Below are 119,550 nucleotides of genomic sequence, written 5' to 3'. Positions count from 1 at the left end.
ATCAGTGGTCACAGCCAATCCTTGCAGCTGACTGGCCTGGGTAAATCCCTCCCATTAATCTGCCAACAACAACCAAGGCTCAACTACAAGAGGAGGGTGTACTCAGCCGACACAAAGGGTGCACCTCAAGTACCCAGCTTGGGTGATAGGGGAGGTTGTGCCACTGGACCCTACAGGACACCTACTACATTAGGCCATGCTACCAAGACAGAGGCAAGGCAGCTCTACCCAATACACAGAAACAAACACAGGGAGGCAGTCAAATTGAGGAGGCAAAGAAATATGGCCCAAATGAAAGAATGGAACAAAACCCCAGAAAAAGAACTAAATGAAACAGAGATAGCCAACCTCCCAGAAGCAGATTCAAAACACTGATGATCAGGATGCTCAGATAAATGATTGAGTATGGCCACAAAATAAAGTTAGAAGTGAAGGTTGTACAAAGTGAAATAAAGAAAAATATACAGGGAACCAACAGTAATGGGAAGAAAGCCAGGATTCATATCAACCATTTGGAGCAAAAGGAAGAAGTAAACATTCACCCAGAACAGAAAGAAAAAACAGGAATTGAAAAAAACAAGGAGAGATTTAGGAACCTCTGGGACAACTCTAACATGCCAATATCTGAACCATAGGGGTGCCAGAAGGAGAAGAGGAAGAGCAAGAAATAGAAAACTTATTTGAAAAAGTAATGAAGGAAAATATCCCAAATTTGGAGAAGGAAATAGACACACAAGTCTAGGAAGCACAGAGAGTCCCAAACAAGTTGTACCCAAAGAGGACCGCACCAAGACACATCATAATTAAAATGCCAAAGGTTCAAGATAGAGAATCTTAAAAGCAGCAAGAAAAGAGAGTTACCTACAAAGAAGTTCCCATAAGAAGGGGCTGGCAAGAAGTATTCAAAGTGATGAAAAGCAAGGACCTACAACCAAGATTACTCTACCCAGCAAAGCTATCATTTAGAGTAGAAGGGCAGATAAAGTGCTTTCCATACAAGGTGAAGCTGAAGGAATTTAACCTCACCAGGCCATTATTATTGTCAGGTAGCCTCCCTCTAAAAAACCATGTAGAGACCACTCTATAATTGAACACCAAGTCTGTTGAAGGGAGAGGGAGAAAGAAGTTGGAAGGAAGTGGAAATTCCCAAACCAACTGAGGACCCATAGGAGCAAGAAAGTAGGGATTAGAGACTCCTGGTCACCCACACGAGCCTAAGGAATTGCCTGCTTGAGTAGTTGCAGGTGCTGGTCTCCATACTTTGCCAAACACACATTATGGTTAGGGTTAGTTTAACCATCAACACATTCAGCAGGTTATTTATATCTCCCTGCTTTTCCCCCACCAGGCCAGTCAACATCTCGGGCTAGATCCATCTGCATTTCTTCTAGGAACGAGCAAAGTCCATTTTTATTTCCTATGGGAGAGAGCTAGGTCCAGGTTAATTTGCATATGGTTCATTTGCATATGTCAGAAGTCCAGGTGGGCAGTCCAGCTGCCATCATGTTCTGACAATTATATGAAATGTTAAAGGGACATATTTATGAAAAAGAAGATCAAAACTATGAACATTAAAATTACAACAAACTCACAACTATCAATAAATGAATCTAAGAAAGAAAAACAAAAACAAACTAAGCAAACAACCAAAACAGGAACAGAATCATAGGTATGGGGATCCTTTGAAGAGCTGGCAGGTGGAAGGAGGAGAAATGGGGAAATGGTGCAGGGATTAAGAAGCATAATTGGTAGGAAAAAAACAGACGAGGATGTTAAGAATATTACAGGAAAGGGTGAAACCAAACAACTTACATGCATGACCCATGGACATGAACTAATGGAGGAGGGGCAGAATTGCTGGAGGGAAGGAGGTACTGGGCAGAGAGGGACAAAGGGAAAAAAAATGGAACAACTGTAACAGCATAATCAATAAGTTATACTTTGAAAAAGAAAGAAAATCGATTCCTAAATATGTCAGGTGACAGTAATTTAAGAGTGATTATTCCTTGTCTTAGACTCACCCCTTCTTACTACAGTATTAGGAAAAGTGAATGGATTCAGTTCTTCCTAAATATATATATATATATATATAGTGCTCTATTCATTTTACCTTTTTCTCTGCTGGCTTATTTATCTTTATCTCAAACTCTGTTTCCATTGCTTCAACATCAGTGGTGTCTTTTTTCTTTCTTTTTTAAAAGATTCTGACACTTCCTTTTTTTAATTATATTTTATTAATTGTGCTGTTACAGTTGTCCCAATTTCTTTTCCCTTTGCTTCCTTCCTCCCAGTAACCCCCCTTCCCTCCAGCAGTCTCATTCTTAGTTCATGTCCATGGGTCATGCACATAAGTTCTTTGGCTTCTCCCTTTCCTGTATTATTCTTTACATCCCCCTGTCTGTTTTATACCAACCAATTATGCTTCTTAGTCCCTGCCCCATTTCTCCCCCTTCTCCCTCCCATCTGATAACGCTCCAAATGATGCCCATACCTATTATTCTGTTCTTGTTCTGGCTGTTTGCTTAGTTTGTTTTTGTTTTTCTTTCTTAGATTCAGTTGTTGATAGTTATGAGTTTGTTGTAATTTTAATGTTCATAGTTTTGATCTTCTTTTTCATAAATAAGTCCCTTTAACATTTCATATAATAAGGGCCTGGTGATGATTAATTCCTTCAGCTTTACCTTGACTGGGAAGCACTTCATCTGCCCTTCCATTCTAAATGATAGCTTTGCTGGATAGAGTAATCTAGGTTGTAGGTCCTTGCTTTTCATCACTTTGAATACTTCTTGTCAGTCCCTTCTTGCCTGCAAAGTTTCTTTTGACAAATCAGCTGATAGTATTATAGGGACACCTTTGTAGGTAACTTTCTGCTTTTCTCTTGCTGCTTTTAAGATTCTCTCTTTATATTTAACCTTTGGCATTTTAATTATGGTGTGTCTTGGTGTGGTCCTCTTTGGGTCCAGCTTGTTTGGAACTCTTTGTGCTTCCTGGACTTGTATGCCTATTTCCTTCACGAAATTTGGAAAGTTTTCCTTCATTATATATTTTAAAAGATTTTATTTATTTATTTTTAGAGAGAGGGGATGAGAGAGAGAAATAGAGGGAGAGAAACATCAATATGTGGTTACCTCTCTCACGCCTCCAACTGGGGACCTAGCCCCCAACTCAGGCATGTACCCTGACTGGGAATCGAACCAGTAACCTTTTGATTCACAGGTTGTTGTGCAATCCACTGAGCCACATCAACCAGGCCTATTCATTATTTTTTCACATAAGTTTTCAATTTCTTGCTCTTCCTCTTCTCCTTCTGGTACCCCTATGATTCGGATGTTGGCATAAAGTTGTCCCAGCGACTCATAAGTTCCTCCTCATTTTTTTCAATTCTTGTTTCTTCATTCTGTACTGGGCGACTGTTTATTTCTTCCTTATGTTCCAAATCGTTGATTTGAACCCAGGCTTCCTTCCCTTCACCATTGGTTTCATGTGGGTTTTCTTTCATTTCCCTTAGCTTAGCCTCACTTCTTCCCTTATGCGTTTGCGGTACTCAAGCATATCTGTCAAATCTGTGAGCATCGTTATTCCCAGTGTTTTGAACTCTTCATCTGTTAGGTTGGCTATCTCTTCATGACTTAGTTCTCTCACTGGAACCTTGATCTGTTCCCTCTTTTGGGCCATACTTCTCTGTCTCCTCATCTTGACAGGTTCCTGTGTTTGTTTGCCTCTGTGTCTTAGGTAGAGCTGTCGCACCTGTTACGTTGTAAGGGGCAGAGCCTTAGGTATTCATCAGTACAGGGCGATCCGTTTCATTATGTTGTGGTTCTATATGTGGGGGAGGGGTTTGAGAGGGAACAATGCCACTTGCTCAGCACTTGCCCCTTTTCCAGGCACTTCTCCCCCTTCCCATATGGGATGGACGCCCCTCTAGCTGTTGCCTTGGTTGTGCTTTCCAGAGTGGGTGGGTTTGCGGATGTTCTAGGACCATGGGGGCCCTTTAAACAAGGAGACCCTGCTGAGAGACCGGCAGTTTCTTCCTCTGCCCCAACCCCCACTGGTTTTCACAGTCAAAAGCAATGAGGCTTTATTTTCCCCAGCACTGGAACTGTGAGCTGTACAGTCTGGTCTGGGGCTGGGAGCGCTCCCCAGGTGTCCCTCCTGGCTTTTATAATGTGTGACTGCACTTTTTTGCTGGCTGGCCACAGCCACTGCCTTGTCGTTGCCTTGCTGCAGCTGCTATTGCCACTACCACTACTGCCACCACACCACATCCTCTCTGCCCTAGCTCCACCCCTCCTACCTGTCTAGATGAGTATTACTACTTTATATCTTTGTTTGTTGGACTTCCATGCAGTTCAGTTTTCTGTAATTCTGGATGTTTTTAATTTTGATGTAGTTGTATTTCTTCTTATTGTTGTGGAGGGTGGCAAAACATATCTACCTATGCCTCCATCTTGGCCGGAAGTCAAGATTCTGACACTTTCAAACATTTTCCAGTTACCACTCAAACTTAAGAAAGTAAAGATCTTTAACCCAGTTCCATATAGTTCTGTGGCTGTGGCTTGTAATGGGTTTCTATAACTATTTCCTGCTTATTCATCTTAAAAGATTTTTATCTTATTGTGGTTTTTCTTCTGCTGTCCCTCCTTTCTCCCCCCTTTCTCTTCTTTAAATTGGCAGGTTGCTTTCCATTCTGATTAACATCTTTTCACAAGTGGTCACTGTTTTTGAGAAGTCTCCAAGAACTCAGTAGAGATTAGATCATTGTATTTGAAAAAAATACTGAAGCCTTGGCAGGAAGGGAAATCAAGATTGGTAATTACTGAGACAGGGTCTTGGGATATAACCTGCTTTTCACTTACAGTTTCTAACTGTGCAGTGTTGTTTGAATTTCTTATCCCTCCAACTCACCCTGGCTGTTAATCTGCTTTGGGAGGTTGGTGGTTCTGACTGTTTTATATCAATTGTTTTATATCTTGGAGTCTCTGGAGTAGAGTTCCCAGACCTGGTAACTGGGAGAGCAAAACATTTAAACACACACAGTAAAAACGAGGGGGTGGCAGGAAACTGATGAAACACAGACCAAAACAGTTTTGACAGCTTACATTTATTCTAACTCTTCAGCGAAGGAAGTAGATTTGGAGGTTTATCTGCGAGGGTTTTTCAGCTCCACCCTGTCATGGCGGAAAATGACAAACTGGTTGCCGCTGGGCGGTGGGCACAGTAGGTATCGGGGAGATGCATCATGAAATACGTCTGAAATGGGACCCACTTCAGGAACCCACAGTTAGTCAGAAAAGTCAGTAGCATTAAGTGAGGAGAAAGGGCCTAGTGATTCGTAGGAAAGAGTTGGAACTCCAAAAATTCTCCGTAGCTTGTAGAGAGTATTTCTGTAGACCTTTGGAACACAGAGAGATGGAGCCAGTATCTACTTAAAAATTAGCTCTCAGTTTACCAGCCATAAGCCAGGTAACAGGTGCTTATCTCCTTGATCCTGGGCAGCAAACGCTGAGGTGGATGCGTTACCTCCATTTGGCAGACGGGGGCTCTGAGCTTCTAAGAGAGGTGGCGTCCTCGTCCCAGGCCACCCAGCTAGTAGGTGCCAGAGGCTGGATTGGAACCAAACGCTTTACCTGTGGACCCAATGCCTTTGTTTTTACCCACTAAGCGGCGACGTGATTTCACGTCTGAGCGTTTCTTGGCCGAACAAGTTGGAAACCACCGGTCTCACAGATTAGAAATCACTAGTTGCGCGCCCCTGGATTCCCTCCCTAGCCACTCGAAGCTGCTTGATCGCTCTTGGCCTTGACGTCTCTGTCTGCACAGCGCACCGACATCGCTGTACCAGGCCCCACGCCCACCGCGCAGGGCCGCACTCCTGGGCCTCAGGGTTCCCGTGCGGCGCGGAGAATGCATCCCGAGCGCACCCTGGCCGGCGCGCATGGCTGCGGAGCGAAGTACTGTCCTTAAGCGCAAAGCGGCGCTCTGCGCAGAGGAGCAGCCTCAGGCCTCTCGGGGCTCGGGTAATAATAGGGGCCGGCTCTGTTCAACGGCTAGTGGTTGTCCTAAGAGCAGACAGTACGGTTGCCATTAAGTAATAAAGAAAAAAAATCGGCGGGGGCACTCCTCCCGCCCCCCTCCGAGTGCTGCCGCGCCCACCAGCGGTGCCCGCGGGGCGGAGGGCACCTGGGGAGGGGTGGGCCGCGGCGCGTGCGCGAGCTGTCAGCCGGCCCCGCCTCCGGGCGCAGCCCCGCCCCGCCCCGCCCGCCCCTCCCCCTCCCCTCATTCTCCGGTGTGGGGCGGGCGGGCGCTGCGGCTGCCGGGGCTGCTGCTTCCTCGGGCCATTTTGCTGTACAGCGACCGGGAGGAGGAGCCGCCAAGGAGACCCTAGGCGAGCAGCGACAGCGGCGAGCCGGAGGAGGCGGTGGCCGCGCGGGCCCGGGCTCTCCTCGATCGCGGGGATCTCGAGGGGCGAAGGGATCGCCGGGGAGGGGGTTCGGAGAGCCGCGCCTGCTGCGCGGCGCGCCCCTTCCCGCCCCCTGCACCATGAGCTGGGGCACCGAGCTCTGGGTGAGTGAGGGGCCGGGCCCGCGGGGCTGCGGGGGAAGGTGCTTGGCGCGCCTGGGCAGGAGACGTGGGCCGGGCTGCCCCGGTGGAGGCGATGGCGCGCGGGTCAGGGTCGCCGCGGCCTTAGCGAGGCGCGGGTCCGGGGGCCCCTCATGGGCCTCGGCCAGAGCAGGGGGTGCGAGCCAGATTCGCTCTTCCGAGGCGAGGGAAACTGCTGTGGGTCCCCCCCACCCCGCGGCCTGAGCGGGAGGCGCGGGTCCGGGTCCCCCCGCGGCCTGAGGAGGGGGCGCGGGCCTGGGTCCCTCAGGCGGCCGGAGGCCAGCGGTGTTTGTAGGGAAGAACCTTAATCCCTTGGGGTGAGTAAGCGATGCGCCGCGGCCCGGCTTCGATGGGGGCGTGGAAGCCCTCGGTTTTCGGGTACTGCGTTATTAGGGCGCCCAGCCCCGAGTTCCTAGGGCTGCGTTCCGTGCATGGAGCTGCGGGCCGATCCAGCGCTCCTCCCGGGGGCGGGGCGGCCCTGGGGGGGGGGGCGCCTGGGTCCCACGTTCTGGGTTTGGGGGCGCGGCGGTGGGAAGTGGCGACTTTCCTCTAGAGGCGAGGACTTTTTGACCTGGGGCGGTTTGGGGCGCACTCGTAGTTCTCGGTGGGAAGCTCAGATCCTGAATTTGATGTGGGGACTGCGGCGTTTGGCCTGGAGGGGAAAGTTAGGGGAGATCACCTCCAGGAAGGGGCATTCGCGGGGTAATAATTCTTTAACTGCTCAGAGGAAACAGTTGAAAATGGGGAAGGTTGGCGGTCAGCGGTGCTGCACCAGGATTCTAAACCCGGGGTGCGGTGGGTGAACCAGTAGCGTGGTTATCGGGAGCCCCGTGACCCCACGCCAGGGCGCGCAGGGAATGCCTAGGCAGGGCTCCGGCCACCCGGAGGGCGGCTGGGGGGCGTGCGATGGCGCTTGTTTCCCCGCCGTCCCCTGGGTTCCTGGGGACATCACTGGGTGAGGGGATGGGCAGTGCAGCGCCCAGAGGGAGGAGTGGATGAAATCTCAATTATTGCACTGAACTGTTTTTCAAGATGAGACATTTCCCATGATGAACTCGAAAGAGCCACTTTTCGGAATTCCATTTGCAAAGGGTGTGGAGGAGAAAGAGTGGGATGGTGGTTGCTCTCTGAGCTGAGGCCAAGAAATCTCACCTCGAAACAAGACACGGTTAGAGCTATAGACACAGAGCGCATCCTCCCTTAATTTTTTTTTTTTTTTGCTTTAATTGTTCTTACATAACCATTTCTTAGGCTCAGAAGCAGCTGTTATTAACCAAAATCCTGAAGGCAATCGCCCCTTTAAATTAAGATAATTCATTTTATAAACATCCTCTCTCTAAAGAAACCCAAGATGTTGGCTGATGTTTACAAATATTCATTTTTAAAATAAAATAACAGGTGGTTTAAAATATTTGCTTAAACCTAATTAGGCAGAATCTACCGTTTTAAATATATTTCTTTCTTTTTCTATTCCTGTTCCACTCCCTTTGGCTCTTTTCAGCTTATCTCAGGGAGGGGGGACAAATCAGAAGTAATTTTTATCCAGAGAATAGAAGTTTTGTCACAATTCTTTTCACTTGTTTAAGCAAGAAAAAGGGATTATGGGGGAAACGACAATGTATTTCTAAGTCAAATAGGCTGTGGTTAAAGGGACTGAACACACTGGGGGTCTTTCGCAGTGACGCTGGTGAATGTTAGAGACGGCGATCCAGGGTGGGGAGCGCCTATGGGAAGGGAAATGATCTGTGAGGTCCAGTTGCCTGCATTATTCTGCACACTTCTGTGGCGTGGAGGGGTGGAAAGTAGCTGCTGAAAATAAATGAGGATCAGAGCATATGTGAATGATACGGAGTCTTGGATTTGCTTCCAAAGAAGTTGGGCTGATAGTGGATGGGCACGTGAATGAAAGAAACACAGTCCTGCCCTGGCCGGTGTGGCTCAGCCGGTCGGGTCTCCTCCCCCGAAGCCAAAGAGCCTGTTGGGTTCCTGGCTGGGACGTGTACTTAGGTTGTGGACTGTGCCCGTGAGAGGCCACCGATCGCTGTTTCTCTCTTGCACGATGTTTCTCTCCTTCTATTCCTCCCTCCCTTCCTCTCTCTCTAAAAAACAAACAAACAAAAAGTTCATTAATTCTTAAAAAAGAAAAGCGGTCGTGATGGATCATTGTTGAAGCTGAGCGGTGGGGACAGGAGGGCCCCTGATGCTACACTTTCTACTGCTTCTGCTTGAATTTTCCTACAATGAGACTAAGTGGACAAGATTTTTAAGGAAGAAGGTGTGTGACGTACTTGACATTTTTTTCCGCTTGGTAAGTTCATGAGAAAGAATGAGTCAGTCAGCAGTTGTATGTGTGCAAGTGTATGGCAGTGAAGAGATGTTGTTTTTAAGACCTTCATTGGAATATTGGCTTTTGCCTTGGAGCGGCTTAGAGTGTAATGGAGGGACAGGCGTAACACGTGCGTTTGCCCTAATAAGAGACGTGCAAAATCTGAGTTTTAAGATGAAATACGAAGAAGGAGGAAGGCAACAAAATTTCTCTTTTCAGTTGCCTTATTTTATTAGTGTTAGATTGAAAAAAAAAAAAAAAGGAAGAATGAAGGGCTCTGAAAACTAAGGCCCAGTCGGGCGACGGGGGAGACCCAGACCCGTGCGGTGCGTTGGGCGCTGCTGCGTGGCCCGGCCCAGGGCGACGGCTGCGGGATTTCCGTGAACTGTGGATTCGGGACTGTGCGCACGCGTGACGAGATCATGATGAGCGCTCGGATGTAACCCGGCAGGATTATGCCTCACGGTGGAGAGAGATGGCGCTGTGGTTTGGGTGCCGGGAGTTATCTGCGCCAGGCGGCTGCAGCTTTCACAGACCTTCCCAAGTGCCATCAGGTGTCCGCACGTTTTAGGACTTTTCTCAAAGTCCATATAGACTTTTTCTTTTTTTAAAATCTTACATCTCATCAGGAGAACATAGCACCGTCGACTGTCTATTGCATGGTATGGAGAACTTCAATCGTAGGTCCCATAAGCTCTCTTTGACATGGCCTATCGTATAGGCCTTTCAAAACTACAGGTTTCTGACATGCCTGTCACGTGAAAGGCTTCCTCTAGCCACATCCTGCTTCGTCGCGGGGGTAAAAGCTTTCTCTTTCTCTCTCTCTTTAACACTTGTATAGGAGTAAACCGGCATATTTAAGGAAGCTTTTAGAAATTTGAAATGTCAGGAAGTTATCACACAACTATAAAAATGGACTCAAAACTCATAATTTGTAATAACGGCTATTGGCTTAGTTTGTCTTTAAACTGGGGCTTTCTGTTGTGTATCTAGTCAGAGTCTAAATGGCCCTCTTAAAGGGATTGGGTTACCATAAAATGGTTTCTGTCCCACTATTCATAATATTGTCTTTTCATCAAAGTTTCAGAATTTTTATTGGACAGCCACTCTGTTCAAGACACCGATCTGAATCTGAGTGACATGATATACATTGAAGGGTACCCACTTATTTCAGTGAAAACATACGAAGTAGGTCTTAACTTTGGTCTGTGGCATCAGAGTCAAAAGAGAGATTTACATTTGTTTGTATGAAGAGCCAAATGAATGTACTCAAGACTTTGTTTAAAAAGTAAAGATCATAGGGTGAAGAGGTTGCCCAGACTTATCGAAGTTGTGACTGGTCATGGGAGAAATGGCGAAGCAAGAGTTTCTTACGTGTGAAGGTGCTTTTTCCTTCCTTTCTGACCTACTTATTAGAAAGAGGCGACAAGTTCTGGAAGTGTCAGTTCAACTCTTTATTAGCATGGTCCTTACTCCGAAGTGTGAATAAATCCATTCGAAACTTTAGCTTTCCTCGTAATTATTCTACTCTTCGCAGGTAGTAAATTACTTGGTGACAGAAGCTACTTTTGTTTCCTAGCGTCCTTGCTGCCATCTTTCTTTCTTTCTTTTTTTTAAAAATAATTTATTTATTTATTTGTTTATTTATTTTATTTCTTTAGAGAGGGGGGAAAGGAGAAAGAGGGAGAGAAACATCAATGTGTGGTTGCCTCTCACTTGCACCCCCAACTGGGGACCTGACGTGCAACCTAGTCATGTGCCCTGACTGGGAATCGAACCAGCGACACTTGGCTCGCAGGCTGATGCTCAATCCACTGAGCCACAGCAGCCAGGGCCCATCTTTCTTTCTTTATTTTGGTGCTAATAAGAAATAGAGGAGCCCAAAATACTAAAAGCAAGAAAGTGAACAGAGAGCCCTGGCTGGAGTGGCTCAGTTGCTTGGGTGCCGTCCTGCAGACCAAAAGGTCGCTGGTTCAATTCCCTGTCAGGGCACTTGCAGGTTTGGTCCCCAGCTTGGGTACCTGCAGGAGGCAACCTCATCAATGCTTCTCTCCCTCTCTTTCTCCCTCCCTTCCCCTCTCTCTGGAATCACTTAAAAAAAAAAGTGAACAGAAAGACCTAAATAAGACAGATGGGTTAAGTCAGTAAGAAACCACCTGTGTTGACTGTATGTAGGTTTTAAAAAAACCTGTGCTTTTAGGACAATGCCAGGCATACAATGTGCATTCAACACTGTTGACTGTGGTGCACCGATTGTGTCTGCACTTCTAAGAGGCAGCAATGAAAGGGTTATCGCCCGCTGTACTGGAAACAATGCCTAACTCATGTGGTAGGAGTTTGATACATAGTTACTGAATAAATGAATGAGTCCTTTTTCCCCCTTTGGTTTTAACCTTTGCTTTTTTAAAGTAATGGGAGGATAATTTTAATACCTTTCTGCACTTTGGTGGTTGTAAACATTTTTTATAATTCTTTAAAAAATTTTTTTTTCACTTTTTATGATTCTAGGCACCTTTTTCTTAAATAGACTTTATTTTTTCAGGGTGGTTTTAGTTTCACAGCAGATTGGGTGGAAGGTACAGAGATTTCCCGTAGACTCCCTGCCCATGAATATTCAGGGCCTAGGCTCCTTTTCACCTCTAGAACAGGGCCGGAAGATTTCATTTCTCTTGTTCATGCTGCTTATGCCTGATATGTATGTGTGTGCTTATATTAGAGTACTTCTGAGGGTGCTAAAAGTTTAATTCTTTAATCTTGAAGTAATAGACTATAAATAGTTCCAGGTTTTGGAGAATTATCTCTTATTTCCTCTTTTTGCTGCAGAATACAGTACTAGACCGAGAGCAGTTAGCTCTCTACTCTCTTTGTGTTTAACCCTTCAGAGATGTGTTTGGGATCCACATGGTAAGACCAGCAGGGGAGACATCTCTCCCGGAACTATGGTGAATAGAGCGGAACTGCCTGAGAAGATAGATTAAATCAAGTGTAGATGAAATTGAGTTCAAGTTTATCATCCCTTCCTCTCCATTGAAACAAGCTTTGCACAGTCTTTTCCGGTTAGTCAGTATTAAATATAACCTGGGATGTCTGGAGATTTTATGGTTGATATTTCCATATCAGCCTGTTGCCTTCACTTTGTACATTAGATCTAATCCTGAACGTTTATTGAAATTACATTTCTGGTAGGTAAAGCTGTAGGTCAAGTGCCACAAGGCAGTTTTATGAGTGTTCTTGTGAGTGTCTGTGCTCACCGGGCGACCACATTATAACCCCAGCTTTACATCTGAGTGACATGGGAAGTGCCTCTTTGAAGCGCTCGTCAGGTAGCACTCGCTCCCCAGCTAAAGCTAATATTGTGCTTCCTGCAAGTATTACTCATACATGTTTCGTCAACACGCCCACACTTGAAAATAAGGCTTTATTTTGACACTTAAAAATTGCAAGCTGCTGGGAATACTGGAATGCCCTGGGACATTAATCTAATTAGATTTTAGAAGGTGGGTGTGAAATCTTCTGGAATTAGTGTTTGTAACAAAATATTGGTTTCCTGTTTTAATTATGTATACTTATACCAGCTTGAGCCTAATGATGTATCTAGTTAAAAACTTTTAAAAATCATACAGGGTCAAATATGTATGTTAGAGAGTTAAATGGGAGTATACAAGTTTTTAATATGATTGATCATGGTCTCCCAGTGGGGACCAACTTTTAGCTTGTAAACTGCATCTAATTTGTAAATTCTGTGCTAAACTTATGTAAAGCTTAACAGTCTCAATTGTTTATTGCTACAGATAGACTCAAGCCACCAGTGCCACCAACAAAAAAGGATGAAACGTTCAATTTCTTGCTGCAAAAGTTAGAATACCTGTTAACATTTAAATTATGATACCATATTAGCTCTATTGCATATTTTTACATTTTAGACCATACCATTCTAGTAATTAGAATGATGTGTTTTTTAAGATTTTAACAACTGAGTTTTTATAGAAAATAAGAATTCTCAGACTAACATCTGGGATTTTAGTGTATACATTTAGCAACTGCCGTTTCCTCTCTAGCTTGTACTTCTTTACTCTCTTTATGGATTATAAAAATAAGAATAGCTTATAATTACATAAATTCTATGGTTCTTTTAATATTTTCACATGCACCATTCCCTATTGCCTTAAACACTGGAATAATTGTCACCAACTTTACTAATTATCTAGAGCTTATCATGTCCCAGGTGCTGTGCAAAGTTTTTCCATTCATCATCTTATTTATTTTTCACAAGAATTCAGTGAGGTAGGTGCCGTTCAGTGGCAGCATCAGAGAAGATTCTAGGGTAGAGTTAGGAGCACTAAGTTTTCTTGGGAAGTAACACCTGTGAACAGAAAAGGGAGCCAGTGAGATTAGGCAGAGGAAGTCATCAGACCATCATGCAGCCTGACGACATCTCTACCAGGCCAAACAGCAGTTCCAGAGCAAAGATCACCCATTCAAGGAGTCTCACACTGGACAGAAATGGGCCAGGCCCTTGTACGACTGCCTTGTCATTCATTGGCCAAGGACAATGTCACCTTGGCTACCATCTTGCTCAGTCATTGGTTGGGGGTTTCTACAAGAAGACCATCTGAGCAAGGAGTCCTCTTTGGAAAGAGGATTTGAATGGCACATTCCCACACTCTCCACACTATTCCCTTTCATAAGAGTACATTGAAGCTCAGAAGGTAGAATAAGTTGCCCACATTCACAGAGTAGAAAGGAGAGATTAAATCCCAGGTCTTTGGGGGCTCGAGAGCCCACCTCCTCATCTTTTTTAAAAGTAATATCTTCAAAACCTATTGTTGTTTTAACTCTTTAGTTATAGAAAATTTCCCAATATACTTAAAATAATATGATGAGCCCCTACGTACTTGTCACCAGGCTTTTAGGTCATCAATACTGTATTTGGCACGCTTGTTTCTTCTGTTTGCCCCATGTGGTTTTTTAGGGTCTGCAGTCTTCCCCGTTCTGCCACCCCACCTCCCCGAGGAATCATGCGGAGGCCCAGATTCACCCCCACCCCCATTCTTTAGAATATGAAAGCAGGAGAGTCGACTTGTTAAGCACCTTATGCATCCAAGGGGGGATTCTTTATTTATTTAGATTTTACTTATTTTTAGATGGAGGGGAAGGGAGGCGGAAAGAGAGGGAGAGAGAAACATCAGTTGGTTGCCTCTCACACCCACCCCTCCCCAGAACCCACAACCCCGGTGTGTCCTGACTGCTCATTGAACGGGTGACCTTTAGCCTTTCAGGGGGACACCCAACCCGCTGAGCTGCACTGGTCAGGGCTTTTTTCAGGACTTTAAAGGCATCCTTTCCTAACCTAACGAGGACCCCCGGAGCGGAATCATCCTACAGATGAGTCTCAGAGGTGAAGAAGTTTAGCAGACTCACCAAAACAATGGGAGCCAGGGCTAGAATCTAAATAGGTGTTTGTTTGTTTTTTTTCCTGGCACCCAACAAAAGTGTTTTTAAAAAGGCATCTTCTGTATGAATGGCTTGCAGTCCCTTTCCCCCCGTCACCCACATTTCCCCTCACTGATGTAGGTTTTGCTTTCTAAAACATGGGAGGTTCCTCGTCCTGAGACTCACTGAGAGGCAATGACTCACGGCACTAATTGCTGCCCACGGTTATGAATGAAGCTTATATTCTAGCAGGTGCTTTATGCCGCGTCTAGTGATCCCCCCAGTCTTTTGAATTCAGGTTTTCTTTTTTGCTAATTTAGAGAAATGAATGTGTAAAGGTGTTCAATAGTAAGAGTAGTATCAAGTTTCTGATTTTGTGTCTCGCAGAAGCTGGGCTTGGTGAAAAGTTTTTTAATTCAATTGAGAAGGAACAAAGATGCTATTGACCCCTTTGGAGGTGCCCCGGCCATCTCACACGGGGCTTTTCAAGTTTTGGGTCTTGAGGAACGTGAAACTAAACGCATCCCCTCCTGCCTATGGCAAAAGAAAACCTGGCCCCTTTACAAGAAGCTCTTCCCTTTGGATTTCTCTTTGCATAACCAAAACCTCTCGGTTCCTGAGGTGCATTGAAACACCCAGCAGGTCCTTGGGAGAAACGCGTGGGCGCTCCCACGTGGATGAGACAGCTGGGAAGGGCCGGCCCGGCTGCCCTGCTTGCTTCATCTCCCACTTACTAGAGTTGGGCAAGTCCTCACGGCTCCTTTGCCGGCCTACAAAAGCCGGGCGCCAGCGCTTGCCTCCCTCTGCACCGCAGAGATGGATGCCTGTTTGTAAAGGGCCCTGGGGTTGTTGGATGAGGTCGCGGGTGACACAAATTAGCGTCGTCGTGGGGAGGACTAAAGGGGAAACTCCCTGTTCCTGAGGAACGCACGGCAGGACCCTCCTGCAGCAAGCGGGATTGTGAAAAGCGAGCAGCTCACTGCCCCGGCCATCTAGTGTCGCCGTGACATCTTCGTCCTTTGATTTAAAATTCTTTCCGTGTTAACAATAAAGTAAAATAACCTCATAGTAGAAAAAGACCTGGAAATCATTCATTTGGAGAGGAACTCTGGATTTTGGATCATTCTTGTTTATCTCTTTAAAAGAAAAAATATATATATATATAATGCACTGAAAAACACTAACCATACTAATTCTTATTTATTAAAATTTTTTTTCTTTTATTGATTTTAGAGAGAGAGGGGAAGAGAGGGAGAAAGAGAGGGAGAGGAACATCAATGCGATAGAGAAATATCAATTGTTTGTTTCCCGTATGTGCCCCGACTGGGGATTGAACCCACAACCCAGGGACGTGCCCTGACCGGGAATCAAACCAGCAACCTTTCGCTTTGAGGGAGGACTCCCAACCAACTGAGCCATACCAGCCAGGGCAACCCTACTAATTTTTAGCAGTATACTTGAGTTTACATAAAATATGATTTTAATGTTGTCCGTCAAGGGAAAATAGTTCTTTTTGGCTGTTAATTACCATGTTTTTAAAGAAGTTCTACTGAAGTCACATTGTTTCCCCCCCAAAGAGTGATATTTGCTGCTTCAGAGAGCTAACAAATTATTCTACAAACCAACTTAGTGGGAGATTGATTTCTTCTTAGTAAAGAAAGCTAAGGACAGACACACACACACACACATACACACACACAGAGTATTTGTTTGGACAAAGAAATTTGGATTTGATGAGTGTGTATGTGAATTTAAAATATATTGTTTACCATGACACTGAACTTTTAAATTTAAATTTTACTTATTCTTAAAAATAGTTTATGTGGGGAGGCAAAGAACAACGTATAGAATATAGTCAATAATATTGTAATAACTCTGTATGGAGCCAGGTGGGTACTAGACTTACCAGGGGGATCACTTCCTAAGTCATGTAAATGTCTAATCACTATGCTATACACTTGAAACTAATATGACCTTGAATGTTGATTGTAATTGGAAAAAAAAGTACAGGCTTTTTTTTAGTGAAAAAAAGAAAAAGATATGTCATCTATTTGCATTGTTTAATTTTCAAAAGATACTAAGATAAGATGTACGTGAAAAGGAACCAAATGGAAATATAAAAATTATATTAGACCTGATGAGTATAATTGAGACTTCTCTAGTTTGTCCACAATATCTGTTTTTGAAGCATCTACTAAGTGCCAAGAACATGGTTCCTGTCTTCAAGTAGCTTCCAGTCCAGCAGGGGTGCAGACAGGTTGACAAGAAGATACAGAACAGTGTGACAAGGACCAAGGGAGGGTACCTACCTGGAAGCGTACTCAGTTGGGCTTACGTGGCATCCATGTGGAGACCCGAAGAAGCGGTAAGTTACACAGCGGAGGGAGGTGGTACAGTTGGGAGCGTGACCTAGATGGCCTTCCTGGAGGAGGGAGCAAAAGCCACGTGCAGAGGCTCCCAAGTATAAGAGAGCACACAGCTTGAGCGTGGGCAGAGCCCAGAAAGAGGAGCCCGAAAAGACAGCCTAGCTGAAAACCGCGTGAGGACTATGGCTTCACTCCGAGGGTGCACAGATCCCCCTGAACTGCGGAAAGCAGGTAGCCACGGGCCAGGGGCTCAACCTTCGGGCCACAGTGCCAAGGCTGGGGAGGAGCAGGCCGAGCCTGGTCGGTGGGACCAACCGTGTGGGTGTGAGTTGAAGTAGAGGGATTAGCCAGGGGGTCTTGGGTACCCAAAAAGCGGACGTGAGTGGTAAGCCCGGGGCTGGGCGGGTGAGGTCGATTCACTGTTTTGGCGTGTGGGTTAAAGTGTGTTAGCTTTGGGTCCTTGCTTTTTCACCATTTGGGCAGAAAACCCAAACCTGCAGTCATTTCTTTCTTGTCCTCTCTTTGTTTCTGCTCAGGTGGCACCTCCAGTACGCCTGGAGGTGACCCACGCTCCCCAAATTCCCAAGGCTGATGACCAAGCCAGAGATACAGCCATTAGGAGACTAGCTATTCGTATTTGCTGACCGGCACATTTCCTCCCTGGAGGCTAAGCTATGTGGAAAGCGAAATTCTATGCAAAGTTTCTTGGAGCGCACACAATCAAAATGGACTTGAATTAATTTAATGGCTTGTGACATCCAACTATGGACGCCTGAGGCAACTGTCTCTCCCAGAGGGATAGATCTACATTAAGGATAGAGTGGAGTCCATTTTATAGATGCTATGCAGATAATTCCTTTTCTTTTGACATATTCGTTCTTTAGACAGACTACAGGGTAATTAGTTATGTTTAGACCTTTTCAAATCTGTCTCTCTTCAATCTCGCACCCCTGAGATTATATCTGGTACCCAGGATGGATGTTAGGTATTCACCACCATCTCACTTCCCAGCATTTCCCAAACTGGCAAGTCTGAGAATCCGAGCTTGTAAAAGCTCGCCAAGGTCATTCTGATGTGGCTCAGGCAGCGCTGTGACACTTTGATTCCTTCTCATGCATTCCCAGTTTTTGCTGATTTTTATTCTTTATAACAAGTTAAAAACACAGCAATATTTTGGAGCTACTTTCTTACCCTGCCAGCCACTTACAGACATCGTCACTGTTCTCAGGGATTCTTTCTTCCCTATGGAATCAATTGTCTAGTTGTCATTGGCTCAGGTACCCAGATACGTCCTTGTTAAGTCATTCAACAACTATCATTGACCGCCCACTGTATGCGAGGCATCGTTCTAGGCAAAAGGAACGTTGTAGTGAACCAAACAGTAAAAATAAATAAGTCAGTCATTGCCCGTGTATGTGAGCTCTATAGAGCATGTCTGATCGTGGTAAATGCTGTGAAGAAAAATAAGGGTGTAAGAGGCTGAAGGGTTATCGTTGATGGGGAGAAGTATAGTGCTGGAGATTTTTGCAAGGTGCCTATTAGATATCCCAGTATCTGATAGCTAGGACAGTGATTTTCCACCAGTCTGCTGCAAGAATCTGTAAAACATGCAGGACCTGACTATGTAGTCAGGGGCACTGACCTCTTTTCCCCTGGATTGTCAGATAAAAGAATGACAACAGCCAACACAACAGTAGCCGTCTGATGTGCGTGCCCTGTCTGGAGCCATAAATACATACATAGGTCATGTAATAGAGTTGCATCTGATTGGTTAGCTCCTTGTACCAGAAATCCTTATATAGGCACCCGGTCTTTTAAAAAGTCACTTTGGAGCAAAACTGGTAGGTAATCACCATTATTATTATCCTTTTTTTGGTAAATCAATCAAAATTATACCTACTTTTCTGTCAGATCAGCAAAAAATATGTATGTTTTTTGGTGCGCGATAGAATTTTAGTCATTAGCTTACATGTGCCAGGAGATGAAGAAGGTTGAAAACCACTAAGCTGGCAGATAGTTTCATGTGTGCACCCGAAGCTCCGGGAGCAGGTCTAGGCTGATTGGGGCGGTTTGGGGCTGGTTGCACAATGTAAGTTTGGGAAATCAGAAACGCAAGAATTAAATGGTAAGCTTCTAAGCTCCTGGCACTGCGATGCTCGTCCGGGCACACCTATTTACCTTCAGATAAACTCTGTCACTCAGCAGTGAAGCTGTCACACTGGGCTGCCCTTTTGGACACTGGCCTGGCTCTCTCTGCTGCTCTGTTTATCTTACTGAGAATCATTATGTGAAACCCGTTTCAGGTTGGGAAGGGTGTCGGCTATGGAGCGGGTTGGTTTTGTAAATTGTTCTAACAGCCGAATAAACAGATCCTGAAGCTTTGATATGCTTAGAAGTAAAACCAGTATTCCAATTCATAAATGGAAAAAGAAAAATAAATGGGCCGCCAAGGGGCATTTGCTTGTTGGTAGTAATCAGAAATTAATGTCATACATGCATTATTTTAATAGATTCTTGCAGGTGATCTAGTCATTTCTACTCTTCTTTGAAAGTTGGCCTGTGTCCTTGTTCTGACGTTGGAAGATGAATAGAGAATATTTAGAATTCACTCCTCGTTGACGAAGATCTCTGTTGTACCTGATATTAATTTTTCTCTCTACATGTCTCAGAGATGGATTAAAATCGGTAACACTAGATCACCAAATAAATCAGATTAGGAAGGAAATCTACGTCATGTGTGTGACGGATTCTATTTTGCAGAAATGGTGGAAATGGTCTCAATGACTTCTCCCATTCCACATGCTCTTTCAACATGACCTGAGACTCCTTCCATTGAGGGGTGGGGGAGGGCTTATTAGGTCCCTCCCCCTTGAGCCCCGGCAGATCTTTGTCCTGCCCTAACTAAGAGAAGGTGGTAAGAACGGCACCATATGATTTGCAAGGCAGGAGCCTTAATATGCCACACACTTTTGCCTGGCTCCTGTGGGATGCTGACTCTTAGAACCTAGCGCCATACTGTTAGGAAGCCCAACCAGCCCAGGGAGGGAGATCCTGGGGAGAAGAAGCCAACTGTAAAGGCTTCAGCCGACAGCCCAATGGAGGCCTCAACTTACAGTCATAATCAGCTGCCAGCCATGTGAGTGAGAGGCTTCCAGATGGTTCTAGCTCCCAGCAGTCAAGACCCCACAGCCTGCCAACCTTTCCCGTTGGGGTTCCAGCCATGGAGGAGCAGAGAGAAATTGTCCCTGTCAAACTGCTGACCCATAATAAAATGGTTTTTGCCCAGTAAGCTTGGGGGTCATAGGTTAAACAATAAAAACTGGGAAAACATCTTTGGATGTCGAGAGAGTAACAGAACCCTCGTTCGTTTATTAAAGACGAGGCCTATCATGTATCCTTATTCTCACCTAAAAGTTTATGATATGATCTCTTTCTCTTTGAAGAAATCCCTTAGAATCTGAAATTGAAAAGTTGAACATTCGAGAAGTTTTTATGCATGTTTCTCTGCAAATGATGGACTAGGAAACTGAGGCGCTCTGCCGTAAAGACTTATTCTAGGAGAAAAGGAACTCCTTAAACAGGTTGTGCCACGGCCCTTGACATAAGCCTGTACACCTTGGAACGGTGATTCTGTTTCATTCTTTATAAGAACCTCAAGAGTTTTTACATTATTGTTATAACTACCGACCTACAGAAGAGACTATTTCATTGCCATTTCTTTTTGGAAGAAATGGTTTCGCCAGTTTCTCCCCTTAAAATTCATTTCCTGTTCTTTGAAACGTAAGCCATGCTGATCCACTTCAGAAGTGTTGTTTGAGAAATACCAAATAATATGCAAAACTTTCTGTAGATTTAGCTGTGAAATACAACCTGTGAGTGCCTGACTAAAGTGAAGCATGCGGGTCGCGCGCTGTCTGTGCTCAGTCCCTTGGTGTCTTCTGTTGCTGTGGGAAGGACGAGTCCCAGAGAGTCTCTGGGGGCCGCTTGTTTGAAAACTCTTTTATTTTAGGCCCTGGCTGGTGTGGCTTGGGTAGCTGGAGTGTGGTCCTTTGCACCAAAAGGTTGTGGTTTTGATCCCTGGTCAGGGCACGTACCTAAATAGCAGGTTCGGTACCCAGCCAGGCACATTCGGGAGGTGACCAATCAATGTCTCTGATGCTTCTCTCTCGCGTCCATGTTTCTCTCCCTTCCTCCCTCTCTCAAATCAATATATGTGTCCTCGGGGGAAGATTGAAAAAACAATTTTTAATTCTTATAATGTTGCTACAATGTAGTCAGTATGTCATTGTGTTCAAGAGTGTGGGCCAGGAGCCAGACTGCTTGGTTTATAGCCTAACACTAACTAGCTGAGTAATTCTGGGCAAGTCTGACCTCAGTGCCTTCATCTGTAAAATGGGGATAATAATAGTGCCCACATTACAGGATTATTGAGACTATTAAACGAGTTAATGAATACTTAGAGCAATAAATGTCTGACACAATGAGCTACCTGGGCACTGGCTGTCATTATGTGTCTCCACATGTGGCTGGTTATGATGCTTTCTTGTTCATGTCTTGAAATCCATGTTGAGAAGAAACCGAGGGAGCCCTTCCTTTCGTAGGCGTGTTGTAGACGTGATCAATGAATTGGGGGCACACCAAACTGCATGACCTCAACTCCCTTCAACTCAAGTGTTCTCGGGTAATCTGAGTTCCAGGATCAGCTGACAGCGCAGTGTTTGCCCTGGGAGGACTGATTCATAATAAATGGGGAACAGGTCCATGTCAGCGACTGGAGAGCAGCTACTTCCAAGTCTAGAAACTCTATTTAGACACATTATGTATAGTTCCCGCCCTGGAGCTCAAAGAAATGCTAACAATGTTAATAGCAGGTTTGTAAAAGATTCAGCAACTCAGAAAGTGGTATATAAATAGAACCATGAGGTACATTCTTTAAGCTGTCCGGCACTCTGTCCATGGATTGAATGTCTTGGGTGTAACTCCATAGGCAAAATAAAAAATTGGGGGCTTTTTTTTTTTTTTTTAAGATTTTTAATTTGTATTTTTTCCATTACAATTTTTTTAGGTATATTTTATTGATTATATTGTCACAATAGTTCCAATTTTTTCCCCGTTGCTCCCCTCTGCCCAGCCCACCCCTCCTCCAACCCTCCCCCCACCCCCAGTCCATGCCCATGGGTCACGCATACAAGCTCTCCGATTTCTCCCTTTCCTATATTATAACTTTTTAAATTAATTAATTATTTATTTTTTTATAACAATAAAAAAATAACAACCCCCTCCCCCAGACTTGAGACCCTTTATAATCTTATAGAGGACAATGGGCGACGGTCTCATGCTCCTCTAGCTGCTTCAAGCTGGCCCTGCTCGTCGTCCTACCTACCCCTGGGTCCAGAATTCCCTAATAAGAGTGGGGATGTGGCGGGGATGGGCCTGTTTTGCTGATCAAAACATTTTGGCCAAGAACTCCCCCGTTGGTAGGTAAATAATGTCATTCCCCAAAAACCTTTAGGCAGTCGAGTGCTACATTTCTAGATAAAAATATTCAGCTGCTTGATGGAAACGGAATGCAGGACAGTGACTCTCTTCTTCGCTTTCTGGATCTCTTTGGATTGTGAAGGGCCAGTCATGGTCTGGGAAAGTGGATGAATGAGTGATTAAATAGGAAGAAAACCCTCGGGAGAAGTTGAAAGCAGTTGGTTAGGATCACGTGATAACTCCAAGCAGATCTATAAATTGTCATTGGATTACATTAAAAAAAAAAAAGATTGAAAACTTCAACAGTCAGTTGCAGAACCAGGCAAAGGGAAGTCCCCGTCAGCAGCGTTCAGTTAGGGGTTACCAGGGGTGGTGGTCTGTAAAAAGATCTGTTTAAAAATAAGTAGTATTTGTCAGTAATAATAAGCAGCAGTATTTGTAAGTAAAACTAACTCCAGATCACATGCGTGGAGCGTGGTGGGGCTGGCTGTTCAGCGATTGCAAACGTGGACCAGCCGAGAAGCTTAACCTTGACCTTTCAGTGTAGCAGGGAGACCAGGCAGCTCAAAGGAAGAGGAAAGGATTAAACCATTTTATCCACTATCTGTTTACTTGGTAGTCTTTGAATTGTGGCCAGTCCTGGGGATGAGGCAACCTCATCTGAGGAGAGAGAGAAGGGTAAGGCTAGAGGAAATGGACAGTTTGCTAACATGCAAGGGAGTCAGGGAGACGGCCCATCCCTTGGATGCTGTCTGCAGCTCCAAGCAGTACTGTGGGCAGAGCCCGGAGGAGCCTGGGTTACCTAATTACGGAGCGGTGAGGCTCCGACCGGAGTACAGACCCAGCAAGGACTTATCATCAAGCCCTTCACGTTGCTGGCCTACCCACCCCCTACACGGTCTGGTTGGCCCTGTCATCCTTCCTGACACCAGCCTGCTTCTACCTGGGGGATCTGTGCGGCTCTGTCCTAGCGGAGCCTCCTGCCCAGAATGCTCTTGCCCCAGGTGGCTCCGTGGCCCTTGCCCTCCTCCCAGCCCTACTTGCGCGTATGGTTTTGTTCACTAATATCCTGCACAGGGTTACACGCTTTAATGAACTCAGAGTTCCGCCAGGACAGAGGAAGACTCTGTTAGGAAAATCATGATTTCAAAGCATGATTTATTTCCTATTTGCTAATGTATTTCTGAGTAGGCTACACGTGGGCATGGTATGTGTTTCTGCTGTAAGCCCTTTTCCTGTCTGGAGGAAACCACTGTTACTAGACTCTTCCAGAGAGCAATCAAGCATTTATAAATAAATGCCGCCCCTCCCCCACAAACATTAGCATACTATTCATGCTTATCAGTACCTTACTTTTATCACTTATAATATACCTTGGTTTTTATTCTTAGCTATCTCCTTCTTAACATAACTATTGATTCTTAATTAATGGTTGCATAAAATTCTATTTTATGGCTGTATTAAAATTTTGTATGGTCATTTAGATTGTTTTCAATACATTTGCTTATTAAAAATGGTACAGATGAATAGTCTTATATGTGTTATTTTGCATATGTGTAAGTATCTTTGGAGGATCAAGACCGAGAGCTTGGATAGGTATGGCCAAGCCCCCGCCTCACCCCCCGAAGCGGGTCTCACATTGTGCCCGCCCCAGCCAGTATTGGAGATGCTGGGATCCTGCATTGTCCCCAGCAGTGCGCGGTAACATGTCTCAGTGTCTGTTAATTGAGTGAAAAGTGGCATTTTGGTATCATTCTAACTTTCATTTGTCTTTCCCAAGTTTAAGAACCATTTTCTTGCCTGTCAACTCTTCATGTCCTCTATTCGTTTTCTGTTAGGTGGTGATACAGGGTGTGAATGTGGTTTAATAAGTAAGTTTACTAAAGGTCTAATGCAGAATGGCCTCGTCTTAGGTATGGGCATAGGAATGACGCAGGAAAGAGAAGTTAGGTTAAACACCTCCAGGAATGTTTTGTTAGAAAACAGTCAGACTTATATAAAATGTCTCTTTTACAAATAATACTTTCTAACTATATCCTATAACTTAGTATGCTATAGCAGCCACAGTTCTAAAAATTCAGTTCATTTTTGCTATGACAAGGTGAAGGCTGCTACTTGTCTGACATTTTTATTCTTGAGGATATTAAAACAATATGTTCTATATTTTTGGACCCAAAGCTTTGCAAAATCGTAGCAAATTTGTGCATTTTCTACTCCCAGTTGTGTCCAGTGTGTCCAGTTAGTATATGAAGCAGGACTCAACAGTCAAAGGTATTCCTTTGATGTTCTCTAACATCTATACACAAGAGCCCTACCTGGCCTCTGTATGGGTTTTATATTTTAAAGTATTTCTGTGAAAATTGTAAGTTACTCATTTTTACTATGTCTCTTTTCCAGGGTAATTGATTTAGTATTTATCAAACTTTCTGTGGGAAGTAAATTCCATGAAGACAAGGTTTTTTATGTGTTTTGTTCAATATTGTATCACCAGCCCCTAGAGTAAGTACCTTGCACATAGTAGGTACTCAATAAATAAGCCAGTCGCCAAACTGGAAGGCCTTGGATTTTGCCCTTTGGCTACGCAACGTTCAGGCTCTTACCTTGTCCGTGTGATTTCTAGACATAAATTTCTGTATTTATTTTACAGATTTTATTTATTTATTTACTTTTAGAGAGAGAAGAAGGAGAAAGAAAGTGAGAGAAACATCAGTGTGTGAGAGATACATCAATGGGTTGCCTCTCATGCGCTCCCAACTGGGACCTGGCCCGCAGCCCAGGCCTGTGCCCTGACTGGGAATTAAACCGGCGACTGTTCGGTTCACAGGCCAGCGCTCCATCCACTGAGCCACACCAGCCAGGGCCAGACATAGATTTATAAAGTGGAGAGAGGGATCCGTTTTTAAAAAAATGATAGTAAAGAATAGAATTATTTGTACTTATTGTCATGGAAGTGGGGAATAAAAGGAGATTGTTGTTTCCAGGGAAGGTGTAACAATGGCCAACAAGCCTAAGAACGATGCTGAGCTTCCTCAGTCGTTGGGAAGTGCAGACCAATGCTACAATGAGACCCTAACTACTTCACACCCGCTAGGATGCTGTAACCAATAAAGGGGAAAAAAGCAGGTGGAACCGTTGTACGCTGCTGGTGGAAATGGAGAACCGTTCCACTGCTGCGGAAAACCACTTGGCAATTCCTCAAAAAAATTAAGCAGCATTGCCATATGATTCAGCAGTTCTACTTCTGAATATAAAGCTGAAAAAAATGAAAATAGGTGTTCAAATAAATACTTGCACAGGAATGTTTGGAGCAGCACTAATCACAATGCCAAAAACGTGGGAACAACCCACATGTCCATTGAGGGCTGATTGGATGAAAATGTGGCTTATCCACACAGTGGAATATTATTCAGCCAGGAAAAGGATGAATCTCGAAAACATTAAGCCTAGTGAAGAGAAGCCAGACACAATTGGTCACAGAGTGTGTGATTCTGTTTGTGTAAAAGATCCAGAATGAGCAAATCCATAGAGACAGAAATCCAACTGGTGTCTGCCAGGGTGTGGGGGAGGGGCAGGAGGGGGGGCTATCTGCATAGTGGGCCCCGGTTTTTACTTTGGGGATGATGAAACTATTGTGGAACTAGAGAGAAGTGTTGGTTGCACAATATTATGAACATACTCAATGGCACCGAATTGTTCTCTTTAAAATGGTTAATTTCAGCGGGACAGGGGAGAGCCATGGGTGGGGGGGGGGGTAAATAGGACAACAATAAAAAATAAAAATTAAAAAGAGGTTAACTTTATGTTCTGTGAATTTCACCTCAGTTAGAAAACAAACAAACAGACTTGCACTGGGCACCTTAGTTATCTCCAAGATGGCGAAGAGCTAATCCGGGAAGCTCCTCGGTCTTTGGAAATTTACAAGCCCTTGTAAATGCTGTGTAAAACAATTGATCTTTCATTCTTCAGAAGAGTTCTATAAGTTTTCTCCCCAGTAATTAAAGGGTGCTGTGTTATGTTTGAAGTCGCCGTGATGATTGTCTAAGCGCTCTTGTTGCAAAGCAGGTTATGAGGGTGCTCTTTAAACACACCCACACCAGGGAACCAAACGCGAAGAATTAATTGGGAATTATTCCCTCTGTAAGATGATATTCCACCAAATAAGTTGATTCTCTCCTTTACTAAAGCCAGTGGGTTTTTAAATTTTATTTTAGATTTTATTTCTTTATTTTTAGAGAGAGGGGAAGGGAAGGAGAAAGAGAGGGAGAGACACATCGATAGGCTGGCTGCCTCTCGCACGCCCCCAACTGGGGACCTGGCCCGCAACCCAGGCCTGTGGCCTCACCAGGAATTGAACCGGCGACCTTTCAGTTCACAGGCCGGCACTCAATGCACCAGTTAGGTTGGCTAATGGTGGTTTTCTCTCAGCATGTGGGAGACTTGAGCCAAAGTAGAAGCGAGTGGAGTTCACAGTGAGCAGTCAAAGTTGACTTTTTTTTTTACACCTTTTACTGTAATTACAGTGTGACTGAAACTAACTATTTGGTTCTTTTTTTAAAGCCACTATAGTTAGCTTGAGTAAAATCACCATTCATTTGACCTGGTTGTAACTCCCACAAACGTGCGTTGTGCAAGGTGCTGAGCTGGGTGCTGTGGGGGACGAACACAGGAAGGCTTGACAGCTGCCCTTAAGTTTAATAGGTGTCAGATGTCTAGAAATTGCTCTGATAATTTTTCATTACCGAAAAGCCCATCTGTTCTGAATGACCAGTTTTATGTTATCTTCTATCAGGACCACTTTGAAAAAATAGCCAGCAATTTGACATTGTTTGGGAGAAGTCTTTTTTTTTTTTCTTTTTTTCTTTTTTTAACAGAGCCGAGACTCTACGTGTATCTGTTCCATAGATTTTTAAATAGTCTCAGTAATACAGGATGTTGGAATGAAATATGATCGCACACGGACACCCCCGATCTCAGGGGCGCGCCACGTTTTACATTCCCGGGGGCTCCTGCCGGGGACTCAGGGCTGAAAGCCGCTGCCACTTGAGAAGACGGCAGCTCTTCCGAGTTCTGGGGGTGCTAGCCTCCCTCCAGTCTGCGAAGGCGTTCAGGGCAGAGTGCAAGCGCCTTAAGGTTTGAAGGGGACTGTCTCGCTGCTGCGTTGGCAGAGCATATTGAACCCTCTGTTCCTCTCGGTCACTTGTGGCGGTGGTACTGAATTCTGAGACCCTTTCGGTTTCATGTCGGTGTGAGAGGTAGTGTCGTAGAAACAGGGAAGTCATTAGTGCACAATTGGTCTCAAACAGACACTATTGAGTAAACAAAAACGGGAAATGCCCAACACGCAAAAATTAGGGCAATTCTAAAGTACCCTGATTAAATGGAAAGGTCATGGTCATGTGTATACACCTATGTATATATATTTTTTCCACAATATTTTTTAAATTAAAAGAATTTTCAATTACAGTTCACCTTCAATATTACATTAGTTTCAGGTATGTAAGAGAGTGGGTAGGCATTTCTATAACTTACAAAGGGACCCCTCAATAAGGCCAGTAGCCACCTGTAATAACCACCCATCCATGGTTATTACAGCAGTATTGATGGTGGGCCCGGTGCTGTACTTCACAGCCCCGTGACTGTTTTGTACCTGCCAATTTGTCGTTCTTAACCCCTTCACCTTTTTCATCGAGGCCCCCAACCCCCTCCCCTCTGGGAACCATCCGTTTGTTCTCTGCATCTGCGAGTCTATTTCTGTTTCGTTTATTTTAGTTTTTAGGTTCACAGACAAGTGCAATCGTATTGCGCTTTTCTTTCTCTGTCTGACTCACCTCACTTAGCGTACTGCCCCGTAGGGGCACACCCGCTGTCGCAAATGGTCAGGTTTGGCTCTTCTTTTGTGGCCGAGTGATATTCCGTTGTATGCATGCCCCACTGTGTCCGGTCGCTTGTCGATGGGCCCCCGGGCTGCTTCCACATCTTGGCTCTTGTAAATAATGCTGCCGTGAACACGGGGACACGTATATCTTTCCGATTTAGTGTTCTGGTATTCAGATAAATACCAAGCCGTGGGATTAATGGGTCGCATGGTAGTTCAATTTTCTCTTTTCGAGGAACCCTCGCACTTTTCCCCAGCGGCCGCACCAATTCACATTCCCACCAGCCGTGCACAGCGCCCCCTTTTCTGCACGTCCTCGCCAGCACTTGTTGGGTTGACTGCTGATGGCCGTTCATACGGGTGTGACGTGATATCTCCATGTGCAGGTGTGTTGCTGGTGTCAAAATGAAGTCATGTCACTCTGTCTCCTAGGCAGAGTCATTGGTACTGATGCCATTTGTATGTCCCAGGGTTTTGACAGCCGACGGGAATTTCCCTCCTAGTATTCTCACTGAGAAACGTGATTAAAATAGTGTTCATTTGCCCCCAAAGCGAAGCATTAGAACAGCTTTAAAGGGGACTAAGAGCAGCGGTTACTTTAAAGTCCTGTAGGCTTTTTTTGTTTCGTGTTTAATCTCATAGGGTCCTGTGAAAATACTCCAGTGTTCATGTAGGTAAAATCAGCATGGTGCATTTGATCACTGGGAAAACCTGACTGCTCTCCGGCCAGCCATGACTCCAAACACCAAAACAAACAACAGCACAAGCGGGGGTGGCACTGTTGATTTCTTTAAAGTTAATTATTGCCAAACTGGAATATGTGGCAGATTTGGGCTCCAGACGGAGCATTCTCGACGATCTGTGTTGGGTGGAGCTTTACTCGTTGGTTTTTGCAAACATCAGAGCAAATCACAAAATTGTTTTTTTTCTTTTTAAGTTTATTGTGTCAAATTACAAATCTGATATTCCGAAATAGTTTCCTAAACCACTCCATGGAGGCAGCTTTCGTCCAAAATCACTGTTCAACCCACAAAGCCTTTTTATGAAACCAGGGTGCTCTCATCAGTTTCACCCCAAAATTTCAGCTTGGCTGGTTTATGGTGGCCTTGTCTGGGGAAAAATATAACTGGGGGATTGTCTTTTTTTGATGTATTATTTTACTATTTCTAGCTAGTAAAAGATGATTCTTACTTGTTTGAAATAAAGTCCTCATTCTGGTTTTCAGGGACAGAATTTCCAGCATTTGTAGAAATTCTCCTAATACAGTGTTGCTGCATTATATTCTTTTTCCCTCGGCTTTGAGATACAACTGACACATAACATTGTATAAGCTTAAGGTGTACAAGGTGTTGATTTGATACACTTATATATGGAAAAATGATTACCAGGTGCTAACACCTCCATCTTGTCACATACTTACCGCTTCCTTTTTGTGGTGAGAACATTTAAGATCTTTCTTGGCAACTTTCAAGTGTGTGATACAATATTATTATTTATAATAGCTATACTGTGCATTCGAACCCCAGAATTTATTCATCTTCTAACTGGAAGTTTGTGCCCTTTGACTAAGATCTCCCCATTGCAGCCCCACCCCCCACCCCAGGTCCCTGGTAACCAGCATTCTGCTCTGTGTTCTCTGAGTTTGGCATTTTAGATTTTCACATAAAAGTGATATCGTACAGTACTTGGCTTTCTCTGACCGACTTATCTCACTAAGCATAATGTTCGCAAGGTCCAACTATTCTGTCACAAATGGCTGGATTTCCTTCTTTCTCATGGCTGAATACTATTCCACTGTGTGTGTGTGTGTGTATCACATCTCCTTTATCCATATATTCTACTACTTTTTAATAATGTTTAAGTAACTGTACACAAAACTGGACTCTCTTGACTGCGCCTAAAATAATCCAGGTATTCCCTCTATGCTACATGTCAGGTCTAAGAACGATTTTCAGATAGTGAAAATGGCAATGACCTGTAGCAATTCTTTTTTTCTTTCTGCAATAATGTTTAGTTAGCCGTGTATAAGATAGAATTTGAATTTTCTCAAAACTATCGTAGAAGTATGTTTTTAAGTTTAAGAAATTCCTCACTAATACTGGCTTTCTAGACATTTTTAACATAGTACATTTGCCAAGGCATTCGTTCCTTTTGTTACGTCCTGAGGAGTCCAGGGGTGAGCACAGAGGGCCTGCCCTCATTAGGCCTCTCGTCAAATAGCTGTCCAGGTAAGTGTGGATTTGTACTCGGATCAATGCCACAGAGGAAAGGCAAGTGGCGATGGTCTGGGACCACATAGTGGGGAGCCAGCTAGGTGCTGGGGATTCCAAGGGGCTTCCCCAGGGAAGGGGATGCTGTCTGGCTAGTTTACGCTACCTTTGCCAATACTGCCTGAAAATACGGCATGGCCACAGTTGATCACGTATGGAATCGTTCGCAATTCTTACACAAAGGCTTCGTGTCCTTTTCGCTCATTAGCATTTCTTATAAAGGCCTGATAGTGATGGGAGAGCCATCCAAGGGAAAGTGGGATTCCTTCCTGGCTCCTGCTGCGGCATCTTGATGTACAGAAAGCAGGAGTGGGCCCTGGCGGGTGTGGCTCGTCGGAGCACCGTCCCGCACACCGGAAGGTCGCCAGTGTACTTCATGGTCAGGCACACGTCTGGGCTGCAGGGTCAGCTCCCGGTCAGGGCATGTGCAGAAGACCGCCAGTCAACGTTTCTCTCTACATCGGCGTTTCTCTCCCTCTCTTCCCCTCTCTCTAGAACAAAAAAACAAGTAAACTTTTTTAAAAAGCAGGAGGGGATCTAGTATTACAGATGGTTTCACCTAGCCTTTTAGGATACAAATGTTAATCATTTGACCACATTATCATATTGCTATGATACCTATTTTGTCAGGAAGCTATTATTTCGCTGCTTACTTGCTCAGTACCAGTTTTTAGCACTTTATACTATATATCAGCTCATTTTGTGTCCCCACGACTATACCAGGTTAGTACTGTTTTGTTTTTTTGTTTTGTTTTTTCAGCCTCATTCTTGCTTTCTAGATCTCATGAGGGTCCCTCTCCCTGGTGAAACGCAAACCCAGACCCCTAAGTACACGGGAGTTGGAGAAATGTCATTTTTACAAGGCTTCCAGCCTATACAGTGAAGTGGGAACCTAGAAGGGGTGAAGGGGGTACAGAGAGTCAGGAAACAGTGTCAGTACCATGTCACTGTTTTCAGAGTGTTTCAGTGGCCTCCCAAGTTGGGGTTCAATGAGCGGCACGGCCCTCCGTGGCCAGGTCCGATGTGATCTTTCTGACCTCTCCTAATACTCTTCTTCTTTTATCATAAACTTTTTAAAAAATTGTGATCCAATAGAGACAACATAGAAGTTGCCATCTTAGCCTTTTTAAAATCCTCACTCAAAGACATGCTCATTGATTTTAGAGAGGGGGCGGGGTGGAGGGGAGAAAGAGGGAGAGAAACATCGATGTGAGAGAGAGACCGCGACTGGTTGCCTTTTGTACGCACCCTGATCAGGGACGGAACCCGCAGTCCAGGCGTGTGCCCTGACTGGGAATCAAACCCACCACCCTCAGTTTGCAGGATGATGCCCAGCCAACTGAACCACACCAGCCAGGGCCATTTTTGCCATTTTAAGAGTACAGTTCAGTGGCACTAATTGTGGTACTATTGCTTTCTCTTACAGACAGGGAACTAACGCAGGTGACTTTACCCTGCAGAGAGGTGAAGCGCTGAGACGGGGGTGGGGTGGGGGGTGTCAGGCCATCTGATCCTCATGCCTCATGCTGCTGAGTCCACACACTGCTCCTGCTGTGCAGTTAAATACGTAGTATGACCAGCAGTGCTATGTTTCTTTGTTTACTCATTTAGGTTTGTTCTTATTTTTTTTAAGGATCTTATTTATTTATTTTTAGAGAGAGGGGAAGGGAGAGAGAAAAAGGGAGAGAAACATCAATGTGAGAAACAGCAATCAGCTGCCTCTCACGCGCCCCCAACTGGGAACCTGGCCCGCAACCAGGCATGTGTCCTGACCGGGAATCGAACCAGTGACCTTTCGCTTTAAGGAACGATGCCCAACCAACAGAGCCACTCTGGTCTGGGCTTGGTTTGTTTTTAAAGCATTAGTGTGTTGGTTATATTATATTAGTTTTAGTGTCTTGGTTATATTAGCATTTGCCCACAAAAAATTTGTAAACCAGAAACAGGAGCTCCAAACATTGGCGTAAGATTAAGCTAGAAATAATTCCAACCACTCAAAAAATAGAGCCAAACATGGTAGGTTTTCCTTGAAATAGCTGTTCATGTTTATTTTTAAAACTTGAATAGCTGTTAGTTATTAGGAGAACTGATTACCCATGTATAATGAATGAAAAGAAAACACTTGTGCTAGGATTATAGGTGTCTAAACACTTAGCTGTCTCACATTTTTTGGTGACAGCTTAGGGAAGGCAGCCACGTACTAGAATTTTTTTCTTCAAAAAAAATTTTTTTTTTTTTTTTTTTTTTTTGCAGTCTCTCTCAGGGACTTGAGAGCTCCTAATGATAAAGGTATAGTTAAAAAAATTATCATCTTACCTATGTAAAATCTTGTTATTCCGTCCTCTTCACAAATAACATTTTTAAAAAAGATTTTATTTACTTAATTTTAGAGAGAAGGGAAAGGGAGAGAGAAAAAGAGGGAGAGAAACATAAATGCATGGTTGCCTCTCGCGCACCCCCAACTGGGGACCTGGCCCGCAACCCAGGCAGGTGCTCTGACTGGGAATCGAACCAACAACCCTTTGGTTCGCAGGCTGGTGCTCAATCCACTGAGCCACACCAGCTGGGGCTTTTTTGGTAAATTTTTATAAATTTATTTTAAAAAATATTTTATTTGCTTATTTTTAGAGAGAGGGAAAGGAGGGAGAAAGGGAGAGAAACATCGATGTGGGAGAGATAAATAGATCAGTTGCCTCTCACACACCCCCAGCTGAGGACCTGGCCCACAACCCAGGCATGTGCCCTGACTGGGAATCGAACCAGCAACCCCTTGGTTCATAGGCTGGTGCTCAATCCACTGAGCCACACCAGCCAGGGCACAAATAACATTTTTAACAGCTCCACGAGAACAGGGCACTTTCCTAATCACAGTGGCCTCCGGGGACTATGCAGAGAGGCTGACACGCGTTATCCTGAAATCCAGGGTGATAAACCGCGTGTGTGAACTAAACTGATTCTGATCGTGGGCCAAGAGGAAGTAACTAGCAGAAGAACGACAGTGATGGCTGAAGAAGCGTCCATTGACCCGTTCATTCGTTCATTCATTCGTTCAGCAAATACTCACGGAAGGGCCCCCCGGTGGGATGTGCCGTGCGGGACGTGGTGGGTCAGGCACAGGGGAGGCGGGGCCCGCGGAAGAGGTAACAAGTACTAGGGCCCCTGGTAAGGGTGCCCAGTGCGCCTTTGGTAAACGGGTTCGTGAGCAGGTGGCTGCACTTGGCAGGCGACGTGGAAATTCAGAGGGAAAGACGGTAGAAAATGAATCCCGGGTCCCTATTTAGTGCTGCATGTCAGTAGCAGCGGGGTTCTTCCTTAGGAGGAAATGGCAGGACAGTGATGTGAAGGTCAAGTTACTTCCAGAATAGATATTTCCTTATGTTTTTTCCTTACGTGTCTTTAAAACAGTAACTCATTACATAAAATTAATTAAATTATGTTCTATTGATAATAAAAAAAGGACTCATTGAAGAAAACCTGGAGCCCACAGAGAAATGTGAAATAGGGGGTGAAATTCTCATACTTCTCCCAACTGAGGGAACTGTTTTTCTCTGGGCTCCCAAAGACATGTAAAAATTCAAATCAAGCGAACTAGGAAAAACATTTATACCAAATACGAGCGTTAAACCTTAATTTGTGTACAGCGTATGCAAAACAATAAGGAAAAAACGTAATGTTTCTCATAGATCAATGAATAAATACCAGGTGGGGCCAAGTAGGCTTACAGTTGTTCATATGGACGATAATACCTAATTAATAAATAACAATGCAAGAATAAACTGTGTTTCGTGTCCACCTACCTTTGCCGAAGAGAGCAGTTACATTCCAAAGGTTTGCGACCATATATAAAAAGGGCGATGTCATGAATTCGAAGAAACGCATAACAGTGATTTGGTTGCCAAATAAGCAAAGCTTTCTTCCGTTCTTCCTCCCTCTTCTTTGTCTTTTTATTTGTTCTTTTGTGTTACAGGTGGTAATAGTAGGTTCTGGCCAGGGTCTGTAGGATAGGAACCCTGTTCTCGTTGGGCATGACCTTGATGTGCCTCTTCTGGGAAGGACATGGGCAAGGCTGGCCTCCAGCCAGGATGCCTCTGCACAGCCGGCCTCTATTCTGACTGGATGGGGGTCTGTTGATAATTGGTTGTTAAATATTTTGACTCATCACTGCTGCTAATAGGTATCAATGGGCTTTAAAATGTCCCTATTCCAAGGCCTAGTCGTTCTCATGGGAATGTAAACTAAATTAATCTTTCTGAAAAGATTTTTATAGCTTTGTACAGTAAAGATCTACTAGTGTGTAAGCTCCATCTTCTATTTGCTATGTCCTCAGTTTCTAGCATAGTGTCTGGCACATAGTAGCTGCTCAGTAAAACACTGATGGATGGATGAATAAATGAATGTGATTTTGGCTTGATGAATATGATTTTGGCTTAGAGTAGAAACACAACATATGTTGCTTAATGTGATATTTGTGTGCTCTTAATCTTCACAAACATTTTATTTGAGGGAAATTGTCTTTTATATTACTGCAGTAATATTTGAAAAATGCTTTTAGCTTTTAGACAATAGTAGTCCTTGACTTTTGAAAAAGTTCTTTTTCCTCCCAAGTGTGAAGCCTTTTTTTGCAATCAATAATCAATTCATACTTGGGTATTAATGATGCCAATTCTCTGAAGAACATTTTATATTTTTAATGGGAACAAAACAGGAAATACATCAATCGAGAAAAAGTAATAGTTCAATACTGTATGCAATAAATTTTTCTATTGACTTTTTTCTTTCATGAATGTTTTATCTTAATTTTTGATCTCCAGTTGGAAGAGCTCAAACGATCTTAAGTTTCTCTTATACTGAAATTTTCCCATCAATCCAAATATGAACTGCCTATTAAATATTAATTATGATATATTATGAAAGCATATATGAAAATGTATAGGTACAGAATGATGTATCCAAAAGCAGCAGTAAAATGAACTCCCACGTTCAGTCCACCCAGGGAAAGAAAGAGGACATTGCCCTGCTCCCTTCCTGACCTCCTCTCCTCCTCTCCCCATCCTGAGTACTATCCAGAACTTCATTTTAAAAAATATTCTTGACTTCCAGTCAAGATGGAGGCATAGGTAAACACGCCTCTTCACCCAACTACGGAAAAAATGACAACTAGACTACAAAACAAATATCACCCAGAACCATCAGATAACCAAGCTGTGTGGAAGCACAACCACCAGGGATCTAAAGAAGCCACATTCATCCAGACGCTTTTCCACATTAGGCTACGCTACTAAGACAGGAGTCAAAGCAGTTCTACTGAATACACAGAAACAAACACAGGGAGGCTGCCAAACTGAGGAGACAAAGAAACATGGCCCCAATGAGAGAACAGAACAAAACCCCAGAAAAAGATTGAGCAAAATGGAGATAATCAACCAAAACACTGGTTATTAGGATGCTCAAAGAACTCGCTGAGTATGACAACAGCATAAAAAAGACCCAGGCAGAAATGGTTACCGTAAGTGACATAAAGACAAATCTACAGGGAACCAACAGGGGAGAGGATGACGCTGAGAATCATATCAATGATTTGGAACATAAGGAAGAACAAAGCATTCAATCAGAACAGCAAGAAGAAAAAAAGAATTAAAAAAAAAAAATGAGGATAGACTAAGGAGCCTCTGGGACAACTCCAAACATACCAACATCCAGGTCATAGGGGTGCCAGAAGGAGAAGAGGAAAAGCAAGGAACTGAAAACTTATTTGAAAAAATAATAAAAGTTAACGTCCCTAATCTGGTGAAGGAAATAGACACCCAAGTCCAGGAAGCACAGAGAGTCCCAAACAAGATGGACCCAAAGGGGACTGCACCAAGACGCATCATAACTAAAATGCCAAAGGTTAAAGATAAAGAGAGAATCTGTCCTGGCTGGTGTGGCTCAGTGGATTGAGCACCGACCTGCAAACCAAAAGGTCACTGGTCCCATTCCCAGTCAGGGCACATGCCTGGGTTGTGGGTCAGGTCCCCAGTTGGGGGGCATGTGAGAGGCTACAAATTGATGTATCTCTAGCACATCGATGTTTCCCTCTCTTCCCCTCTCTTTAAAAATAAATAAAATCTTTAAAAAGAGAGTTAGAGAACCTTAAAAGCAGCAAGAGAAAAGCAGAGAGTTACCTACAAAGGAATTCCCATAAGACTGTCAGCTGATTTCTCAAAAGAAACTTTGCAGGCAAGATGTATTCAAAGTGATAAAAAGCAAGGTCCTACAACCAAGATTACTCTATCCAGCAAAGCTATCATTTAGAATGGAAGGGCAGATAAGGTGCTTCCCAGACAAGGTAAAGCTAAAGGAGTTCATCATCACCAAGCCATTATTATATGAAATGTTAAGGGCACTTATTTAAGAAAAAGAAAATCAAAACTGTGAACATTAAAATGGCAACTATCAACAACTGAATCTGAAAAACAAGCTAAGAACAGAAACAGAATCATAGGTATGGAGATCATTCGGAGGGTTATCAGCTGGGGAGTGGGAGGGAGAGAATGGGGGGAAAGGTATGGGGATTAAGAAGCATAATGGGAAGGTATAAAATGGGGGGTTGTTAGGAATAGTATAGGAAATAGAGAGGCCAAGAACGTATATGCACGGCCCATGGACATGAACTAAGGGTTGCAGGGATTGCTGGAGGGAATAGGAGTACTAGGCAGAGGGGAGCAAAGAAGGAAAAGTTGGGACAACTGTAATAGCATAATCAATAACATATTTTTTAAAGCTAAATTTAAAAAATATTCTTGGCCTGGCTGGGTGGCTTAGTTGATTGGAGCATTGCGCCGTACACCTGAAGGTTATGGGTTTGATCCCTGGTAATAACAGTAACAATATTTCTCTCTCTCTTTCTCTCTCCCTCTCTCTAAAATCAATGAACATATCCATGGGTAAGGATTAAAAATATATGTATAATTTTGTTTTTGTTTGTAGTTTTTCATCACTTACGAATACATCCGTAAATAATACAATGTTTAGTTTCACCTGTCTGGGGATTTTATATGAATGGGATCAGATGGACGGTTGTTCCCTGCATTTTGCTGCCGTGATTCTGGCTGCTGTGCACGGCTCTTGGTGCAAGAGCGTAAGTGAGGTCTGGGCTGTACAGGTGCCCTGTGCCAAGCAGTATTCTAGGCATGAGGTCCCTTATTTAATTCTTAGAGTGGCCCCACAGATAGATCCTGCTCCCACCCCCTCCCCCATTTTTGAGGTAAGAAACAGAAAGGCAGGAAGGTTAAGTAACTTGCGCCATGAGACGCAACTGCGACGGCCGAGAGCCAGAGTTCCGTGAGCCAGTTCCTCGAGCTCCGGGCCCCAGGGCCTTGGCCGTTCGAGTCCGTGTCTTCTCTGTGTGGTGTATGGCTACCTCTCTTCTATCCCAAGAGTCTTTTTTTGTTTGTTTGTTTTTTTGGCCAGGCCCTGTTCCTGGTCTTTTTGTCCTCTGCATTTGCCTATTTCTCTATTTCTGGCCAGTACTACGCAACCTCTTAATTAACTTTAGAGTGAGTCAGTGTCTGGTGTGGTTCGTACCCCGCCCCCCCTTGTTCTTCTGCAAAAGACCATATGAACCTTCTTTGCAACTCCAGATAAACCTTTGATTTATGTTCTCCAAAAAAACCTGTTGGGATTTCCATTGGCCCTGTATTTAATCTGTAATCTGGTGGAGAACTGATATACCACACTCACAATATAGAGCCTCCCAAGCCATGAGCATGGATACTCTCCATTTATTCTGGCTTTCTTCATTGTCTTTAGTTTTGTTTTGTTTTGTATATTTTATTGTCTTTATTGTCTTTTAATAAAGTTTTTACCTCTTCTTCATGACAGACATACACATCTTTTATTAAGCTTATTTCTGTCTTCTTGCAATTTTTCATGCTATTGTACATGATGTTTCTGGAAATCAACATTCTGCTTGCTGCTGTTTTATAGAAAAGCAGCTTGTTCTATATGTTGATTTTATCACTAGCAATCGTATTAAACCTTTAATTCTAATAATTTTTCAATGGATTCTTTTGTCTGTTACAAACTTAATCATGTCATCTGTGAGTAATGACAGTTTTATTTCTTGCTTTCCAGTCCTTATACCTTTTATTTTTCCTGTCTTCTTAAGCAACTGATTTCCCAAAATGTTCCCATACTTTATTTATAAATAGAATCGGGTGAGGTTTGTCACCAGACGGGTTAAGAAAAACCTTTTGGCTTTCGGGAACTTTTTGATGTTTGACTCTGCAAACAGGAGACTGGTAACTGCATGGGATGATCTTGATGGCTCCTCTCCGGGCATTTATCCTAATAAGTCATTTTAATATTCAGTCTGTGTATCTGATTATCCTTCCTTTGGAGGCTATCCTCTCATTTTAATTCCTTTTCTGAGAATGTCGGTTCCAAGACATCAGCTGTGTTTGGAATGCAGAAGTAGGATAAATTTTATTTGCAGCATTACCAGGGCAAATAACAAAATCTTGCAATTTTATCATGCTTATATACATTATGTTATTTGATATTTTTTAAGAACCTGTTTCAGGTAGGGGAATACTATTTTCCCATTTTACAGATGAGGAAACTGAGGCTTAATAGAGCAAGAATCTTGCCCCAAGTAACATGAATTGTAGCTCTTTGAGTCAGAATTTGAACTCAGGTGTCCCGGTTCCAAGTCTAAAGCTTACATTCATTACACAAACAGTATAGTCTGTGGCTTAGGAAAATTTGGAAAAATGAAATTTAAAATTTCTGCTGGGCTTGGCTTATTGGTCTAACTAGAAGAAAAAAAATCAGAATTTTGATTTCTCTCAGAAATTAGGTTTCTCTTCTTTAATGAAAATGTGGGCCTCATGTAGTTAAAAAAGAAATAAAAAAGCTCTTTTCAGAATCACAGGTCATATCTCTGAACCTCTATAAATAATTTAAAAACACGGGCTGTAAGCCACCAAGGGGTCTGAGAGAAAGGGAGGGATTGTATTAATTAACAAACACTCGTCGCCAGTTCTGAACTCACCAGCCTTAGGAAACCCCGGCCGTGGTCTCCAGGGCCCTCCCCTGCCTGCCTGCCCATCACGCTGTTCTCTGCCTTTATCCTCCCACTCCAGGTTCATGGGTTTCTCTCATTCCCTTCCGCCTGCCACGCTCTTCCCTTTCTCAGGCCCTCCCAAATTCTCGTCCCTGTGCCTGGAATGTTCTCCCCTCCTGAATGCTGTCCTCTCTTCTCCCGATTTGCCTGCTGGCTTTACTTACCCTTATCATTTCGGCTTAAACATCACTTCCCCCGAGAGCCGTTCCCCAGTCCCACCGCCAGGTTGGGCCCCACGCTCCTCTGCTCACCCCTGCCTTGTTCTCCACTATAATTCCAATGTCTGGCACGGAGCTTGGCCCAGAGCTTGGCTGAATTATTGTGACTGTATGGGTTAGTCTGAAAGTGACGCAAGACCCAAAGACAAGTGGCTTAGGTGACAAGAACACATAGTATCTCACATTTCAAGGAGTCCCGAGGCGGGGAGATTCCAGGATTGGTGTCAAAGTTCAGGGAGTTCATCAAGGAGCCAGGTGCTTTCCGTCCTTTGTCCCTGCCGTCCCGAGCATCGCAGGCAGCCAGGACCACGTCCAGTGAAGAGGAGAAGGCGTACCCCAGACGTCTGGTTAGCCGTGCCCTAGCTGCGAGGGAGATGGGAAAAGTGACCTTGTCGTAGCAGAGGCGCCGGGCCCCCAGGACGGGTGGGGGGTGGCCACCGGACTCTCCACCAGGACCTTCTGTTCCAAGGGATGTCCTGAGAACAGGCCAGCCTCCCAAAGGCTGGAGCCAGCCCGGGAAGCGCACGGGCACCCCCACTCCGAATGTGCGTCTCTGCTTTCTGTTCATCTCTGCAGGCTGGCGTGCTCTCCCCGGCCTGCCGCGCCCGGGACGCTGCGCACCTCTTAGCAGCAGCCCCGGTTCCAGAGTTTCTTATCAGTCCGGCCTTGCCTGTCATGTAGGTCCTTCCAGTCAGCTGCCCAACTGTGGCAGGGGGGCTGACAGTTGGGATCCCTTGTCTTCCAAGGGGACAATACCTATGTGTCTGCTTACCTGTCTTTCCTTAAACTTGTAACTGAGTTCATTGCTAAGTGTTTGGAGAAACTTTTCCATTGGTATTAACTAAGTTTCAGGTGCCAGGGCTTAAAAAATGATTTTTTTTCTGTGATATTTCTGGAATATTTTGTAACCCCCATTCCCGTCAACATACTCACACTCATACCTGGAATTACTTACAGAGTTTAAAAATAAGTCAGGCCCTTAAAAATCTGGCTTTTTCTCCTCATTAAAAATTTAGCCTCTACACTTTGCTCCTTAATCTTTGGATTGCCTTCAACGTTCCTCCTGGTATTTAGAGTGTGGTTTCCCCTCCCTCCCCCTCCCTCTGTTCTTCTGCCCTTGGGTTGGTCTCGAACTTGTCCTGAGGGAGAGAAACACCTGCCTAGATCAGCTCGGGGTGTTCAGGAGGTGAGGTTAGTTCTCCAGGGCCGGGGCGGGGGAAGGTGACTGAACTCCTGTATCTGCTGACGGAGCAGGCTCAGGAAAGCGTCTGGTTCATGTTCAGACAGCCTTGTTGGTCCGGGGTGATGCACAGAAACCGGGAACTGAGGGAGAAGATTCCACTCTGGGTTGAAGGCAGACACTAACGATCCTGAACGTTTTCGTGAAAGACACTCAACTTGGAATCACAGCCTGACTAAGCCCTTCCTGCGTCTGTCACTGTGAGACAGCATTGTGTTATTTTTTTCCTCTAAGGAGCCAGATTTTGCTTCTGTGACTGGTTTCTGTCTTTCAGTAGCATTGATCCGGCCCCACCATGATCAGCGGTCACCCCAGCTTTCTGAACCTAGTTCTTACAGCCTCCTCGTTCTTCACGCTTTTCCTCCTTTGTTCAAGATATTTGACAGTGCCTCTCTGGAGGGGGACTCTTTAAGATCACTTTAAAAATGAGTGGGGTTTAAAGCAAATTATGTGTTGATTTGAGAGAGAGAGAGAGAGAGAGAGAGAGAGAGAGAGAGAGACATCCGTTTGCTGTTCCACCTGTCCACACATCCACTGGTTGACTCTAGTATGTGCCCCGAGCAGGGATCGAACCCACAACCTTGGCGCCTCTGACTGCACTCCAACCAACTGGGCTACCTGGCCAGGCCAGTGGGTTTTTAAGTTTTTTTTTAATGAAAAAAAAAAGCCAGCACTCCTTAAAATGTTTTCCCTTAAATCTCTTCTTCTTGATCTTGTCCCCTCAGCACGTTTGGGGCAGTTACAGACGTTTGTTTGTTGCCGTCCCTGTATCCAGGGGAACAGAGAGCAGAAGCGAGAGTGACTAGGTGAAGTTCTGGGGACACTGGCCGGAAGCTGCTTGCTGCTTCTTGAAGGAGCACATGCTGTAGCCATTTCCCCTCCAGATCTCATCCTGCAGACTCCAGCAAAGGCAACCTCCGGGGCTTTTCCTGCAACTTGTATTTCTTACCCTCTGCTTTCATTTTAGGGTATGATGCGAGGTCATATCACATTGGTGGGGGACACCCCTGCACCCCTGCACTCATCAGCCCCGCCGTCGCCCCCGCCCTGGGTCCTGCCTTTTGTTGCAACCCGACGGCACCCTCCTTATTGTCCTTTTGCACAATATAATTATTGTGAGAGCGCTCTGAGGAGGCCGCTGTTTATACTCCGTGCGCCCTTCCACTTCTTCATGTCAGTGACGTCATCCCTAGGTTGCTGGCTTTCTTTTCTTAGGGGTTTGTCTTGTAAGCTTGGACATATATTTTCATCCTGGGTTTGTTTACGTTCTTACCTCTGGTGTTGAGAAGGCAGCTCCGGAAGGAATCATGGACAGAGAATAATTCCCTGGTGTTTTCACTTTTACAACAGAAACAAGCCTCGTTCGACTGTGGCTAGACCCGGTGGCCATGCCTACGACAGTACCTGTTTTTGTGGCAGGTTGTATGTAGACCTGCATTTGAAAGGGAGTCTGAGTGCTAGCACCCCTTGGTTGCAGGTGTTTCTCTTTCTAATAAATCTATTGTATTACCTCGATTTTCTGACCGTGGCACCAGGCTCTTTTGTCAATGATGACGAGTGGGCTCCGGCTTTCGGTGGCATTTTTGTCCCAGGGAGCCCGCCACCCTGACTCACAGGACCCATTTCAGAAGCAGCAGATGAATATAGAATATAGGACTTTACAGGGTCTGCATCTACTTTTTCTTTTATTTTAATTAATTAGTTTAAATTTTTGATTGTCGACACTCTTACAGATGTCCCCCTTCCCACCCCGCTTTGCCCCCCAGCCCCTGCCCCCCAACCGCATCTGCTTGTGCTGCCAAAACAGAAGGTACCTGGGCTCCTTGAAATAAGCCCTTCATTTCTTCCCTTTATACTTTATCTGTTCTTTCTATGGGCAAACAATGCATTACTTTGGGTAATGGTTTGCCAACACTTCAAGGTTTGACCCTTTTGTGTTGAAACTATATATGGGGGTGTTTCTGCTTTTAATTCCATGTACGAGAACAGTTCTTAATTTGTCCATGGACGTTAATTCAAATTTTTGTTAAAAACTTGAGAACTAGGATTTCAGGTGGTATTTGTGATGCTATATACTTTTATTTCTGAAGTTTTCTAAATCTTTTTGTTGTTGTTTTGTTCCTGTATGTACGGCCGCTTTAATATTCAGCCCCAAATTGATTTTTTAAAACATTTTAAGCGGAGCTTTTGTTATGTTTACTCTGGGTAAATCTATACCTTCTGACACTTTTCTCTCAAAGATAAGAGTAAGCGAATACCAGACATATCATCCCAAGGGATTCTGTTTAAATAGAGCCATTTAAGGTCTGCTTCTCAAAGAGTCCAAGTCTTTAGAAAAGTGGACTCGTCCAAAATAAAGAGTATCCTGAAACTGTGGCCTAGACAGCACAGACGGAAGCGGAGCTGGCGATAGGGAAGGACTAATGCCCCTCCCGGGGTGCGCACCTTCCCTGCTCAGAGGGAGGGTTTGCTGTGGAGCTGAGCTGGCCCCTCGCTCTGAGTCAGCCATCGATGCAGAGGTATTGTAACTTTAGCAACCCCCGTTCCTTACTAGACTGGCTTATTCCAGGAATTTTGAATTAGTGTCAGCTTAATACACTTTTCAATGATAGGAAGTACCGTATTAAAAGTTGACCCACACTTTGGAGAAAAATTTCTTGTGGATGATCTGGGTCTCTTTATCTTCAAGTAACTAACGAGCTTTTCTGAATGCAGTTCCTGTGTCAGTTGGTTTGCATAAGTTGAATTCAAAACTCAGATGTCAGAAGATTTCCTGACTAGCCAAGAATAATCATTAGGTGCTGAGCTAGAGAGACCAGCCCTCGCGGTGGCTGCTGGGTTTGTACTGTAGGGACACGAAGGCAAATCTTGTCTGTATTGAACTTCACGGTTCTTTAGAACTCTGATGAAGATATAATGACCTACGCAAATGCCGTGGTTCATACTGATCCGGGCGCAATCCGCAGGGCATAAGGGAGCTCCATCCCAGCCTGGCACATAGAACCAGACCTGGCAGTCCTCGCGAAATATTGACTGGCACAAGGGCGCTTGCCTCATTTGTCTTTCCAGCTCATGCAGCCTCTCCTGAAAACGACAGGCACACACCTCTGGCGGGTTTGAACCCAGGGAGGATGATAAGTCAAGAGAGGGTCTTAGGGGGCTTCTTGGAAGGCACCTGTCAGGCTGTAACCAGCTGCTTGGAAACATCCATTTGCGGTCCCCTTGGCAATTTTACAGTTCATTGTCAAGTCTATGTATAGTAGGCACTTATAAATTAAACATGATGTTCCATTAGGTCATGTATTCTCTGGCTTTCTTAATCTTTGGCAATAGGCAGCTTTCAGATAGAAATTTTACAGTGTGTGTTATATGGTAGTGGTTCTTCAGGAGTGGTCGCTGGACCTCTGGAGGTTCTAGAAATGCCCTCCGGAGTCCATGGGTGAAAACTGTCTTCCTAATGACGTTGTCTTTTTTACTGTGTGGACATCTGCAACTGACCGTGCAGAAGCGGTGGTGGGTCGGCCTGCTGGTGCCTTGGCGTGGATCGAGGCACTGGTTCCAAACCACCGGTAGGCAGGTAGTGGCCACCACCATTCGCTGTTAAAAAAATCAGTTTTTTATTTAAAAAGGACCTTGATGAAATAGTAAAGAGTATTACTTGTATTAAATTTCAGCAACGCCCCCCCCCCCTTTTTTTTTTGGTAGTGATTCAACTTTACCTTCCATTTTTCAGGCCAAAGAAAAGTTACTATTTTTTAAATTTAATTTTTCATTACAGTTGACATTCAGTATTATTTTGTATTGGTTTTAACCCTTGAATATACATCTTTTTAATAGTATGTGTGACTACATGGGAGGTATGCCCAAAGCACCTGGCTGCTTCCCAAAAGGCTTCACTGACCGCGTGGTGGGCTCAACCAGCCCCTTTTCTTCATGGGACATCATTCGTCCCCCAAAGAAAGGTTGACAGGCAAACCTGAGAGAACTTGGCAGACTTTTTCTCAAAAATGAATGACGTGAGCCTGTCACTTCAAGGAAAGACTGACAATGTTTGTTGCCCACGATCAGATTCTAGCTTTTAAGTGACAATTGGAATTTTGGAACATTTGTTATTTGCCTCTGTGAGTTTGACAGCTTCCAAATAGTTTGACTCATCAGCCATGATGAGACGAATAGTAATATAAACAAATGTGGCTTTTAAATATTGCATAACGAAGTGCGCCAGCATTTGGGAAATCTGCATCTATTAGGGAAATGATATTTTAAACGACCAGGGCACGTGTTATTCAGCCACGCGCAGGTGAAGGACCCACTCAGAGCGCCAGGTAGGCGGGTGCATTTTGTTGTAACCGAGTATGAAAAATTCATTGCTAGGGTTTCCGATTGCACTTTGCAACGAGCCTCTGAGAAACCCTTAGCTGTCAAGTTTTGACGTGGCAGCAAATAAGAATATCCTCCGTTCCCTCAGGAGGCTGTTGAAATTCCCCTCCATTTTCTAACTGCACAGCCGTGTGAGGTCACATTGTTTCATGTACTTCAACCCAAGCGAGGAATCACGACAAATGGAATACAGAAGCGTCTGTGAGCATCCAGGCGTCTTCTATGAAGCCAGACATTAAAGAGATTTGCAAAAATATGAATCAGAACCTTTCTTCTCACTGGTTGGTTGGTTTGTTTTTGGTTTTGTTTTCAAGAAAGTAAGTTATTATTTACCTTAACATGTAATGCATTTATTGTCTTTTTAAGTGAAATAATAAATATTCTTAAAAATCACTCCGTCTTTAATTTCTGATAGCATACATATTGACAGCTGCCCCCCACGTAAGCAAAAGCTTTTGGGGGTCCTTAGTGATTTTTAACAGGGCAAAGGGGTCTTCTGAACCGCTGTTACGTGACATCAACCAGGAAGGCATGCATTCCGGGGGGGACCGCCACCCTCCCCAAGTCACAAAGGCTATTTTTTTAAGATTTGGATTTTTTTTTTTTCCATTCAGTTTTCCACATCTTAGTCAAGAATGTAAGTGGGCTGATTAGTTTTTCATCTGTTTTGAATTTCCTTTTAGCTTCTGTCAAAAAAAGTTCACGCTGTGGCGGCCCAGGCGGTAGGACAGCGGAGGGAGGGACCGCCAGACCGGTTCTCATGGCGGAGCAAGAGCCCGGCTCCCGCACAGGCAGGCGGCGGGCACCTGCTTATCTGGGCCCGGGAAGCCTTTATCACGAAGCTCTCCTCTCTCCTTTGGTCCCTGTCATTTTAGCAAGTGCTTCCTGACAGCTTGCAGAATGTTCTTGGTTACAGGTAACTTTATTAAAAACACATTGTTGGTTTGAGGCCAGTACTTTTTAAGGCGAACTCAATTCAAATGTAGATTTTTTTTTTTTTTTTTAAGTTTTGGTATGGAAAGCTGTTGCTTTATATTGCATACATTAGAGCTAAAAAAGAATTGCAAAGTAATGAAATAGGTGAAAATATAGGGTTAGCCCTGACCGGCTTGGCTCAGTGGGTTGGGCATCATCCCCACAGAGCAAAGAGTTGCTGGTCGGATCCCTGGTCAGGGGCACAGGCCTGGGTTGCGGGCCAGGTCCCCCGTTGGGGGCATGCGAGAGGCAATCACACATTTCTCTCTCCCTACCCCTCTCTCAGAAAATAAATAAACAAAATCTTTAACTTATACAGAGAGAGTTAGATTGTTAAGGCAAGAGTGAAATATAGGAGCAGGTAAACACCTTTAACTCCCGAAAATGGCCAGTGCTTTAGAAATGTTGGGAAATTATACAGAGAGGGGGCTCTCAAACAGGAGTGTGTAGAAAGGAGTTTTTAAATAAATATGATCGCTATGAAGCTAAATACACAACGATTTGCTGATTAGCCGAGTGCTTTAAAGAAGCCCTGCTCTAAAGAGCTAGGAATGATTTGGAATCCTTACAGCCCTCCCTCCCCTTATCTATGGGGAATACGACCCAAGACCCCAGTGGACGCCTGGGCACGCATGGTACCGAACCCTGTCCGGGCTATGTTTTCTCCTGTGCGTACCTGCCTGTGATAACGTTTAATTGAGAAATTCGGCATAGTAAGAGAGTAACACTCGCAATAAAATACGTTGTCATAAAAGTTGGGTGAACGTGGCATCCCTCTCCCCCTCTCTCTGTCTCTCTGTCAGAATGTCTTATTGTCCTGCCCTCACCCCCCTGGGGACGCTGGGAGATGACACAGGGCCTGCGTGATGAGAGGAAGGGAGGTGGAATTTTCCGTTTTAATATTTTCAGACCATGGTTGACCGAGAATAACCACAACTGGAAGAAGAAACTGCGGACAAGGAGGGGCTGTAGTACTTGAATTATTTGTATATTTGTCCTCTCAAGTAGTGTAAAGAGACCTACAGTCTCTTGTTTACACTATTCATTTGCTTGACAACCCTCATCTTTAGAGATAACATAAATAAGTAATCTCCCTGAGCAGTGACTCTTGAAATGGAATCTTAGTGTTTGTGGGATTACTGAGGAGCCAGACCTTAAGAACACCTTAAATGTGCGTCCCTTACTTTTATGAGAATATTAAAAATGATCAGGTATAAAGACATATGACAGTGATTATTTTTAATGAGAAAAGCATGCTAGTAAGATAAAACCTTAATTTCTCAAGTTGATTTCTCCACGTGTTCCGTGGGCTGGGGAGGGAGCACAGTTGAGGAAATTATTTTTCTTCAGAAGAGGGCTTTTCAAGTTTGGGAAAAAGTGCTTTCTGACCCTGCCGCCTGCCCACTCCCAGCCAAGCTGGGCTTACGTGGAAAGTGCTGGCCTTACAGTCCGCACTGCTTTGAATGGAAAACAGAATCAAAGCCCTGTGACAGCGGTGACATCGGAGATGCGGGACTTGCAAACAGGCCGAAGCGTGGCGCCCAGTGTTCGCCGTCAGGCTGCACGCGCCTGGGAGCGGGGGCGGTCGCTGCTTTGCCCCTTTGTATTTGACCTGATGCTTTCCCACCTCGCTGGTCCTGCGGCTGATTCGTGCAGTTAGGGGTTATTTCCTGGTAGGCAAATGACGAGGGGCCTTTCCCTGGGAAGTCCCAGAGCTGGGGCTAGAACCCTCACCCCCCATGACTGTTACCCCCGGAGGCAGCAGACTTTCCATCTCTGCCTCGTTGCGATTCCCTCTCCCTCCCACTCGCTTCAGTTTAACAGCCCCTGCAGGGCTCTCCCTCCCGGGCCGGGGCCCCCCGCACTGGCGGACGGGGAGTCGAGCTGCCCCCAGACCTTGGCCTTCCCATCCCTGGCTGCTGCGCACGTCCATCGGCTCGCTGGCCTCCCTCCTTGAGCTCTGAATAAACAGACGTGTTGCCATCGTTCTCCATGTCACCTCACCCCCAGCGGCTGCTGCCCCTCCATCTAGGTTGTCACAGGATGCGGATGCAGGGAGATACCCTGGGACCTTCTCTCTCCTCCTCCCTCCCCAGCCTCCTCACCCAGTCAGGCCCTGGGACTCGACTCTGTTACGTGTCAGTAAAATCCTTCCCCCTGCTCCCATTTTCTCTCATTTGACCCAGGACGGTCCCCTGCCTTCTGTCTCCCGGCGATTCCGAACATGTCTATGTTGTGCCACTCCCCTTGCGAGCCCTTCAGGGGCTCACTGGTGCCCACTGGGGAGTCTGAGCTCGGCATTCAAGGCCTTGGGTGATTAGGCCGGGGCTTGGTCTGCTTTTGTCACCCACCACCACTCATGCCTTGCACCCTACCCACCCTGTGCTCCAGCGGGACAAGGTCACCTGCTTCCTGGGCCTCTCCCTGCCTTTGCATTAGCTGTTGCTGGAATCCCCCCTCCCCCTTTTCCACTCTTCCAGACCAGGAGCCTTCACACATGATACAAATTGAGCCATGTTTCTGTTCACGTTGGTTTCCTGGCTCCTAGCCCCATTCCTGGCCCATAGGCTTGACATGTTTGAATAAAGTCCACGTGAGTTGTTTCATTTATGTATTTGAAGAAAACAGTATTTTGTAACTCTTTTCTGTCCCCTACCCTGGCCTCCGAGTCCCAGAAGCTGTCTGGAGTGGTCACCCGGAGACGACAGCTAAGGTGCTATAGTGTGACTGAGTTAACATGACACCGCTCAGTCGTCATTGTCTGATAAAGAGATTTTCCTCTGGGCCAGACGTTCAGCAGATCCCCAAACCGAGCTTCTCATCGGGGTAGAGAACGCGGACAAGTGGGTCAGAGTTTAGAACCCAAGGCAGTTTTCAAACCAAATTTGGCAATGCTGACTTCCAGCTGCGGGACCCCGAAGCACCTGGGTACAGTCACGGAAAACGTGAGGGCTGCTTTCTGCGTGGCGACAGATTCCTGCGAAAACCGCTCGTTGGAATTCTCTTCATCACAGAGAAGGATTCTGAGCTCTCTTCGTTTTTGTTTTTGTTTTAACAGGATCAATTTGACAACTTAGAGAAACACACACAGTGGGGGATTGACATCCTTGAGAAATACATCAAATTTGTAAAGGAAAGGACAGAGATCGAACTCAGCTATGCAAAGCAACTCAGGTAAGCTGTTGTTGAGAAAGGTTATTTTTGTTTGTTAACTGCACAACGGACGTAAGGATAATTGATACTTTATAGTGTACATGTATAATCTTCTAGGTGGTTCTTTTTCCCACTCATGTATAATATTTGAATAGAAATGATTGTTTTTAATATGGAAAAGTAATTTTCTTAAAACAGGAGACATAAAAACAAAGTTATTGCTTTTAAGCTCTTTTTTTTTTTAAAAAGAATACTTTCTCAATTTTGGAGCAGCTGATTTTTAAAGAAACTCTTTTAAAAAGATTTAATTTATTTTTAGAGGGATGGGAAAGGAGGGAGAAAGAGAGGGAGAGAAACATCAGTGGGTGGCTGCCTGTCTCACACCCCCTACTGGGGACCTGGTCTGTAACCCAGACAAGTGCCCTGACTGGGAATTGAACTGGTGACCCTTTGGTTCACAGGCTGGTGCGCAATCCACTGAGCCACACCAGGTAGGGCATACAATTTTTTATTGAAATATAACTTATAGAGAGAAGTGTACAAATCATAAGTGTACACATCATAAGTGTACAGCTCTGGAATCTTCAGGGTGAACACACTCATGTCAGCTGGTACCCAGGTGAGGAAACAGAAAACTACCAGCATCAGATGACCCCAGCTCCCTTCCTGTTCACCACCCTCCCCCCGGGTGACCGACCACTCTGCAGACCTCTAACAGCATGGATTCTGTCTTGACTATTTTTGAACCTTACGTGAATGTGCTCATTTATTAGGGAGCGGCTGTCTTTGGCGTCATTACGTTCCATTTCGTTTGTGAGATCCGTTCACATTGTTGAGCGTGGTGGTAGCTGGTTTCTTTCCACTGGTTTCAGAATTTTGGTGTATGAATGTGCCCCAGCCCATCCACTCTCCCGTCACCAGGCGACTGATTGCTTGTCTCCTTTTTGTGGACATAGTATATACCCAAGGGGGGGCTTTGTGTGTGTTTAGTTAGAGTCGATGGGGCCAGACAGTCTTCCCAAATGCTTCTCCGGGTGCCTGCTCTCTCCAGCAGTGTGGAGGAGATCCCGCGGGGCAGCATTGGAAAGCACTTGGGACCGCTTACATCTTTAAGGATGAAGTATATGCTCTTATATAAAGTATTGACAAATTCCAGTAGAACCAAGCTTGAGCCTGAATGAAGTGGCGTGCAAAATCTTGAGCGACTGCTTGTTCGGTTGAGTTGGTTTGTGCAGATTGTTGCCAGACACATTAAAGACCTCTAGCTGACGTGGTCTGGAAACATTTCTTTGCAATCCAAAGAGCATCCACAGACGCGATATGTCGTGTGTCCTTGAAAGAATGCGGGTTCTTCCCGGGCTGGTGGTGGTGTTTGTAAATAAGCACCTTAGTGTTATGTAGGGGACACTTTTATGGATGACAAGTTTTGTTCCCACTGAGTAAATAAAATGTAAAATGTATCGCTCAATGAAAGGTTTTTTTTCCTGGCGGAATCCAGACGGGTGTCTAGTGCCCCGTGCGCACACTGGCCGCGTGAGTAGTTCGAGGCTCTTAGAACCAAAAATAGGACTGGGGAGTGCACTGCTTCACGTTGGTTGTTTAAATTTTGCACCCTTATTCACGACACATCGCCTCTCGTGTGGCAAGGGATTCCATACAGTTGAGCCAAAATAAGGGCTCACCTCATGTGTTTATCTCTGTTTATGCTCTTTCTTCTTTTCTCTGTCAACACACACTCCTCTTGGCGGCTGCTCTCCTGTTGCTCTGGAGGGTGGTCACGGGATGGCATGACGTTGGTTCTTCCACGTTTCTGCACCGTTCCGGGTCACGTGGGCCCGCTTTCTCATCCTCCCCCTCCCCCGCTGTGCGCCCGGCCCCCTGCCCTTTCTCGTCGCCCTGGGTGAGGGACCTGAGGACCCAGGTAACGAAACGGAGGCTATTGGAGAAGACTCTAAATCCCGAGACAGGCGTCCGTCGGCTGACATCGCATAGCCCCCCACTGACCGCTTGACTCCGCTGTGGGAGCTGTTTCGTAACCCGAAGTAAGAGTATCAGTGTGTCCACTGTGATGGTAATCTCCGGGGGAGTACTTTTCCTGAGGTTTAAACATTAACATTCGTTTCCTTGCGTTCCTCATAAATATTTATATGTCTGCTTGTTGGGAGAAGTTGATGGAAGACGATGAGTCCTGGAATAAATGCCTTCCAAGTGATTACTCATCATTCGGGCGAATCTTCTAACCTTTGATACTGAGCTCTCAGCTGGACCTCCCCCCCCCACCCCGTGCTGAAATGTCGTGCTAGCTAGTGATCCTTCATTGACCTGCTTTCCCACTCTTGCACGGTTTCTTATACATCCGTCCCCACCACCCCCTATTCCGTCCTCACCGGTTGCTTCCTCCCTTTCACTGAGAAAATGCAAGAAGTCAGGAGAAACGTCATCAGGCTCAGGCTCCAGCTACCGTCTCTGTGCGCCCCGGCCCTCCCCCACGCCCCGCCCCGCCCCTCCCCCACGCCCCTCCCCTCCCCTCCCCCACGCCCCGCCCCGCCCCCACTCCCCCCATGCTCCTGTCTAAACCCAGGCCCTGCTCTTGGGCGCCGGGGCTCACCCGCTCTGCCCCACGGCTTCTCCTCTCTTCCCTCCGACATCAGCCCTTCACGTCCTCCGGGACTGTTTTCATCAGCACGCAAATGCGCTGTCACGTGTCCCGTCATTAGGAAAAGCAGACCCCTGGGCTCACTTTCCCCGCCCGCCACCACCGTCCCTTGCTTCCTTCCCTTTGCAGCAAACTTCTCAGGAGCGCCCTTCCCCGCTGCCTGCACCGCGGCTCGCCAGCACCGCTCCTCCGAGGCACCGGCGGCCCGCGGGCTGACCGTCCCGGGCGCCTGCCCTCTGTGCCTCTCGTCCTTGACCTCGGCCGCCTTGGCAGGGCGCGTGCTCCCCCCTCCACACCCGGCGCACGCTCTCTAAGGCGACACCTGCAGATAGACGTGGCCTCACGCCGGGCCTCTCTTCTGGGCTCGGGACAGAGATTACGCGAAACCTCCATCCCGGGATCTAAAAGGCGCCTGAAACGCAGCGTCGGAAACCGAGTCTCGCCACTCAGATCCTGCACCTCCACAGCCCCGCGTTCCCCCGCTTACTCGCGTCCTCGCTGAGCTCAGAGACCCTGGACTCTTCTTTGGCTCCCACCTTCCTGTCACACTCGGCCCCTCCCCATCCAAGCGGGCGGGGTGCCCTGGTGACTCTCCCTTCCAGACGGATCCAGGATCCGACCCCTCATCGCCTCCGCCCTGCCCCCGAGACCCAGTCCCCAGGACCTCGGCCTGGATTATCAGTCCCCTAACTAGGTGCCCTCAGCCCGCCCCATCCCCTCTCGTCTGCCAGCCACGGGGCTCCTCTGGTCAGAACACCGCCGTCTCCCCATTTCACTCGGAGGGAATCCAAAGCCCCTCGATGGACGTCCTGCGAAGCCCCGCATGCTCGGGTGCCGTACCTTTGGGGCAGCATCTCCTTCCTCCCTCCGCCCCCTGCTCTCTGCTATGGCCGGCCTGGCCTGCTTGCTGTTCCCCGGTGGTACTGGCCTTTCCACGCAGCGCTCGCCCGCTTGTTCACCCCCCAGGAGCTGTGTGGCCAGCGCCCCCTTCGCCCCCGAGTCTTTGTTCACCTGCTGTGCTGTTCGGCTCTCCATGGCACTGATAACTTTCTAACATTCTCTGTGGTCTTCTTATCTATTGTTTTTATGGTTCGTTGTCTCCCGCTCCTTCCCCGCAAGAACGTAAGCCCTTCCAGGGCAGGGCGCTGAGTGTGCCCACGGATGTCCCCGGGGGGTGGGACAGCGCCCGGCCCACGAGAGGGGCTCAGTACGCAGTTGTAGGGGTGAGTGAGCAGGGCACGGGTCTAGGGTCAGATCCTCGGTCGCCAGGGCTTCTGGGAGAGCCGTGTGTTTGCACAGGCCTAGGAGAGCCTGGGGGTGGGGGGCGGTTTAACCACAACAGAAGGGCTAACAATGCGTCAACAGGGTTGGGGGGGGCCAGGGGGAGCTCTAATGAGCGAGACACCGGAAGGGCCCAGGCTTGAGGTGCTCACCTTCTCACTTCAGAGAAGAGACTGCATGCAAGTACCCAAGGAAGTAAATCTCTTAAAGATAGCATTTTCCCACCCCAAGTAAGTAAAACCAGTGTGATGCGGTAGAGCGTGATGCGGGCAGGGGCCACTTAGCTGGATGGGCCAGGGAACACCCTTTGCTAGAGAACGGAAGGTCAAGGAGGAGGCAGGTGAGCGGGGGGCCTGGGAGTAGCTCTTCTCAGCGAGTGCAAAGGCCCTGAGGTGGGAACACGGCCAAGGCCTGGAAAGGCCAATGTGCCCGGAGCATATTGAGCAGGTAGTTGCTTCAAAGGTCAGTATGATGTTGAAAGGCTAATGTGATCTTTCGGGGGAGACATCTGTCATTAAATACTGTTTACTCTTTTCTGTGTTGGAGGAAAAAGTGGCCAACTTATTTTAGTTGTAGAAGATGATGATGGGGAGACTCTGGTTTCTAGGTCAACGGCTGGCAGCCTACACAGCCCATAGCCAAATCCATCCACTGCCTGGTTTTTCAGCTTTCTGATGTCGTACACAATCATCCAACTGCTGCTAGAATGTTCACACCTGTTACTGCGAATTCAAAACCCTGGAAGAACTTCTGGGAGGAATTTAGGTCAGGGTAGAGCTGCCTCGTGCAAGGCTGTACCCACACCTGGGCAGGTGCAACAACACAGGAGCTCTTTCCCAGACCATCACAGCATGGTTTTATAAAGTTTTATTGGAACACAGCGACATCCATTCATCTTTTTATTGTCTATGGCTGCTTTTGCAAAAACGGTGGCAATTGAATAGTTGTAACAGACACCACGTGAGCATGACCTATTTGCAGGTGTAAAACATCTACTGATTGGCCCTTTACAGAAAAAGTTTGCTGGCCCCTGCTAGAGTTATTATTTATTCAAGACGGTGTAGGGTCCAATTCCTAATATAATTTTTAAAACATCTTCTGTGCCCTATATAAGAGCACTAACTATTGGTTGCCCTTAACAACTATTTCTTAAAAAACAGACAACTAAATTATTTGCCATAACCAGATAATGAATGCACATTAAAAATCCAGAAATGACAGAGGTACCCAATGGTATACAGTGAAGTATCCCCATCCCCAGGGACAATAAAAGTCATCAGTCCCTTCTGTGTCCTTCCAGAGAGATACCACGCACACACAGACAAAGAAGTGTGTGTTTTCTTCCTTGTTTCTCAGCAGCTCAGAATGCACTTGCCTCCCTGAGTCCTGGAGATTGTTCTGAGGTTCATTTTTATATTTTACAGCTTTACAGTATTGCATTGGATTAGCGGATGTGTTGATTGTGTCCCATTGTTGGCAACTCTGAACAAAGTTGCAGTGTATAACCTTGAATGATACACTGGGCAAGCAAATCTGGAGGATAAGTTCCTAAAAGTAGCACTCCCGTTGCTGGGATTTGCCAAATCGCCCTCCTTAGTGGCTGCAAACCTTCAGGCTCACACCGCTGTGCCTGGCGCTGCTCTTTACATTCTGTGGACCCTCAGTGCCTCCTGCCACCAGTCTTTATCTGTGCCAACCTCATAAGAAAAACTGGGACGTCTGAGCATTGACTTGTGTTTCTCTTAGTATGAGCAGGACTGAGCGCGTTTGTGTACATGCGAGTCCTTTGTACTTTCTTGATGAACCATTGATGTTCTGGTCAACACTTTAAAAATTGGAGCTCATTGTAAATAAAGGGGAACTATGTAGAAGCCATTTTAAAAAATGTACTGCATATTGTATATACAGGGTTTTACATTTAAATTTAACAGTAGAAAAGACATTGAAGTGAAACTGAAGGTTTTGCTGAACCTTTTTCGTGGGGGTTTTCCTCTTCCTTGTACTTCTTTCTTAAAATTTTAAATTGTATTTTTTTACATTACCGTTTAGTTCCCTTATACCCCCTCCCCGTCCCTGCAATCAACCCAATTAAAAAATGGGTAAAGGACCTGAATAGACACTTCTCCAAAGAGGACCTGCAGATGGCCAATAGACATATGAAAAGATGTTCAGTGTCACTAATTATCAGAGAAATGCAAATAAAAACCACAGTGAGATACCCCCTCACACCTGTCAGAATGGTCGTCCTCAACAAGTTAACAAGCAACAAGTGCTGGCGAGGATGCGGAGAAAGGGGACGCAGGCTGGTGCAGCCACTGGGGAAAGCAGTGCGGAGATACCTCAAAAAATGAAAAATCGATCTGCCTTTTGTCCCAGCAATCCCACTTCTGGGACTGTACCTGAAGGAACCTAGAACACTCATTTGGAAGAACATAAGCACCCCTATGTTCATTGCAGCGTTATTTGCAATCACCCAGATACGGAAGCAGCCCACGTGCCCATCATAAATGAGTCGCTAAAGCAACTACGGGACATTTACACCATAGACTACTCAGCCGTAAAAAAGAAAATCTTACCCTTGTGACAGCACGGATGGACCCGGAGAGCATTACGCTAAGTGCAATAAGCCGGTCAGAGACAGGCAAATACCGTATGATTTCACTCACATGTGGAATCTAATGCACCAACTAAACTAACAGGCAAAGCAGAGACAGACTCACAGACGGAGAAGATGACAGCTGGGGAGGGGGGAGGGATCAAGCAGAAAGGAAAAAGGACTCATGGACGTGGATTTGCTGAACTCTAAATATTAAACAGACTTTTACAAGACTTAGCAAAAAGAGAATGAAAAACTTGCAGGACGCCCTTACTGTTTTGCTTGGTTTTTGTCAAAGCGCCACGTTGTAATTTTGAACAGGCTCAACTGACTTGCTGCTGGGAAAGAGGAAAAAATGTATTTACATTTTCATTTCCTCTTCTAATCGAATTATGTAATTTGGTCGGTAACACGGTCCCCGCATGTGTCGTGATTCTATGTTTAAATACAGGTTTGTGCTCGTCACCCTTCCTTCTGCCACAGCTTCTTTGCTTGTCAGTATCGAGAGAGCAGGGACTTCTCCCCCAGTGAGGGCCTGCTGTGTCACCCTCGTGTTCTTTCTCGTTTGAGAGCACCGCCGTCCTTCACAGCAAGGTGACCTGGCTGCCCTCTGGTTGGACGGCCCTTCTCTCCAGACTTGGTTGCTGCGTTGTGTTTCGGTGGCAAAGTCTGGGACCAGCCAGGATGTTTTTCTTTGTGGGTGACTTGCTTTTCTGAGGAACCCGTGAAGAGTTTTTCGTTGTCCCGTTCGGCAGTTTGATAACTGCCAGGCTGGGCCTTGCTGTTGACCATTCATTCTGCCAGGTCTTCCTAGAGCCTTTTCCCGCGAGGATTCAATTCTTCACTGTTTTTAGGGGACCTTTCTTCAATTATATCTGACTGTTTTTTTTCTCTTCTACTTCTCGTGTTAGGTACTTCCGAGATACGAGTTTTCCTTATGTTTTTACCTCTTGCTCCTTAGATCTTTTTTTCTTCCTGATTGAGTTAGTTGCTTTCCGCCTGATGGTGCTCTCCAAACTTTCACTCTGCGATCTGATCGCCGCCCTAGTTTATTTCTTAGCTCTTTCGGGGTGTGTTTCGTTCTCAGTTCCTTGTCTCAGTTTTGCCGTGTCTGTCCCTCCTTGTCCCGCTCTGCCTCATCCTACAACCTGAGGATCATTGCTCTGTTCGCTCTGTGTTTTTATGAAGTGTGTGTGTGTGTGTGTGTGTGTGTGTGTGTGTGTAGTGTAAAACGTTCTGGAGGAGGTTGGTTTAGTTTCTTTTCCTTGGATTTCTTCTTCTAGGTTGGGTTTTTCTTTCTCATCCCCTTCCCCCTACCTTCCCTCCTTCCTTCCCCCCTTCCTTCCCTCCTTCCTTCCCCCTTCCGTCCTCCCTTCCCCCTTCCCTCCTTCCTTCCTTCCCTCCTTCCTTCCCTCCTTCCTTGTCTTTACACGTCACACCTTTTCAGCTGGCTTACATTTAACATGGGCAGTTTAGGGACGTGGTAAAGAGGACAGAGTGTAGAGTCCCGGTGCCTGGGATACAGTCTTAGTCCTTTCATTGATTTTAATATAAGGTTGTAGGAGGCACTTAATGAGATAGCGCGGGCAACCCTCATAGGCCGACGCCTACGCCTGCTTTGGTTGTTACCATAAGCATCACCGGGGCTCCCGTGGGCCCTGGCGGTGGCAGAGAAGGTCCTTCCCTCTGAGCTCCAGCACAGGGAGTCTGTTGTCGCGTGTGGGACTTTGTTAGAGGTTGTTTTGGGGTTTACTCTATGAGGTCAAAGGTGTATCCTCTTCCTTTGGAAGCCCTAAGTTTGGGGTGACTTCCCCCCAGGCAGCCAGCTCCCGCTCCTGCCCCTATTCTGGAGCCTGGGTGGTCGGCCTCGCTGTCCTCCTCCCAGAGCTTTTTGTCACTGTTCCCCCGGGGGAATTCCTGACCCCCTCAGTTCAATTCTGGTTGCATCACTGTTCAGCATTTAGGGACTTAGTCCCTGTGACAGGGAGGGTGGGGCCCGCATCCACTCTGTGCTGTCCCAGAGTCTTCGGTCCCTCACCCCCCCCCCCCCCGCCCCCGTCACTACTTTTCAAAGCCTGTGCACTGAGCTTAGGCACTTTTCTTTATTGATTTATTTGCTGCTGTTGAAATTTTTCCTGGCTGTGAATTTCATCCCTTGCTGTTGGGAAAGCACAATTCTTGGATCGAATTTTCTTTTGTCATCTTTCTTCCAAACATCTTGTGGGGAGCTTAAAAAAAAAAAAAAAGACAGAAAGACAGAAGTAAAAAACACATTCCTGGACCCAACCCTGACCTTCCATTTCAGAGGGCCTGAAACGGGCCCAAATGTCTCCTTTCTAAAAGCCCTCTGTGGCCCTTAGGATCAACCGGGTTTAAATGCAGAATCCTCACTGAGGGTTGTACATTTTTCTCTTCCCTTTTCATTGGCCTCTCTGACGAGCAAGTTAAGTATATAAAATGCTTAAAATTGTTTCAGGAAGATCCCATAAATTTAAAGATGCTTTACTGTGGTTTCTTGGTTTGCTTATTATTATTTTTTAAAACCTCATGCAAATAGGGCCAACAAGCCTGTCTCAGAGAATAGAAATACAAGTTGATATTTTTTTGTAGTGGTCCCTGAGAGACGTATCTTTAGACCTGGAATTCACTTCTAGACCTCTTGGGCTTTTTGTTTTCTGTTGGCCTTTATAGAGTGCATTATTCGTCAGTGCTTTCAGGGCGCATGTGAATGCCATAGCTGCTAACTGCCAGCCATACCCAGTCCTCAGACCTGATGGTGACAGGATGTCACCCACGACTTGATCCTGTTTGGGGTTTGACTGGTTAATGGGGACTATGGAGAATGCTGGCCTCCCCCGGATCTGCATGTGACAAGGGAAGGTAGCTGCTGGGAAAGAGGACTGGCAGCCTGCCGCACCCGGGGACGCGGATGCTGAGCTGCGGCCCGTGGAGCCCCACGTGGGCCGTGCGTCAGCCTCCTGGCTGCCTCCCCAGCGGCAGCTTCCCGGTCGGGGCCCACGAGCAATCAGCCAGCGGGAGCAGCACCAGTGAGGCGAGGTGGCGGTGGCTGTTGTCCTTCCTGATGGCCTCTTAGTTTCTGTGTAAATTCAAGCGTGCTGAGGGCTGAGGAGAGGCCTTGTATTCTCCGATCTGGAGATGGGATTAGGGAGAGAGGCCCGGTGATTTTAGCTCATCGGAATGTGTTCAGTGCAAACCTGCGAGGCCAGGTCAGAGGTCCCCTGGTTAAATGTCACGGTAGGAACATCCCCAGGAGATCATCTCTGCCGCCTTCGGAGACTCGCTCACGCGCGGTTTTCGCGAGCTCCTTCGGGGAGCAGCCACATGCCCTTGGCACTGAGATACTTAATTTGATCCTCTGGACCCAGTGCCTGTGCTTCCCTTGAGTCTAGAGCAGTCGTGGTCGGCTAAAGATGGTGACGAGGGAGCGGTGGCCTGGTAGGAAAAACTGCCCTTGGCTCAAGGCTGCGTGGAAGCTACCGCAGGTACACACGTGGCCTGTGTCCTCTGTTTAAATTAAATTAGATCGAGTTGGGTCTCAAGGTCCAGCTGAGGCGCCAGCTGGCAACCATTTCTGTCCTTATCTGCTCTGCCTTGGAGGGGAACCCTCGCAGCTGCACAAGTCCGTTGTCACGGCAGCGTCGGCGCCCCTGTGGGAAGATGGCGGGGCATCAGGTGGCTCTCAGCTGCGGATGTTTTGTCAGTATATGTTTAAACTTCCAAAAAAAATCATTAACTTCGTCCGTCATCCCGGATTTCTCGATGATCTCTCTACGTGACGTGACATGTCTGCATTTTTGTCTTAGGAATCTTTCGAAGAAATACCAACCGAAGAAGAACTCGAAGGAGGAAGAAGAATACAGGTCTGTTGTCATGGGTGACGATGTGGCGCCGTCTGTACGCCGTCGGTGCTGGCGGAGGCGGGAAGGAGAGAGACCCCCAGGAACGAGTAGCATCCTCCATGCACGTTTGCGTTCGCTTTGTGATTGGGGGGAGGGAACGTATAAACCCCCTCTATTACCTGTCCTTATCCGGAGTCGCTAGCCCTCGTCTAGATTGTTTCCATCAGGGCAGTTAGGAAGAGCTTGGAACACAACCTAAGCAAATACAGGAAGTGTGGACCGTACGTTCTACAGCCTTGGTTTGGTTTTGTCAGCTCAGGAGTTTCGTTCCCAATAATTCACCTAAGAAACATGTCCACTTCAGTCAGCGATTCGGGAGGCACGTTAACATGTCTCTGATTTGGTCTAAGTATCCATTACGTTAATACGTAGCGCGTGTGTATGTATTGGGGGCTCTGTTTGGACTAACAGTTAACAAAGCCAGTACGGCCCTGCGTAGAGAGGTTCTGTTTCACCAAAGGGAAAGTGCTTCTGTTGTAATTAAGGCTGAGCCTCTTTGAGGAAAACACTCTTCTGTGTAATGAACTGTCAGGATCCTCTGGGAGGCTGATGCAGATTAACCTGATTTTCATGCCTCTTCCTCCCGCGGAAAGCAGTGTGAGCACGGGTGTGCCCGTGCGTGAGAAGGCGTGGTGTGTGTCCTGCCCCATAGGTACACGGCATGCAGAGCCTTCCTTTCCACCCTGAACGAGACGAACGATTACGCCGGGCAGCACGAGGTCATCGCGGAGAACTTGACCTCACACATCACCGCGGGGCTGGCTCGCTTCGTCCAGGAGCTGAAGCAGGAAAGGAAATCGGTAACAAAATTTGTTTCTTCTTCCTAAGACCTGGACCAGAGATCAGGGGGGTTGGGGGGTGGGGGGGGTTTATTCCTAGAAACTTTAAAATTAAACAGAATCATAAGGGGTGGGTCTTAAACGGGCACCTTTGAGAATCGTGTAGAAGTTCTGGACCTTGTTCCTAGAAAATGTTTCGAGGTCTTTACCATGTTCGGGGTCCCTCAGACACCCTGACGCTCCTCTGCGGGCCCCCAAATACTAACTAATTCCTTCGAGGAATTGAAATGTATTTGAGGACATCAGACATACAACAAGAGTAAGCAATACAATCTGCTGTACGCTGTGTGGGATAAACAGAATTAAAATAAATGCTTATACGGAGTATTAAAAAGCCAGGAAAAAGGCCGCCATTTCACCCACTTGATTTCTTGGCCCATTCGCTGCTGTCTGAGGAAGAGATAAGACTGAGTGTGAAGGAAAACAAAAACTCAAAGGAGTTTATCGATATGATCAAGCTAATTACAAATCTATTTCTGAGTGATGCAGTCCTATTGAGATGCAGCTGTGGGTCCTCCCATTCCAAGGCCAGAGCCATCTTGGAGGAAGGAAACATAAACGCCAGGACGGATTTTAGGTTTCATGGTCTGGAAAAGGAGCAGCGGGCTACTGCATTTATTTACATAAATCAAAAAGCAGGGCATCCTTTGGTCTTTTCGTTGTTGGTCTGTGGCGTGGATCACACTGTTTACAACCTACTAATTGATGTCCGCTGGTTTAATGTGTCTCTAGAAGCTGACTTTGTATTGTTTCCGCCTTTGTTTTGAAAGGACATGTGATAGTGGCATTTTGTTCATTAAGCCCCGTCACCCCTGTGGTTCTGTCGCCGGCAATGCCATCGCTCTGGGGATCCAAAGGAATTTTATCTCATTTAGGGGCTCACATACCTAGTGATTAGGATACTTAAATTCTGCCCTTCGTTTCATGGCTTTGAAAAGCGACTCTGGGTTTCCATTTCTCCCCTTATAAGCTGGAGTGAAACCGTCCTTTTCATCTAACAATTGTGAGAAATACATGTCTAATGTTTGCGTCTCACCCAACCCGCCCGTGTCCAGTCATCGGACCATTGCCAGTGGAGGGTCCCAAGCTCAGCAGCAGTGACAACGATGCCCCAGAGCTGTGCAGCGCACCCGTTAGCCCATCCAGACAAACATTGGATCCCCCGAAGACTCTTAGCAGCCCCGTTCCCACCTGCATTTCCTCCACTCTGTGAGCGGCACCCCCTTTTCCCTAGTGGCTCTGCCCAGCAAGGTGGACACCCGGAACCAAATATTACTGTCAGGTCCTGGGGGCCCTACCTACGGAGATGTTGTGGAGCTGACCCCGTCTCCCCACCTCCTCCACGCCCGCCCCAGGCCAGACCTCATGCTCTCACCTGGCCCGCTGTCTCAGCTGAGCCTCCGCAGGCGTCCCTCTGCCGCAGGCTCGCAGGCAGCCAGCGCTCCAGCCCCGCCTCACCCTGTCCGCCACCAGCTCTCTCCCAGGCAGACGCAGCCACCTGCCCCCGGCCCCTACCCCTCCTGCCCCCCTCAGCACATTCTCATAGAGCAGTCAGCACGGTCTTGTGACAGCGCAAAGCGGACGGTGTCACTTCCCCTCTTAACCCTTCCAGTAGCTTTCTGTGTGCCCCCTGTGGCTTGGGAAGCCGCCCACGGTCTAACCCTGGCCCGATGCTGCCTTCTCCTTCAGCTTACTCTCACTGTGCCGGCATCGCCATTGCCCTGGTACTCTATCTAAACTTTGTTAAAAAAAGATTTTATTTATTTATTTTTAGAGAGAGGGGAAGGGAGGGAGAAAGAGGGAGAGGAACATGTGCAAGAGAAACACCAATCAGTTGCATCTCACGCGCCCCCAGCTGGGGACCTGTTCTGCAACCCAGGCATGTGCCCTGACCAGGAATCGAACCTGCAAACTTCCGGCTCACAGGCCGGTGCTCAATCCACTGAGCCACACCAGCCGCTATCTAAACTCTTAATAATGGTGATTCTCTTTGTTTCATTTTGGAAGTAAGAGCCGTTACATACCTTTGGAAGGGATAAGTGAGGGACATGAGTCATTTGCTGCTTAATAGTGGTCATTTTTTTAAAGTATATTTTATTGATTATATTGTTAAAATTGTTTCAGTTTTTTCCCCTTTGCTCCCCTCTGCCCAGCAACCCTCTCCCCCAGCCATCCCACCCCTCCCGCAGTCCATGCCCATGGGTCGTGCATACAAGTTCTCTGGCCAATAGTGGTCATTTCAAGGTCCCATCATCCCAAGAGTTCTTTGGGATTCTTCAGAGGAATTAGGATTTCAAGGGCTGTGAAAGAAGGGAACCTTCTGAAGAACAGATGAAAGACCCCTGGAGTCCGGGTAAACTGTGGATGCAAGAGCTCTGGGTAGCAGAAGCCAGCGTGAGGATAACAGAGGGACTGCAGGGAAAGGACACCAGGGCAGGGAGTGAAGGAAACCTGGCTGGTGTCGCTGGACCCAGGCCGCGGACCGGGTCCCCGGCCCAGGGCCCAGATGGTCCGTGTTGGGGGGCAGTTCAGCCACTGAGCACGACAGGAAGAAGTAGGCGTTTTAGGAACGTTAAACACGTTTGTTGAGAAGACATTTTTATTATAAATGAATTTGGGAAAATAAGCCTTAAATGACAACAGAATGTGACTCCTGTCGGGAACGTTTCTGGGTTTACAGTTTCGGACTTCAGTGTAGGGGGCAAACGCCCCTTTGAGTGAGCCTGGAGGTGCTCCTCGGTGTCCGACAGCGCCCGTAACCCCTGCCCCGCAGGTACTCAGCATGGGCCACGAGTCACACTGAGGGGGCACCAGGGTTCCAGCCGCCCACCCTGTGGGTTTGGGGCCGGTCCCCGTATTTGCGACAGCCCCAGTTTCTGGGTGCTCCTGTCCCCCTCGCCCTTCCCCGGCCCTTGTGTTCCTTCCTTTGTTTTCCTCTGTGGAATCTGAGTTTTATTTAAAATTCCCGATGGATGACTGTCCTCAACAGACTGTTGATTCTTTATTTTTCCCACTTTTTTTTTAAAGTGGCCGTCCCCACCTCAGTGCCGTGGTTTGCTTGCGTTAAGGGCCAATGAAAGGGAGCCGCTGTGGGCCCACCTGTGGAGCGGGCAGAGCAGACATCCCGCGGTCCGGGCAGCCTGCGTGGGAGTTCGCGCGGAGCGGCCGCGTCTCCTGCAGGCTCTGTCCTGGTCACCTTGCTGGCCACCGGTGCCTGCTCACCTTAGGTCCCCTGTGATTTCTCACCTCCGCGCCCCCTGGTCCCTGGGAAATTTCTAAAACCTTTTTGAAGGGTGATTTCACCTGTATATCTTTAGGGAACAACCAAAAAGTTGAAATGAAAGTGAGATTAGCTGTCCCGCAGCTGCCATCGGGCGTTTTTAGACGTCTTCCTCTGTTCGCAGAGAAACCAGAGCAGCCGCTTACAGGAGCGAGGAGGCGCATTTCTCGGGGTCCCCAGGGATGGCACTTCCTGCCTCTCTGCGAGGAGAGAAGAGCCGGCTGACTTCACTCCCAGGCCCCGAAAGAAGGCCTATTATCTTCTTCCGGAGAACAATCCCTCTTTCTGCCGTGCCCGGGGGCCCTCTTTTCACCTCCACCCGGGCTCCCCTTCCCGCGAAGAGATGGTCTGCCCTCGGTCTGGCGTGGGTGACTTGGTAACTGTTCAGCTGCTGCTCCCCGGGGCGGGACGCCCAGACGTGAGGACGGCTTCTGGTCCCCAGTCCGTAGCCTGGGGGCGCAGGCAGCGGTGACTTTGTGCCTGTGTGTTGTAACCAAATTGAGTCGGGAGGGGCACCTGCTGTGAAAGCAAGGTGACAAGGAAAATCACGCCCCCCCCCCAGGTTTTTTTTTTTTTCTTACGTCACGTGTGTGGTTTTCAGATCATTGCTTTGGTCTGACAGAACTGTGTCTGGGGAGGCCTTCTTGGGAAAAGCACACAGATTCCTCTTTATTATACCACAGCTCCATGGAGGAGTGGCAGGAGAATTTAACGTGGGTTTTCGGTGGGAATCATCCCTCATGCTTCCAAAATAGGACTTCTTATTTATTTATTTATTTTTATTCCTGTGATGATAAAGCCGAGTCCACCTTTCCTGTGTGGCTGGCTGTCCCTTTCTGCATGTCCTTGTGCGTGCATTTCCTCTCTGTCCCCAGGGAGCTTTTTCTTTGTGGGTCCATCAAAGTAAAATCAGGGGTGGGGTGGGGATGGTGAGACTTTTCAGCAAACTGCATAACGTGATGATCCTGCTCGCAGAACAGGGATAGTCCTCATGAAAGTTTAGGAAAGTCACATTTCTGCATAGACAGGGACCCTTAGGACCCAAGGTGGCCCCTTGAAAGGGCACAGGTCAGCCTCTGTGTCTCCCCGAGCCTGGCCCTCTGCCTTCCCCTCTGCCCAGATCTCTTTTCCCCTGAGCACTGACCCCCCACCCCGCCGCCATCACTTCTTCCCTCCATTCTTTTAAAAAGTGACCTCTGTGGCTTCCAGGAAACCTGCTTGCACTTTGTACTTCCTTCAGAGTCCCACGCCACCTCCCTCTGCCCTCAGCCCGACTTCCTACTTCATCCCCAGCCGTGACCCTAGCTTGCTTGTCTACCCCTCCCCTTAGACCTGGCCTCTGTCCCCTCGCATCTCTGTGTCTGTTAGGAGACCCGGGAAAACGAAGGCATAGGGACTCTCTTGGGCTCATAGACAGTAACAAACTGCTGGGTGGATAAAACTTGCTCTAAACAGGCACTTAAGACCGTGAAACGTGACCTCAAAAGGAGACAAGAAATGTTCCCTTATAAAGAAGCGCTGTTGTTTAAAAGAGAATCTGATCCTTCTCCTCCTCGCCAGCCTCCCAGCAGTGAGCTATCTTTTGTGACTCAGCTGAGCCCGGCACTCTGACCAGGTGACATGGCAGGTTCTGCTGCCCCGAGGGGACCTCCTGTTTCCTGTCCCTCCCTCACCCTGTTCTCCATAGAACCTCGCCCCCCCCCCCCCCAACGCTTACCTGTCAGTCAGAAAACAGGACGCACATTCAGCCCAGTAATTGAAGGAAGCTCGTTTATTAAAAGAAGCATTTAGGACATTGTGGAGAGGGTTACCGAAAAGCAGGAAGGGACGCTGAGTACCCTGGGGCTGGTCACAGCGGGGAGCTCCTGGGGCCCCAGGTCTCAGGACAGGGGGGAGCCTTACAGGAACTCCATAGCTTAGCTCTGGGGCGGCTGCCTGACCAGAGCTGGGGCCTTTGGCCGAGGGACCCAGCCAACATGGAGCACGTTAGCCGGGGGAAGCTGCGGACTCAGTGCCCTCCCCCGATGTACCCGAACCTTTCCCTGGTGACTCTGGCAGGATCCAAGGGCCAGGGAGCCTGCGCACGTGGTCCAGCCGGTCGGGGCAACCTCGGAGTCACCCCGCACCTAAGTCTCTCGCAGCCCCCCAGCAAATCCTGGTGGCTTTCCTGCTCACAGGGCCCCAGAACCTGACCCCTCCCACCACCTCCGCTGCCACCCCGTGGTCCAAGATTTGTCCTCTCCAGAGTCAGGGAGCCTCCTGCCTGGAACCTCCCTTCACAGCATGGTGCTTCTATACTCTGCGCCCCAGCTCATTCAGACAAAAAGCCCACGGGACCCTGCACCGTCTGCTCCGATCTTCTCTGACCCCGTCCCCTAATTTTGTGAGGCTCGCCCGGCCTAGGCCTCTGGCGCCCTTGTTGGTCAGCACCAGGCTGGGAACAACCCCAAAGCCTTTCAGGGGGTGAACGGATAAACAAGCTGTGGGTGTGTCCGGACAAGGGAACGCTGTCTGGCGGTGAAAGGGAATAAAGTCCTGATACGGGGGACAGCCTGCGTGAGCCCCCCAAAGCACAATTTGCTGAGTGAGCCTCATGGAGTGCTGAGAGCGTCGTGCCCGCCACAGCAGACTTCATGTTGTAAGGTTTCTTCTCCAGGAAACGTCTAGAAGAGGCCCATCCATAGAGACAGAAAGTAGGTGCCGGGTTGCCTGAGGGGGCGGGGACTGGGGCTAGGAGGGCAGCAGCTAAGAGGTGCAGGGGTTCTTTCTGGGGTGATAAACGTGGATTGCGGTGACGGTGGCGTATTTTTGCGACTCTACCAAAGACCATTGCCCAGTGCCATTTGATTGTGTGAATTGTATGGCCTGCGGGTTACATCTCAAAGCAACGAAAAAGAAACGTACGTGATTTTTGTCTTAAGACATCCCTGTCCCTTCTACACGTGGTGTGTGTGAGTCTTCGGATTCAGTATTGCCACATCAAAAGTTTTGAAAGGGTGCTCTGGGCCTGTTCTGGTTTTCAAGTCCCCTTTATTTTTTAACTCTTGAATTTCTGGGGCGCGCACATGCTGGGTACTCCATACTGAAGTGTTGTTTCAGTGGGTGGGTGCTTTTCTCACGCTGAGGCGAGGAAGAGCGTGGACTGACCGTGGGTGCGTTTCTCGCCTGCAGCACTTCCACGACGGTCGGAAGGCCCAGCAGCACATAGAGACCTGCTGGAAGCAGCTTGAATCGGTGAGTGCCAAACAGCCGGCCGGGGCGACCCCGGGTCGGTTTCCTACCGGGAACTGAACTGCAGCTTGAATCAATCCGTACGAAAACACTCAAGGGAACGTCTGTAGAGATTTTTCTAATTTAAACATAGTATGCTTCTAGAAACATCTATCTCACATAACATGTTGAGCCCAAAGAGCTCAAGGAAAGTGTATTTCTAAAAAAAAAAAAAAAATCATATGGCAAGAACCAAGATGGGGCAGTCGGGCTGAATGAACATAAATGCCAATTGGAAAGTAACTCCCTGAGACCGTGACGTCTGGCAGATCGGTCCAGAGAAGGGTGCTCACAGGGCCTTCGGGCAACAGTGTAGGTGCTCACAGGACTCGCAGGCTTTCCTTAGTGATTGCGTTCCCCGCCCCCACTTCCTCTGCCTTCAGAGCAAGCGGCGATTTGAGCGGGATTGCAAGGAGGCCGACCGGGCGCAGCAGTACTTTGAGAAAATGGACGCTGACATCAACGTTACGAAAGCAGATGTTGAGAAGGTAAGGAGAAAGGGAGCCTCTCCTCCGCTTCCCCTTCCCAGCGTTCCTCACGCACCCTCCCTGGGCCGGTCCCCAAGTTCCCCTTTCTGATGTGGCCACAGAAGGCCACTCAACGCGGGATCACTTTCAATTTGTGTCAGCTGTCCTGGGGACCAGAAGCTATAAAGCTTGGGGACTCCTCGGTGTTGGGGCTGAGCAGTTTGCTTATCTCTTCAGTCACCAGGGTGACAGGTAGAGCCTTAGACCATGGACCTGTCCGGGGGGCGGCTGTCTGGAGGCTGTGGCTTTCACCTGATGGCTTTTCAAAGGAAACGTCAGCCTCTTGAAGGCTGGGGCTGTCACCCAGTGGCCTCTGCCAGAGGTCAGCCACTTCCAAGGTGGCTAGAAAGATAAAAAGGCTCTCACTGCTGACCTGGCTGCTCAGTGAGTCCCTCAGGTCACTGACAGGTTGCAGCTGGAGGCTGACATGTGCAGGTCCTCCCTCGGGCCACGAGGAAGCCCATAAAGCTTGTACTGTACTTCTTGTGTTTTTTCCCTAGAAGCTGAATTTTCTTTTTATAAAAGTCATCAATAGGGTGTAAACAGAATTAGGCCACTCAGTAACCATATTCATCCGCTCCTGCCCAGGGCTGCCTTGGGCGTCATGGCCCCACACTTTTGGGGGGTAAAGCGTGGCCTTTTCCTGCTTTTCCTTCACTTTTGCCAGAGTAGTCGGGGACCGGATTAGTTGGAAAATAGTGTGTATTCGTTATTTAGTTATTTGCCCAATTCTACCCAATTCCTTGCTTAAAGCCTGGCTGGGTATATATCAGCATGTGTTCCTCTAGGATTATCTGATATATTAAAGTGCACAGTCTCAATATCTATATTTGATCTTCAGGGCAGTTATTTACTTTACAGAAAGATATGCTAACCTGCTGGGAAAGTTACCATAAATTACTGTAAGTTGTCATAAGTTCTCAGTAAACAGCCGACTTCCCAAGCTATTCAAAGTGTTCTTCAATCAAAATAAATTGACCCAAAGTTTATTTTAAGAACTTGGGATTAAATGAGAAACCTATCTAGAACAAACATATATATGTATATACACACACACACACACACATTCTTTACCATGTATTTTATTATCCTAAGTGTAAAATTGGAGTGATTTTTGTTCATTTAAAGGCTTTTAAAGGAAATTACTTCTAAGGTTTTTTCTTAGTATAAAAGCTGTCCACCCTCATTGTAGAACTATCTGAAAATATAAGCACCTAAAGAGGGAGAAAAATATTAAAACATTCAATGGTTGCTCATAAAAAGTGTTTTCTCTTCAGGGCCTCCTCTTAAAACAATTATGTATACCATATACAGGGTGGGGCAAAAATAGGTTTCCAGTTGTTCGTATGGAAAATAATACAATAATTAATAACAATACAGGATTACGCTCTGTGTTTCATGTACTCACAGCTGTAAGCGTCCTCTTGCCCCATGCCGTCCATACAGCGTAAAGAATGATGGCAGAAGGAACACCTGTCTTAAGAAATAAGCTCTCCCTGGTGGCCTTGAAGCCTCCCTCCCTCACTTCACCCTTCTTTCCCCGCCCTGGAGGTCCTTAATTTGGCCTTAGTTTCCTCCGTGCTGTGTATAGCTTTACCGCACGTGGATGCTATCTCTTAAGAGTATATTTTATAACCTTCCTCCTTTCCACCTTTATGTCAACCGCACCTTACTCTCATTTCATTTGTTCTGACTTCGTTTGTTTCCACATGATGTTATATTTTTACTATATTCACGTGGCGTAGAGAGAACACGCGACTTTCGTATGTTAACACTAGCGCCAGATGCCTTGCTGAAGTCTCTTTTTATTTCTATTGAGTGCTTTGTAGAGACGGTTCTACCACCAGCAAATAATGATGGTTATAATTCTTTTACACACGCCTTTTATTTATTTTTCTTATGATGCTCCACTGGTTAGGACCTCCATCTGTGAGGCCGGTAGAAACAGTAATTGTGGACTTTCTTATCTTGTACTTGATTATAAAGGGTGCTTCAAATGTTTCAGATTAAGGGATTTCCCTTCTTTTCCTGTTTTGTCAAGAGGTTTTTTTCAAGCCTGACTTGATATTGAATATCATCAAATATATTTTCTGCTTCCTTTCATCCATTAATGGGATAGATGATATTGATCAGTTTTCTTATATAGTGAACCAAATTAGCGTTCCCGGGGCAATTCCAACTAGGTTCTCATGTATTCTTTTTTTATATGTAGCTGGATTTGTTCTGTTAACGTTTTAGTCATGATTTTTGCATCTGTAGTCATTGAGATTGGTCTATAATTGCTCTTACCTGTTCTAGTTTGCTTTAGTTACTGGTTTTGGAGTAAATGCGCTCATTTTTATATTTTCTGAGATAATATATGTGAGATGGAGCGAACAGTTCTCAAATGTTTTGGGACACTGCATTGTGGGAAAGTTTCTGGAACTATATCCATTTCATCGTAAGGTGTGAAATGTCTTGGCTAAATGTTGCCCATAATATTCTCTTACCTTAATTTTTGCTGCATTGGTTGTTCATTTCTAATAGTATTTATTTATACCATTTCCCCTCTTTTGGGGGGTCGCTTTTCTAAAATCATTTTTATCACTATTTTCCAAGAACTAAAGTTTTATCTTTGTGGGACTTCTCTTTTCTATTTCTGTTTTCTGTGCCATTTAGTTTCTTCTTCTTCCTTATCGGTCCGTCTTTGGAGCTCTTCTGTTGTCCTTTAAAACTTTTCCTTCTTCAGATGCTTCCTCATTTCAACTTTCCTCCTTCTCTGTTACAAGCACTTAAGTAACAAATTTCCCAGTTAAGTGCTCATTTATCTGCAACCCACAAAATTCTATGATTGTTCGTTTCTAGATCTTCTTCATTTCTTTTACTACTTAGTATCTCCTATGAGTTATTTAGAAGCATATTTTAAAATGTCCAATGGTATGACATATTTAAGTGTATCTTTTTGTTATTGATTTCTAATTTGAGTGCATTGCGGTTGTAGAAAGCCCAAGCCCGAGTCTTTTATGGTTGTTGAGACTTGTTTTATGGCCTAATACATGGTCACATTGTCTAAGTGTTCTATAAGCAAATTGAGAAGAATGTGTTCTCCCGCCCTTAGTTGCAGAGTTCTGCGTATTTCCATTTGATGAGACTTGTTGGTTGTGTTATCTAAGCCTTCCCACCACTAAGGATTTTTTGGTCAGCTCCCTCAGCCTTTTGGGAGAGAGATGGGTCACTTCTTTGGGTCTTGTTTCTCTCGTCTGTGCCATGGGAACCCAGAGGAGCAGGACGGAGGAGTGTGTTAGCTGAGAGAATATGAACACGATACTCAAAGCCGTTCTGCCAGTGGCCAGGGAGCCGTAAGTTAACTGTTACGACGATAACGGTGGAAGAGTCGCCATTTCCTTTCAATCTGATCAAGTTTAGAATTGTAATGTCTTCAGTGAGATTTAGCGTTTCACCTATGTGGGGTCTTCTTTCCAGCCATGCTTTCTGCCTTGAAGTCCAGTTCCCTGCATGGGGGGTTAGCTTTGCCTGGCAAACCATCCCGGTACTATCTCGCCAAGCTGCTGTTGTGAAGAGGCTTCCCCGTGACGGCTCTCTGACATGCGTGTACCACGGAAGCTTGCTCTGGACCAGCAGGGCTTCTCTGTCACACCAACACCACCGCCCTGTATGTCCGTCCCATAAGAAGGTACAAGGCACAGCAGACACACAGGGGAGATAGAGACCCGTCTACGTGTGATTATGAATGTACCTTCCTCCGAGTTGAACTGTCTGTGGCCTGCATTTAGCGTGGGTTCTCCAGGCAGCTGGCACGACCTGGCACAGAGCGGAGCAGCCCACGGCACAGCGGAGCAGGCCAGAGCAGACGGGGCTCGCTACCGAGCCGGGACCTCCTCACCCTAAATTTTCCAACTTAGGTTTGGGATCCGCACAGGCAGCGTGAGTTCGGACCTTTTGTGGCTAAAACATTTCCAGGGTGACTTTTTTCTTTGTTTTCCTCCCTTGGTCGATCCACGGCCGTTAAGTTGTCAAAAGGACGATCGCTGGATCCAGAGGCGGCTGTAGGACTTGGTAGGAACCGCCGATCGGATGGCTCTCCTCAACTTTGAAATATTTCCAAGGATGCCTTGTTTTCCCTTCTACTAAGAGCGCCCTTCTGTTATTTTTCTGGAAGTACCACTCACCTCCTCCTCAAGGACGTGATAAATTACCTGATTTTGGCATCAGAAATGTGGGAGCTGTAGGAGCAGGGTCTACACACTGGAATCCTTAAGCTCTTTTGCTGATGAGTGTGACTCCAAGCACTGTCATTCCCCAGCCACACAGCAGTTTGTGACATCAGCCTTTCGCTTTATCGCCTGTAAAGCCTCTTGTCGGTATCAAGCCAAAAGGATGCAGTGTTTTCGTTCTTATCCTTACTTGATACAATTTTCCATTTTGACTTTGGAAAGTCTTTGAATCTCGTGTAGACGTCTTTTCCCCGGCTTCTGCAAACGACTGGATTACCCGACTATACTAGAAATCGCTCGACCTCCTTTTCTAACGGTCAGTCCCACAGGCCATAGAGGGACACGTCTGCGCTTACAGAGATGTACCGGTCCCCATCCTGCCCCCCCCCCCACCCCCCGCCCCACGTAAGGAGCCAGGACTTCCCTACCTTGCATTTGTCTGATGGTTCGGTTGTTGTGAACCACGCGTGCGTGACCTTCTAAACTATTTAAGATCAGTGAGAGCCTGATGCCCTTCTCTTTTAGAAAAGTTACCTGGGCCACACAGGGACTGGAGCCACATTTTTCACAAGCTCTGTGTCCAAATTACCCAAAACCCACCGGCAGCCGCCCACATGGGATGTCAGGAGACATGTGCTCTGTGTTTGGGGTCAGCGAGACAAGGTGTTCACTGATTTGCTCCCAAGAGGTTTTGTGTTATCCCAGAGGCCGCGCGTGTAACTACAAGCCATTTTACACACGCAGTGCAGACGTATGAAAAAACTGGAGATGTATCTCTGGGCCGGTGGGCGTGTTTGGATGTTGCCAGGGTGCCACGTCCCCGTGAGGAATGACATGCGGGGGAGTAAGCTCCGTGGGATGGTTCTATTGCGGTGGAACTCAAGGACCACGCAGCCTCTTGTCCTTGGCCAGACGCAGCTGTCAGACAGCTTTGACTTTGAAGACTTAAAATGAGTTCTTATGGTCTGGACTTACCTCACCTGCGCATGTAGGAGACCCACATCAGGATCGGTCATCCTGTGGCTCATGACCCCTGTGCTTAAGTTCAAGGTAAAGCTAGACTCTTTCTTTTTCTCCCCTTTCATGAGATGCAAAAGCTAGTCCTTACTGTTTGTTTTATAGTCAAAGGACTGCAAGGAAACATGGAAATATTTGTCAGCTGATGGTCGTTGCACCAATTCAACACCAATGGAATCCCCAATTTGGGGTGCTGTGAAGAAGGGAACTTGATTCAGTGCAAAACAGCTCAGTTGTGGTACAGCCCGGCTGTGAGGCAACCCTGGGGCCAGACCCCTCTCCAGCTAGACAGCTCAGCCCTGCGCCTGGCTCTGCCTCCTGCCTTCGGCTTTGTTGTGTGCTGGACTGCTCCTCTGTGCTGTGGGCTGCTCCAATCCGTGCCAGTCTGCTCGGGCCCGCGCTGGGCTACTCCACTGTGCACTGGGCTGCTCCACTCTGTGCCAGTCTGCTCTGGCTTGCTCTGAGCTACTCTGCTGTGGGCTGCTCCAATCCATGCCAGTCTGCTCGGGCCCGCGCTGGGCTACTCCACTGCGCACTGGGCTGCTCTGTTCTGTGCCAGCCTGCTCTGGCTGGTGCTGAGCTGCTCACAGGTTTGGAGAGTGATGTGCAGAGAAGTGGGCAAGAGAGTATTTTCTAATGAGGTTAGCATTTCAAGCTTGATACAGTTCAGAGATTACCTTTGAAGAATCAGAATTCTAAGTAACCATTGATTTATATTATAAAAAAATCTTTCTAATAATTCTTTTTCTTACAGTTTGCTTTAGCTTAGTACAGCTTTTTATTCAACTAAATTCTGAAATTTTTTTTTTCTATTTTCACACAGCCCCCCAGATGAGTAACCCCATACTTTTAAAATATGTATATGTATAAGTTAAGGGAATTCTAATGAAATCATGATTTCACAGTCTTCTCATTTTTAAAAAAACATTGAACTTGTTGGCAGAATTCTTAAGTTGTAAAATGTTCCCGTTTCTTTTCCCTCCCTCCTCCCTCCTCATTCATTCACGGTGCTGGCCAGGGGTGGGGGAGGCAGAGTTCCCAGCACGTGATCACACGAGCCTTGACTTTAGGGAACGTGCCCTTCATTTCCCCCCTAGTATTGAGTTCGCTGTCTGGTGGATTTTCCCATTTGCCCCCTAAACAGCTCTCTTTAAAGTGAGGCTTTCTCCGTCACTCTGCTTTGGCATACTAACGTGCCTGACAAACTTGGGTGAGAGGCGGCGCCTGATCCCCAAATTCTAACGGTGCTGCCGTTGCTTAGTGTGGCGCTGGGATGAAAAAGGAAAAGGTTATCAAAATGCATGGAATGTGAACTAATATTTCCAAACAGAGAGAACAGTGTTTTCCCAATGCATGCATTAAACTGAGTTCATCCATGTCAGGCCGTGAATAATTCCCTTTCTCTCACTCGCCCCGGCCTTGTGACTGTTAGCTCTTACATAATTTCTAAATGCAAAATAGGATATTGTTTAACAGAGCTGCAGTTGCTGGTCACAAGTAGCTGCGGAAATTGTCAGGGAGTTCAAGTTATGCTTTTAAAAGTCTGGTATCAATTTCTCCTGTTCTTACAAAAGGTCTAGTTTCATTCAACTTGAATGATTCTTTCAGTGCTAGAGTCTCAATTTTGGGGGCAGTTGTGACCCGACTTCTTTATTCTAATACCCTGCAGCTCGGCGTGCTGACTAAGCAGAAGAACTCCCTACAATTTGAGAGCTTTCCTTATTTGGCTTATGGGTTTTTATTGTATACCCTGACTTGAGGAAATGTTTTAAAAGCAAAATTAAATCAAAATCCTGGCTACAAGCACTTAGAACAGTGTTTTAGTTTCTTAGGGCATCTATAGTCCATTTTTGTGTGCTATTATAGCTTCTAAAAATATTTGGCTTTGAACATCATTAGCTTTTAAATTCTACGTAGATGTCCCTATGGTGAAGTAGAATATGAAGTCCTAAATCATGAATTAAGGTAAAATTCTAAGAAGTGACAAACTTCATATTTCTAATTAGTACAATCAAATATACATATGCTTTTTTTTATGTCATGTATTACCCGATAGAATATTTTAAAGAGAAAAATTAAGTTATAGCAGAGAATCTATGTGATTTTTAAGTACGTATAAAGAAATTTCCTTTGAATGATTATCAGTTTGATCATTGTCTTGCTGTGAAACCGATGGAGTTTGGGCGTTTCAGGAGTTTGCTCCGGTTGGAGCCTGAGTCTCCGGGCCTGTGAGGTGCAGGCAGGGCAGGGCTGCTTCTGCTCTAAAGCCAGCTGAGTAGCAGCACGGCTATTCCACATTTTTACCATTTGGGGAAACAGTCTCCCGCGAGATGACCGTTGGAGCTATTGTACGTATAAGGAGCTGTACTAGTGAATAGTTTCTCTGCCCTTTGCCGTAGCGAGAACACTGACATTCTCCCTGAACGTGTTGATATCTTTGGTGCTTTCCGCAAACCTGCTTCACATTAAATGTCTAGAGGAGTGGTTCACAGTCACAGTTTAGAAAACAATTTTTTAAAAGAGGAAGTGGTTAGTATGAATACAGGAAATACATTTTGCAATGACAGCTTGATCTTTCAGTTTAAAAGGCTTTTTATTTGCAGGAGAAAAGTGTAGAACTTAAAAGACTACCAAAAATGAATGTTGTTGCTGTGATGATAAGTGGATTAATGTTTGAATCAAAGATTCTAGACATGACACTTCTGTTATTCCTGTTTATACCTGTCCTGGAAGAAGTCATATCTGTAGGGTTTATATTTTGTTTACTTTTCCTCTCAGTAAGTTTGTATTAAACGAACATCCTGAATGGCTTCTATTGTTTCAATTCTGTGTTTGTCCTCAGTAATAATGGATATATTTTCTCCCTTGGACACTTCACATGGGAACTAGAATTTAATGGACATTTTCTCCAATAATTTGACGTGGAATAAATATATTTATATCTACAAGCAGGACACAACTTTGATCTATGTCATAAATGAATATTTGTAGGGTGAGTTTTTATTTAAAGGCCGTGACACTGATATTAGATTTATCATTAAAAATGAAATTTATGACAGGAAGGTTGAAACATAAAATTATTTACTATGGTCAAATGTTTCACATAAAAGTGCTCTCAAATTTGTGTTCAGCCCCCAGTGTCGGTTCGTTCTCTAGCAGTTACTACTGTCGCTATTGTTAGCCTTCATTTTTCACTCATTTGTTTTTGGAAAAAAGTGGTTTTTAACACAAAAATGGAGTTTGGTTACATAAGCATCTAAAAAAGAAACAGGAAAATCAAACTGTCAAAATCTCAGCATATGAGAACTATTGGGGGTGGAGGTTTTACCAAAAGTGAATTTTATATGAAGACCAAATACTTGCAAAAGCCTCTGCAGTGAAATATTTCCAGTATGCATTTCATTTGCATTAAGATGTTGACATGAGAATCTATCTTAGCTTCGCTTTAATACTCCTAGAAGCATAGTCATTACAAAATCTCGAAGTTAATGTTGAAAATACCAATAGAGCAAAGTAAGATGGTAGGGCATTCTTATACCCGAGATCTGAAGATAAAAGTGAATTAAATAAAATACAGTCTGGATACAGATATTCATATGACATGAATATAGGAATATGAATGGGAAATAAAAGTGGATTAATTGAAGTTATATTTACTTACGTTTGCGTGCGTGTGCGTGCAGCGTCAAACGCTTGGCACTTACCATGTGCCCCTCACTGTTCTAAAGGCTTCCAGATGGCAACACATTTAATAACATTTTAATTTTTCCTGACAGTAAATGGTCTGGCTTGGCCCAGAGCTTGTTCTTAATCATGATCCTGTGTAGAAGTGGGTTCAGATCTTGTTTCTACCACTCACTAATGGTATGGCGTGGGCAATTTATTTCATCTGAACCTGTTTTCTATAAAATGAGGATAATTTTACACACTGCAGGGCAGATCGTGAGGCTTCAGTGGCACGTGATATGTGTAAAGTAGTGGCCTGTTTTGGGACTTCAGTTAACTGGTTGAGATGATTATTGTCATCTGAATTTTGCCTGTTGGTGACCTTCTTCCTGGATTACTTCTGGCTCCTCCCTCCATTCTTTCCCCTTCAATCTACTGGGAATCTATTGAATATCTTTTGAACATTCTAGGCATCTAAACATTCTACAAGAATATTTATTCAACAAATAGTGCACACCATTAACAGGATTAGGATAGGCGCCTCTCGAGGACCCTGGTTAGCAAATAATGATGAGATGGAGAGACCAGGAAAACTTGGGTCAGTTGGAGAAAAGGGTGTCCTGTGTCACATGCCAAATCCATGGCGAAGATGATCAGACCAGCAGCAGTTCAGAAATGATCGAGGGGCATCGCTTGGTCCGGTGACCTGCACACGCCGGAAGCTCGGGGGCTGTTTGTGGATGCTGCCGCCTCTGACCAAGTTCGGTGTGGGTTAGTTTGTTGGGATAGGCCTGAAGGAGGGATCGGGAGCAGACCGTGAAGGGTGGGTCTAAATGGAAAAAAAGGAGCTGGGAGAGGGCAGCTGAGGCGGCAGGCACTTCATGCGGGTCTCTGAGGGGAACACGTTGCAGTTGCTGACCTGTCTGATACAGCAGGGGACTGAGCAGGACCCAGATGGAGAGGTCAGATGGGAATGGGGCGTGATGCTAAAAGCAAAATGGCAGCGTAAATGTGACCTTCAGGAGATGCTATTGAACCTGCTTCTCAAAAACCTGCACGGGAGAAGGGTCTTCTATTTTCTAAAAGGGTTTTAATCCTCTCCATAATTCTTTTATCCCCTTAGAGAGAAAAAGGATAAGGCTCTAAAATGTTAAATGACCAGGAGCCTAAAGTGGCCCTGCTGATGTGATTCAGCCAAGACCGAAGCACATTCCACGCCTCAGGTTCACTGCTCTTGCCAGTGTATCTTACGACTTTACTCCTGGATTATATTAAGCAAGCTCTTTCTTGTGAGCCACGGTGCTTGCCTGCAGATCTAGGCAGGTGATAGTGGGTTAGAATAAGATGATAAATAGTAATTGACATGAGGCCTCAGTATGGGGGAACCTCATAAAGAGAGGTGGGGATGTACCGGACTAGAAACGACAGGAACCGTCGAAAGGGGACAGCCATTGTTTCGTCATCTGTCCACACTGCGGTAGCCATGTGCTAATGCATGCCACGGGTTTTTACGTCTTACATAATATTTCTTTCTAGGTTAAATTTCCTCCTTCCGGGATGATAGGTTGTTTTTTGTTGTTGTTTTTTTTTTTATGAGGATTTATGAGGATTAAATTTTCCTTTATTTGTCTGAAATGTCTTTATTTTGCCCTCACTAATGTGATAGCTTAGCTAGGTATAAAAGTCTAAGCTGACAGTTGTTTTCCCTAAACAGTTTGTAAATGTCATCCCATTGTCTTTTATCGTTGATTTTCCCTCTTTGAAAATTGTCTGTCTGCTTAACTGCATTCCTTTGTAGATATCTGACTTTCCTCCCCAGTTGTTAAGACCTCGCCTTTGCCTTTGGTGTTCTGTGGCATCGCTCCGATGTCTCAGAGTAAAGACTTTGTATTTCTTCTTTACTCTGCTTGGGGTTCCCTGGAGGAATCTTCCTTTTGTAATGTAGGGTAACTCTCAAGTGTAACTCTTCATATATCGGCTGTTTTTCATTCTCTCAAATTGTTGGTTCTGGCGCTCATTAGATGTGTATGAAGCTTCTCTTTCTACTTCTCATGCTTATTATTTTCTTGTGATTTCTATTGATTCTTTTATTTCTTTGATCATTTTAAATGTTTTTGTTTTATATATTTTCTTTGAAATTGTTCTTTTAGCTCAAATTCTTATGGTGATCATTTCCTCTCTATTTTGTCAGTTCTCATGGTGACTTATCTCCTTGTGTGTTTATGATTATTATTGTCTTTTTTTTTTTAGATTGTGATCGTCTTTTGAACATATCTTCACAGGGATTTTTTTCTCTCTCTGAGTATCCCATAAAAGAAGGATTGAAGGCGTATCCCCCCCAGCAAGGTTTCATATTTGTTTCTTCCAAACCATCTGGAACTAATTTTTATGTTAATTACTTGCGTTTGGGATTCTCGTACACACAAGTTTAGGGTTTTGATTCTCAGGTACACCCTTTTCCCACTCCACCTCGTAGCGTGAGACTTAAACAAGCCTCCTGGCTGCCCTGTCTGATCATTAGAGAAGTTTTGCTAGGTGTCACCCAACTTAAAGGAAAGCAGAGAGAACTAACACAGAGGTTGAAATAGAAGCAGGGTCTGTGATCTTCTATCTTAAGCTCACTGATAGTATATACTGAATAACACGTGCGAGGTGCGTAGCATTACACGTTACGGCCGAAACATCTGTTGTGATTTGGGTAATAAGGGTAAACAGCTGCTGACCTACCACCAGACACCTCGTATTTCCTCAGAACGGGAAGTATGATGTTCCATTTCTCTCTTTTGGGGTATGTATTGTGAATCCTCTTTTTACTCTTCGAGGGAGCATATCTTTTCTAGAGCTGTGTTTACCAAGCGCGCTCAGTATTTTTGTTTTTTCACGGTAACTCCACAGCAGTAGAGAATGGTGGTCGTAGAGGCACTGACTTTCTAGAATCCAGGCTGTTATCTTCAGCTGTACCGATAGGAAACCTCAGGATCGTCATACTCTGTGGTGCGATTACTTACCAAGGGGAGAAGGGGAAGAGAAAGCGATCATTTAAAACCTAGCTTACTGAAAACTCAAGTCTCTTGCCCATGACAATGCTCTAGAAACTAGGGAGGAGGAAGAGTCTTCGCGCCCTGAGCTCCTCCCACATTTGCTCTCGCCAGCCCACCTTGGAGTTGTGCCCACATCACATTGAACAATATCAGCACCGGCTTCTCTCTTTTGGTGGGAATTGCCCCTCACTTTGAGTAAACTGATGTTTCAAATTCTACTTTTCAAATAAAGCAACCAGGGAGGGTACAGACAAACAGAAGGCCTTTTCTTAAAACTGTTTAGCAAGTGAATGGCCCGGGTGGGATTGAGATGCTGGTCTCATTTGCCATCTTTCCATAGTCTTTCCTGCTCTGGGGACCGTGCACCAGCGGAACCTCCCAGACTGGGCTGGCCGTTGTCCGGCTGTTTTTAAAAAAATCAGGAAATTGCTGGAATAGTTCAAACATATTTCTTTGGTTAACTTATTTTGAAGTTTTTCTCTGTTTTGTATTTTAGCTGGCCTTATAATTTATCAAAGACAGACTCATTGTTTTGGCAAGTGCCCGGCCTGGAAGGCTCCAACAAAAACTCACAGCGCTCTGCCTGAATAGGAATTTTTAAATGTGCTCTCAGTCTTGAACTTGGAAATGTATTCTAGATGCAGCAGTGTGCTGGGAGATTTGAACAATGCCAGTTATCATACAACATCGCCCTAGACAGAGAGCTTTTTCTTCTCGTCCCTGGCCCTCAAGGCAAGCCATACCTCTTCAGGCCTTCACTGTTTCTGGAATTCAGCACTAAAATTTGTCTCTTTTACTCATCTTTTTGGCAAAATAAGATATTCCTTAATCACTCTTACAGAAGTGATCATTATTAACGTTTGACTTTCAGTTTTTACAGTAATAGGATTATGCTGTAAATACCATTTTTGGAAACATTTAAAAAAGTTTAAGTTATACAGAACTTTCACTTTCCCTTATCTTTAAATATTCTTTTACATTATTATTATTTTTTTACTTGCTGCATATCAGTCCATTAAGGGTATGACATATATTTAATCAATCACATTACTGGGCATTTGTTTCAAATTATTAGCTATTATAATTTGATGGATCTCTTTTATGAACATTTAAAGTTATTTCATTAGGATAAATTCCCAGAGGTAGAACTGCTGGGTCAAAGACTAGTTTTACTCCTAATCATTGACAAATCCTAGAAAATCCAGTATACCAATTTTCAGGTCTTCTCAATAGGCTGCTGTTCTTCTGCTCTCAAAAATACCTAGACAGCAGGTCATGGTGTTCAGCAGCCCCTGCCTCCCCTGCGTGCTGTGAAGATGTGTGGGCTTCTCATCAACCTGAAATGTCCAGGAGGGAAGGTGTCCCCTGGTCAGAGCTGCTTGGTGACTCTGACTCACCAAGTTTGCCAGCTGTTGACTAAGGATCATTGTAAGGTCATTTAGTGGTGTCTTTGCAGCTATACGTCTAGAACTTTCCAGTGACTTGCCCCAGGCTACTCTGCCTCCCTTCGATGTTTTCTCAAGACCCCCACCCCCCTACCAGTCAAACACACACAAATTAAGAATTCCAGGTTGTGACTGTGACTAGAGGTTATCAGAGGATAGAAGGTGCAGGGGCTTCTTTCTAAACCATGCAGTTCTGGCCCTGGCTGGTGTGGCTCAGTGGGTTGAGCGCTGGCCTATGAACTGAAAGGTCGCCGGTTCGATTCCCAGTCAGGGCACAGGCCTGGATTGCAGGCCAGGTCCCCAGCTAGGGGTGTGTGAGAGGCAACCGATCGCTATTTCTCTTACACATGGATGTTTCTCTCCCTCTTTCTCCCTCCTGCTCTCCCTAAAAATAAATAAATAAAAATGTTAAAACTAATAAAAAATAAACCCTGCAATTCTATAAATTGGAATGATGACAGCAAGCAAATTTTTGTAATTGGGTGAAAAGAGAACTGAAGGGACAGGGCAGATAACCCAGGTGATTAAATTCATTTGTCTAATTGGACCCACAATGTTAAAGTCAGTGGCTCAGGCAGCTTGAAGAGAGCTGGGTCAGGAGCCAAGCGCCAGATTCTTGCTGCCCTGGGGCTGGCCGCACACCCTCCTGGCCTGGCGGTCAGACCATCTGCCCTCTGAGCGGAGCCGCCACGTGTCACTGGCTCTGGGCTAACCGTTACAGATAGCAGACATGCCGTGCAGAGCGGGGAGCTCAGAATAAAATCTCGTTTGTGCCTGCTTTCCCTCCAGCCTAAAAAACAATTAGTCTCTGATGATAACAACGAAATAAAATATTGGAAAGCACAGCTGCTCGGGAGAACATTTACTGTTATTTGAGCTACCAGGGCTAACTGTAAACTATTCCTCATATGCTGTTTCCAAATTTTGGGTCATAAAAAATGGGGTTCATAATTCATTTTATTACATACAAAGGAAAAAAAGCGACTTTCCAAAAACTGCAGTGAACGGTTTATCCCTTGAGGAAGAGCAGCGAGTCACATTTGAGACATCAAAGGTCATGATCAAAAAGTTAATGAATCTTATTATTTATCTATGGTAAATATATAAATATTTGCTCTTCTTGTTAAAAGGTCAAAAGCCATAAGCAGCCCTGATAAAAAACATGATGGTCTTCCTTGATCAGCAAACCTACCGTGTTCCCTCTGTGAATGTGAGCGGATTTCCTGGTGCCCCTTACACTGTCTGCTTGTGACCATTGAGACCCAGCCGGCAATGTTAGTTTCTCCTTAATATTTGAAATACTACAAAAAAGTAGTACTGGGTGGAACAGGAAGTCACTACACATGTGGTCCATGCTAATAATCTAAATGGATTACAGTATTTTTGTCTTTAAATCCATTAGGATTTAGAAGCATTGGGCTGCAGTTCAGTTTCTAATATATTATTTTCTTTATTTAGATTTTCTATTTAGTCTGACCTTTTCCAGTCCGGGCACATGCCTGGGTTGCAGGCCAGGTACCCGGTTGCAGGCTTGCGAGAGGCAACCCATCAATGTTTCTCTCACACATCGATGTTTCTCTCTTTTTCTTCCTCCCTACCCTCGCTAAAAAATAAAATCTTTTTTAAAAAATAGAATTACCCAAATGATGATGAAAGGTTTAACTTTGGGTGTTGACTACACAATGCAATACACAGATGATGGATTATAGAATTGTACCCCTGAATCCTATATAATTTTATTAACCAGTGTTAGCCCAGTCAATTCAATTAAAATTACAAAAGAGAGAGAGAGAGAATTACCCAGCAGTGAACTCATGCATAAACAGTAGTCCTGTACATACTTAAACCTATTTGGATTTATTTGGGGAGATTCCAAGGGCCTGTCACAGAAATTCTAAAGTTTAAATCCAGCCTTTCTGATTGACAATGAAAGTGGTCTAGGTTCTATTCAAAGACGTCCGTGACTTAGAGTCTTAGGTAACTGTGGTCATTCTGGACTTTTTTAGATTACCTGTAAATTCCGTGACTCTGACTCATTAAAAAAAAACCCTAAATCCTCTGAACTTCTCTGTGCCCTGAAGTAATGTTGCTGTAAGACACGGTGTCTTTTAGTATTAGAATGGAAAATTTAATTATTAAAAAAAGCTTATGGCCTGGCTTAGAATGGAACTACTGTATCTCTTTAAGATAATAGTTGCTATTTTTAGACTGACTTCAAAAGAGATGAGAAATAGTGATGGCTTTAATCTTCCTGAAGTGGTAGCATGAAGAGGTGCACTTTCTAAAACACCGAGTTACTTGCTGGTTACCCCAGATACCTTTTTGAAAATACTACTGAAGATATTTTTTAAGTGTATCTGTTATAATAAGTAACTGATTAAGCTGACTCTTCCCATTCTTGTAAAATAAACACAACGGTTTACTAGACAAAAATAGAGTTTCCATATTAAAACTTGGGCGGAACAATGGCGCATTCCTGGGCCCGGGATTCCAGAGCGAGTCTTAATCCGAAGCAGATGGGTGCTGGGACGGAGGAGAAGACAGCGGGCGCGTCTTCCTCGCGGCCCGGACGGGGCAGCCGCGCTTTGAGCGCGTGAGAGGGAGGCCGTGTGGATACAGAGACTTGCGCCGGGATAGCTTTTGCCCTCGAGACAAAAGCTCCCAGAGAGAACGCTCCTTTAACGTAAAGGGTAGACCTGTTCCCTCCAGCATGTTTGTGCTTGATTTCCTTCTCCTCAGTGACCTTCCAGGCTGGGTTTTACACAGGTTGCTGCTTATTTCAGTGGCTTCCACCGTCGCATGGAGCGGTGTCTGGCTGTGCGTTAGACTTACTACAGATACAGCGTCAAGGACATCAGGAAACTATTATGGGTTCATGTGCTTACAAAAGCGATCATGTGGCCAAAGCGAAGACATCATTGGAGATGGGGGGAATGGGGGGGGCGGGGGGCGCAAGAAGATCACAGCCGCTCCCACCCAAATGGTGCTGGGGCTCCCCAACAGGGCCCACCCCCAGACCTCATCAGTGAAGCGGTCCGTGGCTGGCACGATGGATTTGTCGCCAGGAAGCGCTTATCTGCCCCATGGTGTGTGTACACAAGGAAATACTTGCACACGTGTTTACATACAATAACAGCGTTTGGATCTCTGGTTCAGAACTAAGCTATTTTAAAAAGTCACCGAGGCAGAATCATTTCTCCAAAATGAATGCCGGGGCTCTCTGTCTTGTTGCTTGTTAATTCTTTTTATGGAAGAGATGAACCCTTCCCCTGCCCTGGATTTTTGTGTCTTTTTCTGAGGAAGGTTTGTGAATGAAATAGAGAAGGTTTTAGACATTTGAGGTCAGCCTGGGGATTTCCCTGTTTTTTCTTTTCGTATTCATAACAGAGTGACAAATGATAGAACCCCCGTAGGTGAAAGCATTCAGAGGGCTTTGTGTTGGTCGCAGCAGAGGACCAGATGGAGTGCGCGCAGGTGGGCCTGGGCTTCTCAGGGTAGCGGGGCAGCTAGCGTTTGGGGGCCTGGATTATGTGTTTACTGGTGGACACGGTAGCAGCGGAAGCCAAGCAAAGCATATGGTCAGGGAGGGAGCTCATAGGCCTCTGACAAAGAGGAAGAGCATGGCAGCCGAAATCACCGAGGGAGCCGAGAAGTGGGTCCGTGGTTTTGGGGTATCTGACGGCCCCACGAAACTAAAACACCTCAGGTAATGAGGAAATTCATTTGGAAACAGTGATATGGTTACCTTGGTCTGGGAAGTGTTTCTGTGTGAATGGGGAAGAGAATAAAGGAAGCCTCTTCAGGGGACCACCTTGGGCTTTTACCAGAACGCTTATGAGTCAGTGAGTCACGGAAGTGAAAACCAGGTTAAGCTTTCAAGTCGCAGAGGCCAGAAACCAGACTACAGCGCAGAGATGCTCAAAACCTGTAGATGTTATCTGTGATCAGATAGAGGGGGGGCATAAACCACCCCAGTGTGTCTTTTTAGGGTTTACATTTGAACGTGTCTCTGTTTTCTTTTTCTTAAAAAAAAAAAAAAAAATCTATTGGGTTTAGTAAAACAAAACAAACAACAAACAAAAAGTTGCCTTGGTTATGTTGGAACGAGGCCCTTTTCCTGTCGTGTCTTTGGCTCAGGGTGGCCCATGTGCCAAGCCACCTGCAGGGCAAGCCATCCCTTCACCTGGCAGCGGTGGGTGTGCCTCACGTGGAGCTCAGGTGGCCTTAGAGACCCGGGAGAGAGGGTTTATCCAGGGAGCCCCCACAGCACCCCATGAGCGCACAATGGTGTTACCGACCTCACCATGGCGGGTGTGCGTGGGCGACCTGAGAGTTTACAGACACCCCTGTGGGAGCTTTAAACTCAGTTCTGCGCTGTGTCAAAAAGCGCCCCTCTCTCATAGGCGTGTGATGGACCAAAACGGGGACGAGAAGAGAGAAACACATCTGTGAGTTTTAGAATTGACTACTTAGGAGAAAGGCAACGCGGTAAAACACGAAATAGCACACACACGCAAACGTCAGAAGCCCAGAGAGGGTGCCGAGCTTACTGCTGCTTTAAAGTGTGTCCTAAAAATAAACATCACGGAGAGTTTTAGAAAGTTCCACTTAGGTCAGTGGTTCCTATGTCGCTGTCGTTCGTCAAACCCATTTAGAATTAAATTAAAAATGTATGGATTCCCTCATCTCCTCTCCCTCAAAAAAAAAGGGGGGGGGGTCCATCCGGGCACATAAGTCTGTGAATCTGGCCAAGTGCACATGATACAGAATGGTGACTCACATTGGTGTCTAACTAGAAAGGAAGGCCAAGTTAAGACAGTAGAGGATGGCAAGGTTTGTGACAAACGGGGATGCACAGCCTCACCTGAAGTAAATTCAAATTCTAAACCATTTTTTAAAATAGCACTTGCTATGTTATTAATAGCCAAGAGATGGAAGCAATCCAAGTGCCCACCAATAGATGAGCGATAAAGAAGATGTGGCACATGTATGCAGTGGAATATTACTCGGCCATGAAAAAGGACGAAATCTTACCATTTGCAACAGCAGGGATGGACCTCAAGGCTATTATGCTCAGTGAAATAAGTTGGACAGAGAAAAACAAATACCATATGATTTCACTTAAATGCGGAGTCTAAAGAGCAAAATAAATGAACAAACAAAATAGAAACAGACTCATAGATTCAGAGAACAGATTGATGGCTTCCATATGGGAGGGGGAGTTGGGGGCTGGTTAAAAAGGTGAAGGGACTGAGAAGAACAAATTAGTAGATACAAAATAGTCACAGGGATGTAAAGTTCAGCACAGGGAATATAGTTAATTCTCTTATAACATCTGTGGATGGTGCCAGGTGGGTACTGAAATATTGAGGGGGGATTAACACCTTGTAAGGGGTTTGATTGTCTTACCACTACGCTGTACACCTGAAACTGATGCAAAATAATATTGAATATAAGCTGTGATTAAAAAATAAAATTAAAAACTAGCAGCTGCTAAATACAACACATTTCAGGTAAATTTGAAACCAGCCCCTCCAGTCTGCAATTGTAGGCTTTTAGTTGATCTCTGTAAACGCGGGGACATTCTCACTGTTTTGTCCTCAGGCACGACAGCAAGCCCAACTACGTCAGCAAATGGCGGAGGACAGCAAAGCGGATTATTCATCGTTTCTTCAGAAATTCAACCATGAGCAGCGCGAGTATTACTACACTCACACGCCCAGCATATTTCAGGTAAGTGTGTCAAGTCCTCCGATTTGCCTCTTTAAGAAGCATGTGGCTTTGGGGTCACGGCTGCTGGACTTATGTTCCAAGCTCTCGTGGGATCCTCAGTTTCCTCAAAGTCAAATCATTTTGTAAAGCATGCAGACCCAGCATTGACTAGCAGTCGGTTGAAACACCCTGTTAATCTCAGGGTTAATCACGGGCCTTTGCAGACTGCCCTGTGTTGCCCCTGTAGTCCGAGAGCTGCGATTCTTAGATCAACACTCTGCTAAAAGGACCATTCTGGTTACCAAAAAAAAAAAGAAAAGGCAAAAGTCAACTTAACTTTAGGAATCAAAGCAGCATCCGTAATTGTAGGATTTCAACAGGTGGCAGTTCTCTGCTGTTTTTCTTTCGGCTCCTTTACCTTTGAGCATCTTTTACAACTTCACGCCCAGTGGTAGGAAAAAGAAGAAAGATTTGCCTCCCAGTGTCCACACGCACAGCTACCAAGAGCCTTCACCTGGTGGATGGAAGGCACCCTGGTTCCGTCCCAGCCGGCTGGGCTGAGACCGTTAACCAAATACCGCGCTTTCGGTAAAGGGGAGAGCAGTGAGTCACAGGTGAAGGCAATGTTTGAAATCTAACACCACATGGTGTTAACAATGCACCTACTTGCGTTTGGGGTGCTTGCTGAAATTGGAGTGGAGCTGTGTGAAGTGGCCATTTGGGCAGCCTGACAAGTCACCAGATGTGCGCACAGCTGGCCAATGGGGCGTAATCAGCTGAGGGTTGCCGCAACCCTACCCCGTGTATAGGTCTGCTTCCTTACTAGACCGTTGATAAGGGTAGCCCTGCTGTGGAAAAGCAGCACCCTTAAATAACAACGGGGGGCCGAGTTCACCGTGTACAAAACCGAATGTTACAGAAAATACAAGAGATGGAGGAGAGGAGGATAGTGAGGCTCGGAGAGTCGATGAAGACCTACGCCGAGGTCGACCGGCAGGTGATTCCCATCATCGGCAAGTGCTTGGACGGCATCGTGAAGGCCGCTGAGTCAATCGACCAGAAAAATGTAAGTATCGTGGTTTGGACCTCACTTAACCATGGTCTGTGGCACCGTACTTCTTCCACGGTGACCTCATTTCAGCTTCTTGTGACGGGCCGTTGCCCTCAGGGGTCAGGGGCGATTTTCCACTGTAGCCGCTTCCCCGCTGCCTGAGTTTTTCTGTGTTAGGAGCCCCCGCCCCATTTCTCCTCTCCTTACATCTCCGCGTCTGCGGTTTGGTCAGAGGCTTTGGTGGTTATACCTGCCTGGCTCCCAGGAGGAAACCAAGGAATAGCCTCCGGGAGGCCTTCTCTGGTCACCCTATCTGACACTTAAGTAGTCACCAGTGTTTCTGGGACGCAAGATGGCGCTGCCCTTGGCACGTCCGCTGTGCCTATGCCCTTGGGGCCACACGATTAGGGGCTGCTGTCCTAGAAGTTCACAAAGGAGTCAGTTTCAAACTGGAAGAGAAAGCCGCCCACAGCAGCCTGACGCTCTTCAAAGGTGACACAGGAGTCCAGTATGGCCAGTGGGGTAGGAGCCCACCAAGTGGCCCTGAATGTGGAGCGCTCCTGGGAGTGGGCGGTGGTGCTGGTGGATACAGCGACCGCCAGTGACAGGCACCGCTGGGAAGTGACAGTGACGCGCTCCCAGCGATTCCGGGGAGGAGCGGCAGATGTGGACATTTCTCGGGAGAGCTACGTCAGTGTTGGCGGTCGTTCCTGGGTGTTCACCTGCGCCCAGCGCAAGGGGCGCCCCGTGTGAGCCTACGAGGAAGCCCCTGTTGAGGGCATCGGGCCGCCGGGGACGGTGGGACTGCTGCTGGCGTGGGAGGCCCGGAAGCTGAGCTTGGTGGGTGGGAGCCGGGGTACTGTGGTCCACATGCTCCTGACAGAGTTCCCGGGCCCGGGGGTGCCTGCGCTTGCCCTTTGGGATGGAGCATTGCTGACCCACTCGGGCTGGAGGGGCCTGAGGGCCTCTGGGATGTCCACCCCTGGAGGCCCTCGTCAGCTCTTGGCCGGCCTCCTCCAGAAAGCGTCTGGAACCTTCTAACTTGGCCTCGGGCAGCCCCTAGCTCCCGCCGTGCGGTGTGGGCCCCCGTGCGATGATACCTTGGTCATTTTCCCCTCGCCCCGGGGAAGCGCGGCTGCCAGGAGTGTTTCTCTGCCCGGCCGCCTTCAGCCGCTCTGCCTCCGCGTGCCCAGGTGGTTCCCAGACTGTCCAGTCCTGGGGACTTCGCTCTCAGCTCTATTTGGACTCTTTCATCACCATGATACTTCCCTCTCCTTCTGTCCACGTGCCACTTCTGTTTGTTCTTGGGGATCCACTGAGCCTCTCCCCAGTAAATCCTGTCTACCGCTGGTGGGAGCGCTGCCGTCAAGGACTTGGCCATTTCTCTAAAGCATAGAGAGAGCCCAGGCTCCGGCCCCTTCAGGAGGTGCTTTACGGGCTGTGGCAGAGCGACACTCGCGGCCCCATGCGGCTGCAGCTCCCCTCGCCGGGAGCCCGTCCGCCGTAACCTGCCCACCTCGGACGCCCGGCCAGCCCTGGTCAGCGTTGGGCCACGTACAGCCACGGTTAAGGGAAGACACGCGGGGGATAGCGAGGGGATTAGTGCTGCCAGCTTTCCTCTTGAGACGTTCTATCTTCATTTCTGCGACAGCTGGAGCTTCCAGAGGGAGGAGAGAGACCTGAGGTCTTGCGCAGTACATTCTGGGGCCTGTTCAGACCCAACCCTCACGCTCCCATCCCCCACCTTGGCAGCAGAATGTACTTAACCTAGGGCAGTATTAGGGGTTGAAGAACACCTGGTGGGGTGAGTGTGTATGTGAAATATGTATTTCTCTGGCCCTGTGGTTCCATCTTACCCTGCCTTTATAATGGTGATGCCACAGAATGCCTCTAGGGGACAGAGAGGGGGACTGGGTCTAGCAAAACTAATCATCTCTGTAGTTAAAGCTTGTTTGAGCACACACACACAAAAACAGTCACCGGTAAATTCCTGTGAGAAGGGGCCTTTTCCAGGGAAATCGTAACGGTGGGGTTTATGAGTTAAGCCTTCCAATGTGTCACCGCTCTGTGAATTCTGACTTTTAGCTTTATCGACTTCAAGCATTGATTAAAATCTGAAATAATCCGGATTTTAACTTTTTTTTTTTTTAAGATTTTATTTATTTTTAGAAAGAGGGGAAGGGAGGGAGAAAGAGAGGGGGAGAAACATCGATGCGTGAGAGAGACATCGATTGGTTGCCTCTCGCACGCGCCCAACTGGGGAACCTGGACCACAACCCAGGCACGTGCCCTGACTGGGAATTGAACCGGTGACCCTTTGGTTTGCAGGCCGGCACTCAATCCCCTGAGCCACACCAGCCAGGGCTGATTTTAATTTTTATATCAGGAGCTTGGGAATGTCTTTTTCCTTGAAATTGTACAATTTCTCAGGATTCTATCACCGTTCATTCTTCTTCACCCGTAATGTGTATGTTGCTGAATCCAAAGGTGTGTTCTGAGTTCGTTCAACTTCTTATTCAAGTTCTTCTCAAACTGTTCGCAGCCTTGGCCCCTGCTTACCTGCTCTGCCTTCGTCTGGTTCCTTGGAACCCACACGGTGCTGGCTTTTACCCTCGTCCCTGGTCTCAGTCTCCTTCGCCTGTTTGTCTTCTTATCATGTAACTTTGGGGTCCTTCGGGACTTGGACCTTAGATCTCTCTCTTTTTCACATTCACTCCTTCGAGTGATCCATGGACTCTTGGAACACGGGGTCTCATCTCAACACTGACTCACACACATTTTACGGTTCAGCCCGGGCATCCGCCCCGCACTCCAGGCTCACATTCACATCTGCCAGTGGCTTGTCCGCCTGGCTGCCTCACAGGTACCTCGGATTTAGCGCATCCCAGACTGAGCTCCTGACCATTCTCACCAGACCTGCGCCTCCCACGGGCTTCACGGTCTGGTGACCGGCACGGCCATTCTTCTGGGATCTGGGAGTCAGCCTCGATAGTCCCCTCTTCTCACACCTGTATCAATTTTATCAGCCAATCCTGCTGGCTTTACCTTCCAAATACGTTCTGAGCCCAAACAGTGCTCACCGCCCTGGCTGTTACTCTCCTGATCTGAGGGCTCCCTCATCGTGGGTTACGCAGCAGGAGCCCGGGTAACTGCAGGGGACGTCTCCCTGTCCCCCCTCGTCTGCCCCGCCCCTGCCCCGCACCTCATTCTTCACACAGAGATGGGGGCCCTATTACAAGAAGTCAGGTCCTGCCCCACCTCCTCTGAGAACCCTCCCTGGGCTTCCACCCCCTCACAGGAAAAGGCAAAGTCATCTGGAGCCTCCAAGCCCTAAGCTATCAGGAACACCCCAAATTCCCTCCCCATTTATCTCTCTGACGTCCCCTGTCCCCAGTCCTCCCCAGCGTCCCGGCCGCAATGGCCTCCTTGGTATCCCTGGGACACTCCAGGCATGCTCCCACCTTGCTGCCCCCTGCCTGCAGTGTCCTTCCCACAGATACCTGCATGACTCCCTCCGTCACCACCCTCAGGTCTTGAGAATGACTGCTCTGTTCTGTTCTGTGTCCTTTGAGATTTGAAAGGTCGCATCTTTCTTAATCCGTATAGGTCAGCTTTGCTGGCACATTCCGTTCCTCTTTCCAGACACCCCTGCTGTATTTTCGATGCGTTTTTCAGGTTTATCTTTTGCAGATTTGGTTCTTGACAAAGTGGACGTGGTCTTGCTGCTTTGATCTTCGCGTTTTTATTGTAGGTCGCGTTTCATCATTCCCTCTTCATCTCTGCCTCCTTGTGTGTAATTACTGCCATGTTCCTTTCTATAATGTTCATTTTGACAAAAGTCGGTGGTGTCTTTATGAAACGGTTCCCTGAACGCCCACCCACTCCATTCCACGCCTGTGGTCCTCCCCATGAGCCCCCGAGGAAAGCCCTGAACTCAGAGGTCACAGCCTGCCCAGGGCCAGGTAGTGAGGGTGCCCATCCTGCTCCGAGGCCTGTGTTCCTCCCCCTCACCCCCCCCCCCACTGCGCTCTTTTCATTCCAGAGCAAGAACATGCGGGCACCCGTGTGACTCGGTTCCCTCGTCCCTAAGTGCCCGGCGCGGTTCTGAAAGGGCAGGCGGACGACTGCAAAACAGACGATAACATTATTTAGAGCATTTTGGGGAAAAATATAGTAGGAAACGGGGATAGGGAGCGATGCCGGGGTGGCGTGGGCTGGTATTAGTCCAGGAAGTTCCACTGGAGCGAAGACTTGAAAGGAAAAGGTGATCTAATAATAAATGACTTGAAGTGGGACGGAGGACAGAAAGCTCCCCGCTCTGTTCCTGGCCCCTCCCCACTCCATGCAGGCTTTTGATCACACGATTACTTGAAAGTTCAAGCTGGTTTGTTTACGTAAGGTCAGTTCCCATCGACACCAAATGGTCAGGCTGTCGCTGGAAGAGATGAAGGTCGTAGCCACCGGCACGCTCAGCATTGTGGGAGGTAACCTGCCGGGGTCGGCTTAGCTTCATGTAACAGGAGCAATTGTGTCTGACACGGGAGGTTTAGTCTCCCTCTCACGTGAAAAGATTTCTGCAGGCAGCGGGTCTGGCCGTGGCATAAGGGAGTGGTCCTTAACTTTTCACGGACCCAGGTTCCTCCCAGTTCTCAGGTCTTGATGATACTCAGAATGGCTTCTGGAGCCCCGGCCATCACATCCAAACCCCAGCAAGCAGAATACGGAGGCAGGCCTATGCCATCCCCTTAAAAAGGCTTCCTAAGCCCTGGCTGCTGTGGCTCAGTGGATTGAGCATCGGCCTGCGAGCCAAGTGTCGCTGGTTCAATTCCCAGTTAGGGCACATGACTCGGTTGCACGCCAGGTCCCCAGTTAGGGGCGTGAGTGAGAGGCAACCACACAGTCATGTTTCTCTCCCTCTCTTTCTCCTTTCCCCTCTCTCTAAAAATAAAATAAAACAAATTAATTAATTTAAAAAAAAAAAGGCTTCCTAAAATGGTGCGCTGTGCTTCTGCCTACATCTGAGTTCTCAGAAGCTAGACAGGGGGCCCCTCCTGATGTACAGGAGACTGGGGAGCAAGGTCTTTAACTCGGCGGCAACCTGCCCAGCTCCAGGTCAGGGTTCTGTCGCTGAGAAGGAAGGGCGATTGGCCATGGCAGGCAGTGGACAGTCTGCAACACCTACCAATCATGAGCTAAAACAACTACGGCTAATTAAAATGTGGGCTTACGTTAAGGTGAAATCTTTTCAAGTCATCTTCTCTAGTTTTTTTCTTTTTAATCAGATGACCACTGAGCTAGAATGTTATCACAGATCACATGCATTTTTGTCATGCTTCCTCTCTACGTCAGTTTCTCTATTTGGGACCCTGTGGCTGTAATGTTCTCACACCTCTGTCCCCACCACCTGACCCTGAGCCCCTTGAGACATGCTTAACCCGATGTTCCTGGCAGAGGGCACACCATAGAGCAGGCGGTCAGCTCATTGAGTCCCTCAGCACACGGTTATTGCGTGCCCGGCGCCATCCGGGGAGCAGTGGTCCAGTGGAGGAAGAGCAGAAATGCCACTCGGCGGAGGGGAGACTGAACAAATACATACACGAAGTAAAACCATGCAGTGAATTACTATCACAATGAACCAAGAAATTGGAGAGGTTAGCTCCTCTTTGCTTTGACTTTGTATATGCTAATTGCTTTAACCCTTTGAGTGCCGTGCGTAATTCGAAATTTGGAGCAACATGAGAAAAAAATTATATCAATATATAACCTGAGGTACAAAAAAAAGAGAACAAAACATAAAATACGAATTATCCCATTGTTATTCACATTTATAGCCATCGAAAAAAGAGTTACTGCAAGCGAATCTGGCACTTTTGGGAGAATTTGTCAGCGTCGCTCTCAGTGACGTTGGCACTCAAAGGGTTAAGAACTTCTGATAGGAAACAGATTTTTGGATTACTCTGTTTTTCAAGGGAATTGCTTAATAATGGCCCAATTTTAGCCAAGTTGTTCTTAATTAATATATGTTTCCCAAATGCAGAAAACTGGTTACTGAAAGTATTTTCAAACCTTAACAAATGATTTTTTCTAATGATAAAATTATTCCTAGAAAAATATCTGTTATCAATCAGTGTAACTTCCTGAGATAGCATCTGTATGCAGTAAAACACAATTCACTGTATGAAAAGTGTTTCCACGTATGTGAACGTGTTTGTGTGTGATGCATGTAATTTCAGGACTCACAGCTGGTCATAGAAGCTTATAAGTCGGGGTTTGAGCCCCCCGGGGACATCGAATTCGAGGATTACACTCAGCCGATGAAGCGCACCGTGTCGGAAAACAGCCTTTCAAATTCCAGGGCAGAAGGCAAAGCTGAGCCCAAATTTGGTGGCAGGTCCAAAGGGAAGTTGTGGCCGTTCATCAAGAAAAACAAGGTACTGGTGGGTGGTGCCCGGTGTGAGATGCGTTTGCTAAGAGTGTGTAGATTTTGACTTGATCTTCTAGTCTTAAAAAACAAACAAACAAACTAGGATTCTAAACCTGCAGCCTCCGAATGCAAACAAAAACCTAGGGCGTTATTTTCTTGTAAAACAGTATTTCTCTCTGGTGGTGGTCCTTGTGCCATGGCCATCTGTCTGATTCCACATGCATTGTCACTCTGCCATGTCACCCGCACTAACAGATTCCTGACCTCGGCCACGCCCCGTCACGCCTTCCACTCCTGAGCGTCCCCGACCGCTGGTTACCTGGGCTGGGACAGGGGACCGTGTGCAGAACTCCCGTAACCACTCATCAGCCTACCTAATTGAAATTGCTCCCGGGGATGAATAGCTTGGTTTTGAATTCATGCTAACATGTGGCTCCATGAACATCTTTCGTTGTCTCTTTATAGCGTAGTGTGTAGGTGCATGACAGCATTAACCTGGGCGTATAATATGATGAGGGCAACGTGACCGCTTTCCCCTTAGAATAACTTACTCTTAAATTTTAAAAGGCTGAATGCTGTTTTTTATAACCGTAGCCTTTAAGGCCCTTCATTTTCTCCCACTGAGCGGAGTCAGTTTAAGTGGTTTTAAAATATCCCCCCTCCTGGCTTCCCCTGGCTTAGAGTAACCGATCAGAACTCTGATTTGCATGGGGACGTCTGCATGAGCTGCTTGTAAATATCTCCTGCTCTTCTTCCTGTTGCGTTACTTACTGACAATCCCACTCTCCTCACGTCCTTCATTTTGACGTGTTCTCCATGTTTTCTTTTGGACCATGGCCTAAATATTTTAATTGTTTGTGTTTTACTTGCTTTGGATTTCAAATATGATTTGATGCTTACTTTTGTTTTGTGTCTTATCTTCTTGTTTCTGATTTTCACTGTCACTGCTCCATCTCTTACACGTAGCTTATGTCCCTTTTAACATCCCCCCATCAGCCTCCCCCCCCTCCCCCCGCCTCTGCCTCACCCTCTGCTGTTCCCAACGGCCCCCAGTCTCCCAAGCAGCAAAAGGAACCCCTCTCCCATCGCTTCAACGAGTTCATGACCTCCAAACCCAAAATCCACTGCTTCAGGAGCCTAAAGCGAGGGGTAAGTCCTGCTCTGGAGCCCTGTCTCTCTCGCGCGCTTTGGTGGCATGTTTCGTTCTGCATAACTTGTTTTGTTTGTGAATGAACCCGTTGCGTTTTCCCATAACGCAAAACAGTGAGAACCTGCGATTCACGATGCGCGGTTAGAAAGAAGAGGGAAAGAGAGAGGGAAGGAAGCAGGGTGGAGGGAAGGAGAGAGCCAGCTGGGGCGGATCCTGTCTGTTGAGTGCATTCCAGAAGGGCTGTGAGGTGAGGAAAGAGAAGTCCCTGTACAGTCAGAAAATATTTGCTCAGTAATTCCTGGAACGCGGTGAGTGTCATGGCGCCGCAGCCCTGGGCCGCGCCTCCGGGCTCGCAGGGGGAACCAGGGCGAGCGTGGTTTCTTCCGCTCTTGGCGTGAACTTAGCAGATGTGGGTAAAGATTCTGATAAAATGTCTGCCTGGAAAAGGCCTGGTGCAGTGTTGATCTTTAAAACGTGAGATGACAAGAGCAACTGGTATTCGCTGAGCGCCTACTACATCCCAGGCTCTGTGCCCTGTGCTCGTGGCTAATTTCAGCCACCCTAGGAACCAAGGTAACTCGGGTTTCTTATCTTACTGAAGAAGAAGAAAACCGAGGCAGAACCGGACGAAGTTAGGAAGTGGGACAGCCAGGAGGGAAGGCCAGGGCGCCTGCTCCTGCTCTGGGATTCCGTGACAGCCGCATTGAGGCAGACTCTGTTACAAGGCACGTGGCTCCGAGTAGGTGTTGTTTAGACTCAGGTGGGCCGTTTGAACTACGACCGCACGCGCTGCCGTCCCAAGCTTTCTGGGAGTGACAGTAACCCAAAGGGGACAGCAGTTTGGGAAAATACCAGAATGAAGTAACGGGTAGTGTCCTGAATAAATCTAAATGGTCAGTCTAGTCTGAACTGTCCCCAAGTATTTTTATAGTGAATAATGCAGTGTGGCCATCAGGAGCAAACACCGAGCACTGTAACCCACGCGGAAAGGGCGTCTCGAACCCTGTCCCGTGGAGGCTGCTGTCCAGCTGTGGTGAGATGTATCTGCACACAAACATAACCTCTCCCTTTCCCTTCTGGGTAAAAAGAATGCGAATACATGATAGATGACTAAGCTCTCCCCTTTTAAAATAAGGGACAAAGACCCCCCACTTGTTAATATGCAGGTCCTTTCATAAGGAATTCCAGAGTTTTGTGCCAAGAGTACATCCATGGACTTTCTTGTTTTAAGGTCTCCACGTGCCAGGGGGAGAATCGGGGATTTAATTTCCGGGAGGTTTCAGGACGGTGTTGTCAGCGTTGGAGCACAGCTCCGCGCAGGGACGTCGGGCGGTGCCGAGCCCATGACCAGTCGCCAGGGCGCGGGCCTCGGGACTCCCCAGCCATCCTCTCCTGCTCACAGAGGGGCTGCCCACGCCTGACCGGGGTGTGTTTGCTGGGCTGTCAAGTTTTACCTTTTAACCGTAAAGCCGTTCCCCCGTCCCTGGCTCCCCACAACCTTTACGGGACGCTCAGTTATTCTGTTTATTACACCTGCCGCAGCGCTGTCTTTGGAACCTCAGGACGAAGGACGCCGACTGTTGGGGACAGGTCCCTGTGGTTTCCGGGGCCACGGCCTTCTCTCGGCGTCCCACGGTCTGCTGGGGGCCCGCGGTTTCAGGCTGCGCTGCGCGGTCTCCCCTCAGTGTTCGGGAGAAGGCCAAGGAATGCCAGTGACCACTAAAGTGTCAGAAAAAGGGGGCAAGGAAAAAGCATAATGCTTAAAAACAAAACAGTGAAATGGGGAACCAGTTATTTTGATGATTTAAAGGTCCCCCGCCCCTTTTCTTTACTATAGCAAAATGAATTTTATTTCTTATTCCTCAAATCTATGTTTGGCAAACCCCTGTTTAAAAAATTAGAAACATAGTTTTCTTTTCCTTATGTTAGTTGGGGTCAGATTTGACATCCCTTCAGGACGTAGCAATGCAAAAAAGAAAGAAAGGAAGAAAAATGGAAAAGGAAAAGGTGATAGCGGAAATATATCACAGAAGTAAGATCAGGAAGTTCAAAGCCAAAGCCAAATTGGAAGTTTAGGGAAATTTATTTTATTTTATTGCTTTTAGAGAAAGGAAAGGAGAGAAAGAGAGAACCATTGCATTCATAGGTTGACTCTTGTATGTGCCCTGACCAGGGATTGAACCCGCAACCTTGGCATATCGGGACGATTGCTCTAACCAACTATCTGGCCAGGGCTAAATAAATTTATTTTGAAGCAATTTCAAAACAGAAGGTACACAGTTTACCGGATCCATGACTAAAATGATACAGTCCTTGCTACTAGTTTGTTTATTCTACTTTTAAGCTTGAAGACTATTGTGCCAGCCCTGGCTGCTGTGGCTCAGTGGATTGAGTGCCGGCCTGTGAACTGAAAGGTTGCTGGTTCAATTCCTAGTCAGGACACGTGCCTGGGTTGTGGGCCAGGTCCCCAGTTGAGGGTGTGCAAGAGGCAACCAACTGATGTTCCTCTCTCACATCAGTGTTTCTCTCCCTCTCTTTCTCCCTCCCTTCCCCTCTCTCTGAAAATAAATAAATAAAATCCTTAAAAAAACCCAAAAAACAAGACTATTCTGCCAGTTAGGAAAAGTATCCCAGGAAGATAACGAACCTGTGATTTTAATGTATCTTTTCATTTATCGTGTTTGCAGCTTTTCAGATCCAGATTTGAATAATTTGTTCCTATTATCAGAATGTATAAACCTTGTGCAAACATTTCTCAGCTGATTTTGTTTCTAAGTAACTAGACAGGATAAAATATTTTTGGTTGTAAAGTCAGTGACGTTTGTGAGAAGATTTTGTCTCATTGAACATCGTTCCAGATTGGCCTGCCACCTGAGCATTAGGAGCCATTATTTTAGCTTTACCCTAGATAGAGTGTTCTCAATTTGCAATCTGCAGAGAGTAATGTTATTGTCTTAAACTAGGGTTTCTGTCCCCGGTCTGAGCAAAGGACTTGTAAACCTAAAATGCGTGCCTGTTGGCTCCACGTTTCAGGGTTAACTGGATGGGAAAACGCCGCCCAAGCTGCTCAGATGATCTCAAAAGTTCTTACCAACTGCTTGTCAATTGACTCATGTTCTCTTGTTCTCTGGCTGGTTATTGGCAGACTCAGTCTTTCTGTTTCCACAAAGAACTCACGACGAGGACAATAGGGAAGCCCACGTATGCCTTTGAAGCTAGGGACTACCTTGTAAGTTCCCCCGGGACAGCCGGGTCACGCAGTCACAGCACAGGCACTAACCCCAGTGACACCGCCAAGACCAGGGACCCAGGTGCGCTCTGCTCTGCATCCACTGAGAAGGGATATTCTCAGCGGAGAGCCCCGGACGCCCGGAGGAAAAAGCCTGATGGTGTAAATTCAACCCCAGGCTACTTCATCCGGGAAACGTGCACAGAAAAAGGAACCAAACTCCCCGATAACAGTCAGGCTTCCTAAAATGTCCATGAGCAGAGCTTCGTTTTTTCCCCCATTTTGGGAATGGTGCCTTGCCATCTGCGATGTCAGTGGGTCGGCTCTCCCAGCAGAGCCTGCCGCCTAAAACGCAGCTGCGGGCCGTGGTCACGAGCAGAGGACGCTCTTACAGATGGCACCTGCGGGGCACAGTCACCCACACACACGCCTGGTACAGCTGACCCCTAAGGGAGTTGCACCAAAACCCACGAAGCCCGAGCAAGGTCACGGGGGGAGTGACGTGATTTTCCACCGACCTTACACACAGTGCTTAGCTGTTAAGTGTCCCCGTCCCCTTTCTTTGTCCTTGAGGTTAGTACCTGTGACTGCCCCGTACGTAACACATGGATGCGCTCGCTCTGTGTTCCCGCCTCTGCTGTTGACACTTGCGGTTCCCCAGGCCCCGTAACTGTCGCCCAACACTGACAGCTTTTTAGCCCCCCCAGGTGTCCCGCAGTGGCCCGTGTGCAGCCTTTCCTACACCCTCCTAACAGACGGCTCGGTTGTTAATTGTCAGGGATCTAACCGGCTGGCTCACAGCGTGAGACCGAGAACCAGTTTATAATCATTAAGAGGAGCTGCAGACGCTGTGATGGTAGGAAAGTGGGACGGGTCCCCCAATTCGGTGTTTCCTATTTCTATCAGGATTGAGTCTCGATCCTCACTACGTATTATTATAACGCAGTGGTCACGTTCCTGAGCTCTTTGTTTTGGTGATAGGGTCCCGTGGCTTGGAACACTCAAGAAAGAATCTGTAACCTGGAGTAAGAGAAGGAGCTGAATAGAGAGCGGATAGGGGACGGAGTTCAAATCTTGGCCCTTTGAGTCGGCGGCGTCTAGCCGATCCCGTGTGAGGAAGCACCTGTCTGGCGGGGTGCGCGGTGGGGAAGGGGTTTGCAGAGCCGTCTGCCGTGCACCCTAGCATCGTCTACGAAGAACTCATTGTGATGAGTAGCTCGATCTGTGCTAAGTTCACAGGAGGGGCGCCAGGAGCTGGCAGCTGCTACAGAACAGTCCTGCATGCGTCTGTCTGCGTCTTCTCCCCCAAAAGCTTTGTCCTGAAACTGCTTCCTGTAAAAGTCTCCTGCTTCTCCAGGCAGACAGTTTCTCAGAAAGCTCGGTGCCTAGGTACAAAGAAGTGTCAACTCTGAGTTAATCTTAAGAGTAAGACTTCCTAAATATGGTTAAGGAGTTTGGAACACCTCCGTCCTCCTAATTTTTTTTTGCCTTTTTTTATTCTTCTTTTACAATTGTCCCCACCCCTGTCCCCGTTGCTTTCCCCTGGCCCGCCCAGCCACCCACCCCTCCCTCCTCCTCATTTAAAATAAAAAGGCACTTTCTGCACTCCTTTGTCTCCGACATATTTTTGGATCCGACTTGCAGGGCCCAGCTTTGGCCTGAACTTTTAGGATTGATAACAGCTGAGTAAGCAGCACTGACTACCGCTATTATAGCCGTGGGCCGATCTCACCCATTCATGAAGAAGCAAGTGTTTCTTTTCCTAATTTTGAGGCCCGTTTAACCTGCTTGGGGCCCAGTGATCGCTACACCCTGGCTAACATGCAGGCCCACCTCCATGGCAGCTGCTGTGTCCAGAGGACTGTCCAGAGAGCCACAGCAAGGAAGAGCCCTGGGCTGTGGGGACAGCTGGCCACTCATTTCCCAAAGCTGACCTTCAAGAGCAGCTACTCCTGTTAACTCCCCAAATGCCATGTCACCCTGGTAGGTGGGCTCAGAGTCCAGGGGAAGCCTCTGGTGACCGTTCCCCGGGGCAGGCGGTGGTATGTGCGTGCCCTGGTGGGTGACAGCCTCGTCCCTCTGCCTCTGGCCTGGCGCTCAGGGGCTTCCTGGCTCCTGGAGGTCGCTCCTCAGAGCGGCTTCCAGTCCTTGGTTCCCTGCTCATCGGTCTGAGAGTTTGCCTGAGTACCTGGAAGAAATGCCCATGTTCATATTTATTAGGTTTCCTTCGCATGAAAATATGACCTGTAAGTGGTGGAAGCAATTGCTTTTCCGGCTCTTTTAGTCTGTGGCCAGTTGGGTGAACAGAAGACTGTGATTATTTTTGTCTTTTCTAATCCTTCCATGTCCCAGACCACAAACCTACCTCAATCTCTGTCCGGGCTGATGGGGACCCCACAGAACTGTGAGCAGAACCTCTCCTTTGCCATCTCGTCTTTGCTTCGGCAGCGTGGCGGCTAGGGAAGGGCTTTGGCAGGGGTCGGCCCCTCTTGTGAACTTGCGCACAGATCCGCTTCCAGTCGCTTTCACGACGTGACCGGGGAATTTGTGTTATGTTGACATGGTGGAGCTGACCAAGTTCCTCTTCTTCTGATATGTCGTTTCTCTCTCTCTCTCTCTCTCTCCCCTCTTCCCCCCTTCAACTTTCACACGAAGCTCTCTCTCAAGCTGGTAAGCACAACCGTTCCCTGCATGTCCCGCATCTAACCAGACTCCCTGCTGTGTGTTTTGTGGGGGCCTCGCTGCAGCGTTAACTCCCGGCCTGCGTTTCTCTTGTGTGTGCTGCGCGGCTCTTTCTTTATTAGACCTTTGACCCACGAGCGTTGAGAATCTAATAGATCTTAATCTTTCCAAAGTTGCTAAGAAAATTAATGCTTAACTCATTATTTGGGGTTTTTTTGTTTGTTTTGTTTTGTTTTTTTACTATCGGGGCCTTAAGAGGGTGATCAAAGTTGATGAGCTTTACTTAAATATGAACATAAATATTAAGTAGCCAGGAGTTTATTTATTGGATCACTTAGAATAAAAGTAAATTCAATCATTGTAAGATGCTCCTCCCCAAGAGCCCCAGAGCTGATGACAAATGCTAGGGGCCTGCGGGACAGAGCAGGGGTGACGCCAGCCTCACGCACAGGTGCAAGGCCACCCGCGACAACGGGAAGCCGTGACCTCTTTAAGGTGCTGGCCCCTTGTGCAGCGCTGATTCGAGAAGTCACAAGACGATTTTACGGACGGTGAAAAGAACGTTGACTCGGCGTTCTGTGCCATCTCCACACAATTGTGTAGCCCGAGTAAGCAAGCTAATCAGTCTGTGTATTAAAGGAAACGCTTCACTAACTGAACCCGTAACTGTGCCTCAAATACGTGGACGTGACGTGGTCTTCTCCAACCTCAGAGCTGAGGATGTCCTGAAATGATGATGATGATGGTAAATGCAACAGTTCACCCAGGAACAGGATGAGTGATTGATGCTCCACTGTTGATAACACGGGATACTTACTATGCTTATTGTTATAGACACACGCAAGTAACTGTATCTACATCCACGTCTATACAGAATGTTTTTTCAACCTGACTCCGTATTTGGCAACGGACCCAACCCTAAAGAAAATGAATATTTTATTAAACTGAACATTTCTTAGATGGAGATAAAAATCTCGAGGCGAGTCCTTGATGAGGGTCAAGAAGGAGAGATCTAGAAGCTTAAATGAACCACGTTCCTCCGCAGTGTGAATTGGGGGGAAACTGGATCAATGAACTGGGACTCTCCCAGATGCCAGGGGATCCTTCATGCCCTTTATCTGCTCTTTTGCTGGGGTGTTCCCAGCAGGAGGTGGTGATACTGGGCAAGCTTTCTGATCTGAGATATAAGTTGTTTTACTAGCCTGGCACTGAATTGTTGCTTTTAGACCATGACTCTGAAGCTAATAGAGGAGGGAAGTGTCACAGAAACGTGGCTTGGGTGCAAAAGCAGGAAATCTCAGACATCAGCTTGTTCTTGTGCTGTTTGGGGGGCGGCTCCTGGGGAGCAAGTGTTTGATTCCAGATGCTATAAAACAGCCATTTCAAATATGCATGTGTGTGATCCCTTCTTCCAAGACCAAGGCTACCTCATTCTCTGGGCCCCAGGGTGCTCCAGGGATTTCAGAACATCTGTTGTGACTCAAAGCTATAAATATAAATTCTTTCATGGCAAAATGAATCCGAGGTCAGGGTATTGTTTAAAGGAATTCAAGCTTTCAAAAGCTACTTGGACAAAATGACCTGTCAGGTATTTCCGGAAACCCTCAGTTTCTTTGGCTCTAGAAGAAGCTGTTGACCTGAATCTCCACGGGCAGCGCAGAGTTTGTGTGAGACATGGTTACTGAGATCCGTCTTTAAATAACACAGAAACACAGACGGTCTGCAGAGAGGGACCTGACGGACCCGTGAGGTCGACTCCTGGTCCGTTGGAAAGAGATCGTTGGTCTTTTATTGGGTTATTTTAGTTCTGTGAATAATCAGGGCTGCACTGTCATTGCTGCCGGGGGTGACTCACACGTGCAGGAGGAGCATCTTACGCACACCATTCACCGCAGCTGTTTATCCACCAATGCAGGTCTCATGCCCGATACGTCTAGGTCCGCGTCATATGGTGCGGGAGCTGCCCGCCACAGGGGCCATTTCAACCTGAGCTGATGGACATGCCATAAAAATGTACAATTCACTTCCACGGCTGCATGAGCCCCTTTCCAAGTGCTCAGTAGGCGTGTGCAGTCGCTGTGTGGGACACTGCGGAGAGGGGACACTTGTGTCACTGTAGAAAGTCCTTTGGGACTCGGCCCTCAGTGAGGCTCAGTGGATACCCGTAAACTAACACTGAGCACCTGCTGCAGACCCTGGCGTCTGGGCCGTGGGCCTCACGCTGTGTTTTGGGGCGCTCTGGCCCCGAGTAGGGCAGGGCAGGGCCTCGGCTCCCGACAGCGCGCTGCGTTGTTCTAAGCCGGGTCAGCGCGGGCCGAACGGCAGTGCGTTCAGGGCTCAGCAGTCAGAGTGGCACATTGAAAAGCACAGAATCCAGGTTTCGAGTATCATAACATCATAGTATATGGGAAAGGTTTATTTTTATATCGAAGACTAGTTTGCTTCATTTTCATTTTAGAGGCGAATTTAATTCCCTTGGTTTGGCATTAGGGGACCATCATTTCCCTTCTGGTGTTACTCCCATCCTATTTCTTATCTCTGTCTCTGTCTCTCTCTGTCTCTCTCTCTCACACACACACACACACACACAGACACACACAGATTCTCTCTCTCTCTCTGTGTCTCTGAGAGCATTAGCTGAAAGGCCTTTGTGAGCCCTGGTGCTAAACTATTTGCTGAATCACACACTTCCAGCATAACCCCTGGCATTTTATCATAAGCACCCCTATAACTGGAGTCACAAGCCCCAGGGTAAGCGGCTTGGCAGCCTCAGCTTGATCGGGGAATGACATTATCCGGGTCCCTTCCTTCCCACCCACTCCCCACGCCAGCCTGGCCTTTGTTTAATTGGCTCCAAAGTAAAAGCTCTTGTCTAAATGCCCCGGCTTATCCCCGTTTAGCAAATAAATTCCCCTTTCTTTATGAAAACTGCCTTATTCAGGTGAAAGATCCCGTCCACCGCTTAGCTTCTAACAAGAGAACACACGTAAGCCTGGAAGCTCACTCCTGGGACGTTCTGCCCAAACCACATGCACAGAGGAGAGATACTCATTGTTTTTGAAAGGGAGTCAAGATCTCAAAAGATGCTTCTGATGGACTGGGAGCAGCTGAGCAGGATTTCGTGCACGGCGGGAGGGCATCCTCGGTGAATTTTCCGAGATTCCCCTAAAAATGCCAGAAAGAAGGGGCCAGACCTTCAGCCGCAGCGGACTGAAGAGTGCGTGGGTGCGGGGCACCTATTTTTCAGACGTCCTTTTCACCCACATCCTCTGAGGAACTAGATGTTCTATCTGTCACTTCATGGGGATGGAAACCTTGGCCTCCCCTGTGCGAAGAGATGGGAAGGAATACTCAGCCCGGGGGGCAAGGGGGCCACGGGGGGGGGGGGTGCAAAGCAGAGCCTGCCCGGGGGGAACAGCTGATGGGGGCACTCACCCCTGTTTCGTATGAAGCAAACCTAAACTGAAAGCTTCCTTAAAACGGCAGTGTTGCCACAGACACCGACGGGCAAGTGAGGACTCTGTCTCCAAAGCTGTGCCTGGGTCCTCCCGGGTTGGGAGTGTTTCTTCCTCTCTCGTCCCTGTGGCGTCTCCCTGTGGCGTCGCTCTGCCGGCAGCCTCCTGGGAACCGAGTGCTCCTGGGGCTGGTTTGCATGCACTGATTCTGCCTCTGGGCTGGTGTCAGGGGAAAGGGCCTGCAGCCGGCTGCCCCGGGCCTGGGCCTCCTCACGGCCTCCCCGCCTTCCTGCGAGTCTTGTTCGGCCTCATTTCTGTTTGCATCTGCAGGGTGCCACGCCAGAGGACTTCAGCAACCTCCCACCGGAGCAGAGAAGGAAAAAGCTCCAACAGAAAGTCGATGAATTAAATAAAGACATTCAGAAGGAGGTGGATCAAAGGTAGAGTGGATCATTAAGAAATTCAAGTTCAGCCCTGGCCGGTGTGGCCCGGTTGGTGGGGTGGCATCCCGCAAACCGAAGGGTCGCAGGTTCGATTCCCGGTCAGGACACATGCCTGGGTGGTGGGTTCGGTCCCTGGCTGGGGTACGTGCGAGGCAGCCGATAGATGTTTCTCTCCTTCCCTTTCTCCCTCCCTCTCCCTCTCTGGAATCAATAAAAGAAAAAAAGAAAGAATAAAAAAGAAATAAAGAAATTTAAGTTCAATTTAGAAAGACGGGAAGTCCTAAACTAGATTTTAATAGACGTGCTTATTTTAGCTGCGTGTTGTACCACAGGTGATCTGCTGGGTCACGTTATTACAGCCTGGGAGAATTTTTGATGAGTAGGCTTTATTCTGAGTTTGGGGGGGGGGGGTGGTAATCTCTTTTATCGTGAGAGTGTCGGTAAGTGTTTTTGTACAAATGAGAAAGAGGAAAGCAGACTGTCTCCCACCCGCTCCCCTGCCCGCACATCCCAGAGGTGCTCGTCTCCATCTGATGGTAAGTAACGATGAGCCTCCCCACCGTCTCTCCCACCAGCTCACCTTTGTATCAAGTGTATTGATCGTGTCTAGAGAACCAATCACAGCGTGTCTACTGGACCCCACCCCTCAGCCCTTAGGGGTGTCCATGGGCCCTTGCTCCAAGGAGGGGCTTCTCCGGGCTCCCACTGAAGGGCTCCCCGTTTTCTGAGCTGTTTTGAGAGTTTGATCCTAGGGATGGTGAACTGGTGCACAGGGAGGGGAAAAAAAAGAAGGAAAGATGTGCTGTCTCTTCATTTGCGCTTCCCTCCCTCCCGTTAGAACCTGCCGCTCCTTCGCATCACTTCGGGGATAGTTGCGAATTTTCCTGACTGAAAACCCCTTGTTAACTGTCTCACCTTCCTTTACCCAGAGTGAGCTGGGCGATTCATTCATCTCTTTGAGATTTGAACTTGAGAGTTCCTCAAAGGTAACTTGAGATTGTGTGGTCTCGGGCTGATCCCGCAGGAACTGAGCTGTGCTGAAGCTGGGGTAAAACTTGGTTCTGCGGCGCGCAGACACGCAACGGTGAAGGCCGCCCCCGTTCAGTACATGCCGGGGAAGCGGCTTTCCGTTCTTTTTCTCTCCTCTGTTAGAGCAGCTCCGGAAAAGTGGGTCCTTTTATTGTTTTACAAACATTGTTACAGTGTCTAAGGACAACAGAACACATATAATTAACTTTGTTCTAGTTTTGTGTTAGAATATACTTTATGAAGCGGAAACTTTGTACTTTTTATTACATGTAGGACCAAATACAGAAGGGCTTATAAATATACAAACAATGAAACCTCTTGCTGCTCACTAAGTGACCAGTTATATTTTGTACAGGAGAAGTTAGGGCTCAGGTATCTGCGATGACATTTTCCAGAGTGTTGACAGACTCTCATTGTTCAACTCCATGGAGAAGAATGTCCCTGTCACTTGGGCGGTGGCCATGGAACCTAGTCACCTTTTTACCCGGTAGTAACCCTTGCTGGTGAGAAGGCAGACGTCATTCAACCGTTCACTCGGTGACTGTCCGTGAGCCTCTGCTGTGCCCAGGGAGTCTTCCAGGCACTGAGGAGAAAGCCTTGGACAGAACATACAGACCCTCTGTCCTCATGCAGCTCACTTCTGGGCAGAATGAGTGACTTGGAGCAGAGGGGACATCATGTGGAAAACCTTTGTTTTAAGTAGTCAATCCAAAAAGGCAAGGAAGGACAGAGGAAATACATAGAGTAGGCGGGACAGATCCAAAGCGCCCAGTGGGTGGCGGACGGACAATGCTGAGTGCTTCGGGGACCCCTGGCTTCAAACCCAACTCCCCGAGCTCCCCTGCAGACTCCGGAGAAGCGCCTTTACCTCCTGGTCCTCAGTTTCCTCACCTTTGAAAGGGAGTTAACGTGCGTGTTGCGAGGAACAGACGCACCAGCGTGTGTGAGTGCTGGAAACGGTGCCCGGCCCGTAGGCGTCTGTTACATAACACGAGTCAGTGTGTTGAGTGCAGAGAGATGTTATGATTCCAATGTAAAGAGGTTTTCAGGTAGGACAAATACCCAATATCCACCTGTAGGCCATCTACAAAAGACGCACCTAACTCATATCATATCAAAAGGGTCAAGGTTAAAGCATGGAAAATACATACCACGCAAATGCCACCAACAGAAAACCGGTGCGGCAAGCCTAGCTTCCAGGGTCCCCAAACTGTTCGACTCAAGAACATCAGCTTCGTAACAATAAGTGATGCAAATAACAAATGGTCCGGCTCACCGAGAAGGTATAAAATTTTAAATCCGTGGGACCGTGATAGCATAACCTCGGAACACAAAGACGTTATGCTTTTCCGCTTTGCACATTAAGTCCAAGAAATAGAACTACGTCATCGGAGTGGGAGACTTTGCATGCAATTGAAAGAACAGATGACCAGCGTCAGGACAGATATCTGAATAACATAATTCATAAAATTGACCTCATCCACACATACGCAATTACTGCGTGATACACAGTATTTTCAGGCACACACAGAACACTTCCAAACACTGGGCATATCCTGGTTTTATAACGCACGTCTCAACCAGCAGCCAAGGAGAGATACCGTTCAAGGTCTGTTCTCTGAAGCTGGAGACCAGCCAAGAGAATTCGGAAATTAAGAAAGGTAGCTCTACACCTACAGACTAAAGAAGGATTCCTGCTAGACACTGAGAACTATGTGAATCCGCACTGAGCCCTAACACATATCCTCCCCATCAGTTTCTGAGGTGCTGGTGCAGGGGCTCTTGGAGCTTTCAATACACACGAGAGACAAAGAGCCCTAAAACCCAGCGAGCACTCTTCCGAGAAGCTTTGCGGACGAATTAGGGCTGCTGCCAGCGGTGCAAGCCAGCGGCCAGAGGTGTGAGCCAGGAAGTCAAGAGCGGTGGGTGTTGTGAGAGTGGACGGAGTGGCAGTGGTAGGAACACGGACTCCCCTGGCGGGTGTGCATGGAGCATCTGCCGTGGGCCAGGCGTGGTCCTGCCCGCAGGACTCGGTCGCATTAACAGAGCTGGAGTCCACCCAGCTTCCTCCGAGGGCTCCCATTCGTGCAGGAACACACAGACAATAAACAATAAGCACAGGGATAAATTATGTAATGCTGGACATGCCGCGTGCTATTTTAAGAAAGGAAATAGAGCCAAGTAAGGGAGCTGGGACTGCAGGTGGGTTGAGGGCTCTAGTGGGAAGGCGGCTATGGGGGAAGCCAGCCGTTCTTCGAGGCCCCCGGGGCCGGCAGGATGTACGGGCTGAGATGCGAGGAAGTGGGGAGAGAGGTGGTGAGGACCCGTGGAAATTCTCTTCCTGTCAGTTCTGTGTTTTCAGTTAAACTATTTCCCATCACTCAAAACATGGTTTGGTGTGTGGTCTCGTGTTGTACCTTTGGCTTAGATGTTCTTTAACTTGACATGTTCAAGTTGGCAGAATCATTTGCTCTAGACTTCTAGCAAATCACGCCCTGCTGAAAGCCCCCAGGAGCCAGAGTTCAAGTTCGTAGAGCTCTTTGGTGCGGGAGAGAACCCCCGAGCAAGCCTGCCCTGCTTCCCTAGGGCTCCCTCACTCAGCCCGGGGGGTGGGCCCCTGGACTCGTGTTCAGGAGGAGCGCGGGGTCTTGCATATGTGGCTTTGGCGCTCTGTTGCCTGCCCACCATGGATACCAACTGCGGGGTCCACTTCTTAACAGCTGAAGCGGTGTGTAATGTTGTAAAACCACCAAAGCCATTAACCACGCTTCCTCGGGAAGTAACGTGTTGCAGCCCACGAGGCCCACGGTGCCAGCTGTCGCCTTGGTTTGTGTGAGGAATGTGCACATGGAGATGTTTGCACTTTGTCTGTTTTTATTGTTTGGGGCAAAGGGTGGGGCAGGACGGACTCATGTTTCTTACTCCCCGAGGGTGATGAGGAGACCCCATTCCACAAAGGCAATCAGAGCTTTAATATCAGTCTCCGGATCAGAGAGACCTTGGGAGCAGAGTTCCTAAAGAGAAGTTCTAGAAGAGGCGCTGACGCCAGGATTCCCTTCCAGTCTGCACTCAGACCGGTCCTCCCACTCACATACTTTCCGAGGCAACAGGAAACTCTAAGTGGCCGGTGGCAGTAAGCTTCCCACATCAGCTTGTTCTGTTCTTTTTTTTTTTTTTTTCCAGAGATGCTATCACAAAAATGAAAGATGTTTACCTGAAGAACCCTCAGATGGGAGACCCCGCCAGTCTGGACCATAAACTAACAGAAGTCAGCCAAAACATAGAAAAGTTGCGGCTAGAGGCCCAGAAATTTGAGGTACGGGAAAGCTGTCCTTGGGGGGGGCAAACAGCAGCAGGGCCAGGAGTGGTGAAGGGGGACGTGGTTACAGAACGCCGGCCCCCCCTTTCCTCGGGGTGACACTCCTGGAAAGGTCGGGGTGTCCCACGCTCTGGGAGGAGGAAGAACGCACTGTCACCCCCAAGTATCCCACTGTTCAGCATGTCCCATGCTAATGGTGTCCCTTCGGACTATCAACAGTTGCATTGAGGCTTCAGGGTTGTTTTTTGATTAAGTGTTTCATTTAAGTTTGTCCGGCGACATCTCACGCGCACCACAGGTGACCAGGAATGTGTTGTCCTTCATCTCAGAGAATCGAAGGACAGTTAAGTTGAGATGGGGTGGTGTTCCTTCAGTGGGCCCGTTACCGAAGGGTTGCAGGTGCGGACACCGGCGGGCAACACAAATGAGCAGAAAACACTGCAGACGCCTTAATCAAGGTTTTAAGAGAGAGGAACACTCAGAAGCTGTGGACAAAAGGTTTCTCCCCGCACCCCCCCCCCATTAAAAACTATAGAGCGTGGAAAAATGAATTAAGAAATGGTTGTTCCAATCAGAATAGGTTGTTTGTACCAATGAGGGGTCAAACAGAGCTTTTTTATTGTGCCTAGAATCTATCAATAACGACTGAGTTTTTAGAACCTAGAAATGTGCTTTTGTGATCCTTGGTAATATTTTGCCTTTTGAACAGTGCAACTGCTCAAGCTAAATAGTGTACCTAGTGCAAATGTTACTGAAGGAAATTTTAGCTGCTTTGATTTCCTAAGGACAAGTTTCTTCACTATTAAAAAAAAAAATTACACTCCTTAAAAAAAGAAATAAAAAGGGGAAGTGCGGCTTTCGCTTTGAGTCACTGCTCAAGTATGGCCGTGCCTTCATGTTCCCCGGGGTGACCTCATGGCCACAGAATTTTGGGAACACTAGAAAGAACCAGAAGTGACTTATCACCCAGCAGTGTGAAGGCCAAGAGGTCAGCACGGTCAGGTGTTTCTCCTGCCCCTTGCGGGTGGGTGCCTGATACACCCGCCTCTGCTTCTCCAGCTTGGGGGGGCGGGGAGGGAAGCGGTCAGTCGCCTTCGAGCCCACGGGTACAGTCGCGTGCAGAACGCCGAGACCTGCCTGCCTGCGCCCTGAGCGCCTTCTCGTGTCCGTGTCCATGGCCAAGAGCAGCCCCCGCTGGGGGCCGCGGAGCTCAGGCCCGGGGCTGTGGCTTCTGCTTGCAGGCCTGGCTGGCGGAGGTGGAAGGCAGGCTCCCGGCGCGCAGGCAGAGCGGACTGTACGACCCCCAGCCCCCGGCCGCCCCGACCCTCAACAACTGCGCCCAGGCCCGGGAGAGGTACAGTATGGGCGCAGCCCTGCTCCCCGGCGAGCGAGCCGCGTTGCTTTCGCTCTGGTTCCTGGGCCCCTGGCTCCACGCGGGAAACGGGAGGACTGAACACGCCCCGCCCCGCCCCCCCGCCCCCCCCCGCCCTCCCCGCCCTCCCCCAGGACCCCTCCCCCGCCCTCCCCCCCGCCCCCCCCCCCCCCCCCGCGCTCGGCTCTCACGCGGCCGCAGTGGCGCCCCCGCGCGGTCAGGTGCTATAGTTGCTGCGCGCTTTGCTTTCTTGAGCAGCCCGGATGGCAGTTACACGGAGGAGCAGAGTCAGGAGAGCGAGGTGAAGGTGCTGGCCTTGGACTTCGACGACGAGTTCGACGAGGAGGAGCCGCTGCCGGCCATCGGGACGTGCAGAGCCCTCTACACGTTCGACGGTAAATGCCGCGGGGCCCGGCCGCCCTCTGTCCGTACGCCGTCCGGGCCGCCTGCGCTTTCTGCGACCGGGCTCTCCTTGAGAGCCTTCCAGATCTTTCTCCCATGCCTCTTTTGCTCTGCTGGTAGCGTTTATTATTATTATTATTATTATTATTATTATTATTATAGTTGATGGCTGTATATTGTGCCTCCTGGCCCTACAATCTAACACCCCCAACGAGCTCGCCGCAGCGGCGGGCGTGAGACCACGGCTCGCCCGTGCACTCAGTACCTGCAGGACGCCTGCCTTGGACAGACTGGCTGGGGTGGGGCGCAGGCGGGGGGCAGGGGCCGCGTTTCCCCGCCAGACAAAGCGGGCGTGCGTCCAGGCCAGGCATCTTCGGTGTCCACTGGGGGGGGGGGGGGTGCACAGGTGGTGGGGGGTCACGGCAGGGCAGCGGCACGTCCGTAAGGGGCTTAGAGAGCTCGGCGGCCACACACAGGTGTGGTGGGGGGCTCGGGTGTCCTAGGCGGTGACAGCGGGACCTGAGACTAGGAAGTAGGTGGGGGGGGCGCGGGTGAGAGACACATTTGGATTTTATTTGGCAAACACGGAAGGACCTGAGCAACGTCTGGAGTCACTCCGAGCTAGCTGTGCCTCGGGCCGCGCCTTGTGCCGTGAGCAGGAGCAGGGAGGGAACGGGGGTGATGGGGAGGAAGGTGAGCTGAGTGTTCCGTAAGCCCCCTGGCACCAGGAGGGAAGCGGCCGGCGCGCAGACAGACCTGGGAGGCCCTGGGATGAGTGAATTCTCTCTGTGCCAACACAAGAAGGAGAAGGAGCGGGTTAGGTGCTCGCAGTTTTATGTCATGTCTAAGCTGTCTCCTCCCCCACCCACCCGCCGACCCCAGTGCCCCCCCCCCTGCCCCTGTCAGCAGCTCCCCCAACAAGTGGCCTTCCAGAACACTGCTGGGCCCTGGTGGCTCCTCGGGTGAAATTACCTTAGCAAATGGCCTCGGGGGCCTCAAGTGAGGGACGGACACCGAGGTGCTGCCCTTCACCCCCTGCTCAGACTCCTGGCTGACTGCAGGTGGGAGCAAAGAGGGCAGGAGGTCAAAGACAGCGCCTCCCGGGACAGGGGGGATGTCCCCTGAGATAGGAGAGGAGGGCGCAGAAAAGAACCAGGATGGAGAGAGGGCGGTAGGACAGGTGTGATTAACGCCACGGGAGTACCTTGGGGAAGAGGAGCGGAGAGGACCGAAGGTCTCCCCTGGGGAGAATGCCTGCGTTCTCAGGAGGTGGCTGGCGAGGGCCAGAAGCCGTCACCTCGTGTGGGAGGGCCAGTGCATCTGAGAACCCACCTCTTTTTCTCCGCCTGTTTCACTGCAAAGCTCTCCGTTCGCTGCCAACCTGGATCTGCCCAGAAACCTAATATATCCTGATCTTGCTGTTTCAGGTCAGAATGAAGGAACCATCTCGGTAGTGGAAGGAGAGACGCTGTATGTCATCGAGGAGGACAAAGGGGACGGCTGGACCCGCATCCGGAGAAGCGAAGAGGAAGAGGGCTATGTCCCCACTTCATACGTCGAAGTCTATTTGGACAAAAATGCCAAAGGTGCTAAGACTTATATTTAATACAACTTAAAAAAAAAAAAAAACTTTTAAAAAACGATTGGAGTTGTTTCTCCCCACACCTGTGACTGTTGCAGGCAGTTCTTCGAGAGACTGGACCGAGGGCAGGCCAGTGACCGCTCTCCGGGGGACGGTGGGGCTCTCCCACCGAGTGTCCCCGCCTAGTTTTGACTATTATCAAGTTTCACTTGTTGATGAAATTCTATGTGGAGAGCTGCCAGCTGCCAACTTACAACTGTGTCGTTTGCAATCTGATAAACGTCTCTCCTCTGGCAGCATCTGTAGATAACAACAAAGTTGCCTCCTAGCTTCTGATCAATATTTCCGAGTTTCCAAGTCCACACACGTCCCAGGGGTGCAGAAGACTTCACTGCTCTTATTTATATCTAGTGTCTGCCACGCATTGAACGGCCTTAGAACGTTACATTCTGTAACTTAGTTCATTGAATGAACTATATGCTAGTTTGTTGCATTTTACAATCATTCACTTTGGAGGAAGTCCTTCAATAAAAGCTCCCCCTTCTCGAGTAAAGAAGCGAATAAGATTCTTTTATTGGTACCAAAAATGTGTCTTTTTACCTAAACCGGGTTAAGGTCGTTGTTAGCACAAGATGGTCCCATTATGACTATCTGATCCCAAACAACCCGTTGAAATCTGGAGAAGTGGCCAACCCCCCAGCTGGTTTTTCCACTGGTCTCCCCGCCGACGGGTGACAGAGTTGATCCCATTTGCCAGTGCTGTTCAGACACCTTCTGTGAAAATGGCCCGCTTAGCTCTGCCCGGTGCCGTTGGAGGTTTTGTGGCAAGTGGGGCTGCACTCAGCTGGCCCTCTCACAGCATGTCACTTTGCAAAGCTGGGATTACAAAGTAAGTCACTGCATCTTTAAGCCTCCAAGTGTGAATTGACGGAGAGAAACTGGTTTTAGAATTGCTAGCTGGTTTCATACGATTAACTGACTGTAGCCAGAATAAAACACAATGTTTCACCATCTTTAAAGGAAACTGGGTCACATGGGGATTTGCATTCTGGAGTTGGCAGGACAGGTAGTGAAACTGTCACAGGTGCTGACGGCTACCAAGCCCAGTGTTTGTGCCCTTTTCGGGAATCTACCCTGAGGTCACGCAGAACAGCTACCAGTGGGTCAGGAGGAAGGTGTCAGATTGAGATTCTCTTTTTATTTGGCTTTGAAAATTGCTGAGGTCCTTCCTACTCGTAAGTGGGAAATGAGCTCCTTACCTCGCACTCTGGGCTCCGTTCACAAGTTCAAGTCTAACGTGGAGCTGATTTTTGAGGCAACGGCAGCGAATCCACGGACCGGGACCTGGCGGGCGGTGTGGGTGCTTGTTGAGGATTCCAGCAGAAAGTTCGCGGCCATCTCTCACAAGGGCCACCCAGATGGAATTTAGCAACCGTTAGTTCGCGATAGCCCAATTTTAAATAATTATAGACTCTCAGGAACTGCGGAGATAGAGCAGAGAGATCCGGGTCCCCTTCACCCAGCTTTTACCCAGCGGTTCCGTCCGGCACAACGCATACCATATCAAAAGCAGGAAACTGGTCGGTCAGCCTGATTTTTTAAATAGACTTTTTAAAATTTGTAATTCTCATTTCTTTGGAATTATTAGGCTTTTGCTGACACAATATCAATAAAGCCACTCAACCTGAGCCCAGGCCTCTCCGGGGAATCATTTCAGCCCCCCTTTTTAAGTGGGGAGGCCAGAAAGTCAGCGGACCCTGCGCCCGCGGGGGTGTGATTTCATGAGCAGCAGAGGGTCACCCACGGTATCAAGATCTAACCTTTGTGGCCAGTGGTGAGCTCATTTCCAGGCGATGAGCTATGGGAGAAAGCAAACTAAACACTGAAAAAGTCTCAAAACGGGGCAAGACCACATTAGCCTTTGAAACGCACGGCGTTCCCTGAAGTGTTTTCTGTTTCTTGTTTTTCCTTTGGTGCAAAATTCATTGAGAAAACATAGCTCAGCCGGTGTCCCCGGGCGGCGGGGTGCGTGAATGATTGATTATGACGCTATCCCTCAGTACCTATAGCCCCCGAGTGGATATTGACTACATGGTGATATTGTATAGTTTCAGTTCCCTGCAGCCATTGCCGGAGCATCAGGAATTTCCCTCACCTCCCAGAGTATACTTTGTTTTCTTCCCTCCTTATCTGTTCAAATAAAAGCAACAAAGTCTCAGCTCGAGTTAGAAACTGTTCTCCTTTCATTTCAGAGATACCCTCCGGGTTACAATGTGTGCATAGAAGCCTTTTCCCTCCCGGGTTCACAGATCTGCTCAGCCCCCACGCACCTCCCCCCCCGTCACCCCATCAGTTAGGGGGCGGCTCGTTCTATTTTCAGCCTTGCCTGTGTGCTCATGCTTGTATGGCGTCTGTGATGTGACTCTTTAAAAATTGCCAAAATATTGAGACTAGAGTAACTCCCAATATTCAGTTGGATTGTGACGATCTTCTTTTCCGGTTTTGCTTTGTTTTTGAAACTGCTTTCTGTTAACTGTGTCCGCAAGCCCTCCCCCAATATATTTGTATATACTGCCATTTAAAAACTAAAAGGATTACTTGAATTTGTTGTTTTAACGTTTTACTCTTTTATCTGTTTGTTTTATTGGTGACTCTGCCGCCTAATGACCTTTTTGTTTGTGTTTACCGCTGGGGAAGCCGGAAGGACAGTTCCCCGGGTCGCTAGGGCCCTGCCGGCTGCTCCACACTTGAGTTTATTGTAGACACTTGGGTTCTGAGTAAGTTTTGTGTGAATACGGCCAACGTGATTGTTTCTCTCTATTCTTACCCTCCAAGAAAAGAATCTGTCTGGCACCTCTTAGTTGTACCCTCGTCTCTGCCTCTAATAAACGTATTTTTTCTCAGTGTTGTTAAGTGATTTTTCACCTTTCTGAGAAAATGACTGTGTGGATTATACATAGTTAACTCCTTCATCTTCAGTAATGGGGAATTTTCTAGCCAAATGCTTTAAAAAATTCTGCCCTTTCCCTCTTGACCTGACGACACCTTCCGCTTCTGCCCTGTGTGTGCACCTAAGGGCTTCAAGAGTCTATCTCTCTGGTTGCTCCTGTCCCCCCTCAAGATGGAGAACTTTCACTGTTTACGGCAGTAAACATCGAGGGACGGACTTTCCCTTGCAAAGATCATGCACTGGGTGCTGCAGCCCCCAGAGCACCGCAGTCCGAGGGGCACCCAGCCTTCCGGCGCCTCGCTTCTTTCTGGGAAGCTAGTCACCCTTCTTGGTCTCAAAACCCGAGTTAGAAACGTGAGTTGGGTGGGTGGGGGCCGCTGTCTCCTAGGTGGGCCTCTCTGAAGGAAAGTTTGGAGAGTAAACCGTGAAAGTTCCTCATCTGTGGTGCCTTGTGGTAACCGATGGTGCTAAAGTTCTACCCCTCCCCGCCCCCCTTTCTCCCCCAGGGCGGTGCCCGCTGCCAAGAGCAGCAGAAGGCCTGCCCCTGACCTTGGGCCTCCCTCTCTAACAGTGTTTCTCTTTCTTTTTGTGTTGTAGATTCCTAAAGGAGGTTCAGGACCCAGAGCCTCGGAGCCCTCCCGGGAGAAACCCTTCGGTCTGCTTGTCCCCACAGGCTGGCGCTGGGATGGATTGCTCTCTGGCTGGGCTGGGGTGTGGCCCTGGCCATCCCGGCCTGAAGTGACAGCCCCACACCACGCGGCTGCTTGCCTTTTCTTTCTTTCTTTTCTCTTTACAGCATGTTCCATGTGGCCCAGTTCCTCCCTCCAGGGCCGGAGTCTGGCCACCTCCCCGGGGGGCAGGTCTGTCCCCCGTCCCGGTTCTCACTCCGCGTAGGACCATGGAAGACAGCTAGACACAGCTCCCCACCCCCCCAGCTCCTGCCTTGGCCCTCAGTCCTCCTGGCCTGTCCTGGCCTGTCCACGGTTCACACTGTGCCTTTTGTGAAAACTTTGCCACTGGTCTCCTGCGGAGACTAACAATCTGGGTCAGGAGCTCCCCAGGTGGACTGAGCGCCTGAAGGTCACTGATGTGGTCCCGCGTCGTTGACTCCAGAAAAGACTCGTCTTTTCCCAAGTCCAAGGAGCATTCACTGGGCCTTTTCTGATGGCAGGTCCTCACCTCATATTGGACATTGGCCCTCGCAACGTGTCGCAGCCTGAGAGTGTCACTGGTGGGCACTGGGGCATACATACACACACGTATGCACATACACGCATGCGCACACATATGCACACACTTTTTGTCTGGGGCACTGCCTTCAGTGGCCCAGAAAGGTCCCCACTGGAAGGCATATTCCAGCTCATGGGCCTGCCCTGCTGCGGCCTGTGCCCACCTCTTGGAGGGTTGAGGACCGTCTCCCCAGGAGAATGCAGCTGTGGCGCTTGGTGACAGGCGTCTCAGCTGTATGTTAGCTCGTTGCAAAGTGAAAGCTCCCCTCCTTCATGAAGTCCAGAACTTGCATCTTAGGACTTTAGCACATCCATCACCAAAGACCCTGTGCTTCTGTGGCCCCTCTAGTGACCCTGTGGCTCCTGCTTCTGCATTTATCACGTGCTCTCCGGGCACGCGGGATGAACTGAGCTTGCTTTTGGAGCTGCGTTTCCTTCCTCTTATGGGTCTTGGAGGAAAACGTGAGGTCATGTAGCCTGTCCCCACTCATGCCTTAGAGCAGGGCAGCTTCCATCTGGCTGAGGATGAAACCAGGCCTCTTCCTCCTTTTGTTTGGCTTTTGGTAGCCAGGCAGTTGCCTCGGGCACCCTCAGTTCTCCTTGGTGTTGATGAAGCTAAGACAAGGGTCTTCCAGGAGCCGGAGGGGCAGGGGCAGCAGCAACAGGCCCTGAGGGTTGGGCCTCTGTTCTGTGGTAGGAAGATGGCCCCTCCCAGCACCCTGGGGCTGACTGCACCCCACCCTGGGGAGCCTCTCAGTCTGCCTTGCCTTCAGTGGCTGGAACCAGGAGCAAGTGAATGCCTGGGCTCTGTGGGTGAAGAGGAAGTGGCTTCGGGTGTGGGGCGAGTGAGCGAGCCACCGGCCCGGGCCTCTGTCACACCCTCTTCCCCGGAAGTGGGGCCCAGATCACCTGTCCAGAGCCTGGCAGCTGAGGGGTCTCGGGGCTGCTGTCAAAGCAGCTTCCGCTCCCAACAGCGGGCAGCCCACTGTAGCAAAAGCCCGTCCCGGGAGAGGACGGGTGTGACAGGTGACACGGAAGCCAGGCTGCCACAGGTGAGAAGAGTCAGGGCCTCACCTGTGGCCCCGTGAACCGACAGGTGCATGGCCTCTCGGGCAGGCAGGCCGAGGGCTCCTCCGCCGGCCGGGTGACTAAGCCTGTCCAAGATCTGATTGGCCAGGTCCCGCCGGCCGCTCTTCCCTCCACGGGGATGTGACCGGTTTTAAAACCTGACCTCAGAGCCTCAGCAATGCACGTGTGTTGCATCTCACAAGGGGTCGGGGTACAGTCATTCCTTGCGACATGGGGCAAAGGTATCAGCTGCAGCAGCTGGTTCTTTGAATGGCTGTTGAACCCAGTTATCTGCCTGTGTCCCCTTGTGTCCCTGCGTCATCGCTTCCTTCTGCGCCACCTGCATCCAAAGCAGAATGGACGATGAGTGCTTTTCCATGTTAACCCTGGGGTTCGCTTCTCGGCCGATCTAGATGGCCATGTGGCAGGGCGGCGCTGTACCAGCTGGGCTTATTCACGTAAATGATTTGAAGTTCAGGGCCGTTACTCTGGGACTCTGGTGATGTCACCTGTTGCCGGGAGCAGTTCGCATGGGGTAGAAACGTGGAATGCCCGTGTGCCTATGGGTCCCCCTCGAACCCCCCGCCTGTCATTTCCCCGCCAACGCTAGAATATTGTTGGACTGTAAGAACGACGAAGTTTTAAAGAACCTGCCCCGAAAAGGACTTAAAATGAAAAGAGGGGCTTGTCATGCACCCCACGTTTCCTCTGCAGGGCAGGAAGCCATGAGAAGGCAGGGGTCGCCGGGAGGGGGTTTTATTTTGGAGCTTCTAGGCTGTGACTCTCGTGTGACAAGCCCGTCACTTGTCTTACGCGATGGGAGCATGAAGGCCTCTTGGTAACACCTGCAATTACAGAAGGAAGTTTACTGGACAAGACACACTGTATGTTGTGCCAAGTACTTCTTCCAGAAATTTTTGTTTCGGGCTTGTTCGTGGCTCTGCCTCCTGTGCTCCTGCCGTCAAACACTTCTTTAAAAAGTGCCCTGAGGTTCTGTCCTAACCTGGCCTTGGTTTGTGTGTGTGGCACTAATTCTAAACTGGAGGCGCTTCGCTGTGGTCGCCGTCACCACCATCGTCAATGTTCTGGACCTGCCCATTTGTCTCTGGAGATAGAATTAAGCCAAATAAAGGGTTCCATTGGAAGGCTTCTGTGGGCCTTGTAACTATATGTTAATCCTCTAAATGTTCAATAAAAGTATGACTTCTGGCACGGTATCACGGGTGTGTACTGTTGCAGGGAGAGGGGACTCTGGTCACAGGGCTGGGCTCCTGTCTGCAC

At 47.5% G+C, this 119,550-nt stretch overlaps 1 protein-coding gene, 1 long non-coding RNA gene, 1 other non-coding gene and 1 pseudogene across 17 annotated transcripts; 2 read left to right on the top strand and 2 right to left on the bottom strand.

Moving 5' to 3' along the window:
- The first annotated feature begins 6,287 nt into the window (after positions 1-6,287).
- Positions 6,288-118,731, top strand: FNBP1 (formin binding protein 1). 15 transcript variants are annotated; one of them, XM_090274885.1, is made up of 18 exons: positions 6,288-6,564; positions 49,326-49,441; positions 59,778-59,834; positions 60,526-60,673; positions 67,164-67,226; positions 67,646-67,750; positions 86,777-86,905; positions 87,804-87,950; positions 94,169-94,366; positions 95,326-95,508; positions 98,655-98,738; positions 101,394-101,408; positions 105,206-105,315; positions 109,531-109,663; positions 110,908-111,020; positions 111,294-111,433; positions 112,868-113,026; positions 116,570-118,731. In XM_090274885.1, exons 1-18 carry the CDS (start codon positions 6,541-6,543, stop codon positions 116,575-116,577), a joined length of 1,932 nt encoding a protein of 643 aa, XP_090131011.1. In that variant the 5' UTR covers positions 6,288-6,540; the 3' UTR covers positions 116,578-118,731. The 15 variants fall into 15 exon arrangements, with proteins under 15 accessions (XP_090131011.1, XP_090131009.1, XP_090131014.1 ...); XM_090274883.1 differs by lacking the exon at positions 116,570-118,731 and having other exon boundaries at positions 112,868-114,812; XM_090274888.1 differs by lacking the exon at positions 116,570-118,731 and having other exon boundaries at positions 6,289-6,564; positions 95,413-95,508; positions 112,868-114,812.
- LOC150013829 (small Cajal body-specific RNA 16) lies at positions 54,023-54,202 on the bottom strand. Its single transcript, XR_016511022.1, has one exon.
- Positions 88,288-88,976, top strand: LOC150013828 (SPRY domain-containing protein 4 pseudogene; annotated as a pseudogene).
- Positions 112,077-113,094, bottom strand: LOC150013827 (uncharacterized). Its single transcript, XR_016510592.1, has 3 exons — positions 112,773-113,094; positions 112,413-112,495; positions 112,077-112,226 (listed from the first exon to the last, which is right to left on the bottom strand). It is a non-coding gene; the product is annotated as an uncharacterized LOC150013827 (long non-coding RNA).
- Positions 118,732-119,550: the final 819 nt, after the last annotated feature.

Source organism: Furipterus horrens, unplaced genomic scaffold (assembly GCF_987537825.1).
Source record: "Furipterus horrens unplaced genomic scaffold, mFurHor1.1.pri manual_scaffold_4, whole genome shotgun sequence".
NCBI classification, from domain to species: domain Eukaryota; kingdom Metazoa; phylum Chordata; class Mammalia; order Chiroptera; family Furipteridae; genus Furipterus; species Furipterus horrens.
This window is presented reverse-complemented; position numbering and strand designations above follow the sequence as displayed.

Bases quoted from the DNA above. Each gene is read 5' to 3' on its own strand.
- FNBP1 (XM_090274883.1), top strand. From the start codon at position 6,541: ATGAGCTGGGGCACCGAGCTCTGG. The intron at 6,565-49,325 runs GTGAGTGAGGGG...TTGTTTTAACAG, and splicing joins GCTGGGGCACCGAGCTCTGG to GATCAATTTGACAACTTAGA. The intron at 105,316-109,530 runs GTAGAGTGGATC...TTTTTTTTCCAG, and splicing joins CAGAAGGAGGTGGATCAAAG to AGATGCTATCACAAAAATGA.